The 134,623-nt window shown below is 41.9% G+C and overlaps 4 protein-coding genes across 6 annotated transcripts; 2 read left to right on the top strand and 2 right to left on the bottom strand.

Moving 5' to 3' along the window:
• Positions 1 to 15,737: 15,737 nt before the first annotated feature.
• HEXB (hexosaminidase subunit beta) lies at positions 15,738 to 34,253 on the top strand. 2 transcript variants are annotated; one of them, XM_044446450.1, is made up of 14 exons: positions 15,738 to 16,033; positions 18,450 to 18,601; positions 20,565 to 20,630; positions 22,172 to 22,218; positions 23,544 to 23,654; positions 24,551 to 24,652; positions 26,340 to 26,469; positions 27,341 to 27,521; positions 28,996 to 29,082; positions 29,326 to 29,398; positions 30,356 to 30,530; positions 31,355 to 31,445; positions 32,371 to 32,475; positions 33,996 to 34,253. In XM_044446450.1, exons 1-14 carry the CDS (start codon positions 15,753 to 15,755, stop codon positions 34,057 to 34,059), a joined length of 1,665 nt encoding a protein of 554 aa, XP_044302385.1. In that variant the 5' UTR covers positions 15,738 to 15,752; the 3' UTR covers positions 34,060 to 34,253. The 2 variants fall into 2 exon arrangements, with proteins under 2 accessions (XP_044302385.1, XP_044302386.1); XM_044446451.1 differs by lacking the exons at positions 15,738 to 16,033; positions 18,450 to 18,601 and adding an exon at positions 18,764 to 18,782.
• GFM2 (GTP dependent ribosome recycling factor mitochondrial 2) lies at positions 34,223 to 52,110 on the bottom strand. 2 transcript variants are annotated; one of them, XM_044446448.1, is made up of 21 exons: positions 51,939 to 52,110; positions 51,737 to 51,814; positions 51,392 to 51,479; positions 50,651 to 50,696; positions 49,322 to 49,419; positions 48,444 to 48,569; positions 46,163 to 46,251; positions 45,167 to 45,255; positions 43,493 to 43,553; positions 43,188 to 43,373; positions 42,117 to 42,197; positions 41,395 to 41,543; positions 40,864 to 41,004; positions 40,677 to 40,776; positions 39,969 to 40,158; positions 38,999 to 39,075; positions 38,212 to 38,350; positions 37,914 to 38,099; positions 37,084 to 37,199; positions 36,515 to 36,697; positions 34,223 to 35,174 (listed from the first exon to the last, which is right to left on the bottom strand). In XM_044446448.1, exons 1-21 carry the CDS (start codon positions 51,960 to 51,962, stop codon positions 35,046 to 35,048), a joined length of 2,376 nt encoding a protein of 791 aa, XP_044302383.1. In that variant the 5' UTR covers positions 51,963 to 52,110; the 3' UTR covers positions 34,223 to 35,045. The 2 variants fall into 2 exon arrangements, with proteins under 2 accessions (XP_044302383.1, XP_044302384.1); XM_044446449.1 differs by lacking the exons at positions 50,651 to 50,696; positions 51,392 to 51,479; positions 51,737 to 51,814; positions 51,939 to 52,110 and adding an exon at positions 49,930 to 50,025.
• Positions 52,111 to 52,372: 262 nt separating this feature from the next.
• NSA2 (NSA2 ribosome biogenesis factor) lies at positions 52,373 to 57,839 on the top strand. Its single transcript, XM_044446692.1, has 6 exons — positions 52,373 to 52,486; positions 53,943 to 54,130; positions 54,486 to 54,636; positions 55,139 to 55,318; positions 55,770 to 55,962; positions 57,592 to 57,839. The coding sequence occupies exons 1-6, from the start codon at positions 52,484 to 52,486 to the stop codon at positions 57,657 to 57,659; spliced, it is 783 nt and encodes a 260-aa protein (XP_044302627.1). The 5' UTR covers positions 52,373 to 52,483; the 3' UTR covers positions 57,660 to 57,839.
• A 4,867-nt stretch (positions 57,840 to 62,706) lies between these two features.
• FAM169A (family with sequence similarity 169 member A) lies at positions 62,707 to 101,780 on the bottom strand. Its single transcript, XM_044446690.1, has 13 exons — positions 101,702 to 101,780; positions 82,644 to 82,781; positions 81,742 to 81,841; positions 79,848 to 79,933; positions 79,027 to 79,198; positions 76,519 to 76,698; positions 74,825 to 74,953; positions 74,222 to 74,325; positions 71,938 to 71,992; positions 70,441 to 70,573; positions 65,951 to 66,116; positions 64,861 to 65,076; positions 62,707 to 63,879 (listed from the first exon to the last, which is right to left on the bottom strand). Exons 2-13 carry the CDS (start codon positions 82,776 to 82,778, stop codon positions 63,379 to 63,381), a joined length of 1,977 nt encoding a protein of 658 aa, XP_044302625.1. The 5' UTR covers positions 82,779 to 82,781; positions 101,702 to 101,780; the 3' UTR covers positions 62,707 to 63,378.
• Positions 101,781 to 134,623: the final 32,843 nt, after the last annotated feature.

Genomic DNA, 134,623 nt, shown 5'->3' with positions numbered 1-134,623 from the left:
CCCCCCCCCCTCCACCCCCAGCACGATCGCGACCAGTGGGGAGATGGCCGCAATCATGCTGGGAGCGGGGGGGAGATGGCCAAGATTGTGCCTATGATTCCGCCCAGCTTTCCTGCAGGAGCGCACCCGTGATTGCACCTAGCTTTCCTGCACAAGCGCAACCGCAATCTCGGCCATCTCCGCCCCCTGCCAGCACGATCGCGCCCATCCCCCCCCCCCCCCCCGTGCCCCCCTCCCCCCCCCCCCCCCCCCCCCCGGGCCCCCCCAAACTCGCCCCCCCCCCCCCCCCCCCCCGCAGCGTGCCGGGATGACGGGCATGTGCAGGGATGACGGGCATGAGCTGTGTCATGCTGGGGGAGGCGGGGAGGTGGCCGTGCTTGTGCTCAAGGTGGGGGAGGGGAGATGGCCACGATCTTTGTTGTTCTTTGTCACTTTGCTTCACATTTTTCTGATTAAAAAAAAATGGCTACGGAACGGATTAACCTTATTTACATTGAACCTTATGGGGAAATTTAACTTGACTCACGACCAATTTGGGTCACGACTGGATTAAGTTCGTGAGCCAAGGTAGCACTGTATAAAAATTAGGGTATGCAAATGTGATGCAAATTGGCATTTGGAGATTCTTAAGTGGCCACACTGCCATTATTCTTTCGTGAATCTTCTTGCTGCAGGGACATGCTGCAGAGTGGCCCCCCGCCCCCCCCCGCCCCAGCCACCCTTGTCTCCTTCATAAATCTCCTTGACCACTTGTCTCTGTTCCGTTTTTTGCTGAAAATTAATCATACCTGTACTTTGCCTTTATCCAACCTGTCTCTTTCTCTTTCATCTTTAGCTATTTGCCTGTTTAAATAATTTTTTTATCTCACTCCTGAAACAAAAAGGCTGACATACACTCCATTAAACAAAACAGTCCCTATCCTCAGACTTACAATCTAAAAAGGATACAACACACAAGGCAAAAGGGGCTGGGGAAGGCAGAAGGAAAATTAAACAGACTTCTAGCAGGGCTGGTGGAAAGGCCTAATCCCACTGTCATCTCCTTCTGGCTTGCTGGAATGGCTGCTGGTGGTGACAGCTGAGGTAGAAGAGGCCTTATGCACGTGGTCTTTTAGCAGGGCTTATGTAAGCCCTCTCCTCTCCTCTCCCATTTTACCCCCAACAACCCTGCAGGTTAGGTTAGACTGAGATCAAGCTTCATGCCTGAGTGGGGCCTTGAACATGGGACTCTCCAGTCACAGCCCACCACTCTAACCATTATACCACATGGCTTGCAGGAGTACAAGACAGTTTCAGCAGCGGTGCTGGTGCAGCGGTTAAGAGTGCAGGACTGGGGCTCAGATGATCTGGGTTTTAGTCCCCACTCAGCCATGGAACTCATTAGGTGACTTTGGGCCTGTCTCAGATAGCCCAACCTTCCTCACAGGGCTGTCGTGAGGAGAAGATGGAGTAGAGGAGGAGAATTATGCAAGCTGCCCTAAGTTCATTGAAAGGAAAATGGTGGGATATAAATATTTAAACAAACATCAGTCCAGTGGCAGCAACCACTCAGCAAATGCACCAAGAGCCGCAGGCACAGTCAGCATATGCTGGCAAATGGGGCAGCCAGGCGTGCTTGGCAAACTGTTCAGCGTGGTGAACAGGGCTTTGTTTTGTAATCATCAAACACAGATCATGCTTGTGTGAACTAGCCCTGAGACAGGCAGTGTCAAGTGTAGAGCCAGTTGTCCATATTCCACTGGGATGGCAGACATCCCTCCAGCATCAGAGTTTCTGTGCCTGAACCAAGGCACCTTTCATAGGAATCTGTCTTACAACACATCTAGCTCAGCACTGTCCATATTGACAGCTCTCACAGGTCTCAGTTTTTCTCACCAGTTGCTACCTGTTACCTTGAAGGCACTGGTTTTGACTGATACAGCTGAGGGCTGCAATACCTGGTCGAGTGCTTGCCCTGCTATGAACCCAACCAATCACTACAATCATCATCTGAGGCCCTTCTCCAGGTACCTCCTCCAAGGGTGATTCAGAGGATGAAACCAAGGGAGAAGGCCTTCTTAGTGGTGGCCTCCCAATTATAAAATTCTCTCCTTAGCGAGGTCCTCCTAGCACTAACCCTGTCATCTTTTTGGTGCCAGGTATTTCTTCCAATTCCAGGCATTTGACAGTGTGTGACAATGTTTTTAACAGGCCCTAAGAATTTTTACTGATGATTGTTTAAAATTATTTTATACTTTCCTATGTAAATCAGTTTACGTTATGTTACTATATGGTAGTTTGAGAGTTTTGATCTTCATAAGCTGCCCAGAGAGCTTTGGCTGTTGGATGAAATGAAATGAAATGAAATGAAATAATGAAATGAAATGGAGGTGGAGATGCTACGGCAAACTTCCCCAACCCTGGACCCTCAAGACATGTTAGACATCTCCCACAATTCTCATCATCCTCAGGCAAGGAAGTTGTAGCACACATGCTTGGAGGGCACCAGACTGCACAAGTAGGCACAGCGGTTTTAAACCTGGGACATTCTGTGTGCAGACAATGTGATCTGTCATCATCACCATCACCTACATACCTATATTGCTCAGTAGCCAAAGCGCTCTAAGGCATGATCTCTCTCCACGAGTGTTTTTGTGTTTCGGAATACCAACACAAGCACTACATCTGAGAGGCTGATGCAGTGATGGATCAACCCTTTGGTTGATGTTTAATACAGAACGTAGAAGAACTCCAGACAGATAAGGAAATAAGACAATAGAAGGACCTATCTTACCAGTGTCTTTTAAAATGAACATGGAAAATAGCATTCAAAAGCTTAAGGTGCGGTGTGTGAATTTAGAGCGGCTCTTTACAATCCATATGCTAAATTCACCCTGCAGAACCCCCCACGGCAGCCTTTCAAAACAGAAATTTTGCAGGTGGCTTTTGTGCAAAGTTATTATCTTAATGAGAAAATTGGAAGGCTGAAGAATAAGCATAAAGAAGTAATTATTTCATAGGCCCATAAATGTAACAGAACACAGACCTACGGAGGACATAAACAGCTGTAAGATCAAAAGAGTTCATGGATCACCTGCATTGGAGTCGTCAGTGGAAATTTATAAGCTGTGTTCTCTGACTTTGCCAGCTCACCAGGAGTATACAGTTAAACATCCATTCAAATTATACCTATTGTTTTCTAGCAGATACACTCACTTTTCAATGATTTATGCATGACACTTTGACAGCCTCTAATCACTGCAATACAATTCCCATTGTGAGTTATTAAACTATACCTTACATTTTAAATGCAATAAAAGGTATGAGTGAACATGCCTTTTTCCTTCAAAACACATAAATACCACATCTGGACCATAAAACTGTGCATTATAGAGAGTTTGCATGGTTGCCAGATACTCCTAACATAGTGCTGTTTTCTCCATTTAGCCTAATTTTCCAGATGTTTTATTACTTGTAGACACAAGTGTTGTTGAGCAGTTGATTGAAGTCCATTTATTTGAAGAACTGTGAGGTAAGGTTAAGCTACACAAAACAGTTAACTGCTGTCTGATGGGAACCCTGCTTCATGCACTCATAATTTTATTATATAAAAAGTTGCTTTTAGCCCACTCTGCTGGTAAAAGTCCCAGGCTGCCTTGCAAGCTAAATGTATATCTGAAATGTAAACAGTGGCATATTTTTCAGCAAAATTATAGTTCTATTTTTATGACTGACATAAGATCATAGGGCTACAATGTATCGTACCATACCATAGCATACCATAGTAAGAACAGTAATTTGCCTTTTTAATCAGTGATGTTTAAATATAATGAGTCTTAAGATCAGAACATTAATGCAAACAAGAAATAACAATTTAAGCAGTAAGTGTAAGTGCTTTGGCAATCAGTTGCTACCAGGTGCAATGCAAAGTGAATGCGAATTATTTCTGTGGACCATGCCAGATTCTCCCAAACTGATGCATTCCAAGTGTGTTGGATTGCTATCCTCATCATTCCAAACCGCCATTTCCCAGTCTGAGGAAAGCTGGTCCATCCTATCTGGAAGTGAGTCTCAGTGGCCCATAGGACTGTTGAAAGAAATATGATCACATGTGCGTACATGTCAAGCTACAGAATATTTTTCATATGTTGGATCTCGATTTAAGCTGGATCAACTGTGCTGACAGAAGTGGACTTCCCTGTGGCTTGCATCCCTCAGTAGCCCTGCTAGTGCGATTGATTCAGCTTCCTGTGAGTTGAAATAGCCTTTATTTTGACATAGCAAACCGTCAAGAAAACTTAAGCACTTGCCTGCAGAGCTGTGGGCTGGTTAGGGAAGTGACTAAAGATGTTACCACACATTCAAATGCACAGGCACATTTGAATTAATTGAAATTAATAAAGTCATTTATAAAACAGAAGCAGTCTGCAGTCCACAATCCTTGGGTCTCTTTAGCATGCATGCCAAGTTTCATGATCTTGGCATTACAGCACAGACAGACAGACATCCTCTTTAGTATTATAATATTTAACGTATTTATTCATCCTGCCCTTCTTCTGAGGAACTTAGGTTAGCATGCATGGATCTCTCTACCCTTGGATTCTCCCATCCACCAAGTGAGGTGAACTACAATGACAGATAGTGGCTGACCAAGTTTATAAGTGAGTTTTATGTCTTGAATGGTCATTTGGACCTACTTCCCCCTGGCTGTAATCTGGAATCCTGACCTCTACACCACATTGGCAGTGCTTTCAGCAGGAGCTTCTTGTGTCTAACATAACGTTCTCCCCTGCCCCTCTACCACAAAGCACGGCTGCAAACAGGGTGGCTTACTCAAGGCCTTTTCTTCATTTCTTTTCTCCCTATGCCTCTACTGTAGATGTTGGGGCAGAGTTCAACTTCCATCAGCTCCAGCCATCATGATCAAGGATAATGGATGTTTTAATCCAACAGTATCTAAAAGACTACAGATCTTCTGACAACATGACAGCTCAACATGAGATTAATTTATCAGTGCAGGGTGCAGTGTGTGCTAATGTTTTAAAATATGCAACTCCCAACTTGTCATGTTGTCCAAACCCAGGTAGCAGGGGTTATTCAAGAATTAAACAAGCCTCACATAACTGTGGATTGTGCAAGGATTGTTTAACCCTCAACTAAGCTCTGCTGTTTGGGTTCACATGACATGACAAGCTACGACAACCCTCAGCCAGGGGCTACATAATCAAAACGGATGGCACACATCACAGCCAAACATGGTTTAAACAACCCATGACTAGGAATGTGCAAGGGATCTCTTCGGGGATCAGCCTCTGTCTAATTCTCTGGGCTGGCTCCCTGGACTCCAGTTTGTAGTGACCCTAAGTCCAAGTTCCCAGCAAGCACTCCCAGCATTCATGGGGCACTCCTCAGGAATCAAGCCTCATGCACTGCACAAGCCATGCCCCCTCCCATGCCCAGCACTGCCATTGCCCAGCTGCACCAGGCAAGAAAGAAATTCGGTTGCAGGGAACGGCACCTGGCATGATTGCTCACAGTGCCCCTTTCTGTGCCTGGTGCTGCTACCATTGCTTGCACTGGGTGACGAAGGTGGGTCCCTGAGAATGGCATCTGGTGAGATGGCCCCGCTTCCATGCTTGGACTGCCACCACCAGCTGCAGTGGCTGAAGAATAAGGTTGGTGGCTCAGGTTGCCGGGAACAGCACCTGGTGTACCACAGGCTGCTTTCCTCTTCCACATCCAGTGCTGCATCAGCCAGCAGAACCAAGCAGGGAAGAAGGTTGGTTGCTTGGAATGGCGTCTGGCGTGATCACGGGCAGCACCCCTCTCCCATGTCCTGCAGGCACTCTTTGGGTGGCAGCACCTGATGGGAGGCTTCTGGTATGTGAGTGTTTGCAGAGTTCCTCTTGGCTTGCCTTGTTTCGCAGGACCAGACCAGACATTTAAGCAAAAGAGATGGATCCTAAAATGGTTCATCCCAACCATACTTACTGTGGGCTTTTTTGATCATACAAACCAGGAAAGATTTGCCTAAGACCACCTGTGAGGCTATTAATTAGCTGTAAATCCACTGTATGTACTTTTGTTTTCCTTGCAGAATTGAAAAGCATATGCAAACAGCATTTTTCTTTCTGATTTCTGCTTTATGAGCTCTAGGTGGCACTGTGATATAAACTCCTAACATAAATGCTCAAGGTTTTGTTTCTTTTAAGTGTTTTGCTTTTATAATTAAATACCACACTTTCCCTGGTCTGAAACAATGTATGAAAACTGGAGGGTGAAACTGGAGGGTCACATCTGCATCTAAAGAACCCTTAAGCAACTGTGAGTTTCACAAGCACATGATTCCCCCAGAGTATTTAGCAGAAGGGAGCAATTCAGGTACCCCATGGGCATTGAAGAGTGCTGATCTCTCTGCACATTGGCTCACTGGCTTCCTTGGTTGTTTCTAAACTGCCAGTCCTGGCATGGACTTCAGAGCATTGAACAGAAACTCTGGATTTCATTGCTCAGTCCTTGTAACATCACTTATCGCAACCCAGTCCCTACAGATGCTTGCTTTTTTGTTTGTCTTTAGGAACAAGATAGCAGATAAAGGAAAGCCCTACATTGCCTGCTGGTAAAGCTGCTTCTGCTGTGGGCCACCTGGGTCTCCATGGATTTCCTGCTCAGCTTTCTCATATCAAATCCATAGTGACTCAACAGTCACAACTAGTGTTGGCCAAGACACCCTCCATGGCCCCTTGTCCCAATGAGTCCACCATCCCACCACCATGGTCAGCAGCTGCCATTACCCCCATCCCCTTTCCCATCACTGCTACTGCTCACGTGTTTGACAAGCAGAGAGCCAGCAAGCAAGTCAGCCATGGCATCTATGCGCCTCTTCCCTATTCCCCACATTGACCAGGACAGAGCAAGAGGAAGGTGAACCAGCAGGTACCCATGATGCTGATGAGGGGCAGGTCCAGGGGATCTTGCCAGTGGCCAGTGCAGGTGCTCAACCTTGGCAACCCTTGATGCTGGCCCTAATCAAGAATTATGTCCATTTCTACTTGGGCTGTGAAATCAGTGCTTTCCCCCCTTACCTACCCTAGATTAGGACTACAAAAACACTGGCATAAGGAAGAAAGTTCTTTAAAAAAATACCATAAGAGCACTGCTGGATCATACCAAAGGCCCATTTATTCCCATGTCCTATTTCCCACAATAGTCAACCATGTATCTCTGGAAAGCTCCAGAGCCAGACATGAAGGTCTTTGTCTTCAGTAGATGCCTCTTAATTAGATATTTTTCCTCTTTTTTTTGTTTTGTTTGTTTGGTCATAGAATTGAGACGTCGCCGCCCTCCCCCCTCCCCCGCAAGCACTGAGACTTCTCAGACAATGTTGTAAGAAGTGAAAAGTTCTCCAGACAAGGCTTCCTCGTATGCTTTCCAGATGTTTTATATGTCAGTACACATCAGTCCTGGCCAGTATGGCCAACAGTTAGGAATACTGGGAATTCTAATCTTAAACATTTGGAGGGCACCCAGCTGGTGAAGACATCCCCAGACTGTGTATCCCTAAATGGGATAGCTTTGGAAAATGCATCGGCAGGGGAACGGGTAGACTTTCCTTCCAGGCTGACGGAGGCACTCTGTCACAATTATTAATTCCTCACAGATATTGCACAGATTCAACCATATACACCAGGGCTACTTTGTTATGTTCTCGGAATTCGAAGCAGATGTAAACCTGTCTCAACCGTGACACCAATTTAATTTTTACGGCTGTTTTACATTACCACACAGCATGGCAAAGCAGATGGCTGGCCACGTATTGTCTATTCACACAGAGCTTGTGCTTTACATTGTGCCAGGAGATTTCTGCATATGGCAGCAAGCAGGCCCTTTCCTTAGAAAGGGAAGACGTTACTTCATACCTGATCCTTTTCTTTGTGCACCCATTAAGTTTGCCACCTGTTCTTCATTTCAAAAAACAGTTCTTTATGACCCTTATTTATTTGTGCAATGCAACTTTAATTTAAAAGAGTTTTCCAATGGAGCACTGCTAATGCTCTGACACACGGGCTATTACTATATATTATAGTTGCACAATGAGGTCCTCCACACAAAATCTAGATATCATGCATCACCCCTCTTCTCCTTTCATCATCCTTAGCTGGAGTAAGGGTTCTTGCTAAATTGTGGGTTGGGTTGTGTGAACCCAGATGCACTAATAAACCATAGTTTGTCAACCACAAATGTACATTGTACACAGAGCCTTCACAGAGCCTTCTGTACACAGGTTCACACAACTCAACAAGTCATATTGCTTTTTTTTCCTACCATTGTTGATCTGTCCTGTCATCTGAACCCCATCATGCTATTTGAGTGGTATGTTTGGCCTTTAGGAACCACAAGCAAAAACAATGGGCTGTTCCATGGTTTTTTGGTACTGAAATGGCTTGTTGTGTCATCTGATCCTGGAAAACAGAGCTTATCATGGTACCAAGCCTAGAAACAGGGAGCTGCTTGGCAAAAGTGGCCTGTTGCTGCCTGTGCCAAGCAACTAGCCAGAGAGCATCATTGACAGCTGCCATTTTGTTCATCAGTCAAAGGTGCCCCACACACCTGCCTCCTGCCCAAAGATCTTCTTTGGGGCAGGAATGGGCACTCAGCTGGGTGGCACTAGAGAAGGATCAGCATCACTCGGGTGACCCTCCCAAAGCCTCCTTCCATGAGGGAAGCCTCTGATTACACAAGTGTGAATCTTGTGGCAGCAAGAATAAGCTGGGTGAAGGAGGATGAATGGAGAAATCAGTGCAGCGGTGCTGTCCCCAGCTGGGCATTACTGGCCAGCTCCCCTCCTACTTGTGTGTTGCTGGCTTTCCTTGGGCATGTGCAGTCGTGGGGCAGAGGGGCAGTGCCATTCCTTTCCACAGTGTTGCCCAACTGACTTTCTTCCCTTTTTGCCACCCTCTTGCGCCAGCGGCCCTCTCTGAAGCAGGGGGTGAGGCTTCCTGATCAGCTTCCTTGCTCTCTCTGCTGCACTTCAGGACATGTGTCCTGTTTACACAACAATAACCGCTTAACAGCCAGAGTGAAACCAAATTTGGCTTCCAATAGTGAAAATAAGAATGTAAGAAAAGCCCTGCTGGATCAAACCAAAGGTCCATCTAGTCCAGCACTTTGTACATATGGTGGCAAACCAGCTGCCCACAGGATCCCTCAAGCAGGAGGGCTGCAGGACATCCACCTCTGGTAGAAGAGACAGCACATAGACAGCAGGGCTAGCAGCCACTGGTAGCCTCTTCTCCCATGAATCTGCCCAATCCCCCTTTGAAACCATCCACATTGGCAGCCATCACCACTTCCTCCGGCAGCAAATTCCACAGTTTAACTATATGCTGTGTGAAGAAGTGCTTCCTTTTATCTTTCCTAAACCTCCCACGCATCCGCTTCATGGGATGACCCCAGGTTTGTGTGTTACGTCTCCCTCTCTACTTTGTCCTCACCATGCATTATTTTAAATCTTTCTATCATGTCCCCTCTTACCTGCATTTATTCTAAGCTAAATAAGTCTCAGTTGTTGTAGTCAGTCCTCACAGGGGAGCTGCTCCATTCCCCTGAACGTTTCTGTTGCTCTTCTCTGTACTTTTTCCAACTCAAAAGAGAGGAGCCTTATTCCTCCCCAGTGTCTCCTGGAATACCATCTGGATGACTAAGAAGGAAGATGGTAGGAGGATGGAAAGTTACTCCCATGAGTTTGATGATCTGTCAGGCAATTGAGATAAAAAACTGTAAACTGTGGTAAGCACACAGCTGCTGGGTTGTGAACTCTGGGTTGTTCATAGCTAACAAACCACCATTTGATAGCACGAACTGGTTCACACAACAACCACCCCCAATTCAACAACTGTCTACAATCATTCACAATATTCAACCCATACTCTGGGTTGTTGTGTTGCATGGTCTTCATGTGGCAACCATGTCATCCATCTAAGGATGATGAAAGGAGAAGGAGGGGTGTATGTGATATCTAGAAGCAGAAGCTAAAGAGAAGCACAAAGATGATAGAGAAATTAAATAGAACACAGTCTCTAGCTTGCTATTTGGATTGCTAATTTGTAACTTGTAGTTTTTCCACCAGCAATGTATCAATTTGTACTTATTCTGCTGGGGACCTTCTTTCACAGATTTTGGTAAAGAATTTCCTGTCAAGATGGGAAAGCTCCTGTCATCCATGCTGGGATCTACAGCCTCTCTGTGCTTTTGTATCAATCACAGACCATAGTAGAAAGAAGGGTCACTGCCTTACCATGGGTCCATCTAGCTCAGAACTGATTACCTTGTCTGACAGAAGTTCTTCAGAGTTTCAGGTGAGCCTTTTCCAGCTTTCTCTGGAGATACAGGGTATTGAAACCTGGACCTCCTGCATGCAAAGCATGTGCCTAACCACTGAGCCCATTTCTTGGTACAGAATCTACCAAATAATAAGGAAAGGAAGACAGTGGAGGGGGAATCCTCTGCACAACCAACCCATTGTGAATCTATGACATCCTGTGCAGAAAACAGCAGGGAAAACACGTGTGGGAGCCTGCCTACTTTGTCTCTACAGGACTAACTGCTCTGTGATCACCTTCCAATTTCTATTGGAAGCATCTCTGTACTGGATCTGATGGGACCTTTCAGTTTCTCATTTACTGAGATTATGAACTCTCAAAGGAGCTATCGCTGAACAGGGGCAGAAACGGAGAGTTGGGCTCTTCCAAGTGCATATAACTCTCTTATACATGTGCGTTCACCATCAGATATCTGGGATTCACTTGAGATACCATCATACCTCCCATTCCCATCCTGGAACAGATGACTAGGCCATCATATTCTGGCTCTTACTGTTGTGCTCTATTTCTTTCATGTCATTATGCACCACCGCCACTGGAAATTAAACATTGTAATAATGGTGCTCATGAGTTTGGATGCTGCAATTGGCATGAACTGTGCCTGTCCTAAGGTTTTACATGACAAACTGAATGGATGAGCAGGGCTAACTTTAACTAAATGGGCCATAAAAGTGGTCCTGGTTGGGGAACTCTGACTCATGTTATATTCATAAGACTGGAAGAAAGATCCCATTAAACTCCACAGTGGATGACATGCAACTGGTGGCACTATCCTTTATAGCAGGGAAGCAGAACCTCAGGTCTATGGGCCAAATCCAGCCCTCTGAGATTGCAGCCTCCCTCTTCCCTGGCCCTATGCCCTTTTGGCTGGCTGCTTCCTAGGTTTTTCCCCAATTCTGAAAGGTTAAAATTCTCTCCTAAGGTTTAGTTACTGGCAGTGAGAACTTTAAGCTAAATTATGTTGGCACTTGGCCTACCACTTTTTCAAAGACCCTGCTCCGTTTTGCCTTCATTTCTGCTCATCAATCCTCCAATATGCCAAAGCTACTTTGATGTTGAATTTGGCCCTAAGGCTGAAAGAAGTTCGATGCTCCTGCTTCAAAGGAAACTGGAGACATTTAAAAACACTCTTTGGAATCTTTTCACAAATTAAGAGATAGGAAAAAAGGTGACTGATTAAAGCAGATTCTACCCTAAGAAGTCCATCACAACAATGAACTAACTGATCATAGCCCTGTCTTAACCTGAGAAGGAAAGAGGACTTCCCCTGTGCGCCCAAACCAATATTCCAGCATGCATTAACAGGCAGAAGAAGGGAGTGAAGGGATGAAAGCAGAGAGTGAGACAGGGAAGGTTAAGGGTTAGGATCCCAAGAACCTTCAGGGTGTGCTTTAGCAACCTTCAATGACACAAAAAAGATAAGAGCTTTCTGGCACCTTAAAGATGACACAGGAGCCACAAAAAAAACCCCAAACCCCTGCTTCTGCAACATGTACAGGTAACCACTAATTCAAGATTCCAGTAACATCCTGCAAAATAATTCATAGAGAAAGGCAGAGAGAACGACTGCCAGTTTTGCTCACTTACCAAACTGATACAATTTCAAGGCCTAGCTTGTTCACTGGTAGAGAAGAAAACAAGCTAAACTTAGTGCCACCTGGTGGCTGAGATTGGCAACTGATTGCAAGAGAATGCCTGTCCTCATCTGACAGCTTCAAAAGATTCACCGAAGTTCCAAGGGAGCAGTTTGACTTTCAAACGAGCATCCTTTTAATTTGACTTTCAAACAAGTAAACTAGTTAGTTCTTTAGGGTGGAGCTAGGAATAGCTAATTTGTCAAGCACCCCGTAACACACTGCCCTTTTTCTATTCTGTATTTAAATTTGCTGGCAGGCCCAAGGAATTTCTTGAATTGGGTATTATAATACACAGGAGAAGAACAAGCTGAACGATCTCAGCTAAAAAAAAATACACACCCACTTTCTAATAGGTGCACACACTAGACCTGTGTATAAATATAGTACAGAAAACATCTTACAAATATGTTGTGGTCCATGCACCTGGAGTGAGTCATGGAAGGAATGGAGGCTTGGAATATTTCATGCAAGACAGGAAAGGCTCCTGGCAAACCTAACTAGAATATTACCTACAAACAAACATGCAAGGTATCATTACATAAACCTCATCTGGCCTGAGTCATAGCACAGTAAGCAGAAAATTGGACTGTGACAATACAGGAAAAAGAAACCAAATGCATTGATACAAGATGGAGAATATGTGGCTCAACAGAACTGAAAAAGACCTTAGAGTTATTGTGGGCCACAAGCTAAATACAGCCAACAAGGCAGTGCAACACTGGCAAATGCTATATGGGATGCGTTAATAGAAGTATTACTTCCAAATCACAAGAAGTAATAGTTCCTCTATATTCTTCACTAGTCAGAATACTGTGTCCAGTTTCGGGCACCAAGATGCATTAAAACTAGAAAGGGTCCAGAGGAGAGCAAAAAGAATGATCCAGGGTTTGGAAACATTGCACTATGAGCAGAAACTGAGAGAACTGGATATGTTCAGCCTTGAGAAGACTGGAGTGGGGGAGAGATATCACTGTATAAGTACCTCAAAGGTTCCCACAAAGAGGAAGGACAAGATTTCTTCTCACTCATACCAGAGTGTAGGACACAGAATAATCAAGTCACATTGTGACAACCCAGGTTCAGGATAGATATCAGGAAAAACTTCCTAACTCTCAGACTATATGACTGTGGAACCAGTTGCCTAGAGAGGCTGTGGGCTCTCCCATAGTAGAGACATTCAAAAAGAAACTGGGCAGTCTTCTGAGTCTGATGGTGTAAGTTGGTGTCCTGCAACAGCAGGGGGCTGGACCCAATGGCCTTCATGGCCCCTTCCAGCTCTACTAGTCTATGATCTCCCTGCCTGCTCTTTGACTGCTGGCAACTTGGCATGCAACCAGAAGTGGATGAAGCATCCAACCACACCCTTGACAAAGGCTTTGTACCTTAACAGCAACATGACAAGCAGCAATAGAAAAGGTGTGGCTTTTGCTCACATGGGAAGATATCAACAGGAAAGCCACTTAATGTACAACCAGAAAAGGGACAATGGTGGGAAATCTAATCCCTCATGCAAAGTGTTGCTTCTCCAGCTCAGTGCTGGCTCCAGGTTTTGGAGGGTTCTTGGGCAAGATGCCTTCAGTGGGTCTCCTCCCCATCTCTGAGTCAGTCTTCTCAGCACCAGCATCACCAGCTGCCATTGCTCCTTGTCCCTGTTTGTCTCATCACTGCTGCTGCTTGTTAGATTAACAAGCAGGGAGCCATGGTATATACCATATTTACAAAACTGTAATTCAATACTAACAGGTACACTTCCTTGCTTCCCTTCCAGTTTTTCTTTTCATGTAACCATGGATTTTATTATCTTGGGCTCCAAGATCACTGCAGATTGTGACTTCAGCCAAGAAATTAAGACATTTGCTCCTTGGGAGGAAAGCTATGGCAAATCTAGACAGCATACTAAAAAGCAGAGACATCACCCTGCTGACAAAAGTTTGTATAGTCAAGACTATGGTTTTCCCATTGCAATGTATTGCTGTGAGAGCTGGACCATAAAACTGAACCCCAAAGAACTGATGCCTTTGAATTGTGGTGATGGAGAAAACTCCTGAGAGTCCCTTGGACTGCAAAGAAATCAAATCAGTCTATCTTAAAGGAAATCAACCCTGGCTGTTCTTTAGAAGGTCAGATACTGAAGATGAAACTCAAATACTTTGGCCACCTAATGAGAAGGAAGGACTCACTGGAGAAGACCCAGATGATGGGAACAATTGAAGGCAAAAGGAGAAGGGGACAGCAGAGGTTGAGGTGGCTAGATCGGGTCACTGGGGCAGTGGGTGTGGACTTGCATGGACTCCTGGGGTTGGTGGAAGACAGGAGAACCTGGAGAAATGTTGTTCATGGGATTGTGATGGGCTGGGCATGCCTTAGTGACTAAACAGAAAAATGTAATATGCAAATATTACTCTTCATGAACTATCTCACTCAATATAGTCCATTTCCAGACATTCTAAAAGTGCATAGACATGATGTGTGGAAGGGGAGTTGGGACTGTATCCTCTGACCCCACTTGCACAAGTTGATCTTACTTGTGTGTGTTGTGCAAGGTTCCACACCTCAGAGATGCTATAGGCTGTACTCAGGAGCTGGCTTAAGCATGAGTAAGGGCTCTGCTCCTAGAAAGTTCTCTGCCCAGTTTTGAAGGGTTCACACCCACCACCACCACCACAAACCTCAACTCATCCTATCTGTAGCATTCTAATAGGGCTGGTGGATCAATCAGCTTAAGTCTGAAACTAACATAATATGTTGCATCTATTTTATACACAAAAGTAGAGATTGGACCCAGGAGCTGTCATGACCCGATGGCCATCATATATTGATCCTGCAATACCTAAAAAAAGGCTCAAGAAATCTTTCTTACATGTAACAGATACGTCACACCTTAGAGGCATTAGCCATGTGTTATATACAACTTGATTTCCACTAATGCAATGTCTCTTCAAAGAATCACACAATACTAGAGTTGGAAGGGGCCATGAAGGCCATCAGGTCCTGCAGTTGCAGGACACCAATTTATACCATCCTACTCAGATGGCTGTTCAGTTTCTTTTTGAATGCCTTGAGCTGACAGAATGACAAAGTCGCAAATTATGCACAAGTTGTGCACTATGCATAACCAACTAAGGTTCTGCTTTTGCAGCTGCTTGTGCAATGGACAATGATAGCGTGGCCCTGCTAATACCCCATTTCCTCCCCCCCACATGCTGCCAGGGGCATACTGGGAATTGTAGGCCTTTTCTTTTTGTCTAAACTGGCATGGAGTCGCGCCCTTTAGGTGGCGCCCTCTCTGCTCCCTATGCGGATTTGCTTTGGCCGTGGGAGCGGAATGGCCGGGCTCGCCTGCGCTACGGTGCGAGGGGTCCTGCGGTGTTGCCGCGACGAGGCTGGACAATGCGTGCTGCGGGGAGGACGCGAGCGAGCATTGTTCTGTCACGGCTTTTCCCAAGGGCCGCCCTCCCTCGGCCGTGCTCGTCGGCGAGGCTCGCCCGAGCAGAAAGACCCCTCTCGGGAGGGCGTTGCTAGGTGGCAGCGGGTCCTCAGCGAGCGTCTTCCCGGCCTGCACGAGCCCGCGCCTGCGTGCATTTCTCTGCGGACCCTGCGCTCCCCAGCGAAGGGGCGGCTCTCCTGTTCCTCAGGGCGGTCGGGATGAGGAAGGAGGCGGAGCGCGGCGGCGTCGCTGGGGACCAGGGGCCTCCCTCTCCTCTGGCAGCGGCGGATGGGCCTGTGGCTGCGGCGGGAGGCGGGCGCCGGAGTCATGGAGCCGCTCGGGCTGCTGCTGCTGCTGCTGCGGATCTCCGCGCTGGCCGCCTCGTCCTTGCAGCAGCCGCACGCGGCCACCGAAGCGCAGGAGCAGCTGCTCTCGAGGCAGGAGGCATCGCTGGGCGCGCCCTCGCCCGGCTCCCTCTGGCCTCTGCCCGCCTCGCTCCACATCTGGCCAGCCCGGCTGCAGCTTGCGCCCAGGCGCTTCCAGATCGTCCACGGTCCGGGCTCGTCGGCAGGGCCGCGCTGCGCATTGCTGCAGGATGCCTTCCGCAGGTGAACTTCTCTTTCCTCCTTCCGGGGAAGCGCCTTAGACCTGACATGCAGCAGGTGCCCGCCTGGGCTTCGGAGAGCGGACACCTGAAGCTGGAACGAGCGCGAGCAGAAGTGGGTAGGGTATCTTCCCCCAGGCTGGTGTGTCCAGATGTTTCGGACTACAGCTCCCAGAATTCCTGGCCTTAGCCCTGGCGGGGTCTGAAGGGAGCTGAAGTTCAAAATCCCTGGAGGGTTCCAGGTAGGAGAAAGCTGCGAGATGTCTTACAGGGCTGTTACAGAGCAGATGGAGCATACTAGTCCTCTGTGTGTTTGGAGGACAGGACTAGTAGGGCTGCTGAGGGGGAAGAGCAGGAGATAATTCTTGCTGTGAGGAACAACCCTCTCTAGTCACAGCAGCTCTCTTTGGCTTGGAGGCAGTTTAGCAGAGGCATGGTAGATGCCTTTCAAAGATCCTATTGCTCATGAGTAGGCAATATGTGGTGCCTCACTCTCCCACATGATTTTTAAAACAACAATTTCACAATACCTTGGCTGGGCCAGATAGGAGTTGGAATCCATATCATCTGAAGGGCACCCGTCTGCCACCTCTAGCTGCAACTTGCAGCGTGCTGAAGTAAGGTCCCCTAAGGTCCCTCCCAGCTCTGTTGTCCTGTGACTCTATCACAGGGGCCTTTTGGTGAGGTGCCCCTTGGGGCATCAACTTTTTTTTTCCTCCCCCCACCCATAAGGACTCATGTGCTTTTGGCAAGCAGTATATAAACTTTACTGCTGGTGTATTTTCCAGATAAAGGCACAGCAAGGATTGCAACAGCGCAGACCAAGGTCCACCACTGTTTCTTAAGCAGATGCCTGTAAGCACTCACAATTAGGGTAGGGATCTATTGTTCAATTGCTTGTTTGTTTGCTACAGGATTGTTATCTGCCTTGTGTAAAGGATAGTGTAAAGAATCCATTCTCAAGAGTAGGGTGCACAGAATGTTAATTTCTACCATTAACATGTGAAAATATGCTTCCATAAGGAAATTTTAAATATTAATGTTCCACATGCACAGGATTGTACCCTTAGTTTCTCCCTCCTCCACCCAACTGAGTGGGTGTGTGTACACACACAAAAGTTCCTGTGATAAGATGTCATCATAGCTAGAAGTGATGTGAGAGTCAACATCCTTTGGCATTTTCTTTCTTTTTATTTCGGAAAATGTCTTAGGCACTCTTTTTTGAATCCCAAAGTGAGTCACAAGATAAAATCACGATAAACTATCATAAAACTGACTAATAAAGCAGTAACAAAGCAATAACCATGACCAGGAGTAGCTGGCCACAACATCAATCAGGAAAATGCTCAAGCAAAGCAATTTGTCTTGCGTTACTAGCATTTTTATTTATCTATTTAAAGTTTTTCTATCCCGTCCCCTATGGGAACGTCTTGGGATGGCTTACAATAAATGCTCAATAGTGGAAATGCACAACCCTGGAAGTCCTCCTGATTTCACTGGGGACTTCATTCCATGTGCTGGTTGCCACTTTGGAGTAGGCCGTCTTGCACACTACAGCCAAATGAACATCAGGAGGCCATGGTATAGTGAGCTGCACTTCTGTGCTCCAAACATACAGACCAGGGCAGCCTTTGTGGGGGAAGGTGGTCTCCTAATGGCACAAGCCATTGAGCATGCTGGTTGAGAACAATAGGAGTTGTAGTCCAAATCTTCTGGAGGCCAGCAGGTTAAAGAAGTGTTCTGTAAACAGTAGTAGTTTTCCCTGGCTTGTTAAGTTTGGTGCCTTGAAGTCCATTAATTAACCATGGCTCACCTTCTGATGGATTGCAGCAAGTGTGAATGAGGACCTAATAAAAGAGGATATAAGCAGAATAGTCCTCAAAACCTTTTTACACAGATCAGAATTTTACCATGTTAAGGTTGCAGTAACAAAATGTTAACCTTTGAGGGTAGATGAAATAAAACAGTGGTTTTCAAACATTGTTGAATAAATTTTATTTTCAATGCTCAATTTAAACTGAAGATGCACAAACAAAAACAAAGGCTCATAATACAGCAGGCACTTCCAAAAACATAAGTAGATGCAAGTTGCACCTCAGCAAAAAGTTTAAAGAACAACAGCCAACCTTGGTAGCTTTCTGCAACACTGGGGAGCATTTGTGTAAATAAATCATTATCTTAATCAAGTTGGAGCATTCATAGAAGTAACTTGCGGAGCTGATTTTGAGTCCAGCCCCCTGTGGATGCAGGGCATCCACTACTAAAACATCAGCCTCTGTTGAAACGCCTCCGATGAAGGAGCCTCTACCACCTTTTTAGGCAGTCTGTTTCCCGCAGAGCCTATCAGTGTGGGGCCTATGTGATGTCAATAGAAAGTGAACAATCTGTGTGTCTTTATGTGCCTGTGGATTCACTTCCAGATACTATGAATACATATTTGGATACTCCAAATGGCAGAACAGTGACAAGGAGAAACCTCTTTCTGAAGCAGAGCTGTCCTCACTTCAGGTCATTATCACTTCAGAGGATTCTGAATGTGATAAATATCCTAGCATTACATCAGATGAAGCCTGTAAGTATCTTGATGCTGTGGATGGATCTAACCTCCTTCCTAAATATGTTGATTCCTTGCAACAGTCCTCCCCAACCTGGTGCCTTTCAGGTTTTCATGTAAACTCCCATCAGTCACAGCCAGTATGGACAAAGATTAGAAATACTGGGTGGTGAAGTCCAAAATATTTGGAGGGTGTCAGGTAGGGGAAGGCTACGTTACATCCTTCTGTGGAATGTCTCTTTTCTTGCTTGTATATAGTATTGCTTGTGTATATAATTGGGCACTGGGTGTTTTCCTAGCCATTAAGGTTGACTGTAATAAGTCAGCTGCTTATTTTGCAGTTTATTAGCTGAGTAATAGACAGAAATAGCTTGGCTCAGTGCAAAAGAATTCAACTGGACAGCCATCTGGAAGGGATGGTTTAACTTGGTATCCTGCACTGAGCAGGGGTTGGACCTGATGGCCTTTTCGCCCCTTCCAACTCTAGTATTCTACAATTCTATGGCTTGTGGAGATTGATAGCTCTATTCATGTTTCTCTTGAAATTTATCTAGTTCTAAAATATTTTTGTAGAAGCTTAGATTCTGAATCAGGCTGAATTGTGTGACATTTGTCAGTGCTTCATGCAGTAATCCTAGATATTCAGGCACTTTTGCAAGTTACAAAGAAATCTAGTACAGTTGGATAATGGGAGGTTTTGATGAAAACAAGTAGGGTTGGCAACGAGATGTTATAGTCGGGAGTTCCAGTCAGTTGGCTTTGCCTTCCTCAAGGATACTCCCCTCCCACCAGGTTTTCCACTTTTCCCAACAGTCAGCCTTCCTTTGCCATGGAATACACCTGGTTAGACTGGTTCGGGAATTTCCCTCACCCCTTTAAAAAATTGTTTTCCTAAAGATGTTTCTTCTACCAAACCTTCTACTTCCCTGATATGTGTAGATGGTGCCATTTTGATATATAAGAAACCACGTTCTCCTGGGCACTTTACAAATATAAAGTACTTGAGTGTGTTCCTGTTAATTATAGTAGATTTACTAATGGACTCAGGCATATAGACCTGCATGGATTGATGGCCTCGAATGCTTCCTGTGTTCCAAGGCGAAGTGGGTGTAAGGTTTCGCTTCTTATTTTCATCACTCTGCGTGCACATGCGTGTTCTTACGAAAGGTTGCTAGATAGCCTTTTGCAAGAGCCATGATACAGGATACTCTCTGCAAATGGGAAGAAACAGCAGTGTTTTCTAAGTGGGCAGCACACTCCCTGTATTTGTTGGGAAGAGTTGTTCATTTTAAGAAACTTCCTAGAGCAGCCCTACACAATTTCTAGGCCTGTATGGCAGTGGTATCAGAGAAGTTTATGCTTTTGTGGCTTACCAGGGCAGCAAAAACAATGCATGGCCTGAGCTGTGTTTGTCTTGCAGGCTGACTGGGAGAAGAACCCATTGAGACCTAAGTGGGCAACCCATGAGCTGCACATGAGCTCTAGGCAACTCTGCCCAAGCCTTCCCTGCCTCAGCCCATCTAAGCAGGAAACGTTATCAGGATCATGGGGGGAGAGAACAGATAAATTCCCCCTGCCCAGTCCATATGAGTAGATCTGTGAGTAGGTAAGTGTGGGGGTGGAGTGAAAGAGCATGTGAGGAAGAAAGCAGGGACTCGGGACACATTTACCGTTGCCCCTGACCCACCCATGTGGCACCCAACAGTACTTGCAAAGAAGTGCCACCCTTGGGAGAGTAAAAGGGTTGCCTTCCCTGGTTTTTTGGCTATATGAAGATCATCAGTGGACCAGAAAGTATTTCTCTTTTTTCTAGGAGTTATAGCTAAGCAGTTTATTATGCTGGCTGCAGTCTGGCACATTGATCTCACATAGTCTGCGTGCAAGCTTGCTGCCAAAAATGTTGTTTGTAGAGGAAAGTAATGGATCATTTCATAGTCTTTCTTACTGAAAGGTCACTCACTATTGCCATTTTCCCTTAAAGATCAGCTCCAAGTATCAGAACCTGCAGCTGTGCTGAAAGCAGGCAAAGTTTGGGGAGCTTTGAGAGGTGAGTTGTAAGATAAGAGGAGCCCTGCTGTTTAAGACCAAAGGACTATTCCAGAATGGACAGCCGGATGTTTTCTGGGAAATACAAAACAAGATAAATGCAGCCAGTTCCCCTGTTCCCTCCCCACACTGTTGTTCTAGGAAGAATATTGCCACTGGGCACATGGGATGACTCATGCTTGTTGCCTTGCATTTCTTCTTCCTTGCATTTGTCAAATTCTGTTTTAAAGTCACCTAAGCCACTTGTAATCACCACATCTTGTCGCAATGAATCCTGTGGTTTTATTGTGTGTGAACCTAGGGAGCTACATTTCGCCAAGTCAGACATGTGGTCCATGTAGCCCCACCTTGGCAGGGTTTCTCCAGGGTTTTTTCTTAACCCAGCCTAGAGGGGCCACAGATTGAACCAGGGGTCTGCTACATACTAAGCTCATATAGTACCATTAGGCTAGAAACTGGCAATACTTCATTTCATCTGTCCTTAGTCTACCAAACGTAAGAAGAGCTGTGCTGGCCTTCCAGTCCAGTATTCAGTTTGCACAGTGGCCAACCAGATGCCCATGGAAAATTCACAAACAAGGGGTGAGGGAAACCGCTCCCTTCCACCCATCTTCCCCAGCAACTGGTACTTGTGGCCAGGCTGTCTCTGATGCTAACGGTAGCATCCACTGGTAGCCATCGATCGATGACTCTGAAGATAAGCTTCACCAGGTGACCTAAACTTCAGTTAGTCCCAGTGGAGCCTGAGCTGCTGGGGATGATGGGAGCTGTAGTCTAGCACATACGGAGGGCACTGGGCTGTGATGTAAGTCTGAAAGTCTGGTATGAAAACATACCAGATGCAGTACTACAACTACCATAATGTAACTCCCATCAACAGGGGCAGCTCCCTCCACCCCCATGGTACCTGGGTCGGGGAGACTGCCTTGTCATGTCAGTTTTTCCCCTTAATAAAGTTTTCATGTGGGTTTGAAGTGTTAAAGTGAGCTGATGTTTTTCAGTTCAAATCACGTGTGCATGATGGCAATTTATGTTCATGGATGAGGGCAGATTGACATGCGATAGGGCAGGTTCAACCTGGAAATGCACAAACATTGTCTAGACTGCAAAACAACCTCCAGATTTCATGGTGTGAATCAGTCCTATGTGCTTTATGTATCCGTGAGATTAGGCAATAGGAGACCAGTATATTTGTGGCTGATATTTTCAAGCAGTGAGAGAGGAAGCCCAAGTGAATGGCACTTCCTCATCCCATGCTTCCCTGCTTCATCCAATGCAGAGAAGTGAGCATTCCTTGTGGGGAGATGTTCGTTCTTTCCTAGCATAAAAAGCATACTCCTTTACCACAAGGAAAGCATGCTTCCTCCCTCCCGCAACAATTTTGGATGAGATCCAGGCATTTAGGGAGAGCTCAGGCTACTTGTATGCTTGTACCTCGTATTTCCTTTCAAATGGCTTCCTTGGAATGTCCAATGTGCTTTCAGATGGCTTCGGTGCTACTTTGCCAGTTATGAATTACAGTTCAATCTAATTGACTTTCAGGCTTAGAAACATTCAGCCAGCTAGTAAATGAAGATGACTGTGGAAGCGTAAGTATCCTTCTCCATGGCACCGCTAGTCATTTGGAGTTTTCTTTGGCTATAGACATACTGGACAACTGTTACTAATGCTTTCAGGTTTGACTACGGCCTTCCCCAATCTTGTGTCCTCCAAAGCAGTTGGTTGTGCTTGCTGGGAATGATGGGAATTGTGATGCAAAACAACTGTAGATTTAGGAAGTGTTTGGAGTAGTTTGGGATACTTTGGAGAGTGTTTGAAAGCCGCAGTGTGTATGAGGTGGCTGCCAGAAGCAGATCAAAGCTGTGCTTCAGAATCCACACGGGCTCCTTGTAGCCTTCCAGATATAGTCTTTTTTGGCCTAGAACCCAAATTGATGGCTGTCACTTCATGCCAAGCCATACAACAGCTTTCTCCAACCTGGTACCCTCCAGATGTTTTGAACATCAACTCCCATCAGTTTCAAAATGGCCAATGAACAAGAATGCTGAGCATTGTTGACCAAAAACATTTAGAGAGCACCCAAATTCTAAAGGCTGCAATAGAACACGATTTTCATTGTGGTGTGCTGAGTATTTGTTAGCTTTCATTTCACAATATAAAATTTTTCCATTTGTTTTTCTTAAGATAGGCTTCAGAAAATAAGGGTGGAATCTGCTAAAGGTTCAAGATACTGAAGGGATCTGGTGGGAGCTCAGACATGCATTACAGCTGTGAGCAAATGTACCCTTGACTTGGTGTGAGTCTTGCATGCCTCTGTTTACTGAGACAGGAGGACTCTAGGAATGTGCAGGCCAGGTGGTATATTTGCTTGGAGAGCTCATATTTTGCAACTCAGTCCAGTTTTACGAACCTTTGTACCTGCTGTGCAATTTATAGATTTAGCTGCATTTCTTGACAAAGCCATCAATCTGCATATACTTCAAAAATGCTTGGCTAATTTTCTTCATGTTAAGATTGAAGATTAGTAGCTCTGCAACCTGGACATGAGATACCTTAGAGGTTGCGCCTACCCAGAAATAGCTCAAGAACATTTGTGTTTGAAATGGAATTTGGGATGAAGCTGGTGAATTTGCACCTACCTAAGCTTTTTAAAAAGCAAATTCTTCACTGGAATATGAAGAGAAATAAGTTCAAATACAAGTACTGAAGGCAGGCATGATTACAAGATATTTCTTTTCTGTGACTACTGCTTGTAAGCTTATGTAAATATTTTGAAAGTTGGATTTAAGATGGACTCTGTTCTATTTAGATATGCCATATGCATTTCTTTTTTTCCTGTGTATGTTGTCATACTTGAGCAGGAAAGTTAAATCTGGCCATCTTCTAAACCTTCTGTTCCTCTTTGTTTAATCAGTTCTTTATCAACAAATCTGACATCGCCGACTTCCCAAGGTTTGCTTATCGAGGAATTTTGCTTGATACATCAAGGCATTTCTTGCCCTTGAAATCTATCCTAACCAATTTGGTAAGTTGGCAGTCAAGTCTGATCCCTTCCCCTTCAAAATAAATCCTCTGCAGCTGCTAGCATGGCAATTTTAATTTAAAACCTGTATTACCTTACAAATAAAAAGGGTAGTGTTAAAATGATTTGAAATATTTGATATATCAGCCCCAAAATGGGCTGCATTTTGGAGAAGCCATCAGGGCCCACGTTCTAGTGGTGGGCAGAGCCAAAGACAAAAGAGTAGGACCAAAGTGTGAAAAATACTAGCACGTTGTAGCTTGACTCTTCTGTGGTTCTTTTAGAACAGGAAGAAAACTGCACAAAAGCCGGGATCCATTGAATGATGGGGTGGCTGGGTAGAAGGCAGCCAACCAGTTCAGGAGCCCAAGCCTGAGTTTCCCCAGGCCTGTCTTTCAAAATCCAAGGGTGGTGGTCATCCCAAACATGATGCATCGGCAGCTGTCACTTTCACCTACAGTGGAAGTGCTGGTTGGCTAGACATCTGCATAGCTAGTTCATGGAGTGCATTGTCTGCTCAGATGAGCCACAACCTCTAGAAAGGAGCATTAATGCTTGGCTTTGGCTACCAGACCTTTAAAATCAGGTTCACTGGCTGCTTATAGAAATGAAACAGTGGATGGTGTGAGAGAGATGTCATCCAAGGCTGTTTACTTAAATGTCATTTAGGAGTTTCTGAGGGTACTTAAGTTTCTTGTAAAATATTTTGCTTTGCTAAGGTCTGCTGAGATCTGGAGCATGGCAGCAGTTGGAGAAGAAGGGGAGAGGTCATTTTGCTTGAGACTCAGGAGGACGCTGAAAATGATGACTGAAATCAGACTTTGCTGAAGTGATGGCTAAAAGTCCCTCCTGAAATGCCAAGTGCCTAATGAAATCCCATTTTGCCTCCTGTGTCATAGGATGCCATGGCTTTCAACAAGTTCAATGTCCTGCACTGGCACATTGTGGATGACCAGTCCTTTCCTTTCCAGAGTGTAACTTTTCCTGAACTGAGTGGCCAGGTGAGTACATCTCATACAAAACCTTCTGATAATTCCCTGCCATAAAATTGAACCAAACAAACATTCCTCCCTCAACGTTTTGGGAAACTTAAACTTGAAAGAAAATCACATGTTGTGCAAGTTATTTCAAAGGCACAGTGGGCCAAAGTGCATTCAATTTAAACAGTTCAGTCATTGTTGCAGTTTTCAGAGCTGTATGGTTTGCTGCAGCCAAAACAGCAGTGAAAACCTGTTGCAGGTATGGAGGCAGCCCTGGGTATCGTCAAAGTGCTTCCTTCTGCTACTGGCGCAGCACCATGGCAGCCAGTAGCAGCTGCAGGTGTTGATGGCCCTGTGGTAAGATACCCTCACTGGGTCCCCTTCCTCTCTGGGTCCCCTTCCTCTAGGCGTCCACTTTCTCACCTCTGTTGTCACTGTTACTGCTGCTAGTGCTCTTCCTCATCATTGCCACCTCTTTGCTTCCTGGAGAAACCTCAAGTTATAGGAAAGCATTGATTACAGGTTGTAGGTTTATGAAAACATATCTGATGCTTTCAGCTACAAAAACTGTTCTTAGACGTTTTGGATTGTTTAGGTACCTTGAGGTTTCCCTGATACCTGAATTATGCATGGTGTGGAGAAAGGAGACATTTTTTCCCCTTTCTTGTAATACTAGAACCCAAAGGGTCGTCCCATGAAGTTAATTGGTGTGAGGTTCAGGAAAGAGAAGAGGAAGTACTTCACAACAGAACTTAGGTAATCAATGGAATTCTTTTCCATGAGTTGTAGTGATGGCCACTAACTTAGACAGCTTTAAAAGGGGATTGGAAACATTCATGGAGGAGAAGGTTATCCGTGGCTGCCGAATCCTGTGACTCTCTTGCACCTCCAATAGGCCTATGTACACCTGTTGCTGGGGAACCTGGGTGGGCTGGTGCTGTTGCACTTAAGTCTGGCTTGTGGAATCCCACGAGCAGCTGACTGGCAGCCATGTGAGTGGATGCTGGACTGGATGGTCTGAACCAGCAGGACTCTTTTTGTGTTCTCACGTGGGCAATATCAGGTGCAACTTTTATTTCAAAATGGCAAAACTGCAGACTTATCCCTGCCAAAGGAATACTTCTGAAGGCAGCATTCATCATGCATGAAGCTACTTAGCAGCCATCAGCCTTCGTCAGTGTGGCCCCCCTGGATGTTTTGGACTGCAGCTCTTATTGGAATGGTAAATGGTGGGCTGTTCTCTCCCTCCAACAGACCAAAGTGGCAGGTAAAAACTCGGGATGCCTGAGCTGTCTGCTAAACCAGGTACAAAGCAAAAGCAGTGGGCAAGCAGGAGGCACTGGGCCGGCTCACACAGAGCACCAATACCCTGTGCTTTTCCATTATGTGTGAACTGAACCACCAGTTTCTATATTCTTATATTTTGTGTTTTCTGGTTTTAGATGTTTTTACTAATGAGGGTTTGAATTATTCACGTGCTATTTCATCTTTTAATGTCTGTCTTCTTTTGTTTTTGTATCATGTTGTATTGTAAATTGCTTTAAAATTATTTTAAAAGACATTCTGGAAAGCATTTTTTTCTTAGGGCTACCATAAGTCAAAAACAACCAGATGGCACAAAACAACTATAAATTTACTCTGCTGTTTAAAATTACTGACAATGTCCGGGCATATTGTAACTGACCTGTCTCCACGGATGTTTTCACAGGGCGCCTATTCATACAATCACGTTTACACTCCCACTGATGTCTCACTTGTGTTAGAATATGCTCGGTTGCGAGGGATTCGAGTCATTCCAGAATTTGATACCCCAGGACATACAGAGTCTTGGGGAAAAGGTAAGATGTGTGCTCTTCTGAAAGGCAGCTGATACTGAAGCTACACATATGACACAACCATGAACTGAGTGCAAATGCAGACTATTATGAAAAAGAGTGTAAATCCAAAGCCGTTCACAGTTCTTACCAATGCAGATGTAACTTATTTCAGCTTTCCCCAACCTGGTGTCTGCCAGATGTGTTAGACGATGAGTCTCAGAATCCCCAGCCAGCCTCCTACTAGTTATGCTCCCTAGGGATTTAGGGAGGTAGCCCAGCACGTCTGAGGGGTACCAAGCCAAAATTCGGCAGGAAGACTGAGTTAGACGAACTGGGCTTCTGTGGTTTGGCCTTTTGATATCTCCTAATGAAAAACTGGATATAGCCTTGAAATGCATCGAGCTTCTTAACATGATTGTTGCAGAAAATCTGCCTTTGTACTCTATTATTAATCACTGCTTTTTTTCCTTTTTGCTTCATAATGATGATAAACTCTATTAACTTAGAGGAGTGAAATCCTATGAACATTTAGATAAAAAAAAATATCCTGCAATTGGCAGCATCCTGGGAATTGTGGGACTTTTTCTGCCTAATGTGCATAGGATTACATCCTAAAATGGTAGCCTTGAATGTAGAACAGAAAGCTTTGATTCCTGGAATAAAATGACTAAGAGCATCAAGGAAATGCAGACCTCTTCTGAGTCAGAATTTTGCAGGTCTTGTGTTCCATAGTAATTGTATTCACCATGCAAAGTGCAAGTTGAAACATTATATTTTTGATTTTGTTGAAAAAAGTATATTTAAGTTACTGGAGTTGTTTTTGAAATAAACATGCAACTTTGTAAGGTGTAAATAGCATACATGTTTTGTTTATTTGCATGTTTTAATTAAGGGCAAAAAGATCTCCTCACACCATGCTACAATGGAGAACATCCGAGTGGCGTGTATGGACCTATAAATCCCATATTGAATACAACTTACGATTTCATGGCAAAATTATTCAAAGAAATTGGCACCGTATTTCCTGATGACTACATCCACTTAGGAGGAGATGAGGTGGACTTCACTTGTTGGTACAGTGTGACATTAAAAGTCTATAATGTTCCTGTGTCTGAGATCTGTCTAGTTGTAATATGGGACAAAAGTGATAATTATATAGGTCAGGATCTACATTTACCCTAGCTTTTCCCCTTGACCTCTGCATTATGCTGTGGTCCCCCAGAGTTTGTGGCTGCAGTTTGTTAAACAAAATGGGAGGTTGTATTCAGACTGGGGAGGAGCCCAGAAGCCCTGCTTGCATGCAGAACTGAGCATGGTGCTTTGTATCCATGTAGTTTCTCTGATTTTAGTTAGTTTGGGACTGAGATCGCTTGGAAGAACTTGTGATTGAACATAACAAACAACACAAGAAATAGGTTGTTAGGCCCGAACCCATTGCAGCATTAGCAACTCAACGCATTAAAGAAACCATACACTTCTTTATTACAGCAGGATGCACATGCAGATGCCTTACTAGAGTCCATGGAACAGAGCACTTCGCAAGCCCAAGTTCAAATAAACCCAGACAACCGAAATAGGAGCCCAACAGGTCTTAAAGCCCAGCAGTTTAAACTGAGACTGAATCTCAAGCCATTTGGGGCTCCAGATCATTCCAAGCAAGAGAGCATCTGGGGTCAGTGCCTGCAGACTTCTTTAGCCTGTGCTCCAGCTTTTAGGAAGGGAGTGGGAAACTAGAGTTCTTCACTCCTCAGTTTGGAATCTAGAGCACATGGAAAAGTTTAGCAGGGAGTCAAAAACTCTACTTAATTGTTTTTCTTCTAGCCTATTCAGCTACTACTATTGCCTGGGAGATACGGTGGGCATGGTTCTTCCTTAGTCAAGTCTCTCTTCTAGACTCCTATCAATGTTCCATGGGCTGGGATGACTCAAGCATTTTTTCCTGAACTAGCTCTAACTGCAGGGGAGAAGGAGTAGCTGCTTCCCCGCAATTCATGACCTGCTGTGAAACCTGCACCATCCATACCTTGACTAGGCCATACATCAGATTTTTCTGGCTCTGATATCATGGCTTATGTGTCTGAAGAGGATTGGATTGCACTTGCAAATAACAAGTAGATCAGTCAGACTTGGAAATGCTTCACTTTGGCTAAATCATGGCCTGAGTATGCACTGGATACAGGTAAAAGAGAGACTTACCACATGTATAGCTGGTATAGCTTAAAATCTCTCTTCATGTGTGATAATTAAAAACATTAAAAGTGTTTTTCAGCAAGCATTCTGGAGTATGGTGGTTGCAACAACTTTTGCTGTTCACAGTGCATCCCATTCTTCCCTAGAGGAAAGAAGCATACTTGTGTTTTCATAGAATCAGAGAATAGTAGAGCTGGAAGGGACCAAGAAGGCCATTGGGTCCAACCCCCTCCAGTTGCACGACAACAGTTTACACCATGCCACTCAGATGGCTGTCCAGTTTTTTTTTTTTTTTTTTTTGGATGTCTCTAGTGACAGTGAGGAAGCCTTTCCTGATAAGTTGTTTTCCCTTTATAGGAAGTCCAACCCTAATGTGTCAGAGTTCGTGAAGAAGCAAGGGATCTGGTACAGCTATGCAAAACTGGAATCCTATTATATTGAGAAGTGAGTTTCTTTCTAGTGAGACCCTTCAGCACACACCATCAGTGTGGAGGACCACACACAATATAATCAGCTGCCAATGGTTGGATGAGACAACCGTACAGCCACCCAGCAATCTCAAAATATTAGTTTAATTATAGAAGACTAACTATATAAGGCTGCTTTGGGAGTCTATCTTGACTGAATGGTAGGGTATATATCTAATAAATAAGCAATTATAATCATTTTTAAATCTCTTTTTCCTAGAATATTGGACACGGTATCCTCTCTTAACAAGAAATCTATAGTCTGGCAGGAAGTCTTCGATAATGCAGTGAAGGTAGGATCTGAGAGATTATCTGATTTCTAGTTTGGAGTGTGATGTTCATGTGCAGGAGTAGTGCAAAAGTAGTGTGAAGCTATTGCATGTTTAGACCACAAAATTTGCAAATGTTTAATTTAGGGATACCCTGTGCCAAGACAGTATAAGCAGCAGCTTTACCTCTTCCACAGAATCCAACTTGCCATGTCACTGTTCTGTGCAGTTCAAAGGTCCTTCTCCCATACAGTGGTACCTCAGCTCAGGAGTGCCTCAGTTCACGACCAAATGGGGTCGCGAACAGAAATTTCAGAAAAATTTTTCCTCAGGTCGCGAACTCTGCATCGGGTGACAATCACGATCGCGCCTGTCTTCCCTACTTGGGCGTGATCGCGGTCATGCTGGGAGTGGGGAGATGGCTGTGATAATGCTTGGGGGGTGGGGACATGGCAGTGATAGCAGTCGGCTTGTGCAGAGAGCCCTGCACGTGTGCCCGCGATCACGCCCGTCTCTCCCCCCGAGCGTGCCCACAATCATCCCCTTCTCCCACCCCCCAGTGCATCTGTGATCACGCCTGTCTCCCCCTGAGCATGCCCGCAATCATGCCCGTCTCCTCCCCGAGCACACCCGCAATCATACCCATCTTCCCTGTGATTTTTTTTAATATTTAAAAGAGATTAACCTTATTTACATTGAACCTTATGGGGAAATTTGACTTGGCTCATGACCAATTTGGGTTGCGACCAGAGTCGTGAAACAGATTAAGTTTGTGAGCCAAGGTACCACTGTATGCCTTTCTGGCCCCTAGAATAATTTTCAGAGGTTCTTCTCCAGAATCCCCCACCACATAAGCTGGGGCATGGGACTACTAAGGAGAGGGCCTTTTTGGTGGTGGTACCCTGGCTGTGGAATGCCCTCCCCAGATGTCTGTGCTAAGACGCTATGCTATCTAAAACCTTTGTATTTCAATATTTTCAGCTACAGCCAGACACAATAGTTGAAGTGTGGATGGGGTTCATGTATCAAGAAGAATTAAGAAAAGTCACAAAGGAAGGACACCAGGCAATCCTGGCAGCACCTTGGTACCTAGACCTCATTAGTTATGGCCAGGACTGGAAGAAATACTACAGTGTTGAACCACTAGACTTCCCCGGTTGGTTGAAACCTTCTATTGTCTTTTACTATTGACTTGATCTGATCGGTGTTAAGACATATATTGATTTCAGTCAGAGAGTTGCATGAATCGACTCATAGCCACTTACCCTGCTTCTTTCACCCGGATTAACTTCCCAGTTTGTCAATGGAGAAGGCTGGTTTGCAGAAGTCCCGGTTGGGGAGCCTTCCAGTGTGGCTACCCCAAATCCTCTGAACTCAGAGACTTACTGGCATGCAGTAGACGATAGGAGGCGCACAGAGGCAGGGATTGCTTCCACTTTCCACCCGTTTCAAAACATGCAGATGGCTGATTTGTGAATGGTGGCAGCCAAGGCACTCCTGGGGCTCCCTGTATCTTAGCAGAACTCCACTTCTCCCCTCCCTTGGAACACCCTCACACCCCACCCCAGCAACAGCTCTGGAGTTGCACTTGTGACTCTCGAGCTGCAGCCTGCATGGAAAGAACCAGGCAGCTGGAGGGGGGCATAGGAAGAATGCTCTACTTCAGAGTGCCAGCTCCACCCTTGCAGCACTTTTCCAAGGCCAGAGCTGGGGCTTCAGATTTCCCAATGGTTGCCTAGACAGCATCTGGCAGTGGTAAGATGCTACCAACTGGGGTAAGTTTGCAAGCCAGACCAGCTGGATGTTGTTTTTGGCATGCTCATGGCATTTGGGGTTAGAAGTGATAGTCATTCCATGCACACTGAATACTCCCACAGTCCCAAGAACTTTTCCTCTCTGAAGTAGAATACTAATCTTTGTATTAGACTGAGCCAACAGAGTATGAAATGAGCAAGTGCTTCTTATTTTCCTTAAACCTAGGATGCAAATCACAGAAGGAGCTGGTGCTTGGTGGAGAAGCTTGCCTCTGGGGAGAATATGTGGATGCAACTAATCTCACCCCAAGACTCTGGTATAGTTCTTCGTGTATTGATATTTCGTCACACATGCTTAATGGTCTTGATGTGATCTTAATGATATGTTTTGTGTCAAGGCTGTCCATCAACAGCTTTGCTTTCTAGCGCAGTCTCCTTTCTTTCATTATCCTATCTGAATATCCTGAAAGGAGTTTCCTTGACTGGGAGCCACAGCTTTGACTAGAATAGTCCTAAGGAAGACAAGATGACACTCAGATACAAGAAGTCACATTGTGTCAGCCTGCCACTACAACCTAACAGTCCAAACGCCTTAATTCACACCATTATAAATGATAAACAAGGGCAGGGGAGGAAATGGGTTTACAACAAACTACCTGCAGAAAACAGCACTAACGAGCTTAACATAAGACTAAAGGAAAAAGAAATTGTGCCATGGCTACATCTAATTGGCTGCAGGCTCCAACATTGGGATATTTCTGTATAAGCAGCTTCAGGCTTTGTCCTATAGGGCAATGTAAGCTGCTACATATACTGGAAACCTCTGTGACTATCCATTAATAACCCAGTAAAGGGGCTGATTTAAGTTTTCTGGACAAGCATGCCTACTGTCCAACATGACTGCCAACACAAAATTTAGTTTGGCAATTAAATAAAGTCTTTGTACCATCAAGGAGTGAAAGCTAAAACATGTGGCCATAAACCCACATACCTTCTGTGTACAGTGTACATTACAATGTATAATGTATGTGGTGACTGATTTGAAGTTTGAATATTAAAAGATTAATAATACAGTGCATAAATAGGATCATTTTTATCAGGCAATTTAACATCTGTTTGGTTTGTCATGCTTCATAGAAAAGGAAGCTGTAATTCAATGTGTTAAAACCAAATTGAGGGACAGTAACCAATTGGCTCTTTAAAAATATGCTTAACCTTTGCCTAATTCTACTGTAATTCCAGGCCTCGGGCAAGTGCTGTTGGCGAGAGGCTCTGGAGCAGTAAAAATGTCACTGATATTGCAGATGCTTATAAGAGACTAAATGAACATCGTTGCCGCATGCTGAGGTGAGAAAATGCGTGAGGCGGGTTGCAATCCAGTATCACCATACCTGGGAGACATTCCTGTTGAACTCCATTTAAGTCCCATGTATAGGAATGCACTAAGTATCTAGCAGAGTATTTCCATCTAGATTCTCTGTAGATCTCTTGGCTCAGAACTCAGTTATTCAGATCCTAAACTGTAAAGCAGTACCCTTCTGATTTGGGCTTCATGATTTTTCCCATGAGACTAAGAGTAGAAACACTATTTTCAGCTTACTTGATTTTAGCATTTCCCTCAGAGAAACACTTGGTGAAATTCAAAATGCAAAAAGTGAACATATATTATACCTCATAGAGTCAGACTGGCAGAATCTGGAGTCATACAGCTTAGTTCCCTGCTTCTCCAGTGTAACAAAAACCATCCTTTAAGACCTCTTTAACATAAGAAGCATTTCTTCCTTTGCTGCCAGAAAGCCCATTTCTGTTCCTAGCATTAGTTCTGATTCTAGTGAACATTGTTGAGCTGACCAAATTACCCAAGCAGTTTACACAGGATGGCTCTTTAAAAAAAAACAACTGCACAAGCCTGACAACTTGCAGTTCAGGTGAGGGAAGGATACAAGCAATCCACCTGCCTATTATACAGCATGATTTAAAGCTAAGTTGAGTTTCAGGGATAATAATCTGAATGCTATAGATTTGCTGAGGAGTCTCTGGCTTGTTTTTCTGGTCAGTCGGTAAATTATTCAAACTCATTTCAGTTCTAATTAAAGTAGCTACTTAGCCAATGCTTTGGACAGACTCAGTTGGGAGTGAAATATTAGCAAGAAAAAGGCACATACACATTTTGCAGTGACAAAGAGGCTCTTCAGAGGCCTTTCTCTGGGTGTTTCTCCCCAGTGAGGGAGTGGGAGAGGTAACTGCAAGGCAGAGGGCCGTTTCCATGGTAGCACCTGGTTGTGCAACACCTTTGGAACAGCAGCTCACCTGGTTGCTTACAACGACCTTTCAGCACCAGCTGAGGATGTTATTTTTCCAGGCTTTTGGGCCATAATGCATTAAGCTGGCTGCACCACTGTTTCTTTTCTAGTGTTGCTTTTAGTCTCATGATGTTTTAACCACTTAAGATTTATGCATGTTTCATGGCTTTATTTGGGAGCTGCACAAGAGAAGTTTACTGATCATCAGTACAGAAAAACTGTAAATAAATATGAACTACCCAGATTGCTTTAGGTATGCTGCCCTCCCCTTTTTTAAAGCAGCACCAACATTTGAGCAGCATTGACACAGGATAGAGATTAGTCAGTTGGCAAAGTAAAACTATGTAAAAAAAGAAGCAGATTTTATTTAGCCTCATGAACTAAATAAAGCTACAACATGCAGATTTCTAAGCCCTTTTCCTTGCTACCTGGGAACACTGATCCAGGAGCAAAGTCAAGGGATGTTGTTTCACAAAGCGGTTTAGTAAGTCTAATTGCAGCTAAGTTGTAGGACTGTTGTTACTGCCAAAGGTGAAATCACACCTTTTTCTATCTCACCCACAGGCGTGGAATAGCAGCACAGCCTTTATTTGTTGGATACTGTCGCAGTGAAGAAAGAGACCCATAACATACTGACAGAATCTTACAGTAGTGCCTTTTGGGAAGGAAGCCTGCCCATTCCTGGCTGAATAGTTGCACTGAAGTACTCTATTTTAATTTTGAAATGATGGAATTCTCTTTTCAGATGTTTCAAAATAATTGCTTTTTTGACAATGAAAGAGTATGAGAGATAGTTTTTAAATAAAATTGTTTTAATAACAATGTGGCTGAAATCCCTGCATAATCCAGCTGTAAACACTACTTTTTTCCCCACTTAATGAAATAGAAAATCATACACCATAGGTGCCAGCTCCGTGACACAGCCATGATTTCTTTTTCAATAGAAACAGCATTTATTTTGTGGTGCAAGAAGAACAAACTGGCCAGTAAGACTGACTTGGGGTAAGCAACCTCCAGATGTTTCCAACTATAATTTCAGTAAGCCTGAGCCTGCAGGGCCAATTGCCTGAGGTTCCAGGAGCTGCAGTACGACATGTCTGGATGGCACACCAAATTGCCTTCCCCTATTCTATGTACATCATGGAGGGAGGCAGCAGAGAGGAAATGAGTGACCATACAGAGGAGAACTGCAGACACAGTAAGGGAAAGAGGTACATATTTCAGGCTGAGGGGTGGATGTATATAAGCAAAGACTGGGTGGGTGGATGGAAGAATGATAATGTTCTGATGATCTAGGTTAGGTGGGGTGCAGAATTAGAGGCAAACGTTCAAGGATTACAACATCTTTTATAAGGGATTTTCTCGACATGGCTTCCTTTGGTTGGGTACCAGTTTTCATTTAAATACTGGAAGGAAAGTACTGTGAACTCCAGTTCACTGTAAGTAGAAAACCACTAGCCTGCAATGTAATGATACAGAAAACGCAGAACTAGCAGTTGACTACGGTTTCAGTTTTAGTCCTTCAGCATATAATCTATTCCAATCACAAAATGAAACTGGAACAGACAAACCTCTTTTAGTCTCACAGGGGAAACAAGTCCTTGTTCATTAACGTTATGCCAAACCACTCCTCTTATTAAGCAGAACTGTTTGTTCACGAATGCCCATTGCTTGGTAGCTTGCTAATTCCAATGTAAAGGTGGCAGTGCCAGATGTCAAAGTGCGCAAAACTGTTGCATAACCCTAGGAAAAAACCAAAATATGGAATTAATAATACATCACAAAATAAGCTCTATCCACTGAAACATGCTCTAACTCACATGAGGACAATGACTAATTCAAAGACAAGGAAAAGATGTTCTACAGGAACACCTTGAGGAGTTTTTAAACAAAGGAGGAGCCCCAACACAGTGCCATGATTGTGTGTCAATGTGTGAGTAGAAGCAGAGCTGAACCAAGACTATGTAAAAGTTAGATGTATTTGAAAAAACAATTAGGAAAACAGCAAATGGCATTTAACTTTTGAAACAAATGAAAACTTGGCACACAAGCCATTTTATAGAAAAAAATTAGAAAAATAAAGAAAAAATTAAATGAAGATGACCATTTGTATCCATGAACCACAAAGCTGCATCACTGTTAAAAGCAAAGAACATTTTGGCTGAAGTAAACTAAAGTTTAACTTTCGCTGAGGAAAAGCATTATTGGAGCATGAAACACAACAGCTGTGACATACCTGCTGGTTTCACAGACCAAACCAGCAATTTAATTAGTTCCACCTAAACTCTTACCTGTATAGACCAGTGAAATGCAATTCTTAAAGCTTTCGTCTATGTAACAGTGTAGTCCAAGCTTTTAGGGAAATGGGATGGAATGAAAAGGAAAATTATAGCGATCTATCTATTCTAATAGATTCCTGTGGACTGAGATCCAAGTTGGAGAAGACCCTTCCTAGTGCCAAGGTATGGGACTTGGCAGATGGGCAAATTAATTCAGGTGGAAAGTAAAGATAATGTTTTAAAATGAAAAATACTAGTGAGTAAAATAAAAAGAGGGAAAACCTCAAACTGCACTGCTTAGGAGCAAGGCATCTAGACCCAAAGAGTTCAGAAGGGATGGCCAGCAGAAGCCCCCAAAACTGAGGGAGAGACGAGGTCAAAGTGATTTAACTGGGAAGTTTGCCTGGTTTCCTTCTACTTCTGCTACAAGTAACACAGTAGAATACATGACAGTGCTAACTGAAGGAGGTGATGGTGTGAACAGTACAGAAAAGGAGCTAAACAACATGCCGTTTTTGCCTTTTTCTGCAAGTTCAAGTAGGATTTTGTTTTCTGAGTTTTCCAGAAGGATGCCTGTTCCCAGCTGATCCTCTCCTGTCTAAGGAGGCTGCTCTTTTAGGTGGTCAGACTCCTGTAAAGGAACTATATCTGGTCATGAGGTATAGTCAAGCTAGGACAAACCTAAAAAAATCAATGGCCATGTTCCATGATGAAAATTCAGGGTAAACTGAGTTTCAGTTTCTAAGATGGGAGCACAGATCAAGATAAATAGCAGCTTCAGTTTCCAGCAGCAAAACAACGTACCATCATTTCTGCTAGTGGGACTGATGCAATCACCACTTTGTTATCTTGGCGACTCTGAATTTCCTGAATACTGCCTCTTCTCTGTGCAAGATCACCAAGAATTACACCAAGGTGGTCATCACCCATGGTTATTTCCAGGTTCATGAGAGGTTCCAGAAGTTTTCTATCAGCTTTCTTCAAAGCCTAACAAGCAAAATTACAACATCCTTAAAACCAGATACTTGTTCAGTGCAAAGAGCAATATATTTAATACAGATATATAGATCACTGGGCCAACTTGTATTACACCTTTTCCTGTTGTGCATGAGCAGAGAGAACACCACATTTCGCAGCAAAGAAATGAAACGCTAGAACAGAAGTAAAACAGACAACAATACTGAATATTGTTCAGTACTGACTTACTGTTCAGTATTGACTTAACGAGCATGCTTTAATCTTGAAGATTCAAAAATGTCCCACCAAAATACTGTGCAACTATGGACAACTGCTTCCAAACAAAGAGAACTACTGAGGGGCACACAGGCTTACTGCTGCACCTGGCCTAGGCAAAACCGTTTGGCTCCATATACCTTCTGCACACATCGAGCACTGCAAGCAGAAACCATTGTCAAAGACGTCTCAGGGTTTACAGCCACAGTGTGCACCGTCACTACCACATCCTGAACAGGAAACCCCAGAAGTGGTCCTATGGTAGGAAGAACAAATAATGCATCAGCATTTTAATGCTGAATGAGCTTTCACATGAAGGCATGAAGACGTCATTTCTTAATTTCTGCCTTGAGTGTTTTAGTGGCAGTGACAGTAGCTTTCTTGAGGACATGCAGTGACAGCAGATCATAGACAGCAAGCCCAGTTAATCATCCCATTTAAAAAAAAGTTATAAACTTTGGAAAAACATGAAATTGTGCAATATCTATGCATCTTTTCTGGTAAACATTTAAAGAAATATACTTAGTATTAACTAAACTAAGCTAAATTAAATCAGAATTCCAAATTTCCTGTAATCCTGGGGAAAAGGGAAATAAAAAGTATATCAGGAAGTCAGTAATTAGGCAGATAAAACTAACCTGTTGCATCACCTATAGTCCTTCAAGGTTGTTCAGAAACAGCACATGGTGAGTCATCCCTCAACTGAGCTTAGCTGCTTGCATGCGGGTATTTCCTTAGTTATGGCACTAAACCTACAGCTTATTTTATCCACAGAATGGCTTCTGAATGTATCTGTCTGTCTTAACTAAGTGCTAAAGGCTGCAGCGCTCAGATTTTAAGACAATGCTGCCCCATGCAGCTAATGCATGCAAATGCTTTGCCTCTAAGAACTGTTCAGAAAAATTAGCACATCACATTTTTCATCAAACAGTTCCAACAAATTCAAAGTAAATGTTGATGTGGCTTTTACCTTGAAGGCATGAGGAATGGATACCATTTTCTACAGCTTCACGAAGGTCTGGCTGAAGCAAGTCAGAGATATTTTCAGCATACTCAATGACTGGTGCAGTAACTGACATTTCTCCTACGCAGGGTTTCAGTTCCAGTTCCACTGTGACGTGGTGTCGTTTTTCTCCTATAGTTCTGTCCAGTGTATCTGAAATAAAAGTAAAATGCCATGGATTGTGCCAAATTTCATACTCAAGAAAGCTAACTTGTAATGTGTCAAGTCAAGTGATTCAATTGCAGGTCCTTAATATTAGTCTTACCTGTAGCTTGAACTGAGTTTTCAATTGTTTCTCGGTAAGCTACCTGAAGAGGTCCAAGGTAAGTCTCAAGTCCATATTCACGTCTGATTCGGTCATGAATGATCTCAATGTGCAGCTCTCCCATGCCACAAAGAATAGTCTGGGAAAGGTTTTAAAGCAGCCTTAACAGTAACATCAAAAGTACTAGATGAACTATGACAATGGTTCAAAGGGTGTTCCTTTGTTCTCTTCCAAAGAGGGTCATGACAAAGGAAAAAAGTAATCATTGGACCCTGTAGACAAGGATCCCCAACCTTTTTGGACCTGCAGGCATTTGAGAATTTGTGGGCACCACCACAAAATGGTTCCACTAAGGTTGTGATTAGTCACATAGTGGCTGCCATGGGGGCCTTGCAAGGCTTAAGAGGTGTGCTTAAGGGGAGAGAAAGAGTGTGGCTCAAAGCAGAGATGAGAAAATAGCAATCAAGGTTTAAAAGGAGACCTTTTAAAGTAAAGATAAAGCTAGGAGGGGAGGCAAAAGAGAAAAAGAAGGAAAAGTGGGGAGAGTAAAGCTGAAGCTAGCAGCTGGGAGGGAGAAGGAAGGAACAAGGGAAAGGAGTAGGAAAAGGAGCAAGGTTAAAGGATAAGTGTTAGGGACAAATAGTGAGCTAAAGAGACAGATGGATAGAAGCAGGCTAGAAAGTGAGAAAAAGAAGACTGCCGAATGCTCTCCGGGGAATTTATTTAAACATTTTATCGAAGGGACAGTGGAGAATTTTGCAGGCATCTGTGGATGCTGTAGACTTACCTGCCCTGTGTCAGCATCCATCTTGACTTTCAAACTTGGATCCTCTCGCTGCAGACACGCCAAGGCATTATCCAGATCTAGAGTTCAAAGCATGGATTGTATTAGGTATAAGCAGCATATCTGGCTTTAACCCAGACTAGACTGTAGACATGCATATCTGTGGCAATTAAAGATAGGGGAAAGAGGTGGTTCCCAAGTAATGGATGTAAAGTTGGCCCAAAAATATTCCTGGTTCTCTCATCAAAGAAAGGTAAAACCGTGCAACTAAATCTCAAGTAGCTTTGCTGAATCAACCAGCTGCTATACCTGTTTACTATCTATTATACGATTCTGCCTTCCAACTGAAAACCTAGACCAGAAGTCCACCATGCAAGGGAAGAAAAGTAATTCAAAACTGAGGGGAATAAGAAGACAGCTCAGAAACTGAAGAACTATTTCAAGCTTATGCTCCTCCAAAGAGGTATTTTTCCTCCCCTCCCTTTGAGGATGATATATTATACACTGTTTCTGAAACACCCCAAGCCAATTTCAAGCAATCTATTATCATGTAGCAGAGAGGACTGCTAACCATGTTAATCCTCAGCATATGAAGCTAGTTCAATAGATCATTAGATCCTAGCTTTAGAATTTGTATTAGGCATCCTACCCAGGAACTGAAAAGCTACTTATAATATTTAATGAGCTTGGGACTATTTAGATGGAAAAATGAAAATCGTACTACTCTCAACATTCTCCAGCCAGCCCTGCTGTAAGTGGTAAGACTGTTGCCTATCTCAAAATGCATAGGATTCTGCTCCTAAAACATTTATAAATTAGCCAAGTGCATTTATCCCACCCCAGCTCCACAAGTGATATCAGATGCTAAGCAAGAGAGCCTTTTTAAACACATTTACGCTTCTGTGCGTAGTTTCTTCACAAACATGTACACATTCAGAATACGCTAGCATCTCTTTCAGGAGCTGCATTGTACCTGGTTGCCTGGCCATAGACGGTGGCTCTATTGTACAAAAGAAGACTGGCTCTGGAATATCAATGCCAGCCAAAAGAAGATTCTCTACTTCACTGGTTCGACTGTGCTTTGACCCCACATCTCTTCCAGCTTGTTGAGCTGCAGTCACTGCAGAAGACTTTGATGAAACAATGGTGTCGCCAGTGGCGGTCTGGTGCATGCCAAACAACAAATGACATGTTGCATTGTCAACATAATTGGTTTTCATCATTAAAATCACTGAAAAGTAACCAATTAGTGAATGTGGTCTTTTCCCAGTTGAAAGACAACCCAATTTAATATGACAGCAATTAAAGCAAGTTCTTTGTTCTGTATCAAACCAAGTTCTCCCACTGTTTTTCTTTGCTAGTATAAAGAACTGTATTTAAAAGGAAAAGTGAGAAAGTCCCACCTATTATTCCTTACTACAAAGCCAAGCCTGCAATCTTGTACCCAGTTACCTTGGATTAAATTGCACTGAACTTAATGCAGCTTACTCCTGAGTAGCAATATCTAGGATTTCACAGTAAGCCTTATGTGCTGCTTCCTGATAGCTACAAAGGGATTTCCTAACCCATATTATAAAATATATAAATCAGTCAATTTTGCAATTTTGCAAGCAAAAAGGTTCAATTCCCACATTTGATGCAATTTTACAGAAACATTTTAGATTCACTTTTTTCCTTTTACCTGTTTGAACCCAACAGTCAGGACAATGTTGCCAGCTGTTAGTGAGGCAATTTCTACTTGCTGATCAGCGAAAGGCAAGAGCAGACGACTCATCCTCTCTCTGTAATAGATGGCTTGTGTTAAGATATCACTTTTGTTGAGGCATCCATACCTCCCATGAAGCTCACACCCTTCCCTTTGGACTTACGTGCATTTTTTGTTAATATTATACACAGATGACTGAGGCTTCATTTTGCCAGAGTAAATACGCAAAAAAACCAGTGGCCCACGCTGCTTGTCATGGAGAACTTTAAATGCCAAAGCACACAAGTCATCTTTGTACCACTGCCTGAAAAACAAAATCCAACAGATTTTCAGCTGCATACCCACTAAGTCAGGATGCTAAATTTACTCAGCATTTGAATACTAAAATAAATGAGGTATTTCACTGGATATTTGAACAATTGTAATAGGTCCTAATCTAGCTAGACTGAAACAAAGAAGCAAAAAAGCTTGCTTTACAGAAAGAACTGGGATCATGAGCCCTCAACCATGCACACACGCTCCAGGCACCAGCTCACTGCAGTATGTATATTTCCAGATGTCACTCTCAGCCTCAGAACCCTAGCCTGTAACAGGCTTGCTATTGCACTTTAAAGTGTTAATACATACTTTCCATTTCATCGTTTTCCCAACCTATGCTCAAACACGTGAAGGCACGCCATTTTCTCTTACTCACAGAAAGTCATGGCGACACTCATCTGGTGCAGGCAAATACTTGGTGATTCCATCCAGCAATGGCTGAACACCTTTATTCTTCAGTGCACTTCCACAGAACACAGGCACTGCTTTCTGAGCGAGAGTTATTCTTCGTACAGCAGAATGTAACTGCATCAAGCAGAGTCTCCATTTTCATACATATCTACTTAAGATTCAGTTTAACATGTAGGCTAAGAAGCCTGCTGTAAGGACATTATGTACTGTAGCTCAAACATTGCCTTTGAACTGCATTCTGAATGCACAAATGGCATTCTGGGAGGACTGGTCATAAATTTGCATGGCTTTTAAAAAGCCAGTTAAAAATCATACATAGGAATGCAGTGTTAGGACTGTGTCTGACCTGAAATACTGACATCATGACAGAAGATAATTATCCAGTCATCCTGGGAAGGGAGAGTTTCCTTAATTCCAGGTACTGACAATATATCATGTACCTGCAGATTTACAGCAATATCAAAACTCTTCCCTCCTTACCTGCCACCATCTCATTTTTCCCATCACCAAAACATATTTTTGCAATGCAATCTGGTATAGTACCTTGTCGTTCCTTTCTAAAAATTGAGACTAGCTGCATCACTCTTAGGACATATTTGTTAGAAGAGGACTCCACTGTGCAATATATAGGCACACTGAAAAGTTTATAACATCTAATTCATACAATGATCAAGCAAAGCTACATACCTCATCCACTGGTACTGAATCAAGATTATCACAGAAATCCCCAAGGACCAATTCAGCGAATTCGTCATCCAGATCTGCAAGCTTAGAAAGCAAATACATTCTTAAATTGCTGTCATGACACATTATCCAGGTTAGTCCTCCTCAACTAGTCTATATAACTAACCTCAACCTAAACAGAATTTTAGAAATTTCCAAAACTAGCCATTTAGAATTGTAAGTGAATTCAAATTTAGAATTCAAAATGAAAATAAGAATCTTAAAACTGTTCTTTTATTTTATAGAGTTTTAGATTAATTGCCCTCAGTTGTGTCCTGTTTCACTTTGTCTTTTGCTTATTGAGTTTTAATCACTTGTTTTTATTGTCATTGTTATGATGCATTTTCATTTGACTGTAATCTACTTAGAGGGCCCTCAGACCAATATAGCCGAATGTAAGTTTAAAAATAAAGGGAAGATGTCATACATTAAGCATCCTTCAGGGCTGCCTCATAAAGTGCATGTTGACACTTTCCTTGAAAAATTACATGTTTTAATTGGTAACATAATTAACTTTTCTTAAAGGTTCAAAGCCATTAAATATTTGTTGTTTTGTTCTTTATATTTTGACCAGCTAAGGACTAAGATCTTGGATCCTTCATGTCAGTGTCAACGTGTATCTGCTATCACAGATGACTGCTAAATTGTCCACTCTTCATTCAAAATGGCTTTATTGTTTTTGGAGCTGAAAGGAGTAAATAAAAATAGACTTGCTTGGATCCCACTCTTTCCTCCACTGAGCAGCTCCCTGAAAGACATCTCCTGAGCAGGGAATGCTCCTGAAGGGGCTTGGCAGTAGTGTTCCTGCCCATAAAAGGCAGCTCTGCTCAATTTTCAGCAACATCCCCCATCCTCTCAGCCAATCAGGAAGGTTTCCTGACCCTTAGAAAAGGCTGTGTCTGCCCACCCCCTTGTACTGCCACATCTCTGGATTAATTAATTACAGCTTTTGTATGCCATCCTATTATACAAGATCTCAGGATGGCTTACAATACTACGATTTCAAACATTTATATATTTACTTTAGAACTTTACTTGTTCTATCAAGGCAGTTCTTGCATCAGTGGCATCCAGCAACAAGTCAGGATCATCAGTTTCAGTCAAGCATTTCCGCTCAAACATCTTTCCATCATCTAACTCAGCAGCTGCTTTCCAGACAAGTTGTTCCTTGGTCACTACATCAACTATTCCCCTGAAACTCTTTCCTTCTCCAATGGGCAACTGTATGGAATTTAAAAAGAAAACTATTAGTTAGGGCCCAGTAGTATCAAGGTATTAAACAGCACTAATCAAACTGTAAATCAAATGTATTAATTAATGTTGATAGTTACTTGAATTACCTGTAAAAGCAAAGGCTTAGCCTTCAACTTCTGCTTGATACTCTCAACTGCAAGGGTGAAACTGAAGACAAATTACGATACCATTAGCTTGAAAAAAGCCTGCTCCCTTCATTCAGTATAAAATAAAAGGAAGGAGCTAATACAGGAAACAGCACCAGAAAATAAACACCTCAGCAATATTCCCAACACTTGAGTTCTCCAATTCTACACCTCCCGAAATGTAGTTTTTCAGCTATACATAAAACAATTGAACTATAAATGGTACATACTAGCTAGCTTAACAGTTCATTAAGATTAAAAACCCTGAATTGATTACATAGCCTCTGGCTCTCCCTGGCAATAAGACCCATCAGACAAAGGACACCCAGTGCAGCATGTCAAGTTGTGTTAACTGGACACAGGCCTGGCATTAGTAGCCACCGCTGACATAGGAAGCTGCTCCCACGCTCACTTCAGGATATGGGATGGGCTTCTAAGGGAGATGGCTGAGGCCCCATCAGTGAGGGTGTTCGAGGAAAGACTGGGCAACCATGTGTTGGGGATTACATGAACGAAGCTGGCTGGAGCCGGGGGTCAGACTAGACGGCCCAGGGGACCCTTCTGACTCACTTTGTTTTTGTTTCAACGCGGGCATGCCACAGAAGGCCCTTTGCACAGAACCAGCAAGTCAGTTATAGTGCAATACGGGCTTGTGTGCCATGCATATGCATGTCTCAGATGCTGAGCTGCCAGATGTGCCATCCTGGAACCTGAAAGGATGGCTAATACACAGGAAGCCCCTAATAAGGAGCGCTTACATCCTTATATGCCCAGCCGCCCCGAGATCGGCGGGAGAGGCCCTTCTCCGGGAACCCTCCGTGAAAGAAATTAGGAGGGTAGGTACTCGGAGGAGGGCTTTCTCAGCGGTGGCGCCTAAGTTATGGAATGCACTCCCCAGGGAGGTCCACCTGGCACCGTCGTTATTTGTTTTTCGGCGCCAGGCGAAGACCTTTTTATTTAAGCAGCATTTTAAATGTTAATATTATTGAATTTTATCTGGCCAGGGCGGCTTATTTTATATTGTATAGTTGTATTTTATTTTAATGTATATGTTTTAATTTTTACTTATGACCTAACTTATTGTTGTAAGCCGCCCCGAGGCTTCGGCGAATGGGGCGGCATAAAAATTTTTTAATAAATAAATAACAAATAAATAACAAATGGACAGAATGAGGCTTTCCCTAGGAAACAGCCCAGCTTACAGGACAAATGGAAGTTTTTGACACATCAGCTAAAACAGCTTAATAGGCCTGTAATGTCAGACTTAGCCACAATGCGAAAAAAATTGTATTTAAAATTATCTAATTTCTCTAACTAAGCATTTTAAAACACTCTTGCAAGTATCCACAAAACTCAGTCATTCACAACATTCTTTTTCAGACCTCTCTATGCACACCCTATCTTAGTTATTTGTGTTATCAAAGGATGAATCAAGCAACTTTTACGAAGCTACCTTGCCTGATCATCAAGGAGCAGGTGACTATTTGCATTTAAAAGGAATCAAAGGGACTACTAAAGGTTAACGTTCATCTGCCATCAAATTACAAGACTCTTGGGTAATTAGAAAGCATTCTCATGTCCTCATGTGGCTTTCCTAGCTTGACTGGCCCTGAAAGAGAAGAGGCATCTTAGTACCTTGCTCCATTTTTGTCCATCTTGTTCAAGAAGCAAATACGTGGAATATGATTCTTGTCAGCTTGCCTCCAGACTGTCAGAGATTGGGCCTAAGCAGAGAAGGAAAACAGTAATCTTTTCAGTTCAACATCTAAATTAAATCATAGCAATTGAGAATTTTGAAGTTAGCTCTAATGCTAGGCTAACTTAAATTTCATTCATTTCAATACATCTGCTCAAAGTAGGCATAACATTGGATAGAACCCCTAACTAAAATGGTAGCAACAAAGATGAGATAGGAACTCAGGGTTTAACAAAAATGAGATGAATAAGAATAGACGAGAGAAAGATGGCAGCTGATTGAAAGGTCTGGAGGAAAATGATCAAGAAGTTGGAGAAATGGCTGAAGAGTCTGAAGTTCTTTAGGTTAGAAAAAAGTCAAGTAAGGGGTAGATACAGTAGGGATCCTAATAAGGAATGGGATGGAAAAAAGGTTTTTAACAGCTGCCCATCATAATACTGGAGTGCAGTAATAGCCCTATTTTTCTAAGTTCTTAAAAAAACCAACAACAATCTTGGTCTATTTGTAACTGAAGCCACTCCGTGATGCCTCCATGTATTTCTGTAACTGAAAACTACAAAACACATCTGACAGCAACTAAGCAAGAACGCTGAACTTGACGGATTGCTGTTCAGTCCAAGAAAGATGACTGATGTTTTGATGCAGGGGATGCAATTCTGCTTCCCAGAGAGTAAGTATTCCTCCTGGGGTAGTTTGCAGGATAACATGATGCAGAACTGCTTTGACATCACTGAACAATTCCAAAAGGCTTGTAAACCTTCCCTGCTCCTCCTGCTTGTGACATAAAAACATGTGATCCAAGACAGACATACTTTAAATGTGAGGCAGGGGACTGAGCAGCTTCAATGCCCTAAGTTCTTCACAATTAAAATTATGGCTATATAAACACAAGTAACATGAAACAAAGCCATGGCACACTACAGAGTCATTTTTACCTCTACCCCAGCTGAAGCATCAAATACAGCCACTGCTCCATCCAGCACTCTCAGAGAACGTTCCACCTCCACTGTAAAGTCCACATGACCTAAAGTCCAGTTTTCATTCAAAAGTAATAAGAGGAAACAATTTTGATACCTTAATATTAAGCAATATTTCTTTAACAACACTGTACAGTTTCATCGTTAATGGGTAGGCATTTAATAGGTATGGGTTGGACCTGATGGCCCTCTGGCCCCTTTCAAATATTCTATGATTCAGCCTTAAAACCAAACCACAAGTATCTAGTCCAAGTATCTAGAAACAATCCTTGGTGGATTTAAATGTTAGATGATTATATTATGAAACACAAGGTGTGGTTTTTTAAAATTTATGGAGAATTTACAGTATATCGCAGAAGTGAGTACACCCCCACATTTTGTAAATATTTTATCTTTTCATGTGACAACCCTGAAGAAATGACACTTTGCTACAATGTAAAGTAGTGAGTATACAGCTTGTATAACAGTGTAAATTTGCTGTCCCCTCAAAATAACTCAACACACAGCCATCAATGTCTAAACCACTGGCAACAAAAGTGAATACACCCCTAAGTGAAACTGTCCAAATTGGGCCCAAAGGGTCAATATTTTGTGTGGCCACCATTATTTTCCAGCACTGCCTTAACCCTCTTGGGCATAGAGTTCACCAGAGCGTCACAGGTTGCCACTGGTGTCCTCTTCCACTCCTCTATGACAACATCATGGAGCTGGTGGATGTTAGCGACCTTGCGCTCCTCCACCTTCCGTTTCAGGATGCTCCACAGATGCGCGATAGGGTTTAGATCTGGAGACATGCTTGGCCAGTCCATCACCTTTACCCTCAGCTTCTTTAGCAAGGCATTGGTCGTCTTGGAGGTGTGTTTGGGGTCGTTATCATGTTGGAATACTGCCCTGCGGCCCAGTCTCCAAAGGGAGGGGATCATGCTCTGCTTCAGTATGTTGGCATTCATGGTTCCCTCAATGAATTGTAGCTCCCCAGTGCTGGCAGCACTCATGCAGCCCCAGACCATGACACTCCCACCACCATGCTTGACTGTAGGCAAGGCACACTTGTCTTTGTACTCCTCACCTGGTTGTCGCCACACACGCTTGACACAATCTGAACCAAATAAGTTTATCTTGGTCTCATCAGACCACAGGACATGGTTCCACTAATCCACGTCCTTAGTCTGCTTGTCTTCAGCAAACTGTTTGCGGGCTTTCTTGTGCATCATCTTTAGAAGAGGCTTCCTTCTGGGACGACAGCCCTGCAGACCAATTTGATGCAGTGTGTGGCATATGGTCTGAGCACTGACAGGCTGACCCATCACCCCTTCAACCTCTGCAGCAGTGCTGGCAGCACTCATACGTCTATTTCCCAAAGCCAGCCTCTGGATATGACGCTGAGCACATGCACTCAACTTCTTTGGTTGACCATGGCGAGGCCTGTTCTGAGTGGAACCTCTCCTGTTAAACCGCTGTATGGTCTTGGCCACTGTGCTGCAGCTCAGTTTCAGGGTCTTGGCAATCTTCTTATAGCCTAGGCCATCTTTATGTAAAGCAACAATTCTTTTTTTCAGATCCTCAGAGAGTTCTTTGCCATGAGGTGCCATGTTGAACTTCCAGTGACCAGTATGAGAGAGTGAGAGCAATTACACCAAATTTAACACACCTGCTCCCCATTCACACCTGAGACCTTGTAACACTAATGAGTCACATGATATCGGGAAGGGAAAATGGCTAATAATGCCCAATTTAGACAGTTTCACTTAGGGGTGTACTCACTTTTGTTGCCAGCAGTTTAGACATTGATGGTTGTGTGTTGAGTTATTTTGAGGGGACAGCAAATTTACACTGTTATACAAGCTGTATACTCACTACTTTACATTGTAGCAAAGTGTCATTTCTTCAGGGTTGTCACATGAAAAGATACAATAAAATATTTACAAAATGTGAGGGGTGAACTCACTTCTGTGATATACAGTATATCTAATCTTTACCGGTTTCTTGCTAATAAGCAGAATCCAGCAGGAGGTTCTCCTGCTTTCTACCCATTTCTGTTCCTATTCATTTTAATTGAGATTGCACAGTAAAGAGCCTAAGATAACTATTCCCCCTCAAGTAAAAAACAGTAATTCAGAAGAGGAAGTATCCAAGATTTTATCCATAAAGTCACATTTTTAGTGCCAGCTGAATTTACTTTGCCACATTTTACTTTATCACACTTGTTAGAATTAAAAATCATTTTTAAAAATTGTACCTGGTGTGTCTATCAGGTTGATCCTATAGCCTTCCCAATCAAAAGTTACAGCAGCAGATTGAATGGTAATGCCACGCTCTCGCTCCTGTGCCATGAAATCTGTTACAGTATCTCCATCATCAACATCTGTTTAATAGGATGAGCATGTATGTTTCCAGTGCAGTCAAAGAAAAAATGAAGATTCATTTCATCAGAATAAAATAAATGTAAAATAATTAGAATACTATTATACAAATCTGTAAGAATTCAGTTCTAAAGTCAAAGACTGGGCTAGCTGCATAGGACATCAATGTTGCGGCTACGATTGTATAAAGGAACCAGCACCTCCTGCACTAGTGCAGCAAGATGCTGAATTTCTCAGACTACTGCAAGGAACTTAGGCTATCCTGATGCACACATACAAATGAACAGTGCATGATGTTGGACAAACAGCAAATTCAGAGGTGAGGTGCATTGTCAGAAAATAATAGCAAGGGTAATGATAGTCAGTATCTTAACCTTGATGTGATGAGCAAAACCTCCACACTTTAAAAATGTAAGCATCACAGCTTAAAAGATGCAGCATTAAATGAAATATGATGGAGGGCGGGGCAAATTAGGACTAGTTGTTAGTTATGAAGTCACACCACTATTGTCAAAGTAGATGGACTCGGTGCTTCAAAAGTTGTCGAAAGCAGCCATTAGTCAGGTCAGCAGCCCAAAAGATGGTAAGAACAAAATGTGCTAGCAGCCAAATTACCGGAGATGCAGTTTTGGGCTGTAAAATACTAAATAAGCTTTCCATAAAGCAGATGATGTTTCTCAAATTGTGTGAATCACTGTAGTTAAAATTCTCTGCCTCTCACTCTCTCACACACACATACCCACACACCACTAACCTCCAAGAGTTCTAATGTACCCAGAATAATACAGCATCCTTTCTGTGGTGGTTGTTTTTCCTGCATCTATATGAGCCATAATACCAATGTTGCGGATTCTATATAAAAGAAAAGCAAAGAGTTTTAATTTAGCACCTGAACATATTAATTTTTATTACATTTATGTGTTATTTCCCACTAGGAGAAGCTGCCTCAAAGCAATTTGCATATACAGGAAAGGAATCTATGACCAATACAACAGGAGGCAAGGGGGCAGGATAACCCTGAAACCTGTATAAACCATCATCAGCAGAATAATACAAATACAAATATACACCACTAAACATTTGAAAACAATGCAATATAAAAAGCATTCATCCACAAAATCTCCTCCCCATTCACAGCCTATCTCACTAAAGCAACCAATAACAATTCAGCCAAAACTAATGTCTGAGTGCCTAAGAAAATAAGTGCATCTTTGCCTGACACCAAAAAGATAGCAGGGTCATCTCCCTGAGGAGTGTTTCAGAAACATGGGGTGAACACGGAAAAGGTCTGCACATGTACTAACATTCTCCAAGCATCTCTTGTATTGAGCACACAGAAAAGGCCCTCTGCAGCTCACTCACCCCAAAGACCAGGTTAGGTTCATATTGGGAGAGACAATAAATGCAGTACTAGGGTTCTGAGCCATGTAGGGTTTTATTAACACCAGCAACTTGAATTCAACTAGGAAACAAAATGGCAGACAAGCCTAAAATTATATTTTAATGTATTTCATCTTTACAAACTGCATACATTAGAGCAAACTCTGCTCATCTCTTTGCGAACTGTATGTTCAAGCCCTGCCTTTCTGTACAACCTCCGAATGTGTGTGTCACTACTCACGGTTATAATGGAAAAGTTTAAGATCAAGGAAAATTTAAAAGGCCACACCACAGTGATTTACTGTAAATTTCTGAGGTCAAAAAGTCACAAAGTGTAAATAGGACCACAATTTTCCCATGTAATCCTTTCAGTGCTGCTGAACAATAGAACTCACTTATAATAATTAAGCAATATTTCATTCCTCTGCTTTCCAAGACACAAACAACTTATTCCCTTGCCAAGAAGGAATGACAGGAGTAAATTTGAGAGAGTTTGCTCTTGATAAGAAGCTTAAATATAAAATTATATTAAATATAAAGAAGCATGATGCAAAATGTCTACCACATCACCATCCCAATTTTTATTAACATAGTTTCTGCCATACTATCAAACTGAACATGCAAAGGTTGTTGCCACAAAAGTTTGCCAGTCTTCTAATTTACTGCCCCTTACTATATTCTTCATAGAGAAAACAGGAATTACTTAGACACAGGTGGAGTGATGATTGAGCGCAAAGACTTCACCTCCCCTGTTGAAAAAGAAAAAGAAAAAGGAAAGAATGTATAATTATTTAAATAACTATTAATGATCATATTTCAGAACAGACCTCCCAGCTCTTTCATAAGAACTTACTATTGAACACCAAGTCCCCTCCTTTTATTTATTCATTACATCTATATCCCTCTTTTTATTTCTCTCTTGCCAGAAACTCAAGGCAGCTTATATGGCCTTCCTCACTATTCTATTCTCACAAGAACCCTGTGAAGTAGGTTAAGCTGAGTCGGTGACTGGCTCCAAATCACTTACTGATCCTCATGGCTGAGTGGGGACCCAAACCCAGATCTCAAGAGCTCCAGCACTCTAGCCATTAACTACACAGGTTCTCTGTGGCTAAACAACTTTATCAGCACTGTCAGGTGAAATTACAAGCCACCTATACAAGAGGGTTGGAAGGAGTTGCCTAAATTTACCCTAGATCATCACATTCAAATCTGATAGTGCTAATCATTTCTTTTTCGACCATTTCATGTTGCAAGCACATTGTGCATGCCCCTGAGAGCTGAACTGCCACCCTGCTCTGTCACCCACACATGCACTGGTCGATTATAAGGGGTGACTTAGGTATGGAAACGACAGCTCTTAATGGATTAAGGAAAATTCCTTTTTAAGGCAAAGTTGTTGAAAAGAGCTTACAAGTTTATAATTATAAATGATTTAAGTTACCTCCTTGATAACTGTAATTTCTTTGAAGAGTGAAACACTCTTTGAAGTTTCTAAAAGCCAGAACTCTTGCTCTTCTGCAATACAGACACTTTAAAGAGAAAAGGCATCATTAAAGAAAGCAAAATGGTTACATAACACGATACTGTTAGATAGAAAAATGGTCTTTCTAGATTGTGGTATGCAAGCTGATTCGACAACATACACCACAGCCTTGATTAAAATATTTAGTCAGTTATATTTGCTATGACAACCTGTTAATGATATCAACTTGCGTTCATCTATGCACATTTTATAGGCCTTTCTAAATTAAAAATCTCTTGATAAATTCACCTATGTAAAACATACCATTTTGATGGGATTCACTATCAATTTCCGTGTATCTCGCAGCATGTTGATCCAGTATCCTGGCAACGTTAGTAATTTCTACAGAAAGGAGAGCACTGTTAACTCAAGCACTTATGTATCGTATCTGAAATCGATGAGCGTCTCATTAACTGGAGCGCCGGATGAAACCGCGATGAATGATGAAACAGTTCATATAGAATACATATTTCAATGCTGTAGCAACCATGCCATCGCCTCCACCAGGTCGCTATTGTTACCGGACTCTAACCAGTCCACTATCGTCCAAAATCCTCTTTAGCCTCCATTCGCTGTTGCCTCAGAAAAGCTCAATAAGGAAACCCGAAAGGGCAAGGCAAGCCGACACAGTCGCACCTGCGGCCTCCGGGGGAAAAAACACGCTACTTCCGCTGGGTGTCCCCGATCTTGTTTCCCCTCCCTGTACTTCGTTCCTGAAGGCATCCTGCTAACTTCAAAGACAATTCGAAACAGGGACGTTTTCATAGTAGGTCTACGTTTCTTCTTTTCCCTGGGCCCCAAACTGACCGGGACAGCGAGTGAAAGAACCAGCGCACGGAAGCCGAACAGTCCAGCCCGTCCACTCTGTCGCGGAACGATAGGAAGCGGAAACAGTTGTACCCGGAGCCTCTTCGCGGCAGGATCGGCCTTTTCTTTTGAGTCCCGTGCCCGGGACGGAGGGGTGCTGAGTGTCGACGGCGAGTCTCCCCGGTTGTAGGGCGTGGAGCCATCATGGTAAGGGGCCGGCCGCCTCGGTTCGGAGTAGTTCGCGGGCGAGGGGCTTCTTTAAGGGAGATGCGCTCCGGTGCGTCGGGCTCCTGAGATGCCTCGAAGAGCAGGCCCAGCTATTTATTTTTATTATATACATGACCGAATAGAATTTCCTAGTCTAAGGACTTGGATAACCGAGTTTGGAATTCTACTTAACTACGAATAAACTTTGTAGGATCAGTGGGGATTGCTTCCGAGTAGGCACCTATAGAATTGGACTAACTTTAAATATACTTTTTATCAGCTGGCATGTCAGTAACAGGCAATATTTCGCACAATTTTTTAAAAAAAAAATGTCTGATTCAGCAGCGGAAACTATTTGAGGGCAATTTTTCTGTCTCCACCTAATATTTTCTTCAGAAGTTTGCCTGTGCAAAAACCTTCCAGAATCTTAAAGACTAAAATTTTTATGGCATAACCTTTGTAGGGATTAGAATCCAGGTCTTATGCATGGAAACTTGTCCTAAGTATATATGCATGGGGATTGTTAGCAGTGAGTTTAGAGGAAAATAAAGAGGAGAAAAGTATAAATTGTGATGATAATATAAATGCATATACAATTGTGATAATTCACAAGGCACTGTTGATAGATTATTATACTAATTAACTCTTATAATAAGATGTGGTTTTTGGTTTCATACTATTAGTTAATAGAGCTGAGTTGCTGAATAAATTGTAATTCAGCTCTCTCATGCTGGAGTCTCACTCTATCTTTTCTTCATGACTGAGTAATATAGGTGGTTGCTTTTTTTCTGGAAGAAGCTAGATGGTAAATATTGAAAATTAAAGAGACATGCAACAATGGGTTTCTGTATGCATTTTGTGATGGTGTTTCTTTAAAACAGACACCGTGATCATTATTGGCTTCCCTTTGAGATCTTTGTATTTTTCCATGGAGATTAGTTTACTAACTTTTGGTGATTGTTGGGCCTTGAACCCTGCCTGATTTCAAATACTGATGTCAATAACTGTTGCAAAATCACAAGCAGGTCTCTATGTAATCATAATCAGCTAAAATAATTTGTTATGTTGTAGCAAAAGTGTCGCATGAATTCACTTGCCTATTGCCATTATCCTTTCTTTAAAATTGTTTTCTTCTTACTAAGAGTCTTGAAATATTTGAAGTTATCCTACCTATTTTAGACAGGAAAAAACCCTACATGGCTGACTGGGAAATGCTGGAGTTCTAGCATTTTTTCTGGCTAAACATGGGGTAGGATTGTACCTTAACGTTTTTTTCTTTCTGAAATCAATGTGCTACTTTAAATAAAAACCCCAAATTTTAATTGTAGTATAAGATGTCAAACAGTTAATCCGATGGGATTATTTTTGTTATGTGTTGAAAAGATAGCCCTGTGTGTATTGTGGCATTCAAATTTGTCTAGATTCTACTATCATTTATTTTCTTTGAATGTTTCAGCCACAAAACGAGTATATAGAGTTACACCGGAAGCGATATGGTTATCGTTTGGATTACCATGAGAAGAAGAGGAAGAAAGAGGGTCGCGAGGCTCATGAACGCTCAAAGAAAGCCAAGAAAATGATTGGATTGAAAGCCAAACTTTATCACAAACAGCGCCATGCAGAGAAAATACAGATGAAAAAGACGTGAGTAGAGCCTCTTTATACAACTGGTCTACTTTAGTATGATCATGAAATAATGGAATAGTTCAGACCTGGCCTCAGTGGAAAATAAGCTACTGATTACTGCTTGAAACATTGTTCTTACTCACCTATGCCAGATAGAATGCACTTTTCTTTGATTCTCTGTGGCTCTCTCAGGGGAAATGACTTGGTAGTCTTGCATAGTCTGCTCAATTAGGATGTTTCAGTCAGTTCCCCTGTTTAAAAAAGTGATCAATATAAGATGTGTTTTGCTTCTGCTATTTTTAATCATTTTTCATTTCAAACTTACAACCAGTGCTTATCAGGATAAAAAATTAAATACAATCTATTCTTCTAGTATTAAAATGCATGAAAAGAGGAATACCAAACAGAAGAATGATGACAAGACCCCAGAAGGAGCTGTGCCAGCATATCTGCTGGACAGAGAAGGCCAGTCCCGAGCCAAGGTTCTCTCCAACATGATCAAACAGAAGCGGAAAGAGAAAGCGGTAAGTAATAGACACGAAGATGGAACAGTGCATGTCTTCTGCTTCTTGTAAATCTCAGCATGATAAAAGGACTTGATGGGTGGCTCAGGGTTAAGAACCAATTGGCTATTTCTAGTTGAGAAAATTCTAACTTTAAGCATATTACTTTATTGGGTTGTAATATAATATCCCGTACATGCTTCACTTGATTTGCTATATAGTACAACTTTTAATTAATTATATTAATTGAATGTTTAACGTTGTATTTTTTTTAGCTGTAAGGTTGTTTTTAAATTGTATTTCATATTGAAAATTATTTTTAAGAGAATAACTGGCTACTGAGCCAAGCCAAAAGTTGCAAGCCCCTGCACAACCATAGTAATACCATTTTTGCTTAATTACAGTTCATTCCAGTTTTAAGAAGCAGTCTAGTCAAACTATATATTGTTATTGGGTCATAGTACGTTTCCTCCAAGTTGTCTACCATTTCCGTTGTCCTGACAACACTCGCTGTTCTTCCTAGGGGAAATGGGAAGTTCCTATACCCAAAGTCCGTGCCCAGGGTGAGACAGAAGTTCTGAAGGTGATCCGTACAGGAAAAAGAAAGAAGAAGGCATGGAAGAGAATGGTTACTAAAGTGTGTTTTGTTGGAGATGGTTTTACCCGGAAACCTCCAAAATATGAACGATTCATTCGACCAATGGTAAAATACTTTCATGGCATGGATAATCAATATGTACTTACTGATCCCTAATTACCATCTTTCAGTGAAAAAAAAAAAAAGGAGTACTACCTTTTGTAATGTTGTATAAAATAAGCCATTTTTGTTGAACTGATAAGGACTGTCTATACTTCAGAGGTAAGGCTGTAAAGGGCTTTGATAATTATTAGTATTCATTGCTATAATAATTTAAGGATTTCAATTAATTTACATTATGTGTTAAATCATACACAAGCATGCACACACACATATTAAGAAACTAGCATATAATATTGTGTGTCTAAACGAGAACTGTTTCTAACTTTTTGTAGTGTTAAAACTTAACTTGATTGTGCATGCTTGGAATACAAGGAGAAGTACAAGTGGCTACATTCTCTTGTTCTATATCTCTGCTTGTGACAAATTTAATATTTTTACTTTTATTACAAAACAGGGATTGCGATTTAAGAAGGCCCATGTAACACATCCAGAACTTAAAGCCACTTTTTGTCTACCTATCCTTGGTGTAAAAAAGAACCCCTCATCTCCTCTGTTTACAACTTTGGGGGTAATTACAAAAGGTACAGTCATCGAGGTGAATGTGAGCGAGCTTGGTCTTGTGACACAAGGGGGCAAAGTAGTCTGGGGTAAGTATCTACTATCAGTTGCAATCTGTAAGTAATGGGCAGAAAGCATGCCTAAGCCAAGCAAAGACACAATATTAAAAGTGTATTTTGCCTTTTAATGTAGAGGTTTTGAAGAATGGTGTTACTGGAGAATTTCCTTTCAAATGGCATCTTTGAGAGGAAGAAAGGCTTAAACTCCAACATACCTGGGCTGATTTTAATAGTCTGAGCTGCAACCCGTAGGGCATTCTGTACAGGGAGCAAGAATTGCACCCTGCCTCTTTTATATGTGGATGCCCCCATGTGCTTTATTGTATTTGCTATTTCAGTTCATTAGATCTGGGCAAAAATTGGTATGTATTTAACATGGCCAGTGGTGCAGTCCCTCCAGGATGTCTAGACTGACTTCACAATCATAGCTTAATGCCATCCTGCTACAACTGGAGGTTAATTAAGTTTGCTCATTGTTCAAGTTCATTGCAGAAGTGAATGTTCTGAAGCTTTTTCAGTCCTGCTGAAAGAATATGACTTGGTTCAGAGGTAATCTGTACTGTTTACTGTCACAGTGGGCCCCAGTAACATACCAACAGCTGTCTGAATTGTCCCTTAGAAATTGAAAATTTGTAAACTTAGTGACATGAAGCATACGGAATTCACTACCACAAGATGCAGTGATGGCCATGAGTTTGGATGGCTTTAAAAGGGGATTGCATTGTATTTGAGAAAACAAAACAGAAAAATGAATTCAGAAATAGCATCATACTAAATTCTTCCCTGCCTCCCAGGTATGCCCCACCTCCACCACCATAGCTGGATTCCCAGCAACTCTGCTAGGAAGCAAGCCATGAACAATTGTCTCAGCTAAACTGCTGACATTCCACCTGTGCAGGCCCTTTCAGTGGTGGCATGGGAGGCATGTATCTATAGAAGGGTTCTGGGGATCCAATGCAACCTCTCAGTCCTTCAGTACAATTTCCCACCCCTACTTTAAAGCTGTCTAATGGGAAAGACTAATGCAGCCTTTCCCATTAGTCACAGCTACTTGGTTGGGGTCTTAGCTGTAATCCAAAACATTTGAAGGGCACCAAGTTGTGGAAAGCTGTTCTTTAATGTTCTCTTGCATGCCTGCTAAGCCTCTTAAAGAACAGCTCCTTTAGGTTCCTTGTTAAGAGTTTGTTATTGGTGTTGTTTTATCCTATTTTCATCTCTGCTACTTTCCTTTAGGTATTATGCTTATCAGATGTGAACGTCAGTTACCATGCATGCTTAAGTATAGCAGGCAGCCTCCTCAAGTGCCTTTTGAGACATGGCTCAACTTAGCTATTCAAGATTTTGTGGAACTGTGCTTGTGCTGTGACTCACTAACCTTTCCCTCAACATCTGGCAAGAGGCATCTGTAGTGGCAAAGAAAGAAGGAATTGGAAATACTTGAACTCCTCACTGCCATTCTAACTAAATGCTTTTGCCACTGTGGATTGAGGACCAAGGTTGACTAGTTCTTTGCCTGTGGGGAGAACTTTGACAGATGCCAGTCTGTGCTATGGTTGTTTGTGTGGACAATAAATTAATGAGCTGGTACCTTATATGAACCTTAGGATAGGTTATCATTTCATTTTATTGTTCTTATACAATCTCTGCTTCTTTCTTCAGGAAAATATGCACAAGTAACCAACAATCCAGAAAATGATGGGTGTATTAATGCTGTTCTACTTGTATAAGTGGCAAAGTGCAGCTGTGGGCATGCACAGTAGCTTTCCAGAAGGATGAACCTTTCAGAATATTTGGAGACAAAGGACTTGTGTCAGAGCATCAACATCTGAAGGCGGAGGACTGAAAGTCTGAGAACTGTTTTTGTTACTGAAGATGAACAATAATAAAATGCACTAATTTGTATCAAAGTTTACTGAATCCTAATTGTTGCAATGATTTCTGACCTTTGGAAGGGGCTTATTAAATCTGGCACTGCTTCTAGAAATTAATTCCAGGAACCCAAGTAGAAAGCATGATGTTTATCAGCTAGTTCTTCAAAAGAGAGTAGAGTTCAGAAACTCGGGGAAGAAAATTTTAGATTTCTGAAACATAATGGAAATGGGAGTTTGTACAGTGTTCACATATTCATGAACATGAGTGGGATTGTATATTCAAACATTTGTACTGCTTACACCCCTGGTCAAGCATTAGCATTGCATGCATGCATGTGGGTATTGTTTCAGGGCTCCCCATACACTCGTCAAGGGGTTCAGTACCGCCACTCTGTATATGCATGTATTAATATGTGTGTGGCATCACATGAACCCTCCTAGCCAAGCCCCAATTTGAGAAAACTGAATAAATGTCTTATTCTTTCAATAATGCTCTGTACATGCAGGCAGGCAAAGAAATACTTTTTTATTCTGGGCATCAAGTGGTGGTGTATTCAATCATCATGTAATAAGGGAAAGCTGTTACTGCAAACAGTGCTAAAGTACCTTTTGATTAACTATTTAAGGTTTTTGTATGCAGTTCCAATTACTGAAAAAGTCTCTGGGCGGCTTACAGAGAGCAAAGTGTTGGTTGTCATCTTGGCATATAAAGGCCTAACATGTTTTTCATGCATTTGTGTTCTAGACCAGCATAGCTTTAGCAAGAGGGTGTGGCACCTGGGTGCTGATTAATAGATCTTGTATGTTAGGGCAAAAGTAAATACTAAAAGCAGGATAAAGGCCCTTATAGCAAAACATTAAAAATACAAAACTGCAAAAAAAAAACTGCAAGGAACAGAAGGAATAACAGCTTTTACAAAAATGGGATTTGTTAGCACCAGAGGCCTTCCTAAAAGTGCCTGATGCCTAAAGGTCCAGAACATTTAAGGCCTGGCAAGAGGAAGGATATTACACAGAATTATCATTAGGAAACCCTGTTGCTAGAAGATAGCAGAACATCTGTAAATGGAAACATACAGAGCAAGGCCTTACATTTGTAAAAAAAAAAAAAAAAAAGGGTACATTAAAATACATTAATACTATGTCATAACAGATTTTGTCATGTCTAAAAGATACCTGAATGGTTTACAAACTTGGAAATTAAAATGTAGCATAGTACCAGTTATGTCAGTTAAAATGTTCAAAATCATTAGAACTAAAAGTTGATATAAACTGGGTGTCAAGGAAAGCTTGAGACAGACTTAAAATTTGCCACAATTAGTGTCTTTTTCATTGAGTGCTATCACTGAGGAGGCCTGCTTTAAAATGGCAACCAGCAAGGGCACTTCTAGTGATCTTCACAATTGCACAGATCTGTATCGAGGACAGGGATCTGCCAGGTGATATGATACCCAGTTCAGGGCTTTATATGCCAACTACAAGGTTGTGAATTTTACTCAGTGCTGCTGTTTCAATGCCGACCTAATATGTGCTTAGCCATGTACCTTAATCAGCATCCAGGCCCCTTGCATTCTGCACCAACTGCAACCTTGGTCCAATCACCCACCCAGCTCCATATTTCAGGAATATAAACATGAAATTATCAATGCATAGACAAAGAAAAAATCTGAAAGTGTTTTTTACACTCAAAGCTGTAGAACATTCTCTGGGTTACTAATCTTACCTGTGCAAATGTTCCATACAGGATGTTGTATTTAAATGTGCTTTCCCTATACACTATTATTGTGTAGTAACAGGACAACCACATGCTGTTATTCTATTAATGTCAACAGGTACACATTAACCTACATACGTAAGTATAGGCTGTGCACGCATGAAAATGATGCCCATCATAGATTCTGGAAGTCAGTGACCTGTGTGGAATGCATACATTTTCAATTCCACATCTAAAGAACTGCACACTATATACAAGGGGTGGGACAAGCTGTGGCTCTCCAGATTTTGGCCTACAACTCCCATCAACCTCAGCCAGCAAACCAGCCATGAGGGATAATGGGAACTGTAAGCAAAAATACCTGGAAGGCTACCAGATACCAGCCTGTGCTATACAGGATAGCAAGACTCCTTGCCTCTGCAGTTTCCCCTGCTGCCGCCTGCCACTGCTCCAGAGCCCTTCAAGCCTTCAGAGCATATTTCTGTGGACTATACATTGGGGAGGCAATCCCTGCTACCACAGGCCTTTCCTACAACTTGAATCTAACCAGCATTCAACCCAGAGCTTGCTGCAGTGTAAGAAGCTGTGGAGCTTTGACTACCAACAATTCTTACCACATTTTTTCCCTATACCCAAAAAAGCTTATCTTGGAGAAAGAAAAAATGTTAAAATATTTGGAAGAGAACCACTGAAACAAGTCAGAAAATTAAGAAGTAACTTTAATTACTGTTGAAACACTTCAGAAACAATACACATTAGAAAGGAACAAACTGAAAGACTAAACAAAATACTAGTGTAGGACAGCATCATACTAAGAGGCTTATCAACATTAGAAGACTACAGAGCATCCAATGCCGTGTTTATGACATTTCTAGGACTGAATCCTGTAATGATAGCGACAAGTACAAAACTGAATCCTGAAATACAGATTGCTTATGTTCGCGCAACAAGACAACACTACCGTCCTGGAACTTACTTAATGGTGGGTAATAATCAAGGACTGCAAAAGTTCTGTTAAGCTAAAAGGTAAAACATTTTATTAAACACACAGCAAGGAACTACAAAATTCATGCAATAGATTTGGGGACACAATTCTGCATGAAATCAAAGCTCTGCAAATGGCAAAGCACGCATGGAGTGTAAAGCACATCTTGACATTAAAAGCAGTACGATATCCAAACCATTAGTAAGATCCAAGAGAACTAGAATGCTAAAAGCAACCCTGAGGGCAACTAAAAACAGGTTCATGATAATACTGCTATCTATTTGTATCTAGTCGTCCTATACTAGCCTTCTCAACTTGGTGTCTTCTAGATGTTCTACACCATCCAGTCTATCGCAGCCACCATCAACTTACTGTAAGATACAGGCTAGGCTGAAGAAGGTGGTCCTGCAGCATGTTTTAATCACGACTGGTAAGAGCCCTACTCTGGAATTCATACATTTTCCCCTCCTTTGCAGCACTATAGACCTCGTCTTTAATGCATCAGTTCTAAATGGCAAAATAACCCTTTCAAGAATTTGTCCCCTTCAATCACATTTTCATTCATATTTCACAAGCTTGTTTTTAAACAATCTTTCAGGATAGTTCTAGTAATGTGATACTTCTAGCTCAATTGCACACAGTAGTAAATCTGCATTTTTTAAAAATCACAAGGAGCTATGAATAGGAACTAACATTTAACTGGAAATGAGGTCACCCAGACCTGGCTCCAATCAGGAAAGAAATTTCATTTTCAAGCTGTACATTACCCTTGTCTGGGTCTTCAAAATATAAATCAGTCTTCCCCAAACCAAAAGTTCTCCAAATATTATTGATTTCTGTTGTCAGCCTCAGGCAGCATGATCAATGATCAGGAATGCTGATCCTGTAGGTAGTCCAAATGTAGTCCAAACCATGAAGGGCTAGTTTAGGCCTGAGTTCAGTTTAGCATTCCTAGGCTTTGCTATTAGCCAATGAACCTGCTAGAATTTGGGGGACAAAGTATGACTCAAGACACATTCTAGTCTTGGTTAAATGCATGTAAAGCATTTCCCATGTTTGCATGCAAGGGAATATTTTATTCCACTTTCACGCAAAGGTACTATAGAGCAATTTTAAGTTTTGGAATGAAACAAAAATGGCCTCCACTAACAAAATCTGTAGCCTTACAGCAGGAAGACAAATGTAAGATTTGGAAAGGGAAACACATGTAAAACACCTGTCAACATAACAGAATTGCCACCAATCCAAAAGCCATCATAGAAATACAGAGTTAAGTCACCTCACAAAAATGTAGTTTTGATTTACAGAGCAAGTACTGTAAAATTCCATGAAATGTTTACTTGATTAAAGCTTAGTCCAATACACCTAACATTCATATCCTATATTTGTTTAAAAGACTGTACACAAGTCTTTGCAATCCAACTCCCAGCACCTTCAAAAATTCTAAACTTAATGAGCTAGGAAAACTGTAGATAGATAATTTTGAATCATCCAGGTGTTCTATTTTACAAAAAGAAAAAATCTTAGTACTACAAGACACAAGCCATAAGTAGTTTTTATGTGCTTCATAGAAAGTATTTAATCAATGTTAGAAATGCTGAAGGTTCACATGAATATATTATCTTATGAACAACTAAGACTTCTGCACATACACTTCTAATCCACAATATACAAAATGTACATTGGTAGAAAAATGCGCAACATCCTGAAAATCCAGGCTTAACTCAGCAATTCTATACACTTCAAATCCAAAACTTCTCATGACATGCATTTAAAAAAACAGCATTTTTCCAAAACAAGAGTTTTTAAAAAAGCAATTAACAGAGCTATTAGAAAATACCAGAAAGTTTGTACAACCAGAAAGCCAAAATAGACCAATTCTTAGCAGATTAAAATCAAACCTGTCAAAGCTGATCAAGTGAACCTTTTATTATTAATACTAAAAGAGATATTGCCTCAAATTGTTTATGAAGCTTCCCAATTGCTGCTACTTATAAAAAACAGTGTAACCATACAAATATGAGGTTTTTATTTGTGTTTCTCATTACTCTTGTGTTCAGTTTTCTATTTATATTAGAGGCTTCTTCTATGAAAAGAGACAAATATGCTTTATTTCCCAGACTTGAAATAACCGGAAGACTCCAATATAAACCAATAAATCATGTTGAGCTGCTCCATTGAACACTTGACTTCATGAGCACAGACATAATATCCCTGAAGAACTAAAGATGCAAGGGGGAAAATGTTCAGCACTAAGTACAAATAGTGTCAGATATTTTGTATTTCAGTTACTACAATGGAGAATTTAAAATTTGCTACAGAGTAATGAGAAAGGGCTTGAAAAATAACTATACTTACAACATCTGCTCCAGATAAGGCTGGGAAGTTATCACCACACCCCCAGATGTGTCATCCAATCCTTCCCAGCATACAGAACAGACCTTCAAGGCTACTATTGTAGGAAACAGAGAAGTACCTGATACAAATTATATACTGGACTATAAATGCCATTTGGCCCACTTCTAGGGGGTGAGTTATTGTACATAATGGCTTGTAAATGAAGAGGCCCATCAGATCACTTAATTATGACACAAAATGTGCCATCTCAGAATCTCTAATGTGGCCGATGTGAAACCACTATGCTTAAACAACTGCACTAAAATGGGCTTTTCTTTTTTTTTCCTCTTTTAAAGCATGACTGGTCATTTACTTCCATACTTTATATAGTGATTAAACATACGAAATTAATACCCAAGTGATAAGATTGGGGGGGTGACTCATATGTCCTAGTGTTCCATGTAGTTTAATATAGCTTGTTCTTTTAAAAATAAAAATAAAGCAGCAACTGTCCCAACTGGATGATAACAGCACTCGTTTCAAATCAGCTTTCCCTTTTTCTTGGGGGGGCCCTTGTATCCTTTGGCCTTCCGCCGCAAGGTCCGCCTGTCTACTATGGGCACCTCAATTTCTGCTTCCTCTGAACTACTGTCTGCAGCTCTCTCTGATGCTGGCTCAGCTGACTCTTCTGACTGTTCATCCAGCTGGTTCTTTTGCCCTTCTGTGTGTTGCTGGTATGAGATATCCTCCAGTTCAACCATCACTAAAGCACCCTGGCCCAGAGTTCCAGGAACTTCTGGCGAGTCAGACCCTCCCTCTTCGCTTTGCTCTTCTAAGGAGGAAGTCGTGTTGGGAGACACATTCTCAGAAGTGGTATCTTCTGGGCCCTCATTTGCTATAGAGTTTGAAAGGCCATTATTGGGACGCTCTTCCTTTTCGGCTGCTGCAACAGGATCTGCATTTGGAACAAGGGCTGATTTCCTTTGTACTGCTGGATGTTCCTCTTCTGGTGACATTTCCGCATCTGCCATGTTCTCAACCTATGGACGGACAGAGATGGACTGCTATTATTATTATTGTTATTTATTCATGTTATAAATGGAGAGTTTTAATCTGAAGAGTACTTCTTTGTTTTGTTCATTCTTACAACAACCCTACAAAACCAATCAATAGGACTAAAAGAAACTCTAGGCAAAGAAAATGACAAGCCCAGTGCTCCTGGAGCCTAGCTGAAGGCTCTTCAAAACTGAACCTAGGAAAAAAAAATAGGCAGCCAACAGAGATTACACAATGACTTGGGTCATGTTCCCAGGACAACCTCCCTATAACCCAAAAGCTTCCAAAAGACTCCATATAAGAATTAGAGTGTGGGGAGAAGAGATGGGGATGGATAGCAGTGCCATTTTTCAAATCCTTTCATACATTCCTGTGGGAAAGAGAAAAACCAGAATAGATTTGGTTTAATTGTCATGTGCCCCATCTTTCATGTGCAGCATGATACATAAATACAGTGATTTCTGCATTTCATCCAGCACACCTTACAATGATATTCGAATATCCTGTTATATTGTAATAATAATTCTTGTATGTTCTCAGGTGTATTTCTTATACATTTCTACATTTGCTTTTGCTCTGTATATTCTGTCTGAATGTTTTCTTTTAATTTGATCATTTAAACCAGGGCTGGGCAACTTTAGGGACCTGGGGGATTTACAGCTGAAAGCAGTTTTGTGATTCTGTGCAACCTCCCTGTGCAACTCATTTCCTAGTAGAAGCACTCAGAATCCAGCAGCACAGCAATAGAAAGCTAAACCAGTGGGGCCCATCAAACTCCTCCAGAGGGGGCTACAGGTTGCCCAGCCCTGACGGAAATGTTTGACAGAATATAATATAATTCCCTTATATTATTCTTAGTTTCTCCTTTCTTTTGAATTTCTCCTTTCTTTTTGATGCAGAGTTGTCATGTCATTTGCTGCAACCTGACATTCTGTTTTTAAACTGCTCTTTTGCATTTCCCTCACCTTATCTGAAATATTGTCATCACTGTATTCAGGGGATTTCACTGAAGAATCAAGGATCAACGGGACAAGTAAAGTTAAAGTTGCTTCCTCTGAACTGTCTGACTGCAACTTGGATTCGCCATCTATAACTTCACCTGCTGTTTGCCCTTCAGTCACAATGGACACCTTGATAGCATCTTCCATTAGTTCACCGTTGAGCGGCTCCACGTCAATATCCTAAAAAGACATGCATACATCTAAACGGGGGCACAGCCACTGTGCCTTGTGCAGAATCAAACAGAATTTTATTGAGCAGTCTCAAGAGCCTCAAACTAACAGCAAAGACAGTGAGGGAAAGAAACCTATTTCTTCTTGTTAGATATACATGAAAAAAGGTGGGAGTCTTATTCAGACAACTCACAACCTAAAGGGAACGAAGAAACATCAGATACACTCTGCAGGGCATAAAGTGAAGTGCAGCCTATCTATATATACATCTTCCTAAATTCTTTTTATGGTTCATACTCTTTTCTACAAGCAGAGGAGAATAACGATAGACACAAGTTCATGGCTTAAACTCCTTTATAAGGGTAGGAAAAATTGCCAGAATACAAGCACAGTCCCTCTAGCTTCTAACAACAGCTGGTGGGGGGGTGGGCGGGGGTACCACTCCTCAAGCCAAGCAAGAGACCGACTTGGTCCATCCATCAGTCAGAGAAGGAACAGCTGTAAGGAGCTCTTTCCCCACTCCCTGTCAGCAAGAAAACTGAGCTCCTCCAGATGCTTCTTGCTCTGGGACCTCAGAAGCAAGGGCCAAGAACACTTGACCCCATCAGCCAAGGGATCAAGAACCAATGTGAGAACAGCAGAAAGGGAAGATCAACCTAGCTGGAACTGAACAAGGTCAGCTTGTTGTTCTGGCTGTGAAGAATTATCCCTTTCTCTATCTTTTCCCTCTACTCCCTTTCCTTCATGAATGTTCTCTTCTCAGTCTGAAAGAGGCCCTCTTTCTTTTTTATTGATGGAAACCATTTTGGGAGACAATGATTCCTTAAAAAGCAGGGGGGAAAACAACAGTTTTAGAAATGTCTTTTATACAACCAAAGCATACCTCCTTATCATCTTGTTTCTCAGAAAGGGGACATAGCTGTGGTGTTTCTTGAACTGGTTGTTTTTGATTTTCAACTAACACTTCCTGTGCACTTTCATCTGCATTTTCTTCCATCTCATCTTCCAAATCTTCTGAACTTTCAAATACACGTGCAAAAGGTTCCAGTCTGTGCAGTAGCAACAAAGCATGCATGCAAAATGTTTAAGAATTATTTAATATTAAAACCTCCTTCAGGGATCACTGCCTTGTCACGGTGAAGGGGCTTGCGTAGCTCAATGAAGCTATGAGCTATGCCATGCAGGGCCACCCAAGGCGGACAGGTCATAGCAAAGAGCTCTGACAAAACTTGATCCACTGGAGAAGGAAATGGCAACCCACTCCAGTATCTTTGCCTGAAAACCCCATGGACAGTACCAAAAGGCAAAAAGATATGACGCCGGAAGATGAGCCCCTCAGGTTGGAAAGTGTCCAATATGCTACTGGGGAAGAGCAGAGGGCTAGTACTAGTAGTGCCAGAAAGAATGAAGCGACTGGGTCAAAGCCGAAAGGACACTCAGTTGCAGATGTATCGGGTGGTGAAAGGAAATTCCTATGCTGCAAAAATCTATACTCCATAGGAACCTGAAATGTAAGATCCATGAATCAAGGCAAGCTGGATGTGGTCAAACAAGAGATGACAAGACTGAACATCGACATCTTAGGAATCAGTGAACTAAAATGGACAGGAATGGGTGAATTTAATTCAGATGACCATCAGGTATACTACTGCGGGCAAGAATCCCTCAGAAGAAACGGAGTAGCCTTCATAGTCAATAAAAGAGTAGGAAAAGCAGTACTGGGATACAATCTCCAAAATGACAGAACGATCTCAGTTCGAATCCAAGGCAAACCATTCAACATCACAATAGTCCAAGTCTATGCCCCAACCATTGGTGCTGAAGAGGCTGAAATTGACCGGTTCCATGAAGACCTACAACACCTTCTAGAATTAACACCAAAAATTATGTCCTCATCATCATGGGGGATTGGAATGCTAAAGTAGGAAGCCAAAAGATAACTGGAATAACAGGCAAGTTTGGCCTTGGAGTACAAAATGAAGCAGGGCACAGGTTGGTAGAATTTTGTCAAGAGAATACGATGGTCAAAGCAAACACTCTTTTCCAGTGACCCAAGAGACAACTCTACGCATGGACATCACCAGACGGTCAACACAGAAATAAGATTGACTATGTGCTCTGCATCCAAAGATGGAGAAGCTCTATACAGTCCTAAAAACTAGACCAGGAGCCGACTGTGGCTCAGATCATGAGCTTCTCATTGCAAAATTTAGGGTTAAATTGAAGAAAGTAGGGAAAAGCACTAGGTCACTCAGGTATGACCTAAATCATATCCCTGATGAATACACAGTAGAGGTTACAAATAGATTTAAGGAATTAGATCTGATAGACAAAGTGCCTGAAGAACTATGGATGGAGGTTCTCAACATTGTACAAGAGGTAGCAAGTAAAACCATCCCAAAGAAAAAGAAATGCAAGAAAGCAAAATGGCTGTCTGAGGAAGCTTTACAAGTAGCTGAGAAAAGGGAAGCGAATGGCAAGGGAGAAAGAGAAAGATACAAACAATTGAATGCAGAATTCCAGAGAACAGCTAGAAGACATAAGAATGCCTTCTTAAATGAACAGTGCAAAGAAATAGAAGAAAACAATAGAATAGGGAGGACCAGAGATCTCTTCAAGAAAATTGGAGATATGAAGGGAACGCTTCATGCAAAGATGGGCATGATAAAGAACCAAAATGGCAGGGACCTAACAGAGGCAGAAGAGATTAAGAAGAGGTGGCAAGAGTACACAGAAGAACTATACAAGAAAGAGCTTAATGTTCCTGATAACCACAATGGGGTGGTCACTGAGCTCGAGCCAGACATCCTGGAATGTGAAGTCAAATGGGCCTTAGGAAGTCTGAGCAACAACAAAGCTAGTGGAAGTGACAGTATTCCAGCTGAGCTATTCAAAATCTTAAAAGACGATGCAGTAAAAGTGCTACACTCAATATGCCAGCAAATTTAGAAAACCTAACAGTGGCCGCAGGATTGGAAAAGGTCAGTTTACATTCCGATCCCAAAGAAGGGCAATGCCAAGGAATGTTCAAACTACCTCACCATTGCACTCATTTCACATGCTAGCAAAGTGATGCTCAAAATCCTACAAGCTAGGCTCCAGCAGTATGTGGACCGAGAACTACCAGAAGTACAGGCAGGATCTCGAAGAGGGAGAGGAACTAGAGATCAAATTGCCAACATACGCTGGATCATGGAGAAAGCTAGGGAGTTCCAGAAAAACATCTACTTCTGTTTCATTGACTTTGTTAAAGCCTTTGATTGTGTGGATCACAACTAATTGTGGCAAGTTCTTAAAGAGATGGGAGTAGCAGACCATCTTATTTGTCTCTTGAGAAACCTATATGTGGGTCAAGAAGCAACAGTGAGAACTGGACACGGTACCACTGATTGGTTCAAAATTGAGAAAGGAGTTCGGCAAGGCTGTATACTGCTGCCCTGCCTATTTAACTTACATGCAGAGCACATCATGAGAAAGGCAGGCCTAGATGAATCACCAGTTGGAATTAAGATTGCTGGGAGAAATATCAACAACCTCAGATACGCAGATGATACTACTCTCATGGCAGAAAGTGAAGAGGAACTAAAGAGCCTCTTGATGCAGGTGAAGGAGGAGAGTGCAAAAGTTGGCTTGAAACTCAACATTAAGAAAACTAAGATCATGGCATCCGGTCCTCTCACTTCCTGGCAAATAGATGGGGAAGAAATGGAAGTAGTGACAGATTTTATTTTCCTGGGCTCCAAGATCACCGCAGATGGGGACTGCAGCCAAGAAATTAAAAGACACTTGCCCCTTGGGAGGAAAGCTATGGCAAACCTAGACAGCATACTAAAAAGCAGAGACATCACCCTGCCAACAAAAGTGTGTACAGTCAAGGCTATGGTTTTCCCTGTTGCAATGTATGGCTGTGAAAGCTGGACCAAAAGGAAGGCTGAACACCGAAGGATTCAGGCCTTTGAATTGTAGTGCTGGAGGAGACACCTGCGAGTCCCATGGACCGCAAGGCGATCAAACCGATCAGTCCTAGAAGAGATCAACTCTGACTGCTCTTTAGAAGGCCAGATAGTGAAGATGAAACTCAAATACTTTGGCCACCTAATGAGAAGGAAAGACTCCCTGGAGAAGAACCTAATGCTAGGAACAATAGATGGCAAAAGAAGAAGGGGATGGCAGAGAATGAGGTGGCTAGATGGAGTCACTGAAGCAGTTGGTGTGAGCTTAGGTGGACTCCAGGGGTAGTGGAAGACAGGAAAGGCTGGATGAATGATGTCCATGGGGTCGCGATGGGTCGGACATGACTTCGCGACTAACAACAACAAACTATTAAAACACACAATCTTGATATAGCAGAAGGTACATCCAGAATCTATGATAGATCCCTGTACTATCTGCAGGAGATCAGCAAGGATTCTTGACTCCCAAATATTGAACAAAGCAGTGAAAAGGACTTGGGAGTAAGCAGGAGTGCATCTTTGCGCAGAAGTACTGTGAGCTCCATTTAAAACAAATTCCTGGGTTCCAAATTTTTAAATCCACCTGACTCTGGCTGGTGGATCGTGCCTGTTTTAGTAAAATGCAAAAAAACAAAGTAAATTCTGCAAGCTTAAAATCTGCTCAGCCCTGGTGTGTCATATGAATACAATTAGGAGGGAACAAGGAAAGAAACAGTAACTGGGTAACAGATCAGCAAGACACATAATGTAGACAAACACAGCCTATGCATTTTCTGGGCCAAAAAGTCCAGTCATCCAAGTCACCTGCATTCCCCACGGCTGAGTAGGGATTAGAACACAAGTCTCCTGAGTCCCAGTCCAGCCCTCTCAACTGCCACATGATGCTGCCTCTCTAGCAGTAAGCTCCACAGAACTCAGTGGGACTTACTTCTAAGTAGGCATATTTAGGCTTGTGCTGTCAGAAGCCTAGATAAATGAAAAACTAGGACGTCAAGCTTCAGTCAGTATGTGAAGTCTATTTTGGTTCTAGTATGTTAATGCGAATTAAAAATACCTATATATACAAGATAGGCTTTCCTTCCAATATGGAGTGATAAAACTATTTATTAAATGAGAATTTCTCATACATTATTTAGTTTCAACAATATTTAAGTTTAATGGTGCTCTGACATTTAAAAGAAGCTTTAGTTGGGTTAACTATGTGGTGGAAGGCTGCCAAGATTGCAACTAGCTTAGACAGGAAAATAAAAAATGTAAGTTTATGGCAGTCCCTTCATTATTTTTTTCCTGAATCTCAGTGCGGTTTAAAACAATGAAGATTATTTTGTAATCTCATGCAAGTGCACATGCCATTCCTTTGTATAAATCAGGACCTTTTCAAAGTCTCTACATTCTGACACTACTGGAACACACCATGTACCTGTTTTCTGATGCTTGAGAAAGAGTCACATCTTCACCTTCAGGAATTTCAGATTCTTGCATCCTTTTCCCCAACTTTGGACGTTTTAGATGATTGCTTCGTGATCGAGTAGAAAGCAGCATAGCATTAAGCTCTGAGAATGGGAAAAAATACAAGCTTACTATAATGTTTATTATTAATATATTACATTTATACTCCCACCTTTCTTCCTTTTGTAAGGAACTCATGACAGCTTACAAGGTTTATTTATTCAAAACATTTATTTATTTAAGACATTTGTATGCTGTCCTTTGCGAGAGCCTCAGGACGGCTTACACGAATAAAATGCCAAAATGCATAACAGTATTATAAATAACATAAAAAATTCCACAATATATCCCCTCTTAATTAATAAAAGTAATAAAAATAAAAATGCAACTGTATATAAATTAGCAGTATTAATAAAATAGTATTAGTTATTAAAATGGAGATTAAATAAAAAGGTCTTTACCTGGTGCCAAAAAGAGGGTTGGCGCCAGGTGGACCTCTCTGGGGAGCACGTTCCATAGTCTGGGTGCCACAGCAGAGAAGGCCCTCCTCCGCGTGGATACCCTCTGTACCTCCCTCAAAAATGGTTCCCGGAGTAAGGCCTCCCCTGCCGATCATAAGGGGCATGAGGGCATATAGGGGAAGAGACATTCCTTTGGGTATCCAAGACCCAAGCCGTTTAGGGCTTTATAAGTAAGTACCAGCACCTTGAATTGGGCCCTTAGCTTAGCCCTGCATTCAACCAAATAAAATCAAAGAGTTTGAACAATCCCTGATATCTAACAGTGTCTATTTCTTATAGCTTTTTGTGAAAACTAAATATCAAATACTACCTCCAGGGAAATAGAAGACTATTTTAAAAATTCGAATACTTTTGTTATTTTTATTATCTTCTTACTCTGCTCAATAATCAACTCTCTCTGGATGGACTGCATCAATAAAAGACTAAAATAAAAACAATTAAAATAGAAAAGCAATACAATATTTTAAAGAATAAAATACAATACCAAACAGCACAAGAAAAGATAAAATGACCGTAAAAAACTAGTACTAGATCTCTAAAGTGCCTGGGGCACCTGGAGAACGGCCTCCGAAGATGACCTAAGGGTCCAAAGTAAGTACATGGTTAATATACAGTGAATATGTACAGAAAGATTAGCAATTAATCTTTTGGAATTAGTTTAGAAAAGGTAATTATTCTATGGAAATACATTTTTCTGCTCTTCATTTTCTATTGTGTAAATGAATTACATAATCTGAATCTTAATTCACAGGTTAATTCAATTTATTTCCCTTTATATTTTGTACTGAAACTTTCTGCAATAAAAATAGAAATATATAAAAATGCGGTCATCACCCACACAATTTTCAGCTGCTGTAATATCTGAATTTGGCCGTGTATCATCTCTGGAAGGAAGGGCATGTTATAAAACAATGAGGAAACTGAAATGCGAGAGTCAAGGATTTTACCTTCAGAGGTGCCTTCACATACATCTAAGCCATCTCTATTTTTATAGGCATCAACCTAGAAGAAAGAAACATCACATTTTAACACACATGTAGTAAACTTTAATATTATATAAGCGCTGATACGTGTCTCTCATGTTATTCAATTATATACACTCCATCTGGATTTTGATGAAGTTCAGCAATTCCTTTTGCTATCCATGTGAAATACCATGGATGACAGTAAGAACTCAGGATATTCCTGGTGTATTCTCACTCTTTCCATATGTTTAGGAAGTTCCACACAGCTGTAAATCATCTGGAGTTTTCATATACACCAGGCTGCCCTAACAAGTAGCCCAACCCTTCTGAGATCAGCAGTATCTTGGCAAAGGCTGATATAGCAAGATCCTATAAATAAGGTGAAAAGCAAAGACATCACCCTGCTGACAAAAGTGCATATAGTCAAGGCTATGGTTTTCCCTGTTGCAATGTATGACTGTGAAAGCTGGACCATAAGGAAGGCTGAGCACCGAAGAATTGAGGCCTTTGAATTGTGGTGCTGGAGGAGACTCCTGTGGGTCCCTTGGACTGCAAGGCGATCAAACCGGTCAGTCTTAGAGGAGAACAACCCTGACTGCTCTTTAGAAGGCCAGACACTGAAGATGAAACTCAAATACTTTGGCCATCTAATGAGAAGGAAGGACTCACTGGAGAAGAGCCTAATGCTGGGAACAATTGACGGCAAAAGAAGGGGATTGGCAGAGGATGAGGTGGCTAGATGGAGTCACTGAAGCAGTCGGTGTGAGCTTAAGTGGACTCCGGGGGATGGTGGAGGACAGGAAGGCCTGGAGGAATCTTGTCCATGGGGTTGCAATGGGTCGGACGTGACTTTGCAACTAACAACAACAACAAATAAATAAATAAATAAATAAATAAGGTGAAATCTGGAAACTAAAAGAGAGAAACAGAAGATGAGAAACAGGCTTGTGGGATGTGACAAAATGGGATGCAGAAGGTACTCAGAGTACCTAGCAGGAGACAGAGCAACCTACACACTCCCCGCTTTTTCCTGGCTTTATCTCAGAAAGGAATGACCATAGAGACAAATATAGGGTAAAACCTGGAGGTCGAGAATCAGGAAGTTAGTATGAAGTGGGTAGGCAGTAATCCACAGCAGGATCACCTCCAGCCTATTCTTTGCCTGAGGCAAAGGGAGGCGCTTGTGGCATTTCCTTCCAAGGAAAGGGTTGCTATGCAAGCTGAAATAGGCAGAACTGCTGCCCTCTTCCATTAACCCCACAGTCCACGGCCCAATCTTCCCATGTTAAGAATACAGGCTTAATCCAACATTTTATAAGCAGACTTCATTTGTGCAATGGGCCTTTCCCATCCACCCCACTGATCTGGTGTGTCCAGAGTACATCTGATGACCACAGAGGGGAAAGTGGAAACTTGTGAAACTTGCAGGCAAACAAATGTTTCCTGACACTTTTGGATACAACCCACAAGCTGCACCAGCTGTTTCCTTCATTCACAGTCAGCAGATATAAGAAGGAATGCAAATTTCCTCTGCTACCTACCAAGCCCGGAGTCCTGCTCCCCACAGTTGGAGCAAGGGCTTCACCCAGCTCACAGAATCAGAAGAATGCTTGCTTCTCTCACAAGCATCTTTGGGCGGCTCATACTGAACCATCTGATGCATGTTTACAGATGCACCATTTGCCACCTGTAAACTCCTGGCGTGATGTGTATCTTTTGAGAGTCCAACTCTGAGCACAAGCTTTTAATTATACAAGAGTGAGGCAGCATCTGTTTCAAGCTGTGGGCCAAACTACATTGCACAGAAGCTCTTGGGGACTGCAAGAGAAGGGTCCAAGGCCAGAAAAGAAATGTACCAGCCTTTTATAGCTTAAAGCTCTTCTTGCCAATCACTAAGCCTTAGGAGAGACATTTCAATATCTTAGAAATGGTAGAAGGGGGACTACACCGAAGCCAAGAAACCAGCAAATTAACAGTGACTGGGGGAAAGGAGGTGAAGCTAAGAGACAGCAATGAGGCCTTCTGGGGAACCCTAGAAGGCCAGATTGTGTCTAAGGTACTACTCTATTCTTATAGAAGATTTACACCCAAATTTGTGTTAGGGAACGTGGGAAAGAGAAACTGAAGTGACTTGTTAAAAGACAAGAGTTCCCTACATTTCCATGCTGGAAAAAAATACTCAAGACATTTTTGTTACTGTTTTTAAATTAAAACAGAGCTTTTATAAAAGTGCCAAACAATACAAGAAAACAGTTTGTGTACCTACACTTAGCCGTGTTTCATTGGGTTCAGCAGACTGTTCATTTGCTATGGGAGGCTGGAGAAAGCGATCCTCGTTCTGGGAACTCTTACTATCTTTTTGGGCACCTTCTGTTCAAAGAAAAACAGTGTGTGAGAGAGAAAACACTAATACCTCTGTAAAATAACTCTAAGACACATTAATGATAATATATTTTTCTGCATTTTCTATTAGGGGCAGCCTTTAGAATTTATTTTGTTTTTCACTAGAACCCCAAGGTCAACCAACAGGAGCCAAGTTTAAAGCAGTGGCTCAAAATTCATGGAACAAGGGTGCTTCTGACCTCACACTCAGCTCAGGATAAGTTTAAAGTATCAGAACCCAGAGCCCACAACTACTATTTCCCCAAGCTTTCTTTAGCAGGCTTTTTGTCTTTCTTATTCTTAAACTGTTATGGAAGCGATAATCCTTTGTATGTTCAGACAAAAAACATGCTGACTGGGACACGCCTGGGGCTATGGGACCTTTTCCTTACTAAACATGTATAGGATAGTGCCCTAAGAAGCAGAAACCCTTGCTGATCAGCTTCTGCCCACACCAGCCCTGCATCATTCCCCAAAGCCTTCATACCTTTATATTTTAAACTCTCTCTCTGCAATATGCTAGCTACAGGTGTTCGCTGGTGCAAATGACCTATTCCTTCAACTTCCCACAGAAGGTCATGATCCCCAGGGTACCTTTCAAAGTACTTCTGGCAAGCTGGGGAAAAAATATAAAACAGGACAGATTCAGCACATGTATCAGATAGAATTTTGGCAAAAGAATTCTCCACACCCACCCTTTTACTTTAAAAGTTGCCTTCAGATCAGTGTTATAGAAAGATAGCTTTACTACAAGCAGGATGATTCCACTTTACAATGATGCATCTTGGAGCTTTTTTACGCTCTGATAGTCAAGACCACTTTCTCACATAAGCAACCATGATTAGTTTGCTAATGAGCACTTAGACCCATCAAGCTGCATCTGTACCATCTCCAGGTTTTGCTCACATCAACTGCAGAGACCTTCATAGTATACTACTGAAATGAGCAGTAGAGTAAAAGGAACTTAGTACCCTGAAAGATCGCCAGAGTAAATAAGGCCAAAAAGCCCAGTGCTGGAGAATGGTGGTAGTGTACAATTACTTACTCATCCATACAGCAGAGATTAAGATCCAAGAATCTCAGCATAGCTCTTGACAGCTAACTCCAGGTCCTATCTAACCTCCCCAGGCATGTCTCACTATGGATATGTCAAAGCTAAAATAAGTAGTAGTGATAGGAAGGCCCCAAACTGCTTTTCAGTAGTGGAGGTAAGCATTATTGCTGCAAAATACCTATCTACCTACCAAACTTCAACCACAAGTAGTGCACAGGTATCATCAGGAAGAAATCTGCCAGGTTCTGGTGCACCTGGTTTGAAAGGCTCGGGCTAAGCAGGGAAATTATACAAAGACCAAAATCAAGATCCCCATTTAACATCAGGCTCCTGTTTAAAAAAAAAAATCCCCCAAATTAGCAAAAAGGTAGAATCTGCAAGACCACAGATGGAAAAGAACAGAGTCTGATACCAGTATCTCATTCAACAAAAAGGAATATAAAAATATATTCCATTTGTTGAAGAGATTGCTACATCATATTTTTTACCCTAAAAGGACAATCCTATGCATTTTGAGAAAGAAAATCCTACAAAAGCCAGCATTCTGCAGCCAGCCATTCTGCCTGGGGAATGATGGGAGTTATAGGACTTTTTTCTAAACATGCTTGCATTTTTGTATGTATGTATGTATGTGCCTAACATACTTTTGTCTTTTCCCTAATACTGCATTTGCTAGATTTAGAATCTAGAAAACTGGAAGGTCAAATCTATTTAATTATTACATTTATATCCTGTCCTTTTCCCCACTTGGAAGGAACCCAAGGTAGCTAAATGGTCCTTCCCCACTCCACTTTTTATCTTCACAGCAACCCTGTGAGGTAAGTTGGGCTGAGAGTCAGTCACTTTTTCTGTACCAAAGTCATCCAGTGAGTGTCATAGCATAATGTGGACAAAAATGACCTTCTAACCACTATTCCTTAAGGTTTAAATTTCTGAAAGTGTTCAAAGAAAGTCGCAGCATTACACAGTGTTTTAGGTTTGGATGCGTTTGTAGCACATATACATAAATTACACATGCATGCTCACAAGCACACACATGCAGGCTTCTTTTATGGGTCACCTCTTAAAGAGATAAAGAACAGCTGTAAAATGTAAACCTCAGTTGCACGTATGTCTGAAGGGCTTACCAGCATGCATAAAGGATGTGAGTGGGAACCGAAGGCCCAGTGTGTCTTCCATGAAAGAATCCACAAAATCTTCCAGCATCAGTAGCCCTAAGTCTTTCCCCCGATGTTTCTTCCTCACAAACATTGTGTCCAGGACTGGAAGCTGGTAGCTCTGGGTAAGAAAAGCACTACATATGCTTCCTGAAATCACAACAGCAACTCTGATTAGCACTTCTGGGTGGGTTCATCCTCTTGGTGTACTAAGGTGTTTCCTAAAAGAAGCTGGACAATCCTCACCATAGTTTGGAGCAGCAGTCTATAGTATCTCTAAATTAAAAGGGCTGGAGTTCAGTGGAAGAGCAGATGCTTTGAATACAGAAGGTCCCAGACACAGTCTCTGGCCTCTCCAGATAGGGCTGGAAAACCCCTGCCTGAAACTCTCAAAGCTACTGCTGTTAGGCCATGTTAACAATCCTAGACTATCTTCCTATTATCTAGATGACTCAAACAGAATCAATACTGTTTAATTTTGGTTATGCAAACCCAAGAGATTCAACATTCTTCTTCTCCAGCAATTTTAACATTGCCTTGACTTTGATGGACTCACAGCTTCCTTTTGCCCCTGGGTTCATTTCATCGAAAGTATCGCTCTTTCAGTTCCACCTTAACACTGCCAAAAGCCAACCTTTCTTCCTTTTGAACAGAAACTTTGGTTCAGGCAATTCCAGCTTGACAGCTTTATTTCAGACAGCAAACCTGTGATGCAGTAAGTGTTAGAAAATTGTGGAAAAGGTTCTAGCTAAACTGACCTATGCCAAAACTATAAATTCAAGAAAAGTGACAAGGATTGAATTTTTAGGCTAGTTTTATATGAATCATTTCCGTATCAATCTAGAAGCATAATTTAAAGAACAACTGGATAAAAATCTCTAATGCAGCCAGTCAGCATACGCTTTGAAATTTGTCTCCATTCACAAAGGCCAAAAAACTCAACAGGGACCACACACAGCCCCCTCCCCTCACCATCTGCTTATTGCCTTCTCCCAAGATTTAGCAAGTCAGAGCATATTGGGGGCCCAGCTGGCCAAATATCAAGTTTCCAACAGTCATCAAAGCCATATAATTTGTTGGGCTGGGCAACCATTTTGCCAAGAAATTAATCCGTTGAGTCTAAAGAGAGAGCAACTTTGATTAATACAATTCACAGACATTCATATATGTTTGCTCATAGTCACGAAACAATTACTTTCATAAGTGGAGAGGGAATTTTGCTCTTCATTTGTGTCAGAGAACAGAAAGGAAAAAGTCAGCCTGCATCAAGTTCCTTAGGTATAATTAATTTTATTCTTATTTATCCTTCATCTGTTCTTTTGCAGTACACATGAGACATACAATACATGCTTAATTGCAATGGCAACCTGTTATGTCTACCTGCAATATATTTACTTGTAGAGAAGTATACGAATCCGTCACTTCAACAAACAAGCTGGAAAAAAATGAGCGGAGTAAATAGAAGAGCAGCTGGTCCAACATCCTGCGTCTTACACTAGACAACCCGGTGCCCATACATACAAGCAGCACACAAGCACAACAGCACAGTCAATGTTGCTTGTGCTCCCAGGACCAGGAAAGGCTGTAGCTCATGAGAGGGGCATTTGGTTTGCATGCTGAATGTCCCCGACTCAGTCCCCAGCATCTCTACCTAGGCTGAAATCGTTCCTACCTGAGACCTTGTGAGTCACAGCCATTCAGTGTTGCTGGGCTATCCAATTTCCCCACACCAGGCACAGTGTCCTATCAGTAGGCTCACACAAAACACTGAGCAACCCTGAAAATAAACTACAGTGGGCCGGTTGTTCACAGAAACCACAGGACCTCCAACAAAGGATTAGGCCTACTGCGGCTTGTTCTCTTCTTTCTCTCAGTCCTCCTCAGTCCCAGCTCCTGCCCCCCTCTGATCACTACCTGCTTTCATTTATCATCCTTCGGTGGGGGTGTAATGCTTCAGGAGTATGTAAAAAAGGATGTATGTTTATTGTTTTTCCATTCTTTCAAAGGTGTGCAAGAAAACACCTTCACTTGTCCCATACATGTAGTCTCACCTTGTCAGTTTCCTTATACACATAAGTGTGTGCATTTTTGTAATTCTGTCATACCAAATCACCACCTAATGGTTGTGCAATGGAACATATGGAAAGGTAGCAAAAGAAAAACCCTGGGGGAAAAGAGTACCAATAAAGAAGGCCATCTAAGACCTACAAAGAACCCAGAAGGAACACCCTTGGTAAAGTGGCAGTATACAGCCTTATGCAGAAAGTGTCCTAGATAAAGGTAAGTATACAACCCGGCACACTATGCAACCACCAACAAGTTAATGATGTCAGGTACATACAGCTGTTTCACCATTCTGAACCGGAAAAACTGTGCAGAACCATAGGCTTGTGCTTGACCAATGGTGTTAAAAAAGGTGAACTTGGTTTCTCTTGATTCACATTAAATGACTTTTTTGGTTTCAAAGGAGTGCCTTACCTGGAAGCTTAACAGAATAAAACCCAATTGCTTCTCCTTTCTTCCATAGTATCTTTGCATAATCATGGCTACCATGACACAGGAAAGGAAACTCGTTTTTTTCAATATCTTGCTTGCGATAAATTATTCTATTTAGCACATAAAGAACCACTCTCTCCCCAAGGGACTTCACCTATATAACAAATAGAGGAGAATATGACAGATGCTGTTATGCAAAAAAGAAAAGCAGATGCCAAAATGGCTACCTATTTAAAGAGGTTGCAAACATTGATGTTCCTAGTTCCAAGGTAACAGTAGTTTGCAAGTCTTTTCTAGAAATGTCTTTCTGTGTTTGTTGGTTTTTATTTCAACACTTGTTGCTTATGTTGTTTGTAAGCCAACTGGAATAGTTTGAGAGGCAATATACAAAAATGGTATTAAATAAAATTAAAAACATCATAAAAACCAGAACTAGATGAAAACTTAATTTGACATACCTATACTATGAATGAGATTTGTAGTGGTTCCATGCAAGTTTTTGCCAGTTCTTATAAGTAGTACTGATTTGAGAAGGGGCTACTAGATCTACTAAAGGTTCCAGGGTTCTCTAGACAAACCCACCTTGTAGTTGCAATTTAAATCCAAGATATTTATAGCTCTAATAGAAAACAGAATTAAATGAATGCCACACATGTACACAGACACATACACACATTTCTATTCCAAATGAATCTTAATTTAACATTCAGAATATACTGTATGTTCTCTCCGGGTTAGATGACCTGTAGAGTCAGAACAGTTACCAAACTTCTATCTTTAAATGGTGCAACAGCATTACTTACCCGTAGAAGCCCTTCTCTAGCAGGAACAGATGTTTTCACAATATCCTCAATCATCCACCACTGATCAACAAGGAACAGGGCAACAGCTTGGAAAAGACACAAAGAGTATGAAGTTAGGTTGTATTACTTTTTTAAGGTCTTAACTACATTTTCTAAGCTTACTTACCTGGGTGCACACTTTTTTCTGACTATAGCCCTCTTCAGGTATTCAAAAGTACTTTACCATAACACAACTGGGATTATGCATTATGTTGGCCTCTGGACATATGTGTGTAAAGGAGAAATGTTCGCAGGGAAGGGGCCCGTATGTCTACAGTCATCTGGAATCTGCACTGTTTCATGACACAGATTTCTAAACAAGGGGTTATATAATGTGTCCAAAATCAGGGGAATGATGTATTTGTTTGGGTACAATATTTTCGAACACACAAATAGAGCTTACATGTGTCACTTTTATTCAGGATTAGATTACTAAATACTTATTCACCAATAAAAATTTCATCCTTAGCAAGCCATGGGCCAGTCTGTGTTCCATAAGCAGTCACCATGTTTTCAGAAATTCAGATCTGAGATTCCTACAGCTGCAGTGTCCACAATACTTCCATTTACATAGTTACTTAAGGTGCAATCCTACCTACCTACCTACCTATTTATTTTCTATGCCACCCCCATTAGCCATAGGCTGTCTGGGTGGCTCACAACATAATAAATAGCATTTTAACAACAGTTAAACAATATGATTCATCAAAACACACACAGTATATAATCAACCAATAAAATGACAATAAAATAAAAACCTGAACAATTAATATATCTTAAAATAGTCTAAAAACATAAGTACAAATTATACATACTAAAAATTTATTGGCATTAAAATCAGGGAAAAAAGAAACATCAAAATCAAAAATGGTGTCAGCATAACATAACCCATTAAACTAAAACAAAACAGTTCACCCACCAAAACAGTCATGAAAAAGATAGGTTTTTAACTGGTTCCTGAAAGAATACAAGGTCGGTGCCAGCCAAATCTTGGATGGGAGTGAGTTCCATAGTGGGAAGCCCTTTTCCTCACCATCTCCTTTCTTGCTTCACGGGAGCGGGAGGAAAGGAATACAGAGAAGGGCTTCCAATGACAACCTCAGTGCTCCGGTTGGTATGTATGGAGATACCCTACTTACTTATGACATTTAATAGCTTAAGTTCTCTGGGCAGTTCACAAAAGATGAAACCATCAAATGCAACATGATAACAATATAAGCTTAATACTAAAGTACTAAAATGCCTGGGAGAAGAATAAGGCATTCACCTGACTCTGAAAAGATGACAATATAAGGGACCAGGAGAGCCTTTCTGGAAGGGCATTCCCCAGCCAGGATGCCTCTCCTTGATAGCCACCATCTCATTTTCCCTGCAATGAAAGGGTCAACCCCACAAGAATAATGTTTTGAATAATCAGCCACAGTCTGATGTTATTTCTAAACAAAAGACACTGCCTTTCTGCTCTTGCTCAGGAGCAGTAGACTGCTCCTATTCTTAGAAGTTTGAGAAAGGGCTTGGAAGCACTATTCTCCCCAGCCACCGGAGATGTCCTCAGAGACAATCAACCTAGAAGGGGAAATAAGGTCATTCCTGGCAGCTCACAAATTCAGCCATGTGACACTATAGATGGGCCGGTAGGCCTTGCCTGCTGGGCCAACATTACAACTTGTGTTGGAAGAAGCCAACTATTCTCCTAGCAACAGCTTGTGGTGCCCTAACTTCAGCTGCATCTCTTGTAATGATGATTTTTAAAGCCCAATTACATTAGATCTTCAGGGCAGGAACACACAACAATATAGGAATGGTGAAACATGACTGGAACACTGTAATACTGAGATTAAAATTTATATTAAACCTGTGAGTGGATCTTCTGGTACAAACAGAGCAAGGACTTTGTGTCTTTCCTCTCCACCGTAAAGGGGTACAAAGCCAACCGTTGATAAACAAATTGGAATCTGGGAGGGGAGAAAAAAATTGTGGTTTTGCTGAGAACTGCTAGCACAGCAACAGATTAAAATATGCTCTAGAGGAGACAATAGGCTCATATGAACACCTGCAGCACTCAGAAGCACACATACACCCAAATACAACACAGACATTGGACCTCATTTTTTGTGATGTATCACTTTACCATTGATTAAAGGCTAGAATGTAGGAATGAATGTTTAGCTACCACAATCTGGCACTAGGAAAAGAGAGACATAACAAAAATTGAAAATTGAGTACTTGTTGGGAATATTTATTCTTCTGTTCAGTGGTCTTTTTTTGTAGGAGATGACAACCAAGCCCTCAGTGTCCTCCAGAACAAGCATCTTTGACTCAGGACAGGTCCCCCAACCAAACTGGGGTTTCAAGAGAGTTTTGTGGGCACAAAATGGCTGACATCCTTTGTCATGGTCAGTCATAAAACACTCATTTCCCAAGAGGCAAAGTAGTGAGCCTAAAAGAAAAAGTAACCTGCCCAAGAATCCAAGTAGAAAGAGGTGGGTTGACTGAGCTCTAAACACAAAACCATTCTTTTGAACCCAGATTTCTACTCTGGCTCTTATACATGTTGCTGAAACTCAAAGACAAGTAACTTGATCAAAACTGAATAAAAGGTGTGTGTGGGGGGGTGAGACCCAAATACCATGATCACGTATTTGCCCCCATAAAGTACAATAAAATACCCATTTCACAGAAGGCAAACTGTTTAGGCAGGCAGGCAGACAGGCAGGCAAAGAATAGCAACACTCCAAATAATATCTCAAGTCTTACTTTGACATTATTGGCAAGAGACAGGAACTCTGGATTGTCTGGATCCCCACATCTAAGATCTGACAGATAATCTTCTCCAGAACTCTCCAGATCTTCATGACTATAGTTATCCAGTAGGTCCACAGGGAAGGCCATCCCCTTGAAACAGATCACATACAGGGTTACCACGGCAGGCACAATAAATAATCAGAATCCAACTTTTATTTTAGAATGCCCACAAGCTTCAGGTGATCATATTTAATGGAACACTGCAGATAGTTCCTCATCTATTCCTTACCCAAGTCCTACAAACACAAGCATGTCTGTACTTCTATGCACATGAACACAATTGCTCTAGGTCAGCTTTCCTGACCTTAGGACCTTTAAAGGCATTTGGACCATTGACTAGAAATTCTGGGTGTTGCAGTCCATACATGTCTGGAAGGCACAAAGTTGGGGAAGGTTGCTCTAGGTGGTCTTTATTGCCAAGCAGGCAGGTTCTTAGCATGTTAAAAAGTATTCCTCAGTAAAGCAGAAAAAGTGGGAATAGAAAGGTTTATAGTTGAAACACTGGGATAACCTCAAAGGCAAGAAGGAATGAACAGAAAGAATTAGGGGTGGGGGAGATAAATGACTCCAATTTGCTGAAAATGACTATCTGGATGATGCTTGAAAGTGAATGAATAAATTATGACAACCCCAGCCCCATAACTACAGTAGAGCAGGTTTCATAGCATAACTCCTGGCCCTTCCCAGCAGCCAAGGCTGCCTATCTATACAGAATCCAGGATGGTTCTACTGCAGCATTAATACAGCATCTCTCCCATCTGCTGACAAAAGGAAAAGAGAACAAGGCTTAATATTCTAACAGCAAAAAACTAAATGCACAATGTAAAATAGAAGAAAATCCTGTGAGCAAGTAACCCAAAACTGTAGCATTACAGCTGTACAACTCAGAAGAGAGGAATTATTAGTTAGCCACTGCAAGCCTTTCCCCACCTCATTTTTTTCCCTACCAGGACCCCATTCAGTTTTATTGATAGGGAGGAATGTATGGTCCATTTTAATACAAATACTCAATAAATAAATGCAATCACAGGTAATCTGGGACAGGTTAGCTTCAGCTGCATTTCTACTGGTTTTCATACAAAGCTTAATATGGCTGCTGCAATCCTAAATACATATATGCAAGCAAGTTTCATCATAAAAGACATTACTACTACTGTTAGTAACCTGCTTATTTAATGCATTTCTTCACTTCCTTTCAAGATAGTTGTTTCTCCAAAGATTACACTATAAAGCACATAATGCTATCACTGTAACAAATTCAAAGAATCATAAATTAATTTTAAAACATTCCATCAGTGCTGTCCTATACAAGTCTACTAAGAAGTAAGTCCCATAAAGACCAGTTGGATCTACCACCTGGTACGTGACATAAGAAGAGTCATACTGGGTCAGAGCAATCTAGTCCATCTTTTTTGTTTACTAATGGCCAACCTGCTGCCCATGGGAAGCCCATAGCATAGAGCATGCATGCAATAGTATCTTCTTTCTCATGTTCCTCAGCAACCTGTGCGCATAATCATACTGCCTCTGTTACTGCAGGTATCACATAACAATCAGCCATAGACAATTTTATCCTCCATGAATGTGTCTAATCACCTTTTAAAGCCATCCAAAGTGCTGGCCTTTACTACATCTTGTGTTAGCAAATTCCATGCAATGTGTGAAGTAAGTACTTCCTTCCATCTTTCCTGAATATCTGTCAGATCCATGCAATGACTCCGAGTTCTAGTATTGTGAGAGAGGCATGAATAACTTTGTATACCTCTTTCATCTTTTTCTTTACTCAGCTTTCTTCTAAAGAGCCCCAGATGTTGCAACTCTCCCATAGGAAAGGTTACCCAGCCCCTCGTTCTTGTAGTTTAGCTAAATGGGCACAGGATCATAACCCAAGAGGTCTTAAACAAAATGTGCTCCCCATTAAAACTTCTGTTTGGTGTGGTGTTTTCCTGCACCACTTACCTTCTGTTCAGACCTTACTTTATTGTAAATGACTGGGACAAATGAGATGTAATTACAGATAATGGACAGGTTATGTTTTATCCTTCTAGGTCAGGAACATGCAGAAGGTAGATAGGTCCACCTCAAGCCTGGAATGTGAAGTCAAATGGGCCTTAGGAAGTCTGAGCAACAACAAATCTAGTGGAGGTGACAGTATTCCAGCTGAGCTATTCAAAATCCTAAAAGACAATGCAGTTAAAGTGCTACACTCAATATGCCAGCAAATTTGAAAAACTCAACAGTGGCCGCAGGATTGGAAAAGGTCAGTTTACATTCCAATTCCAAAGAAGGGCAATGCCAAAGAATGTTCAAACTACCGCACCACTGCACTCATTTCACATGCTAGCAAAGTTATGCTCAAAATCCTACAAGCTATGCTCCAGCAGTATGTGGACCGAGAACTACCAGAAGTACAGGCAGGATCTCGAAGAGGGAAAGGAACTAGAGATCAAATTGCCAACATACGCTGGATCATGGAGAAAACAAGGGAGTTCCAGAAAAACATCTACTTCTGCTTCATTGACTATGCTAATGCCTTTGATTGTGTGGATCACAACAAATTGTGGCAAGTTCTTGAAGAGATGGGAGTACCAGACCATCTTATTTGTCTCTTGAGAAACCTGTATGCAGGTCAAGAAGCAACAGTGAGAACTGGACACGGAACCACTGATTGGTTCAAAATTGGGAAAGGAGTTTGGCAAGACTGTGTACTGTTGCCCTGCCTATTTAACTTATATGCAGAGCACATAATGCAAAAGGTGAATCACCAGTTGGAATTAAGGTTGCCGGAAGAAATATCAACAGTCTCAGATATGCAGATGATACCACTCTAATGGAAGAAAGTGAAGAGGAACTAAAGAGCCTCTTGATGCTGATGAAAGAGGAGAGCGCAAAACTAAGATCATGACATCCGCTCCTCTCACTTCCCGGCAAACAGATGGGGAAAAAATGGAGGTAGTGACAGATCCTGGGCTCCAAGATCACTGCAGACGGTGACTGCAGTCAAGAAATTAAAAGACGCTTGCCCCTTGGGAGGAAAGCTATGGCAAATCTAGACAGTATACTAAAAAGCAGAGACATCACCCTGCCGACAAAAGTTCGTATAGTCAAGGCTATGATTTTCCCTGTTGCATTGTATGGTTGTGAAAGCTGGACCATAAGGAAGGCTGAGCACTGAACTGTGGTGCTGGAGAAGACTCCTCTGAGTCCCTTGGACTGCAAGGAGATCAAACCAGTCAGTCTTAGAGATCAAACCTGACTGCTCTTTAGAAGGCCAGATACTGTAGATGCAACTCAAATACTCTGGCCACCTAATGAGAAGGAAGGACTCACTGGAGAGGATCCTAATGCTGGGAGCAATTGACGGCAAAAGAAGAAGGGGATGGCAGAGGATAAGGTGGCTAGATGGAGTCACTGAAGCAGTCGGGATGAGCTTAGGTGGACTCCTGGGGATGGTGCAGGATAGGAGAGCCTGGAGGAATGCTGTCCATGGAATCGCGATGTGTTGAGCATGCCTTCGTGAATAACATAATATAACATAATGGTGAGCCTAATAAAACAACTGTGCTTTTGCAGGCCTTCTGCTGACTGAAATTCTGGCAATGAACACTGAACTAGTCAAGTGAAGGTTCACCTTAAAGACAAACTGCATGTTACACTAATTCAAAAGTGTATCATTATTTATTTATTTATTTATTTATTTATTTATTTATTAAAACATTTTTATGCCGCCCCATTCGCCGAAGCCTCGGGGCGGCTTACAACATAGATAAAACAAGTTAAAATCCATATAAAATAATCTTAATTAAAACTCACATTATAAAATTATTTATTTAATAAATTATTAATTTATTCATTAGGGATATTATTCTTTTTACTGTAGTGTAAGTACACAAAGATCAGGACCACCTCTTGTTAGGAGGGAAAGATTAATCATCCTCCTACACAGTCTTCCAGCCAGGCAAATTACTTTGCTGCCAGACCCTTAGGTCATGTAGATTGTAAGATAACTCTAAGTTGAAGCCCACTAAAGTAGTATTGCAGTTGAAGAAATGGAAGGAAACATAGGGCAGTTTATATATAGCAATTAAGACACATGCAAGAAATAAAATCAGGTATTTTAAATGAAGGGAGACAGAAGTTACAGTGGAAGTTTCCAAAATGTTTACACAACTAAATATGCAAGCCACCTGCCACAACAAAAAAAAGTCTAGGTCATCATTCCTGGCATTTTTAGAATAAAGTAAAATTGAAGCCAAAAGTATGCAACAGCAATGGCTTAACTGCACTCTGGCTTCACTTTAGTTACTAAATTTTTAGCAGGGTGAAGAAGAGAGTGTTGTGAGTAACCCCCCTGCCCCCCCCCCCCGTCATCTGTGAGTACATAACCAGAAGTAAGCTATTTGCATTTCAGGAGTGTAACCAGAAATTCTTTCTCAGCTAGCCTTCTTTCATGGAACCAGAAAATTGTAGAATACCACAGACCTTAGAAAGCAGAATAATAAGCCAATTTCAAAAGCCACTGGCAGTCACTCCACATTGGACAGTTCTAAACAGACATGAAACAGTTCTAAACAGGCACCTGGTTTTCTCGCCAAGTAATGTCAGTGCCAGCTCCAGGTTCTGGAGGGCCCTTGGGGAACAGACCCTCAATGGGCCCCCTCCTTCTGAGAGCCTATTTTCTCATTGTCATTGTTCCCACTGCTGTGGTTCCTCATCCTCTTTCCTGTCACTGCTTCTTTGACAGGCAGAAGGTCCAGAAGCAAGTAGGCAGGGGCAGCTGCACTGTTCCTCCCCCTCATCCCTAGTTGTCTGGATCAGTATAGGTGGGTTGCACGAGAAAAGAAGATCAAGTACAGGGGACTCTGTTCTGCGGGCCAATGCTGGGGAGCAGGCCCTTGGCCCTTTAGGACAGCCCTTGAGCAACAGAACAAGCCTTAGGAACTGACATATTTCAAAGTATTAGCCTATACACAGATGAGCAAGAAGTAGCTGTTCACACTAGCGAACATGCATTTGCTCTGTCAATGTTCAGAGCTTTGGCAACAGAGCTTCTTCCGCTCACAGAACCTAGGAATCTGCTTTCACCTCCCTCTTACTTTAAGCTTCTGTGTGTTGCAGGACAGTAAAACTGACAGGTCAAATCATGCACTGCAGATTGTGTTCTATTCAAGAGATAACCATCCGATTGGCTAGTGAATATTCCACCCAACTGAACAAATGCAATGCAGCCTTAAGCAACCCAAGTTGCCAGGACCATTCATGCAAAATGGAAATTAAAAAGGGGGGGTTAGAAGGAAGAAGATTTTGAAATAATCATTAATTAGGAAGTACACTGCACTTGTCAATGAAGCCATCCTACATTTTTCATGTTAAACAAGATACCACAAAATATATGCTTGTATAATAGCATTAAAAGGTTCTTTGTGCTTAGACCCAACAGTTGTGCCTGCTATCCTTCCCGTATAATAAATAGACTCTCCACCCTCTCTGTGAGCATGTGAAGCAAATATGCGACAAATAGCACGTCCTTGAGCAACAAAATCTGCCACTGTTGTGCCCTCTCACACTGAACTCAACCACAGCAGAAGATAAATAACTATGATTTCAAAATCACAACCATGCTTTCTGATATAAATATGCTTGAAGATAGAAGTATACCCTATTTATTAAAAATTATGAACTAATGAGTTTAAAGAGTTTAAAGATTAAACAAGTGCAATCCCAATAAGTGTATAGAACTCCCAGGATTCTCCAGCATGGCCAGCTGAGGAATGCTGGAAGTTGCAGGACTTTCTTAAGACTTTCTAAACATGCACAGGATTGCATCTTTGCACAGAAATAAGTAGACTGTCAAGAGAGAGGCAGAGTTTAACAGTTCAGCTTCCTGGCAATCTCATTTCTGAGACACAAATTTCTAGCCCATACAACTGTGACTATGTACTTGTGTTTGGTCTTACAAGCCAAACAGGCAGCTGATTAAGTCCTGCCTCTTAAAAACCCGTGTTTGTATTCATATTGCTAGTACTGGTAATAGGTGTTTATTCCTGAGTGAAAGTGCTAAATCAATATTGTATAAGAAGTGTGGTGCATGAAAAGTCATCAACAAAGCTTACATTACCAAGACTTTTCACATTCTTGCTGTAATGAAATTTGAAGTGGATAACTACAGTTCTGACCTGGGGTCCACATTCTTTTAGCACTTGATGCAGAGATTCCAAAAAAAATGATAGAACAGACAGACTGACTGGGACCTTGAGAAAATCCCCAGTGAAGTTCAGAACACTTAACAAAGGCTAATCATTGTTAAGTATGACTGAGTAAGTTCAGGGAGTCAGAGGCTGGGTTCACACAATCACCACAGCCCCCTGTGACCACAGTTGTCTGAGCATGGCCAGGGTGGCCATCCCACAACCCTACAACAGGCCATAGGCTTTGTGGTGTGTCAGCCACCTGAACATGCCACTCTCATCAGCTTTAGACATCAAGATGGCCTGCACACAGCAAAAATAAACAAACAGACATGAAAATGAGCCAGCATTAACACCAATGATAACAAGCTGCCATGGCTTAGTAACCACATTCACATCAAGCAACAGGGACAGGCCTTTAATCCTAGCCAAAGGAATTTCCACAGGAAATAGAACAGACTGGATGACTACTCCAAGTAGAGCCGTTACATCTTTTAAAATGAAAGCTAGCTATGGCTGTAGGTTTCACTTTGCAGGGTCGAGCCTGCACCAAGCAAGGAATCAGACTAGATTATATCCAAAGAGCCTTCCCACTCCATGATTCTTGCTTATTGGTCATATCTTTAAAATCATTACAAATTAATTGGATTGTATTCAATGGGCTATATCCAGAGTGTGTCTAACTTAAGTCCCATTCATTTTGGTGGATCTACTCTAAGTAGGACTAGCACAGGATACAACCCATCATATTAATCACACATGTTCCTTTAGAAGTCATGCAATAACTTCCTGGACAGACATGCCCACCCTTCCACAGTCAAGTCACTGCCAGAAGCATCTCCGCCATGTTTTTAGGTAGTTTTTCAGGAACGAACATCTATACACTGACACAGATAAAACAACAGGCCCAGAGGTAGGTTATCATCATGCTGGTCAAAATTCCATATCCTCAAGCAACCATTCCCAGCAATTCCACAGAGACATTAAAAAGAATGGAAATAAAACAAGATCCTTCTTAGATCTTAATACAGACAGCCAATAACTACAGTAAGACTTGAGGCCTCATTTGTCTGATTTAAAAATAGGCTGTCGATATCTACCATGCAATCCAGATTAATGCACCAATGCACCATTAATGCTAGATTATTTGTAATCACTGGGAAGAAGCTTATGCTGCTGTGGATTAGCAAGAGACACAACCAGTAGCTTCTAATCTGAATGCAAAGTGAAATTAACCAACAGTCCTAGCTCCTCCTCTTTGATGTCATATTTTTAAGTTGTGTCAAGACACTTTTTCTTCAAAGCACAGTAGCAAGATTATTTTGGACTTCTGAAAAATAGTGTCATTTTGGCATGTTCAAAGCATCTGTAAAAATGTTATGTTTTATCCTAGAAAATTACTTTGTTATGTTTTTAGTATATATCTCAAAGAGAAAAAGATGTCTCTTGACCTATAACACCAAAAAGATAGTTTCCTCTTAATAATTCAACATGACCTAAGGGTCAATTACTTCTTCAACACCAACCACTGAGCAGAGATAGATCATAAGGCAGCTAAGTGGCATATAGGTAGTCCCTGGTTTCACACAAGTTTTGTTCCTGAGAAAACAGAAGTGTGCCTTTAAGTCGAATTTGTAGGTATACTTAATCCTCCACATTCTGAGGGGTTAGGGGAGAAGGATCCCTGTGAAAATGGAAAAATTGCAAACATCTCTAGCCACCCACCCCAAACTCACCAGTGCCTCTTTTTTGCCGCAAGAAAATACTGGAGAGATTTCCTTCTCCAGATGGATGGGGCAGGAGGTGTTTTTAAGGTCTCCCTCTCTTCCCTTTAGCTTCTTCTCTCTATATGGTAACGATGATTTTACACAGTAATTTTATTTTAAATTAAAAATATAGGCTGTATGGCAATTCATTCCTAAGTATGGGTTGTTCATAACTCAGACATTCATAGTTCAGGCACTGCCTGTATTTCACGGTCAAACTAGATAACACAATAGCAAAACTCCCAAGAAAATTAAAAGCAGCCATGTGGCAGAGAGGAAAGAGACTGGATCAGAGCTAGAAAGAAGCTAACCCTTCCTCTGTGCATAATTTGCTCCAACTTAGGCTCTCCCCACTTCCAAATCTGGGCCAGATGAAGATCATAAATTTTCTCCAAAATCAGCCCAATATAAAGCTAAGTTATTGATAAATTTCAAAAAGCTCTCTCACCTACCTATAGGTTCTCCCCACACCCTTGCAGCAAATACTTCACAGAGAACAGAGTTCATAGAATGGGCCACCCATGACAGCATTTCTTAAAAAAAAAAAACTCTATGAGGTCCAAACATAGATATCCCATCATCTCATCTAGACTGGCCCCCAGATGCAGCTAATAAGTCATCGATGCCTAATGTCAGCTGAAGAACATTTAAACACAACATTGTTGTGCAGCACTGAACTCATTGAGACTTGCTTTTTTGTAGACATGCATAAGATTGCACAGTAAGTATAGGAATACCTATAAAATGACCCCAAGACTAATTATTTTTCACAACATTTTAAAACATCCTATTACTTAGGGATTTAGTAATTCATTGGGTGTCTGTGTACATGGAGATGCGTGTACACACAAAGGAATCAAGAACATTTATCAGAACTTGAGCAATTTTCTGTAGACCACTCAAACCTGCCCTGGAACCTTCATGCAGCTTGTAAGTTAAGGTCAGCCCATCCCTGGAATGCAATAAAAACTGCAGACTGGAAGCACATGTTAAAACAAACACTGATCTCTTTTACTGTACAAGGACAATTACTTTCTACCAAGTTAAAGTCTAAGTCATGGTTACTGGCCCACTGGGACTGACTACTATCTAATTAGTGTTTTATAATAAGAATTTAAAATGGCACTATTTATTTACAGTATTTTTACCCCACTCTTCAGCATGAATGAATGAATGGTTCCCACAGCAGTTGAGAGAGATGAATAACTAGTTAGGCAACATAAAGTTTTCTCAGCTAATTTTTCCAGTGTATCAGTCTAGCATTCCGCTAAATATTTTGATAGTATAAAATTAACTAGTCCTAAATTTGTTGCCTTGAATGTTTCCAGCATGATAACCAACAGGTTAACTTACAAGACCTTAACCTTGTAAGGTGGGGTAAAAGAAAGATGATGACTACATTCACATGACACAACCCATTGTAGGTTACTACACACAATGAGTTGTGTCATTCAAACCTAGACTGAATTCTGCAGGGTGGTTTGTTGGTGGGTCTACCTAACTACCTAACCCTAACCCTAATAATCCATGGGTTGTAGGCCTTGTGCCCACGATAACACTGAACCCAGGCGACTGGGCTAGCTCTAGGACATAAGTGACAGGCATCCTCAATGGAACACCAGGACCAGGGGAGATGGAGGCAGATGGAGAAGTTGGCAAGGCATTAGTAGGTCCAGAGCTGAAAGCAAAGTCAGGAACAGCCTAGGGTCAGATACCAGCAAGGTGCAGCAGGACCGGAAACAAAGGCAAAGTCAGGAACAGGCATGAATCAAGACCCAACTGAAGACATGCTAAATCCATGTTGCTCAGGCAAAGCTGGGCAGGACTGAATAGCCTTTTCTGGAGCCTCCTGCAGTTCCTACTTGCAAGGCGGTGCACCACTCTGCAAATCCTGACAGACCAGCCACATCTTGGTTATAGAGAATCAGCTACTGGACTGACTGGCCAGAGCATTAAAAGAAAAAAAAACATATCTTGCTGCTCTTGTCAAGCAGCTCCCAAGCTGACCATCAGTGCCAGCTGCCCCCAAACTGCCCAACAGCTGGCACCAGCCCCCAGTGGTAGGGAAGGGGCTGTCAAAATGGGGAAAAGCTGGCTTTCACAATCCTCTCTCTCTATATTCTCTTGCTCCCCTCCCCCATATATACATGCATGCATACATACATATATATATGGGGGAGGGGAGCAAGAAGGAAGGAGACTACCTGATCTTCCCACAGTAACCCCTGGGATACTGGCAGGACAACCAACAAGCAAATGGGGAGAGGAAGGAGGCAACCACCCACGGTGATCCCAGCCATCAGTTGTGTACACCATTAGTTGCTTTCCCAACAACTAAACCAGCAGGGTTTATTGCTAGGGTGGTCTCGGGAGACTTTTCAACACACACACACACACTTCAGTCAAAAAAGTGTATAATGCCCTAATGCTCAAAAATTCTTCTCAGTTGTAAAAAAGGTAAAATTATTTGGAGTACCTGGAATCCAAAATTAATATTGAGTGTAATTGGTGGAGTATGATTTTAATGGGAGTTATATTAATCTAGATTATGTCCCATTCTAGGCAAAGGGTTCATGCAATGGACAAAAACATATAGTAACCTCCTTTAATGTTCTGATGAATGCAAAGGCTCTTTAGCTGCTCAGAATAGTTTAAATACTTTGAATGCCATGGAAGCAGGTTGTAGCAAGAATAGGGCCAGAAATGGATGTGGCGCAGAAGCAGAACAGGAGGACCCTTCTATGGTCAAGACCTTTCCATGGCTGCCTCCTTAAAGGTTTGACAAAGGGGGGGGGGATTTAAACTCAAGGGAGGCCCACATAAATGATATGAAGCCTTAGCTGTCCTTCTACCATGATCTCAGCACACAACAAGAACTAGAAATATGCCCAGAGCCAGTAAACTGAACATGTAATCTCAGCCACAGACTATGCATGAAGTATGTGTGTATAATATGTATATTTATACAGACACAGTAAAATGGACAGACATTATATATAGGCAAGAACAATGTGCCCCTTTTATACACCAGTGAAAAATAATTTTCTAAATATTTGCAGTTTACTGTTGTTGTTATTATTACTAGTCTTTTCTGTATTTCTACTGTTTACTGTACCTAACACAAATGGAAACCCAGAACAAATCCAACAATTGCCTATTGTGTGTTGTTGGGCTGCTCTAGCTATTTAACCCATAAACTGTTTTCACGTTTCTAATTAAAAATAAATAGAACAAGCACATGGGAATCAGTCATTCATTACTCTGTTCATCCCAGCAACTCCTGGGTTAAACCAAGTCACAGAACAAAAATCCTAATTCAATAGCATGCCACATCCACCATCCCACAAATCTTAAAATGGTACCCACTGCAGCTAGGTCATTCATAGTTGAAGCAACTACTTACACATCCTTATTCTAAACTCTTTTAGAAGCTTGAAATGGGAACCCTGCAGCTGATATTAATAGCACATCAGTCTAATGAACAGCTGCAAACTGTGCATGCAAATTACCTAACATATAAATTGCCTAAAATCTCAGAAGCAAAGCTTCCATTTGCTCTGATATCAGAACAACTCTGAATCTAGGAACACATATTTAATTGATGGCATGATCTTAATGGCCTGGCTCACAAACAACTACTTTGAATTTTATGTTGTCATGTTGTGCAACCCCAGCTGTGTTAATAGATGATGGTTTGTTAACCATGAAAGCAGAAAGAGAACACATGATTAGTTGTTTTAACTATGGAAAAGTGTTATGTGTGAATCCAGAACTGTGGGTCAAACATAATTTGACATGGGGCATTAATTACCTTGTATAACTCCTTTATAGAAGGTTTATACCTTCCAAGTTTTCCTATCCCAATAAAGTTACAGAAGAACAGATGTGTTTGGAAGAGTCTTTTTATTATTAAATTCATCATTATGAATTTCTGTATATAAACAAAAATATAAAAATGAACTTAAAGTATTATTTTCTTATATGGAATTTGAATAAATCAATTACAATTTATTTAATTGTATGTATGAAATGTATACCCTATCTGTCTTACATAAAGCAAAATATGTATCTATCTATATCCATGTATTTATCCATTTGTAGGTTATGTCCTTTTAATGCCCCATAAATCATTAAGTCTTTAATCTTTGCTGGAAAGATTTTTTTAAAGAATGGATGCACCCTCATTCTACCTTAGCCTCTGCTTAAAGACAAATCCATATAAAACCCGTGTAAGGGGGTTCCTTGCTGCAAGAAAAGTGTTGTAGGGCAGCACCCACTGGTGAGCTCTAGTCAGATTTGGGATGTCCCATTCATGGCTGCTCCAAGTGGCTACTCCTGAGCAAGCCTTAGTGAGAGCCCTTCAGTTATGGAATGCCATCCCCACCTGGGACCTACCCTACTCTCTGTTTGGTGCCAGGCTAAGTTCTTTTTATTTTTACAAGCTTTTAAAGTTGTTTATATTCCTGATGCCATTTGCATCTTAAAGCGGTTTTATCTCTGTGAAACTTTTTTTGATTTTTTGTGGTAGCTTCCTATTATATTTTTGTTGATGCTGGTTTGAAAACCATTCTTGTGCTGCTTCTGATGCTGATTTGATCTATGTCGATTTTTATAGGATTTTCATTTGTATTTCATTTGAAAACAAATATTGTCCTCACCGCCAAACTGGGTCTTTTCCAGCTTACAGATCAACAGCAATTAATATTTGGCAAAGAAGAGTCCCATGCTATTCCTTTCCCAAATGCACCATGAAAGCTTGACAATCCTGGTTTTCACCAATGAATTTGCACATGTGTAACTGGCTGATTTTGGTTACATACCAAAAACAGAGAGAGACTATAAAGGACCAATAATAAGGACCAAAAACAAAGAGAGACTATAAAGAGAGCTCACAGCACATTCCTCAGCCATGGGATGAACCTGGCTTCCTCCCAAGTTCACAGTCTGATTGACTGACCAAAAGACAGACAACACAGCAAACCAAATGCTGGTTCAGCCGCTACACTTTTCTCTTTTTTTCAAGCTTTAGGAAGGCAGTCCAACAGAACTTTTAAACCTTTTTTCAGAGCTGCATGCATATTTATCTTTATGTATCATTCCACTGCTCCTAGCACAAATTAAGCTAGTTCAGAGAAAGGTTTATTAATTATCTGCTCTTATTACCCTCACCTGTACACCTGAAAGGCTTCTCTGGAGTGTCAACAAGGCCACTCTTGAACAGGGTGTAACTGGATAAAGAGAAGGTGGTGTGTGCAATGTGGTCACACAGCTTATGCTAGGGAAGTTTTCTAAAAGGAATAATTAGGATCTACAAATGACAGTTGTTGCTGAAGTTAATAATTTATCTTTAGTCATAGATTCATGAATCACAAAGCACAAACCCAGAAGTAAACGTAATTCTTCCAGAACTATAAAACAAAGTTGTAGAACTGTGTCAAAGTGGGGAGGGTGGATGTGAGGTTGGAGATAACAAGGGGATGAGGAATCTTGGGATTTGCCCACGCACAGGAAGATTGGTGATAGTAGGAAGGTGATGGGCTCCTAAGTCCCACCTCTCAAGGGAACTCCAAGATTCTGAGCCATATTGTGGCGGTCCATGAGCAGCCCTGATGTAAACACAACTATACGATACAACTACATCCCCTAATGATTAACTTGGTTTTCTAGCTCAATAGTTTACAGAGTTCTGTGAAACTCCAGGGTTCCAGGGCAGATCAGCAAGGCCCCCCTCACCAAGTAAGTAAATAAATGAAGCTTATTCACCAATATTGATCTTCCTTATCTCACAAAACACTAAAAGTACGTGTCAGAGTGTTTCGACTCACTGTTCTTCAATCGGTGAATCAAGAAACACATCTGACTGCCTGATCCAAAGTGAGTGGCAACAGCAACAATTCCATATAAACATGCAGCAATAAGTGGGCCCCAGAAAGGTATCTTTGGGCTAAATTTGGATCCCAGATCTGAAAAAGTTGAAAATTACTGTTCTGTGTGCAACTAGAAGCTTCTGAATGCCCTTGGGCACGACAACTTCAATGGCCCCCCTCCCTCAGTGCATCTGCCTTCTCACCATCATTGTCTCTACTTGCCATTTCTCCTCCTCATCGCTTCAACATGCTTGCACAGAGCCAGTGAGCAAGTATGCAGCGGTACCTACTGTCCCTCTTCCTCACAAGCACTGCCTGGGCCAGAGCTCTAGTCAGATGGCCAAGCAGGCTGCAATGGTAATGAGCAGCAACTCTGGAGCACTCTTATCAATGTTTTCCAGCAGGCTCCCAACCATGCCAGCTTCTGATGAGCTTTGTTCTGGATATGTCCCTAATCAATATTACTAGGCCTGACCAGAGTAATAAAATTTACAAAAAAAAATTAAGCCACAGGAAGAAACACTGTTCTCTCTGGCTGTTGATGCCATTTAGGGAAAATATAGAAATCTTGGCCAAATCTGAAAAACATGGAGCATGCACTTGTATATGAAATGCATCATTTATAATTTACTTAGCATATAATATTATACTATTTTTGTTTCTATTGCAATTTATATTCACAATTATCATGAATACTGCCCTGGTGTAGCCATAAAGATGAAGGGATTTTTATAGATTCTTTTAACAGATAAATTAAATAATCAATATTTTGCAATTATTATGTCCACTGAACCTTTCTATGGATGCTTACCCTCTCTGCTATGTGGAACTTCTTCTTAAGTAAGAATGTACAACTTCAATAGGAGGCTCTGTACAAGCAAAATTTCAAAAACACCAATACAGAAAGGGCTGCAAACTACTTTAGGATATCGGTGTCAGTCTGTGGAGAGGAAAGGTGAAAAGGTCAACCACAGGAAAGGGGCCAGTTCAAAAAAAAAAAAAAAAAAGCAGATGGAAGAACTTCTAGCTGATATCTCCAGCCTGTATCAATGGCCATCAGAAGAAGGCAAAGCGCAAATCACACAGAACAAAAGCCCTGTGTGCTCATTGTGTTACATCTATAGCAGACAGGACTTATCCTTCTCTAAATACTGTAGATTCCTGCAGAAGACAAGCTTCATACTCAACATCTTAAGCATGTTAAACATTTGTCTTAAGAAGCATTCTGCTTATTCCAAAAGAGAAAATGTTTCACAGATAATTTTCAGTGTTTCTCTGGTTTCTATGCAAACAATGAAGGGGGAGGCTCCAGAGAGTCCTCAACAGACCCCTGGAGATTTTTTCTGGGGTGAAGGGTCCAGGCTTTCATACTGCTAAGTTTAACAGACTCTCCACCAAACTCATATACACTGAGAATGCACCCTAAAACATCTTCCAAAATCCTTTACAACATGTAGGGATTTTACAAGGTCAACAAAAAATAATTCTTCCAGGACAAATTTTTCAATTCTATTCTTCATACCAAAGGCTAGAAAAATAATTTTGATTCAAGTGGTTGGTATTCTTCAAAAATTAAAGTGTCCAAATATGCTACCTCAGTCAAAATTATCATGACTATTAAAGTTAACAGAAAGGGTTTGAAGATGAGAAAGTAACATTCAGTTCCTCAGTTGCCGTTAAAGAGCTAGATGAAAATTCCGTATGTTGGTCAATGTCTCTGCACATTCCATAAGAGCACCTTCTAATGTTTTAGGTGATCAAAAAGCAGAACGGACCAGCAGGGTCTGTTACTTTATACTGAATCAGACCATTCACTCATCTAGTCAGTGTTGTCAACACCAGCTGGAAGTGGCTCTCCAGAGTTTCAAGGAGATTTTCCTACTCTAGGTCAGGATAGGGAATTGACCTTCTGCATGCGAAGCACATGTTCTACCACTTAGCTGGGATCATAAGACCATGCTTTTTAAATATGTACTCATAACTTTCTTCTATATAACAGCTAGAGGATGCTCAGTACAAAGAGGCATAAATTCCCCCTCGGAGATTCCATCTTCTGTTTTAAGTTGGGACACAAGAGAAATTTGTTTCAGATCATTTATAAAATCAGACTTTCAGGACTGAATAGACTCAGACACAAAACGTAGTCAAAACCTGTACATTTCAAGCTTATGGTATGATCTGCAGAACAATATTGTTTGACAGCATGCACAGATTTTAAAAACATGCATGAAAAATGTGTACTTTGGAAATATGCACACAAATACACTTTAATCAATGGAAAAAGAATGCAACTGAAGTGTAAATTTGGGGAAATGTACACAAAAATACACACATAATTTCATGTAAAAAGATAAAAGTAAGCTTGCAAGCTGATACACACTTTAGTCAGAACAAGCTTTGAGGTGGAACTCAGAGAACTCAAGTTTTGCGATTCATGCACCCTGAATTTCAAGATGTTAGTATGCATTTAAGTCTTTACACTTAATACAACTCACATACTTTAAAATTATACTATCAGTGTGCATGGTTCTAAAGTACAAGAAAACAGGCCTTCATGCCATTGCAATGATTCACAGCATTGCTGTTTAAAAAAGCCAAGCCCTTTAAGTTAAATCAATCTGCTTGTATTAAGCTCCCACCAATGTCCAGAGGGCATAGATTTGTATCAACATTCTTACAATTACATTTCCTATTGTTGCAGAATTCTCTTTTAATTCTAAAAACTGAGCAAAAGTTATGTGATGTGGTCAAAAAGGTGCTTCAAAGTATAGAGTGCCCCAAACTTTGAGACAAAATGCAGAATATTTATTTTAAATTTTTAAATGAAATTTTGCCTGGAAAATTTGATTAAAAAGGTGGAGAGGATATAAAATACATGTAAAGCAAAATATGCTATAAAGTATCTTTTTGCAACAGTTTTTATATGAAAGTTGTTTTTAAAAGGGTTTGACAAACAGATGGTTTGTCCCTTTGATAACAGCTAAGGTAAGGGAGCACAAATCTCCTGTATTAGAGATAATGTTCCTAATACACCAACAGAAGGAGCTCAAGGAGGACAACTTTAGACACATGTTCCTAAGAAGCAATCCTAGATACACAGAGGAACAAAGACCAAGAACTTCCAATACGCTCATGTCATAGACCTTTACCTTGCCTAAACATACACAGCATCATGCCCTGAGTTCATGATGTCCCCATATGGTGCTATCCATCACACTGCGATACACAGCAACATAGTACACAATACTGTGTTACTAGACAAAAAGTATGAGATCCATTATCGTATGGAACACCACAATAAAAACAAAATAGTATTACAAATGTGTATACAAGACTCAAGAGCCTAGACTTCCTTAGACAGCATTTACCTTACAATCAGAGAGTAATGATAGTATGTATTATTAACATTTCCATGGAACTTTACCTGCTAAAAAGTCATCAAGGCAGTGCAAAACCATTTTAAAAAGCTTTACATCAATAGAAACAAGCAGCTTAAATATTTATATATCAAGTACTACACATTTTAAAGGCCAAACTGAAAAGATGCATGTTTACACTCTTTCAACAGGCAAAGAGAATGAAAGTCAACCATAATTTTTGTTAAGCACACTTCATAAGTTGGAGGGGACAAAGGTGAAAGACCTTCCGCCTCCCACCAACAAACAGGCCTCTGCAGGTACTGATGCCCTCAAAAAAGGCAGAAGGGGACGGCAGATAATGAGGTGGCTGGATGGAGTCACTGAAGCAGTTGGTGTGAGCTTAAGTGGACTGGGGGATGGTGGAGGACAGGAAGGCCTGGAGGAATGTTGTCCATGGGGTCGCGATGGGTCGCCCACGACTTCTCGACTAACAACAACAGCAACAGATATAAATGCTGAGGCAGGTTAGATAGGCAGTTCCTTGAACTGCAGGCCCCAAGAACTGCTAGGAATGGGCATTTCCTTCCCTCCTCGTGATAACTGCCTGGGAATCAGTCTTATCAAATCCAGTGGGTTCATTCATAGAAATGGGCTATCAGATAAGTGTGGTGAGAGACACCCCACTTCCCCAATCCCAATACTAAATTGTTAAGGGAGCTATCCTATGCATGGTTAAACAGGAAAAAGTCTTATATCCACTGGCTGCGACATGCTGAGAATTCCAGGACTTCCTTGTCTAAACTGACACGATCGCACCCTGGCAGAGCCTACCTAAAACCTTCAGGTGAACAATTCACCGAGGCAAAGTAAACACACAATCCTCTGATGTCAGCATTTAGGGATACCACACACCATGCACGGATTTTCGAAAATATGAGTCCGACGTTCCCCGCACCCTCCCCCCCACGGCTTAGAGAGACGTCCATGGAATGAAAAGGCCCCCCCCCCCCCCCCCGGTGCAGGCCTACGCCACACCACGGCGCGAGAGCAAGAAGAGGGGGAGGCAGGGGGCCAGATCCACTCGAACAGAAAAGCGAACCTCGGCGAGCTGAGAGGGTCGGGCGGGCAGCCACTCCCTACCGCCTCCCACCATATTGCCTACCTTTCGCTTGATAAAAACGGCACCGCGCTCGGAAAGAAACTGCTCTGCCCGGAGGGGGCGGATTTAATTCATTCTGCCCAGCTGAGGCCGGCATGAAAAGGCTCCGCGCGCACGCCGCGTTCTGACGCTGCCGGAGAAGACGCTCAATGAGGGGCTGGGCGCGCAAGGAAAATCTCCGGAGGAGATGCGGGGGGGGGGGGGAGCTCGCGCAGTGACCCCTCGCAAGAGGGTGGGGAACGCAGGCGCGACGCCCAGATGAATCCCCGAGATACGCAGGGTCTCCCGGCGCTTGCATGCGCGCGCGCGCGCACGAGAAAGACAGACGCAGAAAGACCTCGGCAACATGGAGAGGGCGGGCGCGCGCATTGAAAATAAATAAATAAAAGCCACACGCGAGCAGCCGGCGCCCCCCACCTGGTTTGCACGTCGGGAAAAATGCAGCCGAGAAAGGAGCTCAGAGCTGCACCGTGCTTCTCGCACACCCAGATTCCTAGCAACTGCTGTGAATTCAGCCTCCCTTTGCCGGAATACCCAGTGCCCACCGAGGCAGGCCTAGATTACCAGGGAGAAGGGGGAGGCGACTGGCAAGCATCAGCGGCTGCACCAGCAGGTTGTCCTGCGCGCGAGGCTGCCCATCTCTTGCGATGTCCCCGACGTCATTCACTCACCTCGGCCAAATCTATGTCCTCTGGGACCGCAAGGGAACGTGCAGCAAAAAGGGCGGTGGGTGATGGTCGTGGGTGGAGAGGGGCGGCGCTGGTTAGGGGTCCACCTAGGCTCACCTTCTGCTTCTCTGTGCTGTCGCTGCCGCCGACGCTGCTGCTGCTGCCGGGCGCCTGATCTCATCATCGCCGTCCCTCCCCTTCTGTTCTCCCCTCTCCTCTCCGTGTTTCTGACGCACTCATTCTGCAATGTCTGGAGCCTTCAGCTGCACCCACTCCAGCCTCTTTTGCCTCTGTCCCTCCTCAGTGAACATCCCACCCGCAAGACGGTGCTGGTGTTGCTGCGGCTGCTACAACAAAAGACATCTGCGGACAAACCAGACCTTATAGCCAAACATCAACCCGAGTCATTCATTTGTAGTGCTCCAGAGCACAGCTGTGTGAACGATGTATCAATGCAAAATGAGGGGAACTGATGGCGTAATATCAGCCGTGTTAAAAAGCGGAGACATTTATTTTCAGGATGATGATAAAACGTGGATGTGTTGCTGCAGTGCTCTCTAGCAATGGCTGCAAATAGTGGCGAGAGCAGTAGGAGTGATGGGTGCCAGTGTCGTGCAGGCAGCAAAGGAACACAGTGATTGAAACAAGCAAAGAATTCGGCGATGACAGCATTGCATTCTCTGTTTGGTTACGGTGGGGGAAACCATGATATTAATGATAGTGCCTAGCCTTTGTATTTTAAGCTGTACAGGGAAGTGCATCAAAATTTGAGCGCTGATGAAACATTTGTCAGTAAGAGAGGGCTGGCTCTTAAGAGCATTTTCTCACCACAATGATACATTCCATTAAAAAAACAAGTTAATGACAAAAATAAAGAACAAATGTTTAAACATTCCTTTATGTTTAAAAAAATCCATAATTTAGATAGGATTATTCCAAGATGAGAAAGGCACATTTTTCTCTAAGAAAGGATGTAAATTCCTTGAAAGCACGATTTTAGCTGAATTTTGGAAGTGAGGTATTCCAGTAAAGATATATTGAGCTGATGCTGTTGCACAATCCTAGACATGCACACAGAGGTAAATACAACTTAAGTTGATTTCTGCTAAATCTGTAGTCAAGGGTTTTGACATATAGAACCCATAAGACTTAGACTGCCTTTCCATGTCTGACTGAATTACATTCATCAGAAAACCTATCAAAATAATCACCATCCAAGTCTACACTCCAACAACAGATGCTGAAGAGGAAGAAATGTAACCTTTTTATGCCAGTGTTCAAGAGAATATTGATAACACACCCAAACAAGGCATGCTGATAATCATAGGTGATTAGAATGGAAAAGCAGGAAGCAAAGCAGATTCTAGTGTTGTGGAACAAGTTGGTCTGGGGTAAGAAATGATGCAGGAGACTCATAACATTCTGTCAAGCCAACAATCTATTTATAGAAAATACATAGTTCAAGCAAACCATCAGATGACTATGGACATCACCAGATGGCCAATGAAGAAATCAAATTATGTAATTGGAAGCAGGAGATGGAAAATTTGTATTCTCACTGCCAAAACAAGACAAGGTCCTGAATGCAACTTTGCTTCAATCTTCTCGTCCTGAATGCAACTTTTCAGCAACTATCACATAAGACAAAATTAATATAATTAATATTATAATAGAACTGCACTGTAATAATGACCAGTTCAAAGAAACAGAAAACAATAAAGGAAAAACAAGAGACCTCTTCCAGAAGATCCAAGAAATCAAAGGAGATGCAAAAGAGTTCCAGCGCACAAATTTCTCATACAAGCAAAGTGATGCTCAAGGTGTTGCAAGAAAGAATAAAAAATGCCTGATGATCAAGCTAGATTCCAAAAAGGAAAAGGCACTTGTAATCATATTGTAAATATATGTTGGCTACTGGAGTGCACTGAGGAATTAAAAAAAAAAGATCAGCCTATGCTTTCTAGACTGCAGAAAAGCCTTTGGCATGCAGATCATGAAATGCTATGGATGATCTTGGAAAATATAGGAATGCCTCAGCACTTCATTATCCTGATGTGAAACCTGCACCATGTACAAGAAGCTACAGTTAGGACAGAATATGGAGAAACAGCATGGTTTCCTGTAAGCAGGATGTCAGGCAAGAGTGTGTGTTATCTCACTATCTGTTCAGTCTATATGCAGAACTTATCATAAGGAAAGATAGGTTAGTATAAGAGGAAGGAGTGAACATTGGCAGAAGGTGTGTCAAAATTTTAAGAAATACATGTGCTACTATATTACTGGCAGAAAGCAAAAATAATTGAAATGACTCTTGTTGAAAAAGAAAGAAGAAAGTGCAAAAGCAAGATTACAGCTGAATATCAAGAAAACAAAAATCATGACTACAGAGTAATTATACCACTGTACTATGCACAATGAAGAAACTGAAATTGTGAAAGATTTCACGTACCTCAGCTCAGTCATCAGTTCAAAAGGAGGCTGCAGCCAAGGAATTCAAAGTCGACTGAGATTTGGAAAGGCAGCAATGAATGAATTCAAAAAGATTGTGAAGTGTAAGAATGTTTCACTGGAGACCAAGGCCAAGATCATCCACAGTATTGTATACCCAATCACTGTGTACAGCTTTGAAACCTGGACAGTGAAGAAAGCTGACAGGAACAAAATTGATGTGTGAAAAATGGTGCTGGAGGAGAGCTTTGTAAATACCTCATACTTTGGGCACTTCATGAGAAGGCAAGACTCCCTGGAGAAGGCAATCATGTCAGTGAAAGGCAAAGGCAGAAGAAAAGGAAGAGCAAATGTGAGATGGATTGACTCCATAAAGGAAGCCACAGCCTTGAATTTAGAGGAACTGTGCAGGGTTGTCAAGGACAGGAGATCTTGAAGGGCTTTCATTCATTGGGTCAGCAAGAGTCAGAGATGCGTTGATAGCACAGAACAACAACAAACACCACCATGGGAACCTTTCTGGCTGAACAGTGTGGTATAAATGCTTCAGGTAAATGAAGAAAGAAACTGGCCATATCATGAAATGGATTTGTAGTCAGAATGCTCCGTGACCTGAGCATTCTAGTTTCTAGTGCAAGACCAAGCAAGCATGAAAGATTACAAAGTCAATTGCATGCTTTTCTAGCCAGAAGGTGGAGCTATCAGATAACCTTTTCTGTATAGCCCTTAATACAACTTGAACACATGCAGCACCAGAAATAATTTTGGTTGATTTGAATTGGTTTTGAGGCAGTTTCTGATTGAATATGCACACTTCCCAGGATTCTTTGAAAGCCTATCCAAATATCTGATCCTTATCTTATCACCAGTGTTGTGTGGTCACAGTTTCTACATGGTAAGACCCCATCTTATTGAGACAGCTAATTGGGACACAAGGTTAGCAAGTCAGAGTCTCTTCATCAGTTGCATAATTGCCTCTATGGCGGACAAAGAAGGTACGGAGGGTGACAGAGTGGAACAAAGGAACATGAACTGCACAATCCGATGTCCAGTAGCTTGAACTTGATTTTGATCTAGAAATTAAAAACCTTTGGATCTGGAAAGAATACTAAGTGTTAAACCCATAAAGGAGTGTCACACTCCTAAGGATCCACCTCCATCTCAAAGAAGCTCTTGGGGGGGGGGGCATATTTCAGAAGCAGGTGGAGCTGAGGGCAAAGGGCCAAAACCCCCCCACAAGCACCAGGATAGCATTGCTTTAAACACTTACTATCAGTCACAGAGTCTTAAGGAAAAACTGTTCATAAAAGCTGGGAAGCCCCAAGCAATTGGCAGCAAGGGAAAGGACGAAGTCCATCTGAGGAACTCTGGAGACTAGGATGGGAGAGTGAGCAGGTCAGATGTGGCCCACAGGTCTGAGGTTGGCCACCGCAGTGTAAAAGGCACAGGAGCAGTCCAGATGGGAGTTTTTTAGGTTAGCTGCAACCTAATGTTGATTCTATTAATTTATATTCCACCTTTTGTCCAAGGTGCAGTACATGATCTTTGAATCAGTGCATTTTTTAAAAATCAGACCTCAGAATGGAGCCTGAAGGTAGAGATTCTAAGTGGGAACATTTCAATAAACTGCTACATCAAGATGATTTAGATCAGGGATGGGAAACATGTTGTACTTCATAGTCTTTTGGGCTGCAATTCTTCCTCCCCATTGGGTATGCTAAGCCAGAGCTAATGGGAATTGTAGCCCAACAACAACTAACAGGAGGGGAACACATTCTCTGCCTCAGACAATTGAACTAAGCAGCACCTTCTCAAAACTGAAAAACTACATTATCATTCTTTAATTAAGAAAAGTAATTGACTTGTGAGAAATGTACAGAATGGGTTGTGTCTCATTGTAGCAAATGCTCCATGGAATTTATGATTCCATCTTTATGAATTACTTGTTGTGGCAGGGTTGATCAGCAGATGGTGCACCTCTCCTTTTCTGTGATCCCAGCTGGAGGACTACAACTTCTATCACTGACAAAAAGCCATTAAGAGGATACTTTCAGTTTGGGTGCTTACAGATGAGGCTTTTATTGTGCAATCACATTGCTTCATTCATGGAATTTTATAGCAGGAATACATGTCCAAATGTTTCCATTTGTAGTTCTGGCATGTTTGCATCTTCTTGCATCTTTTTTTTCTTGCCAAAAAACTGTTAAGGAATAAAAAAAATGAAATGGCTGCTTTTGATTGCCAGCAACAGTCTTCCATCTGGAAGCAACTCTAGATATTTCTGCATAATAGGTGATTTCTCACAATAAATTCAAATTTGTTACACACAGCCCATGTATTTTCTCTTCATGCTCTATAATCCTTCAGTTTAAAAAATCACAACATTAATAAGTGGAGACTCATAAAAAAAACTTCGTTTCAATATTATAGTTAAAGAGATAGGAGGGATTGTTTTTAAAGAAATATCTTTTGAGGACAATGCCGCCTCTCAGGCTTTCGAGTGACACTTTAAATTTAAAGGGGGAATGTATTTATTTCTATAATTTAGAAACATTTTTATAGAAATAAAATTATTTATTTCTATAATTTGCTTTATAATTAAAATATAGTGCTTCCATAGGGTGATGTGCAATTAACATAAATAAAATCCAAATTAAAAGCAACAAAATAGTACAGTTCAAAGGATCCTATGGGAGGATTTCCCCTAAGCCCAATTGTCCCTCCCACTTCACCAGGACACTTTTTCTGCTTTTACTGATGTATTTAATTGATCTAATATTAAATCCTATGCATATTTAGGGAGAGAGTGAAGTCCTACAACTTCCACTGGGACATGCTTAGAGTATTTGGCCTTTCTAATCAGAATTATTATTTACTTATTTCATTTCTATACTGCCCCAAAGTTTTAGCATTTCAACTTTAATCTGTAAACTTTGTTTGTTTGTTTCTATGCTGCCCCACAGTTGATGCTCTCTTGGCTGTTTACAACAATGTATAATGCAAAACAATAAAATACAGTACAAATGCCATAAAAACAAAACAGTGTTAAAATGAATTTAAACTTAATTTAAACATACAGTAAAAAAAGACCCTGGAAAGGAAGAGAATCACCTCAGGCTCCTGGATAATCAAGAAGATTTTTAAAGGCCTCCACATGTCTTGACCTGGTGCCTAAACGGTAGCAAGTTTGGGGCTGGGCGGTGCCACCACAGTGAAGGCCCTCCCCCTTGCTGCCACCCTCCAATCCTCCTGCAGCGTCACCCCTTGGAAAAAGGCTCCAGAGGTAGAGCAGAGTGTCCAAGTGGATTGTGATAGAGAGAGGTATTCCAACAGGTATTGCACTCCCAAGCCACACTGAAACTTGAGACAACTTCAGAAACTGTTTAACTAAAAAGTCACAAATTGATAGAGAGCAACTGTGAGGTGTTTGTGTTGCCTCCGCCAACTAGGCGAAGGGCCTTTTCCTCTGCTGCTCCTCATCTTTGGAACTCCCTCCCTGGGAAAATCCACCTGCTGCCATCTCTATTTTCCTTTCGGCGCCAGGTGAAATCATCTTTTTAAGATTTTTTTAGCATTTAGCCTGTATGCTGTGGCCCTTTTTAATTGCTCTTATAGAAGTTTAATTCATTATGTTTTAATTGTTTTAATGTTTTGACTCTGTTAATATGTTTTATGCATTGTAAGCCACCTAAGAAGGTCTCAGCAATTATAGGCAGCCTATATACACATGTAAATAAATACATAAATAAATTTATAGCCGCTGATTCTGTGTTTTCAACTAGGAGGATCTGTCTTTACATTTGAAAAGGCTGGGTTGGGGCAGAGGAGGCATGCAGCTGGGGCAGCTGCCAGTCACCCCCCTTGTCCTTCAAACAGAGGGTAAGCATTCAAGGCTATGGTGGCCTTCAATAACTCACCCCTTTATTTAGGAAAACAGAAGAAGGACTCCACCTGGTTACCAAAGTGTTGAGAATACCGGTTACAGGAACGTGCAAGCTCTGTATACACATGCACACTTCTTTAGCATCACTGGGGTCTTTCATTATTTTTCCTGCAGCTTCAGTATCTGAGACAGCCTCCAAATCACTTCTGCAGCATATGTTTGTGGTTTTTGCTTAGGGGTGGGTGTTCTTCTTGGTAAGAGGTGCCTTCCCTGCCCTGACCATCTCCAGCAGCACATCTCATTTCAAGGGAGGGGCCAGCATATGATGGAGCCAGTCCACCTCTGCATTTGGGCAAAGGGTTGGCCCAGGGCATATTTCTGCCCGGCTCAGAGCAGCAAATGCCCTGTCCTCGTGCCAAGGAAAGCCAGGCAACATACGCTGGCATCAGAGGCAGAACATCTCACAAGCTCTTCTCACTGTCCCTAGCAGAAAGACCAACCTTTCAATTAATCAAAAAAGATAACTCTATCTTCTCAGGACACCTCAAATCAGCTGCCAGAGGCAGCCAGTTTACTCTGTCTCATTAAGCCTCACCTTTTGACCTAGACCAAGAGTGGACAAGGGATGCCAGCCTGCTGGCTGGGCATGATAGAAGTTGTATTCCAACACATCAGGAAGGTGTCAGCTTGAGGAAGATGGTTCTAGATACATTTTCATCCTGATTCTGGCTTATTCCTGTGCTCAGGAAAAGAGTGGAGAAAAGTCACCTGAGCAACTGACTTCAGGGAGGCAAGGTACAGGAGCTGGAGGACTGAGGGAAGTGTATTCTTAGAGTAAGATCTCACCTCAGGCACACACACAGATACAGAGATACACACACCTGATGCATGAACAAGGCTGAACTGGGAATGATCTGGTTTGATTCTGAGTGGCAGAACACCTATAAGCTCATAAAGGTAAAATTATTCACATTTCACTACTCTTTCATTGTTCTCTGAATCAGAAGTATACTTAAAAATCTGCCTAAAATAGAGCTGTTCATCTTTTCATTCAGTTTTCATATTTTATATGACATCTTATTCCCTTAGAAATGCCCATACATCATAGACACAAACAGGCATAAACAGCCATTAGGGAAAAAATGTGAAACTGGTAGAAACTGCTCTGTGATTTACACTTTCGAGTGTGAAAACAGGATTCAAATCTGCAAATGAGTTGTTGAGGACATGGCAGTAGATCATGGGATTACACTGTGATTATATTAGCAGCATCATAGTCATTTGGTGAAGCAAACTTCTTTCAGTGCTCAGAAAACAAAGTAAAAATAATTATGAAGACTGAAATTACCTGCCTGTGATGAATTTGTACTGTGTTATATGAGGCTCTAGCGGGAAAAAGTGGGATTGGATAGGAAGAGAAACGCAATGCTATAGCAAACATAAGAATCAGACCAACGGTTCAGACTATACTAGTTCAGTACTCCGTACGCAGGGCCACAAAGCAGCTGCCCACAGGATCCCTCAAGCAGGACGGGTGCAAGACCTGCCCCTGTCCTAGCTCCTCAGCAACTGCTGCATGCAGGCATGGCACCTCTGGTAACACATAGCCAGCAAGGCTAGTAGCCACCGGTAGCCTCCTCTCTCGTGAATCTATCCAATCTCTTCTTAAAGCCATCCAGGTTGGCAGCCAGTTTTAGCCATTTTTCCCTCCTCACAAGGAGGAGAAGCTGCCTTCCTGCCCCCTGGAAAGCCTTCCTTGCAGGCCTGGCCCAAAGCCAGCCTCCATATTCAGGGCCACAGCCAGTGCAGAAATAGTTGCGCTGGTGCAAGGATGGTGGAGGGGCTCCTGCTGCATCCCTGGAAGCCTTTTCCAAGGTTGCAGCAGGGTCCCTACCTTTTCCTAAGACTGTCCAGACAGTGTCTCCCGGCAGTAGGATTGTGCCCTTAAGGTGAACCCCATGCATGCAACTTTACAATGGGGCATGCTGGGAATTCTAGGCTTCTTTCTATCTAAACTTCCATAGGGTTGCAGCCTTAGTTGGGACCATCTGCTACTATGTCAAGAGGTGGCTGGTGGGAATGAGTTGTAATTATTCAGATATTTCACATGTGGTGTCTTCAAAAATTCTCACGGTTGAAGGAAAGGCAGTTGATATGATTGGGTATAGGTATTATTGGTTTTGTTGAAGGAACACCTTCATTCAGTTTAAGAGACAGTCTGTCGGACTACAGCCGAACACAGCCTGCGTCGTCTACCTGCCCAAAACAAAGCACAACTGTTTATAGGATGCAACACCGAAAAAGCAGACATTAAAATAGCACAAACGCTTAAAGGAGAGTATTGTCTTTTGGAGTATACTTGCTTTCTTGTCTAGACTCCTAGTATGGAACACTTACCCTAACCCCCATGCTCATTTTCCTATTTTGGAGAGATATTCTGTAGCTTCTTTCCAAGAACATTTCAGCTCTTTGCTTTCCTTATTGAGGACTAACTTTACATTTTAAGTATTAGTATAGTTCTTAATATAAATAGGAATAAATTAGATTTAAGCTTATATCAAATACATTTTCTTCCACAGTATTAATACCAGCTGAGCCTTGGCATTAAATATGTTTCCGAAGTTGACACAAGCTAAACACTGCTTCCTTCCTAGTAAAATGTGGTAATAATTTCCCAACAAATTTAGAAAAGATGTATCCCAGAGTAGCAGTGTGGCTGAATATTTTGCAAATGCAGCTCAAACTGCTGACCTTTACTCAGCAATAAACTTCATTTGTGGTTATTATGCAGTCCCGTCCTCTGCTTCCTATATAGTTCCTCTCCTTTATAAAATGATGTGGTAGATCCCATTGAAGGTTCCTTCAAGAGGTTTGTTATTGTTTGCAGTATTTTATTTCTATACCACCCAATGGCTGAAGCTCTCACTGGCTATCTTTGGATGAGCTTGCATCCATTGATGCAAATACTTCACTGCCCTCTAATGGATACTTTTACACAAAGGAGAGCTCTTGCTAATATTTCACAGCCCTGACATCAACACCAAACTGAACGCAAGGCAGCCTCAGGCACCATAGTCTAAATCTAGCATACAGTGTAGTCTATTTCTATTCTTGTTAATTGGCTTGAAACCCAGTAAGTTTCCCACTACAGTTGCTAAGCCTTTATCAAATCCTCAAGAAAACATATGAAGCGGCCAGGCCAAGATATCCCTGCAGATTTTCTTAGGACTGCTTGACTATTGGATAATATTAATGGAGAGCCAGTGTGATGTGATGGTAGGGACTGCTGGACCTGGATGCAGGAGAACTGGGCTCCAGTTTCTGTTCAGCCATGAAGCCACTGGGTGACTTTGGGTCAGTCACAGCCTCTCAGTCAAACCCCCCCTCACAGGGTCGTTGCTGCGAAGATAAAATGGAGAAGCCTGTGCAGAAGGAAACAAGGCAGGAGAGTGATGCAAAAAAATAATACTATTACTATAAAAGGGAATGGACATGAATTCCACTGGGTTTGATCCAGGATCTGCCTTCACAAATAGAAAAGGACTTCTGCAAGAGACTTTTCAGAGATCTGGAGGAGACAGGGATGCTAATTTCTGCTGGCACAGGTGGATGCAGCTTAAACCTGGATCCCACCAATTCCAAGAATATTGTGGATGAAATCCATAGGAACACTTTATCCAATATTGTCATTATTGTCAATATTGTCAACATTGCCATTGTTCCAGGACAGTTGAGCTTGTAATATTGCTTGAGCAGTCAGCATGTACTAAGGCCATTGGTCAAACTACAAATAACTTGAATTTGCACAAGTTCCATGAAGAAAAGGTATAATTCAGGATATGGTACACAGCTGCTTTGTGGCACCCCTGTGATACTTCTGCAGGACCAATCCACCACAGGAGTCCAACTGCCCAGCCCCCAAAGGCCAAACACATGGCCCAATGAACCACTAACAAACCACCCACGTTGCCAGGGCTGTTCAGGCCACACAGCAGTTGCAACAGCTCCTGGCCAAGCACTCCAGCCACAGGCTTTGACCTCCTCTGAGAGAGAGAGAAAGAGAACAGCACACTAGCATTTTAGATTCCACCCAACTGTTTTCTTTCCCTTTCTTTTATTTTTTTAACAATCTGGTTCTTTGGTGGCTCTGTGCTCCTATGCAATTTGCCTTTTCCGTGCAGGAAGACCAACACCCACACATTTTCCTAAATCCAGAAAGAAACAAACACTCAACTGGCAGGCTTCCATTTCTTCTGGAAGGCTATTCTCTTTGTAGATCAGGCTCCCTTTGCTGCCTGTGTTCCCTGAAGCAAAGGCAGGATGCAGTAGTTCCGGTGGAAAGGACAGGTTTGAGTAAACTACACAGGGTCAGCAAAGCCTTTTAAAAATGGCCTGAAAAAATATAATGTCCTCAAGCATCTTTCCTTATAAGAAATCCCACTGGATTTGGCAGCACTGCTTTGGAGCAAGTACAGAAGTGGCACTAGAGCCATCTCACTAGAGTTGGAGCCCCAAATCTTTCATATGGCGCACCAAATGCTGGGAGGCTGCCTGACCCTCCCCTCCCACAACCTGCTGCCCAGGTGCAGGCCCCAGCCGATCCCTTTTGCATCTGATCTTGCTGGATTACCAAGCTTTTTGTCCATGTGTGCTTCACTTCCTGATGCTCCCAGCCCCCTGAATGTTTCCTGAAATCAAATCCTCTCCTTTCCCCTGTCAATACATCCCTTTTTAAAAATAGATCAGTCCTTAGAAGACATAGACATGCATGCATAGGAAGATACTTTAACTGTTATGTAAATTAGTATATGCAAAGATGTGGGTTTTTCCCCCTGTGAGCCTGAGCCCTGGAACTTTTTGGTACTTCACATACCCCACCCCCCTGAGCAAATGGTGCCAGAGAACAGCTGCCTGAAACACTGGCGTAAATTGCAACCTTTACTGACTAAGTCCCACAGTTATTAAGATAGTAGTATTTATGACTATACATCTTATTTCACTGATTAATGGAGAAATTGCCTAACTCTGAGACATGGGATAGTATTCAGTGTTAGTCCTGTGTAGAGTGAACCCTCTAAAAGGAATAAAGATTAGTTGCCACTAACCTAAGCCCCATTCATGATACTATCCAATAGCTGAGATCACACACCATGACAAACAACTCTGTGTGGCTGCCATGGTGCATGTTTTCTTTCCTGAAAGTGCTTGACCAATGATTAAGTGGTTTCTATTCTAGCATGGTTTCTACCCTCCTTTTTCAGTTCTCCCATCAGCCACTGCACCTGCAATTTGATCCCATGCTGGATGGCTGGAGCAGCTCCTGCAGCTGCCACTCTTTCTAGGGGTCTCTGTGGTAGCTGAATGCCAGAGCTGTGGAAACCATGATCCCAGGTCTGGATGACCAGAGAAATGGTAGTGAAGTGTGGAAACCATCGGATACATAATTGCTTCTTACTGTGGCTTCTATAAACCAAGCATACCATGCTGAAATAACACAGCGGGGTTCTGACAACACAACAAAACATTGTACGCAGGAAACCATCATGATTTGTCATGAGAATGCCCCCCCCCGCCCCCAGGGCTTTTTGCACAAGGTAAGCAAGACCGCTGGCAGTACTTGCTGCTTCATAAGTTGCTATAAAAGCCCTTACGTGTAGCATTTCTCATCTGTTAAATATGAGCACTGATTAACTGACTCTGACAACCAGCTTTGTTGGCCTTCTTAGAGTACCGTGTTGGGAGGCCATCCAGATGTAGATGGGCACTTGCAGTGGTTTATGCAGGTCATCCTGTGTATGACTCATGGGATGTGTCAGCTCACCCTTCTCCCCCACAAACCTGACACTCCACAGCTGTGTTAGAATACAATCCCTGTCATGTCCATCTAGCATGGTCCTGTTGGTTGGGGATTATGGGCTCATAGTTCAGCACATCTGGGGGACATCCAATGGAGGAAGGTGAGTCATGGAGGGGTGATAATATTTCACCCTTAAGCGTTGTGTAATTTGGCCTCATAGGTTGCTTTTGGCCTGCAAGGAGAACACCCGCCTCATCCTTTGCAGGTCTCTGTGGGCACAGACGGCTTATCACTCCATCCAGGTAGCCTGAGAGGCTGAGAGAAATGACTTGAGTTAAGAAGTGATGATCCTTCAGAAATGATGGTGTCCTGAAAATGCCTCTGGCAGCATATTAATAAGCCTGTGCTGGATTTAAGTGCACATTAAAAGCAGAAGCTTAGCAGTTTTTAATGCTTTCCTCAAAGAAATGTATCTGTGCCTTCTCATTTCAGCCTCTCAACCCCATCATGTCCTTCTTCTATGAGCCATCCTATATACAACCAGCAACATGGAGACTTGGAGGGCCTTACCCTGGCAGGGGAAATGTGTGGCTGTTGCCAACCTAGGTCTCCCTTTAGTCATCTCTCTTAAAGGAAGCAGGTGACACCATGGCCTTTTCACCTACCCCATTCAATGTATGTGACCTCTTACGCTTGTGTGACCTCTGCCTCTGTGGGTCCTGTGGAACTTTACTGGAATGAACTTGCAAGGATAGTAAACTTTCTTAGTTAGAAACATATTATACATAAAACAGTGCAGGAACTAGCCATGGGAGACCATACAGAAACAGACTGTTAATATAAAAACATAAACAATGAGAAATATGTAAGTCCTGTGTGCAGAAACTTTACAACTCCAACTTGCTTTTGGTTCGGAAGGTTCTAGGCACTCCAGTTACTTCTCTGTAGTCAGCTTTAGTCCCAAAGCAACAGCAAATGGCACTATTATAAACTGAGGCATGGAAATCATAGGGTTGTGTGATGTAGATAATAAATATTTATTTATATATTGTGATTTATATCCTGCCTTTTTCCTACAAAGGGCTCAAGGCAGCTAACATCATTCTCCTCCTCCATCTTTTCCCCACAACAACAACCCTGTGAGGTACCCATGATACTGCGGGAAAAACATTTCTTATCCCTTGCACATCAATGACACACACAGATCCATTCAGTTTAGTGTATTCAGGAGCTCTTAATCATTATCCAGCTCTCCTTCTGAGCAAGCTGAGTATTTCTCCTCCCTGCTTTCACCTGAATTATCAGTACAGCTCCACCAGGCTAAACTATCCAGTCTATGGAAGTTTAAACTGGAATAATCACACTGGAAGTGATTATTGGGGAAATCTGTGAGGTGACTTGATGCTCTGGGCATGCACCCCAAATATATATTCAGGCCAAGCTTCCTAAACCTGGGGTACTCCATATGTGTTGGACTACAACTCCCATCATTCCAGTAAGCATAGCAATTGGCCATCTGGGATGGGCATCATGAACATTGTAGTCCAATACATGCAGAAGGCATCAGGTTGGGGAAGGCTAATATCCTAACAGTGGCTTGAATTCGTAATTTCAGCTTCATTTGCATAAGTACAAAATTCAGTGAGTACTTATGTTAGAATGCAGGTCTGAAAATCAGATTTTTTTTTTACTCTTGAAAACTTTAAATTCAGGAAAAAGAGAGTTTATAGGGAGGAAGTAACACAGGCAAATCTTCAGATTTTCTACAACTCCCAACACTTTCTTCCATTAACACTCACTTGGGAGTAAATCCCATTAAGCTCATTGTAATATGACTCATTCAGGTGCTGGAATAAATATCTGGAAAGAGGTAAGAAGGAAAACTGTATTTCTGCAAGAAAAAAAGTATCAGGTAGACCAAGTATAATTTCAGTTTACACACTTCTTTAATTTTCCAAAGTTAATCAATAGTATCTAAAATGTGAGAGCTGAAAGTGTTGCAGGAGCTATGTAATTAAACAAGCAAACTTTAATCTGACTGGTTTATTTTGAAAGGAATGCAGGTACTGGGATGCTGGAAATATGATTATGATATTTGCTGTGCTATTAAATCAATTTTATTCTTGGTTTTTTCTTGTTTTAGAGATGCAGGCCTCTGATGGGAAAGATGGTCCTAAACTTGATTGCATGGTGGTTTTCTGTTTCCTCCAAGTTTTGTTTGGCTTGCTACAAACACTACCTTGAGGACGTAATTCCACACTGGGACCATGCAGCTGCCTTTAATTCAAAATAAAAGTGATGTGATTAAATATATGACTAATATTACATACGTTTTGACCATTATCACAAAAATGCACCTTTCTCATGTTTTTGTTCACTTCTTCATATAAGGCCTGCATTTCCCCAATTCTGAAACATCTAATATATATTCATTTTGGTGAGAAACAGGTCAATGGGTTGGGTAGAGACCTAGCCATGCTTAGGGTAGACTCAGAGTGGACTCCTTTGGATATCCAGTCCCATTGATATCATTTGATCTTGCTAAACAAGACAAAGTCTGAACTGAATTCGATATCTTTGTCCTCCACAGCACAGAGAATTATCTAGAATAAGACAGAAAAGATGTGGATGGTTATATAGTGTCAGATCAGGACAGAAAACCTGGCAGTACTGCCCTTAACACAAGGGGGAAACAATACACTCATTAGGCATTGTCAAGTCGAACACTAGATGAATAGCATCTCTTTGTGTGCACTTGTAAAAGAAAATATGGGAGGAATGCTGTTGTTTAAAAAACCCAACCAAACAAACCCAAAGCTGAGAAAGTGCTCTTTCTCACATTTACATAAAGCTTGACTTTCCTAAGGTTGATTTCCAAAGTGTGAAAAATTTCCATAAATTATTGAAGCAAAACAAACATGCTGATCCTTGAAATAGCTATCACATTAGTTGCTGTTTCCTTATTTACCTTGCATGTGGTATTTACTATTATGTATTTTATTTCTCTGCTACCTAATAGCCAAAGCTTCCTAGGCAGGTTACAAAAATTCATAATATAAACATTATAACATTTCACTACAACACTTAAAAATTGAATTTAAAAACTGAATGTAAACAACTGAGGTTAATACAACTAGATCTGTTAGAAGAGTCAACATAACCCCTCTTATGTACTACTTGGAACTGTTAAGTACCATAGCAAAGAGGGCAACCTTAACCTGGCACAGATAGGATAGCAGAGTTGGCACTAGGAGGGCCACAGTGAGGTGCTTGTCTCACAATTGAGAGGCCACCACTGGGAAGGCCCTCCTCACTGTTGCTCAGCAACCAGCCCTCCCTTGGAGGTGGCAGTTGGAAGAAGCATTATGTTTGAGGATACATGCCTAAGAGCACAACAAGGAATGAGTCAAATGTTTATTAAAGGAAAGCTATATACCTTGCAAGAGAGATGGAGGCATGATGCAAGCAAACATACAAGCTGCATGGAAGTTTTCATTTGTTCCTTTTTGGGTTCTTTCACAGTAGCAGCAGGAGCAACAACATCAAAGAGCTGCTCCTCATTCTCTCTCTCTCTCTCTCTCTCTCTCTCTCTCTCTCATACAAACACACACACACACACACAGAGGGAGGGAGGGAGGGAGGGAGGGAGGGAGTGACCACTTGATAATTCACTGCTGGATGTTTGAACTGTCTCTATTTAAAAACATGTGTGTGAAGGAATATTCATAGAAATAATGTCCAGATTTCCTGTAGGAAATCCTGCATTAAAGAAGCAACAGATGCTCACAGAATAACAGGCCCTGGGTAATGACCCATTGAGACAGGGCCAAGTGCATCTTGTGCTCCCAGAGATAGTGACTACTTTTATTAGTTTGGAAGTGGTGAGGCCAAAGGGGGGGAAAGGCTGTGGGAAGGGGTTTTGATCATTTTCCACTAATTGAAGCACTGCATCTTCCAGGATTTGCAGCATATAACAATCCCTGAGGATTTTGTGTTTGGAAAATAGCAGGTTTGTTTTAGAGATGTTTTGCTTTACTTCATAAAGGGAGACTCCTCCTCTCATGTACGTACATGTTCTGAAAAGAAATATACCAACTGTTTTTAACCTCAGTGGCCTAATCCATCCCAGGCATTCCACTTGAAATTAGAAGACACTTTGTAAGAAACTAAGCCACCTGTGTCAACAATGATACACAGTTTATTTTATTCAGTGGTGATATACAGATGAAGCATATAAACCAGCACAAGAAAGGTTACCTGGCCCTTCTCTTCAGCCATATCAGTTCCCTGAAGAGGCCAGGGATGCTACATGAACCTCCAAAGTTGCACAGGCAAGTCATGGGTCAATTCTTCTACCCCGCCTGAGAACAGAAAACAGCATCCCTTGCCATGGATTTTGTTAAAGTTCCATTCTCCTGCTGTTACAGACTCTGTTAGTGTGCTTGAGCTCTAGGCCCCTTTTCCTGAGAGAGGTGTGGGGTGATGGGTGAGGGTAGCTGCTTAGGAAACCCACATAGTCTTGTTTACACAGCAGAAGCAGCCCTTATTGCAGAATGATTGGGGAAGGTGGCTGCACAGCTGTCCTCTCTCATACTGTCCCTAACAAGCTGAAGCCCCTGAGGACAGGCCGGGCTTCAGGAAACTATCCCGGCTTTTGGACCCTGAAAGCATGCACTACTCTACCTGATGAACCTGAAGAACCTCCTGGCCATTCTTCTGGTAGAGCCCATCCAAAACGCCAGCCATGCTACGATACCTGCAGCAGCGTAAGCTTCTTAACCAGAATCACTTGAGGAAGGCAGTCAAGCACCCACTTACCTCTTCTGAAGCCTTTACCAAAGCTGCGCTTATTTCATGTAAGGTTTGCTATCATCTATTTAGAAAATCCTCCAGATGCCATTTTTGGATGACAAGCCTTCCTATGTGTAGGCTGCAGAGAGTGACTTAGATGACACTTTAGAAGAAGTTGATTGGCAGAATGTTTGCTCTTCTTCTGCACCTTTATCCATCTCCATCTATCATGAAGCGAAGCACAGTGCAAAGGTCTCTGTAGGTGGTACATGACTCCTGTAAAATAGCCTGTTACAGCCTCCAAAATAGCCAAACTGTAGTCAATCTTGTCAGAAGCATATTGGTTTATCCTTTCATCTTTAGTGGGAATGTTCAGTCAGGCAGGAGTTTTGGAAGATACTGATTACTGTCAAGAATCTCCAGCTTAAACCACTAGTAACTCTTAAAGATATGTTTAAATCTTTCTGAACCTAATGGCTCTGGGTTCCTGCATAAAGACCTTCTTCAACCAGTGTCTGCAACCACAAAGTCAGGCACAGAGCACAATTGGTTGCTCTGCCCCAGAGCAGCCAACTTAACAGCATTAGATTGATCACATTTGGAAGACTGTGCCCTGGTTCTCATGATCACAGGATGGTTAACAAGCCACAATGGATAGTTCACATCCTGGCCTCTCAGTCCCCCCCTGTCTGAAGCTGCTTACCTGATCTCAGACTGCATGATTCTTTCTCTACTGGCCCAAAAGGGATGGGTGAGAGCTTCAGTTCCCAACTATGTGGTTGGAGTATAGTCTGACCTTGGACAGGAGAATCCCAATGGTCCTATACTGTCAGATGCTGCCTGAGGGTCCTTGGATTGCTCCCTTAAAGATTAGCAAATGCTGCAGTTTGTTTGGACTTGCACTTTTTAAATCTGCAGGGCTGCCTGGCCTCTGGCCTTTTAATGTTTCTTTGTTAAGTGATAAACTTTCTAACAATCAGTTTTTATCTGAGCTATGCGAATATTTTGAAATTAATAAAGCTATGGTTAACTCCCACATTCAATATATATTCTAATCCTCCTTCCCTCCCCTTCTGAGGAGCTCCAATTAGACTGGCAAAAAATTGCCTAACAGAGAATGCAGAGCAGACAGATAGGGAGATGAAGAATACCTCCAGTGTTCTTCTTGCTCTGCATTGGATAAATGCAAGCCTTTGAGTTCAGCCATTCTCCCAGGTTTGCACTTTGAGGTGCTGCTTTCCTGACCTGGTGATTTCCTTCTTTGAAAGGCCTTTGCGCATGGGTGGCTAACTGATATCTTCCTTCCTGGAAGGCTGAAATGTTTCCCCACTGGTTCCTTAGCATTACCATTCTTGATGTCTGTTTAGTCTTTTGTGTGCAGATTGGCCTGTTTGACCTATGCATAAATTGCTTAAGAGAATAAACTCTCTTTCCTGTGGTTTGTATAACAACAGAGTAACTATTGTGGTTTTTAGCACGGTGTATATGATAATTGGTTCACCACTGGAATGATATCTGTGTTATCTTCCAACAATGTTTTGTGCATAGCAGCTGCTAAGGCAATTATCACAGTTTTTATTTTTTGCATTTCAATTTCCTCTAACAACAGAGTATATCTCTCCCCTTCCCCAGTGTGTATTTAAAGCTGTTAGTTGCAAGTTAAGGAACTGTTTGCATATGGCAACCCAGCATTTTTAAAGATGTGGAAAGAGCAGACACTATTTTAACTCTCCAGCCTAAAACTGGCTCTTTTGTGGAGTGTGACATCCAAACCTGGACTACTGGGTTGTTTAGGGATCCCTTGATTTGTTGCTGGGTTGTGAACTCTGGATTGTGGTTAACAAACCATAGCTAGATCATAGTTTAGGGCTCATACATAGCGACAACCATGATTCAACAATAAGATATACTCTACCCATAATCTTGCTACATGTAACAAGGTCTAGGTGTTCTTTGGATTGTAGCCTTTGTATGTGTGTTTAATAAATGCTTACAAGAGTTTCACAAAACTAGAGGTACCCAACAGGATGTACAGGGCTGCCAAGGACAGGATAGTTTTCAGGGCATTTATTCATAGGGTCACCAGAAGTCCAAGGTGACCAGACCATACATAATGTGAGCAAAGGAAAGGAAGCTTATGCATGTGAGAAACAGCAGCTTAGTGTTTGGGAAACACAGAGAGCTGTGAGCTGGCTGCCAGAAGCTGGAATAGATGGCATTTGATGTGTGAGAGAGGAACTGCTGCCTTGTAAGGGTGCATCCACTTATGCTTTTATTGTTATTTGTATTTTTATCATATTTTTATGTGCCCCTATAAACCACCCAGAAAGATTTGGCTATTGGGCAGTATAAAAATAAGATTCATGATTATGATATTAGCAATGGCAATAACATGCTCTTATTGTAGATGTGTGACTCATTCAAGTATTGCAAAGATGCTGCATGCTTCTTTGCTCCATGCTGTTGCCCCTAGATAGCCCAGCCCATGAAATCCTCAGCATTTGGGGAGCGGGGGAGTGTGCAAAGGTATTTTTAATTCTAGCCTAGTGGGATAGACTTGTTAAATTTTGCATCTTTCCATATTTGGCATGTTTTCTTTAACTCTACTCCAGAGCCTTTAACAGCTCGTGGTGAGCAAATTTAGGCAGTTAAACCTTTCTCTTTATGAAGGGATGGGGACTCCCCTGGCTGAATTTCTGCTGATTGCAGTGCTGGCTGCAGGACAAAGCTTGTAACTCTAGTTCCCATTCCAACCAGCAATCTTGTGCTAATATGCAGGAATTGGCCCCTGCAACAGCCAGGTTATCCGTAAGATTAGTACACACATTTGTAACATTTGTGATGATTCATGAGGGAATGACGAACATTGACACGTATTCCTGCAGCTCTGTGCAATGTTGACCTTACTACTATACCCAAATGGTCTGTCAAAATTCTCCAGCCATATTTGTGGCCAGGAAATTAAGAGAATGCTTTACTGAGTTTCTTCTGGGGGCAAAGGAGAATATTTCCCGCTGCTTCTCACAGGTAACCTGGACCATCTCAAGTGTTGCAGTACAGCGTCTTTCTTCCCCAAGGTCTTTCTGTTTAGGAACTGCCAGTGAAATGTTCAACAGCATCAACTGTGTTGGCACCCAGTCTGGCATCCTCCACAATAGTCTCTCCCCAAGCATCCTTCCAAGGCATGTTGCTGAGGGCAGGGAGAGGTAATGTGGCCAAAAAGTAGTGGTGAAGAGAATGTGGGGAAGACTCTGCAAAGCAGCTTTTTATTTTGGGGCAGGAGGGGGGACAACAATCTCAGCGCTTCTGAGAATTTTTGTCCAGCCCAATCTGTCATTCTTCAGGATTCTGCACCTTCTGCAGGGTCTTCCAAATGTTACATTTGAGAGATTGACTGTGGATATGTTCTGTCATTACTGTAGAAGTAGGTAACACTGCCCCTTCCTAAAAGCATTTTAGCAGGTTGTAGGAGAAATGTTGCATCCAGTTCCAGGGAAGAGCTGGAGCTAGTACTGTGCCAAAAGTTGACCTCCAATTTCATGAAAAAAGGTTTTCCTCTGTGAAAAAGGCTTCCAGAGGTGGTATTCGGGTGGCCCTCTAGAGCTAAAGCCTCAACACTTCCATTTAGATCTGAATCTCTAATTTGGTGAAATAAAAGCACAGGATCTCTGATTGCATCTTATCCCCCTTTTTGTCCACAAGTGCTTCATGTCTTGATGCCCCAACCCTGAACCTTTCTGTCGGAGTTTCTTTCTGACATTAAATGCTTCTTCTCCTCTGACCTTTTTTTTTTTTTTTTTAACAAATGCATATCCTTGGGAAACACACCCTCTTACAGACACACAGAGGGAGACTGTAGAGCATCTGTAACTTAGAAATATGCACATTTGTACATATTTTTTGTCCTGTGTTTCTGAGCCCCAGGAGCCTTCTAGTTTTCTGCTTCATTCTAAGGACATTTTCTACTTTATTTATATATCTTTGGAGGTGTTTTGTTATCTAATCACTGTGAAGTGTCTGAGGAAGCTATCTTTGTGCGTGCATGTGTGTTTTAAGTGTTGCTACATAGCTCAGCAATCCCCCAGGCTGCCCACATTTCCTGATCTGAAAAACCCCGAGGGAGAATTGCTTCATGATATCCCTCCCTATGCAGAAAATAAGCAATATCATTGCACAATGCAAGATGGGACATGCCATACCTACACAACGAGGGATACAACAAGCCAGGATTCAGACTACAGTTGTCCATTGTAATCTGCCAAGCACTTGCTAAACCTTTAGACACCATTCTTGGCAGAAAAAGCACAGATGTATTGAGCCCCTTGGCATATGTGTGGCAACTTGATACCCTCCAGATAGCTTGGCCACAACTCCCGTCAACATGAGCCAATGTGGCAATGAAGGATAATGGGAATTGTAGGCCAAAACTGGAGGCCACAAGTCATCCACCCCTACCCCAATGGAGTGCCATACATGGCCAATGGATTATACTGGGTTGCATCCAGTGTTACCTGATTTAAGGCCTATTCATTTCAATGGTTTATTCTAGGTAGGATTAACATTGGATACAACCCATTGAGCCAGTGACAGCGTCTGAGAAATGGCCCAACAAGGCACCTTGGGTTATAATCGAAGGATGCCTGGCAGGGAGTGTTTTAATCAAATCAGAAAATTTATGTCATCTAACTTCCCAATTCTGTCCTCTTTATTTTCAAGGACTTAACAGTAAGCCTGAGTTTATCCTTGAGTTAATGCGAAGAATAGCTGCCACAAAACAAAGTTCACTTAGCATTAGTGCAAGTATAGCATGTTATAAAACAGACAAATAAACCCAAGCCCACATTGTTTGGGTTAGGCTTTTTTTCCAAGCAATATGAGAAGAGGATATAATTTAACAACCAGGCAATGAATCAGTACTTCCTCTGAAAAGCTAGCGAAAAGCATCAAGGATTCTCTTTGGTAATATAATTACATATCTATTAACTTACTTATTATTGATGCATAATTGTGGTTGGATTTTACCTACCAGACACAAAGAAGATGATATCGCCATATAGGAAAGGGAGTTTAGGAAGATGCTGTTTTATCTTTCTTCCAGGGTGTGTATATTTCATCTGCCTCAGTTCCCTGGGGAAATCCAATCAAGGGCATGGTCCAATCAAGATGCCAGTATATCTCCAAACCTGGAGATTGTGGGCATCCAATGCAAAACATGAAGAACAGTGGAGAAACTCTCTGCTTGCCTCCCCTTTCCCTCACTCTGCATTTTTGCCAGACAGCCATTTTCACACATCAAGCTGGGGCACTTTTGAGGAAAGAGGGTGGAGCAGCTCCACATTAGCATGTATGCGGGCCACTGCAGTCTTCTACCCTCTTTGCCCACCAAAATACCCCCTTTACCACTCTCTCTGAGGTCACTCTCCTGGTAATGGTGCAGGTCTGTCTCATTTTCAGAACAGAGATTGCTTGACAGCTGCAGTGAACCAAACTTGGGTTATGGTCATGGGTATCACAGAGAAGAATCCCTTTTTCTGGAGGGTTGGGAAAGAAGGAGTTGGTGGAAGAAAGGAGAGTTACCCCAGTGAGCCTGATTGTCTGCCAGGCACATTTTGGTTACAAACTGCAAACTGTGGCAACCACTCTAGGTTGCTTTCATGACATGTGAACACGGCCAATGTCTAGGAGCCACTCAACTGTTCCCTTGACCATTAAAGCAGAACTGTTGACTCTTTTTCCATCCAAGAGCTGGATTCCATCTCAGATAAGTTCTCAGGAGCCACATACCATTGTGGAGCTGTGGAGACAAATGGGGCTGGACAAAAGAGCAAGACCCTCCCACCTCCAATATTTTATAAAGCTTGTTTTAACTTAAAACTCTTAGTGCCAGTAACTAAACCTTTGGAGAGATTTCATCCTTTTGAATGGAGGAAAAGCAAATCTTGGAAAGAACCAAATGATGGTTGGTTTGGACAAGGGTGTGGCCATCTGGGAATCCTGGTGGGGGGTAGGACCCCAGGAGGGCCATATTAGGACCATGGGCCTGAGTCTTTGTGCCCCTGCATCAAGGCACAAGAGCCAGTCCTCCTCTATACTCGGCCTCAGCCATTAATGCAGAGGTGAGTGGGTGGCAACTAGTGAGAGACTCTTGCCAGCCATGGCACTCCATCTGTAGGATGACTTCTTCTTGCCAGGCATTGCCTCCTTTTAAGTGTCAGGCAAAGCCTTTTTATTCTTCCTGGTTGATAAAAGCATTTTGCAGTGCAATCCTGTAAATGTCTATTCAAAAGTAGGTGCTGCTGAGTTCTTGGGCTTATGGCAAGGTGTGCATGGGAGTGCAGTCTAAGGCATTTCTTCTGATGTGTATGTACATACGCATGCACATGTGTATGCACACGTGCACAGACACAAACAGAAAATCACTATGTTTTTAATATATGATTGTTTCTCAGTGGCTTATATCCAACGTGGCAATAACAGATCTCTGCCTGTCTTGTGAAGCGTGTCCCTTGCACTGTTTTCCTCTGCAGCTGACCCTGCATGCCTTTCAGATCTGCTCCCCTAACCCTGTGGGGCTGACTTGAGGGTGCATAAAGGGCTGCAGAAGGAGGGGGAAGCTGCTCCACCAATGGACAGTCCATTATTTTAGGATCCTGAAACTAAATTTTGTGAAAACTAGTGTGTGGGTGGGTGTATGTACAAAACAAACACACAGCCTTGCATTTAATCCAGTGGGATTTTAAAAGTTTTTATGTTTTGTTGGATTGGACTCTTTCTGTCGTTGACATGTGTTTTTGTACTCTAGTGAGTGAACAATGGTCACTCTTCCATATCATTCTAACCCAGGAATTTCTACTTCTTTGAAACAAGATATTTTTCAGGAGAAAAATGGGGGTTGATCTTTTGATGGTCTGTTTCCAAAACAACAAAGCAAAGCAGCAGAAGTTGGAGGGTTTACTTGCTCCAGGATCTCTCAAAGCAGACATAAAGCAGGTTTTCAGAACTGTTTTGGGAGGGGTGAGAGATCCAAATGACATTGAGAGGTGGCCCAAAGACAGATACAGCAGCTGGCTGAGAGGCAGCAGGAATTGCTCGTGTTGGGGCAGGGAAGTGCCCTCTCATTCCCATGCAAGTTCAGCTCCTAACCCTCAGTGCCAGGTGGCGAGGGAGGGACGGGGGAGGATCACTCTTGTCTCAGGTTTCAGAGCGGAGGCAGCAGCAGGCATTCCCTTCAAAGGGCGTTTCCACTGAGAGTGGGACTTGGATCCTCAATTGTCACACCTGAAGGAACTCTATGAGGCAACATGGACAAGTCTGGGGTGCCCTGCAAGCCTGAGGGTTTGCACCAGTGACATAAAACAGGCGTTAAGCTAAAGAAGCTTCAGAATGTAGGTTAATGGGCACCATGTTCTGTTTCAGAGGTAATAACTTGCATGTGTGGCTGTTCTTAGTTTTTAATTGGATTTAACTTAATTTTCAGGTTTTATTTTGTATTTATGTATGCTGTCTTGAGAGCTTCTGCTATAGGGTAACTCACAAGCTGAATTGATAAGTAATGACAGCTAGCTGGTCTCTCCCACATAGAGCTTCCTCTGTTCTCAGCTGCTCTGCACATTTCATTTCTCTGTATTGCAGGTGCCCAAAGAGGAAGGGTGCAGGGATGAACAGATCACTTCTGGGTCCTCTGCGGGAGGAAATGCATTTGCTTTGGCAGTACTGCTGCTGTTCTTCATGATAAATGAATGGGATTTTAAAAGTTGCATGTTGCCACGTGTAAACACACACTGTATTCATAGCCAAATACCTCTTGTGGTATGAACCCTGCCAAGTCTTTCAATCATGCCTTTGGATCCCATGGCTTAGGATGCAACCCCATCCATGTTTAGGGAGAAAAAAGCTCTACGCCTTCCATAATTCTGCAGCCACCCATGCTAAACATGCACAGGATTATACCCATAGAGTGGTGTATGTTTCGGTACTATTTGTGGGACAACTTCTGATTACTGATCCCAGTGCTACTGTACAATAGGATACTGGTGTTTTCAGATGGAGGATTCGTTGGGCTATCAATCCAAAGACACTGTGCAGCTCTTCTGCCTTTTCCTCTAGACCAGGGGTCGGCAACCCGTGGCTCTGGAGCTGCACGTGGCTCTTGAATCCTCTGCTGCGGCTCCGTCGCTCAAAATACGCGTCACAGCCGCCGATCTGTGACCCGCGCTGGCACAACACAGCCCCCGATCTGTTTCATAAATGCAACACACTGTAGTTTGTTTAAACATAGCATAAAGGTAAAAAACAATATATACAGTGTTATTTTCATTTTAGAGGTCAAAAGAGTTTTGCGGCTCCCGGTGTTTTCTTTTCTGTGGGAAATGGGTCCAAATGCCTCTTTGACTGTTAAAGGTTGCCGACCCCTGCTCTAGACAGATTCTCTGCAGACAGAAAAAGGCCTGAGGAAAAGGTGGGGCAATGTGGGAGGAATACAAAAGGAAGAATGCTCTCATCTCTCCCCTCCCACCCGCTCCAGTAAAAGTGACTGGGGAAGCAATAGAGGCCTCATCTAGAAGCGCCCACAGAATAAAGGCATGGGGTTATTTATTTATTCAGCTGTAAGGGTGAAGAAAGAGATGATGTTTTGTCATCCCACAACTGATTTTATTTCCACCCACTCCTCTAAGATTAGCATAGTCAACAAAGAGGGAGTATGTAATTCCCAAAATTACAAACATGTTTAAATGTACAGAAAGAGTAAAAATACATTTTAAAAAGAGGATTGAAGTAATTCTATACTTACAGCAGGCCAGGCCCAGAAGAGAGATGCTATCTGGAGCAGCTGCCCAGCATGTGCTCACTTCAGGAGAGAAAGAGGGTATTTGGCTGGCTTACCTCCCTGTAGCCCTGATGTTAGGGGACCCTCAAGGAGGAGGTGGAACATAGTGACGGAGCTTGCCCCTGCAAGGGGATGCCAAGGTGAACCTACTCTAGTCCTTTTGGATTAAACCTGGTGCTTTTGCAAGTTTGAGCTAGTCATCCAGATCTCAGATGACAGATTCCAAAGCTTTGCATGTTAGCTTCCATAATAGCATCCAGTTCGAAAATAGGCATGATTTATCTGCTCCATGTTTTATAAGCATAGAAATGTTCTAATAATAATAATAATAATAATAATAATAATAATAATAATAATAATAAGCCTATCTTCTTGCACTTCATCCAGTTTAAAATGGTAAGGAAACATGGCCTTGAAAATGCCATGTGTAATCTGCATTTTTCTAGTCAACCAAAGCACATGGATGAAATAAGAGGGGTGTGAGTTTAGTAGAATACAGACTGCTTGAGCTGAGACTAAGAAAGTTGCTGGATGTTTAGCAATCATTATGCATGGGGAGAGATGAATAGGGATCAGATGGAGGACCTCCACTTTCCCAAAAATAAGCATTCTGCTTTTCTTAAGTCTTCAAGCAGCTGCTGTGTATATAGATGGAAGGAACCCCTATTTTACTCCCAGGCTTGAAAAATATATTTAAGCAAAGATGAAAGATTGAAGGTCAGGCTTGCCATATGGAGGACATTGATTTTATTTATGCAGAAGTCATTATTTTCTAGTCCTCTTGAAGACATATCAAAACATCAACAAAAGTCACCTTAAAAGCATAGAAGTGCTGGCACACAATAATGCCTTTCATCATATCAGACCTACTCACCTTGGTTCTGCTCTCTGATTTAAGTAACACATTTCAGCACTGCAGCCTTTATTTTCTCTAACTAAAAGGAGGAACACTATTATATTTCAGTAGTAATATTTGTGATTTTTCTTTTACCTTCCATTCAATCATCCTTTTATTCCAACATCAAAGAAAATATCAGCACTGAGAAATGTACATTCTAGTTCTCTTGTCTTCTTCCTCATGTTTCTTTGTAAGTCAGAATTGTAATATAATTGCCATTTCGTGGATGCACCTATATCTTAATTGTTTATTGGCAAAAGCTTCCAAGATTTCATTTCAATATCTTCGAAGACAGTATGATCATTCTCATTAATTTCATTCAGGATGAAGCTTTTAAATGTTAGGTGTTAGATGTTAAATGCTAAATTTATTGCTTTAATGAAATTTTCCATTAACCTCAGTGCTGGCATCAGATATTATAGTCAATGGGTAAAGGAAATGAAGAAGCAATCAAACATCTCCTTTTCATGCTACTTTTACAGCCAAACATGTATTTCAAATCACCCAAATGGTGACAGAACTGGCCACTCTTACACCCTGCTCTACTTCAAACAAAAAATTTCCCTGACTAAATAAAATAGTACTGGTGGCTGAATCCCACGGTGAGTGACTTGCATGGATGCATCTCTTAAAGGCACTGTTTAGGGGCATGCAGAGGGTAAAAGAAGGTCCACCTGGCACCGTCATTATATGCTTCAGTGCCAGGCCAAGACCTATTTGACCAATATTTTAACATATAGCAATTTTAATTGTGTTAGATTTATTTATTTTATGCTCAGTGTGGAACAGTTAACTTATTTTATTGAGGATTGTAATAATGTTGTAAGCCATCCAGAGATGACAGTGATGGACGGCCTACAAATTTTCTAAAGGAAGGAAGGAAGGAAAGGCAAAGGATGGAGTTTCTTCCGGAGAATCCACAGGGCTAAACAATATTCCCCAAGCACCACCTTCTAGAGATGGTAGGAGTGGAACCAGTGCAATATGCTGTCCCCTGCTCCCACCTCAGCCAGCTGCTCCAGAAGAATACCATGGTTGATGGTATCAAAAGCCACTGAGATACCTAGCAGTATCAACAGGGTTGTATTCCCCCTCACTCTCTCCTGCCATAGGTCATCCTACAGGGCAACCATGGCTATTTCCAAGCCAAACCCAGGCCTGAACCCCAACTGAAATGGATCCAGATATTTCATCCAAGAGTGCCTGGAGTTGAATGGCAACCACCCCACTAGAATCTTGCCCTGGAAAGGAGTATTGCTACTGGCCTGTAGTTGTTCAAGTTTTCCAAGTCAAAGGATGATTTCTCAAAAAGTTGTCTCATCACCCTCTTTAAGGCAAAATGAAACCACCTTCTCTTGCAAAGAGGCACTGATGACCTCCCTGGCCCAGCCAGTTATTTTTATTTAGTTTTTATTTATTTAGTAAACTTCTATGCCGCCCCATTCGCCGAAGCCTCAGGGCGGCTTACAACAAGTTATCCCTTCCTTGCTGGCTTTTAGAAGCCTGGAGGGGCAAGGATCCAGCACAGAGTTGGTTGCACAAACCTGACCAAGTATCTTGTCCACATCTTCAAGCTGTACCTACTGAAATTCATCAAACAGTGTACCTAAGATAGTTCCAAGGTGTCCCTGGGGCCAGAGTGTAATAAGCCCTGGACAACCTTGAAAAGCTCCACTGGGTGGCACAGAGAGGACTGAATAATGGCAGCAAGGTATTTGTTTCTCTGCTTCAAAATAGGTTTCTGTTATTTATTTCAAAGTGGTCAGCATAAATTTTAAACCTTAGATATTTCTCATGTGATAGCTCAGGTAGCTTTATGTGTGGTCTCAGAATATCAGGAGTAGACCACATTGCGGGGTGACTTTGTGACTGGATGACATCTGGATTTGGAGTGTGAAAATAGCAGACAAATCCTAAGGTTTCCGTTAAATTAATGCCAGTATGTTGAGAGAGGAGAAATCAGCAGACATTTTGATAGCATCACATTCATATCAGATTTATTTCATTTTTACAGCCGTTTTTCACAATAACATCCAGGTAAAATCCTGAACAAGGCTAACACTGAACAAATGCTTCATATCAGCAAGATGTTTTCAGCATAAACATGATCAGAAACTATATTCATGTCCACCATAGGGGAAACATACTTTTATAGACAGGAAACTAGTTATATTTTCAAAGCTACCACCATTTGTCATTGGTTGAGCCAAATAACCCTGATTGCCATCAAGTTCACAAAAAATAGTTTTCATCATCTCCTGTGCAGCTCCTTTCAAGAGGAACACTGCTGATTAATTTCTTTAAAATATTTAGGGTTTTAGGTTAAAATAAGATTTGTAGTATCAGATTGGCCTTTGCAATCATTGCAATTCATTCTTTTGGACTTAGCAAACAAAATGTGGGACTTTCCAGCACAGAAGTAAAATTATCAAATTATTTTTGCAAGGTTAACTAAGCAGACTATTGTACAATGGTTCCTCAATAGGCACAACTCAGCTCTTCCACTGTATATGCTGAACTCAGATTCATTCCTTTTGCTGATTAAACTAAGATGGTCTGTTTTCACTTTTTTGTGCTGATTGTCCATTCAGTGAGGGGCACAGAATCAGAATTTTATGAAATCAATCGTTTTAATTGATTGAGTCAATAAAGGTGAAATCCTAACAATCCTAATAAGACCAAAATAGCTATAACAACCCAGATCTCTCTTTCTCTCATTCTCTCCCTCTCCCTCCCCCTCCCTCTCTCTGATACAGAAAATGCTATAAACTGGCATTCCCCAACTTGGAACCCTCCATATGACTTGGACCTCAACTCTCAGTATTCTTAATCATTTGTTCTGTTGGTCATTTGTTCAAACTGGATAGAAGCTCAAAATATGTGGAGGGGACCAGTTGGGGAAAGCTGCAATAAAGCTATATGGCCTCTTTCTTCAGTTTATTTTGATCTAGTTATGTGAAGGTTGGCAGACACTCTCTAATGTATAACAGGGAGGTAGGTTACCAGCTTCTTTTAGAAAGGTTTAACATCAGCAGAAGAAACAGAAATTTATGCAGTGAAAATGCTCCTCATGCCTGAATCTGCAGGGCAAGAAGATCTTAACTTACTGAAGCTTGAAACACAACTCTCAAAAGCAGAAGTGCCCCACCAGGAACAAAACTAGCTGACAAAGTTTTCATTTAGATGTGCTTGGAAAGTAAGCCCCCTGTGTATGGGGATTTTAGGAATTTATGCTAAAAGTACACAACTTGATTATTTATCATTATACATTTAAAGCTCTGTAGGCAGAAAGAAATTCACAATGAGTGTAATATATTCATTTCTTACTATACCTATTCAATTAAAAGTAACTAATTTAGGCATACTCCACGAGGAGAGAAATTATGAACACTGAAAAATAAATAACCTACACTTAGACATAAAGTATGTGACAAAATGCTGAGATGCACGTGAAGAATGATCACCTTCAAATAATCACACCACATACCAGAGGAAGGGAACCTCATTCAACACAAACACAAATAATAAGCCAAGTGCTGCTGGTATATTGTACTATCAATGTACCTGTCTGAGAATTAACATGTTAGGAACTCATTTCCAGGTACAGATCTTTTTCCACCAGTTGGGAGAATAAAACACATGTAAAAATTTAATGTAAATGTACATTAGCTATAATGATTTTTCATTCATGCTGCAACTTTATTTATGCTTTCAGTTTCAAAATAAAATTTCCAGCACAATTTATACAAATAAAAAGCACATAATTATAAAATTATGATAAAGAAAGAAACCTTTCTAAAACCCGCATAATAAAGCCAATAGTAAAAAGAATTAAATGATAATATTCCTCAGATGATGAATGCCTGAGAAGATAAAAATGGTATGAACCTGATGCTAAAAATAGACTAAAGATGGTCATGGCATCCAGAGGCCTTCCTACTATGTATCAGGTTTACTTGGGAGGAGGTGTTGCTTCTGGCATCCAAATTCCAAGCCGTTCAAGGTAGGGTTGTGGCCCTCCAGATATTCTTGGACTATAAAACTCCCCACATCCCTGACCTTGAGAGCTGGGAACTGGAGTCCAGCCACAGCTCTCCTCCCCTGGTTTGGAGTTTTAGAGATAAAAAGCACCCCTTAGTATTGTGACAAGGATCCTTCTCTTGTGGAAACTCTGTGTGAAGACATACTTTTTGCCTCTCCTCTCCTGGCAATGAGTTTCACTGGAACCCAGTTCTGGAGAAAAACTTTCTCCGCCAATCCCATGTCTCCTTGTATAAATCTCTACCATATCTCCCCCATTCCTCCCCTCCCCCCGGCAAACTAAAAAAGACAAAAACACTGTAGTCTTTCCTCATATGGAATGGGATCCCCTTCCTGATCACTTTGGCTACCAGATCTTCCAGTGTCTGTTGTGATACAGCTCTGGATCTGTCTCAGTCTTCAGTAACACCATGAATGGATTTGCACAACACATAAATGGCGATTTATAAGCCATGGTGGTTTAGTGTTGTGTCCGAATCCAGTACTTTCCTGAAGAGTGGTTTATAAACTATGCTGACTTGTTGTATAGTTTAAGACGGCTTCCCATGGCTTATTGTGTTGTCCAAATCCAATCAACAAAATAAGCTGAGGCCAAGTAAAACAGAAAGCCGCTTGGCAAGAGTGGCAGAAAGGCCACTATTTAGCCAAGGGGCTAGTGGGTGACCATCCTTCCAGGCAGCCTAGAGCGCCAAAGCAGCACTTGGGTCATCTCAAAATGGTTCCCCTCCACACAAGCCATTTAGCATTGGCTGTGGCTTGAATTTATTAACTTATTTATTCAAAGATTACAAAAGCCTCTGTTAAAGGCCTTTTTCTACTTCTCTGTGAGGCCTCCAGGAAAGAACTTGTCTAAAGGATGCCCAGTGGTACCTTAGGGGGACTGGCCAGGATTGCCCAAAATGTTCTTCAACTGAAACTATTCCCCACTCCCCTCTGCACAGAGCTGACCTGTCAAAGTATGTTTTTCACTTTTTGCAATGTAAGCCCATTTCTTTGGGGAGTATCTGCTGCCCAAGTGCCTGTCCAGTGGTGGCAGTGCCCCCTGCCCCATGCTGCTGGTGAGGAGGGGGCACCTCAAAACTTAGGGAAATGCCTGAATGAGAGAGGCCTGTCCCTTTAAATCACAACCCTCCTTCCCCCACTTGGGGTTGTCCCTCAGGTTTTGCCATTTGCAGTGGTTCATTCCACTCAGGGTAAACTATAGAACTGAGGGGGCAGCTGGAGCTTCCTAACAACCCACAACCCCCACCTGCCAGTATCTACTTGGAAGGGAGAAAAATTGGGGAACTGTCCCCAGAAAGAGGTTCTTGGATTTTTAATGGTGAGGGGCTTGTGCTTCTGAATTGGCACCACTTGAAAAGGGACAGCAACCCAGGTCCACATCAATGTCCCCCAAAACTCTGAGGAATCTGCTGCAAAAAATACTTTCCAGCCACAACCACCTTTTAAAGCAAATCTTTAAAAAACAGCAGTGGACTATGAAGGACATTTGTCTGCAGGGACACAGTGTACCTGCCTAGCTTGCAATTCTGCCAGGCACAGAATTATAACTCCAGAGGATGATTAAAATTCCCAAGGAGTTTAATGTGCTGTGAGAACCCATTACATTTGGTTGAGGAGAGGAGAGGAGAGGATGATCCAGCATTCATTTGAAAATGTTTCACAAAATGATGGCACACATGGGGTAGACAGACAGACACTGCACTGTCCTTTTAGAACATGGGCAATTCTTTACAAAAAGATGCAGAACCTCCTTCATCCTAAGAGCTAAGTTCCATTTCTGAGGGGCTCTTGAACAAGGGGGCAGGGTCAAAAAAACAACTGCATCGTTTAGCTTAAAGTTCTTATTGTCAATCATTAAGCCTGAGGAAAGGCAAGTCAAGCTTCTAGAATGGGGGGCAGGCAGTGCACAAACTTGGGAAACTACCGAGTAAGTGGTAGTTGGAGGAAATGGGATGGTACAAAAGAAAGGGAGAATGGCTTTTTGGAGACCTCTGGAGGGCTGGATTTGGCACTGGAGCCTCAAGTTCTGCAGCCTGTCTTATAAAATTCAAGCATTTTTACAGAGCCTTACATTTTACATTATGTGTTTTTTTCATAGATGCTTATAGGATTCTCATAAGAGTATAAAAATTCTTAAATTCCACTGATTTCAAGGAAAAGGCACCAAATATTAGACCCACATTTTGAATACATGGGTATATAGGACCTGTAATAAGATATTAGACATGCTATTTGCA

Source organism: Varanus komodoensis, unplaced genomic scaffold, assembly GCF_004798865.1.
Source record: "Varanus komodoensis strain SLA01 unplaced genomic scaffold, ASM479886v1 scaffold5, whole genome shotgun sequence".
Taxonomy (NCBI): domain Eukaryota; kingdom Metazoa; phylum Chordata; class Lepidosauria; order Squamata; family Varanidae; genus Varanus; species Varanus komodoensis.
Note: the sequence above shows the minus strand (reverse complement) of the source record. Positions and strands in the feature narration are given on the sequence as shown.

Excerpts from the sequence above, each read along its gene's own strand:
- HEXB (XM_044446450.1), top strand. The coding sequence starts at position 15,753 with ATGGAGCCGCTCGGGCTGCTGCTGCTGCTGCTGCGGATCTCCGCGCTG. Across the intron at positions 29,399-30,355 it reads TCTTCGATAATGCAGTGAAG|CTACAGCCAGACACAATAGT; the intron begins GTAGGATCTGAG and ends CAATATTTTCAG. Across the intron at positions 30,531-31,354 it reads TGAACCACTAGACTTCCCCG|GATGCAAATCACAGAAGGAG; the intron begins GTTGGTTGAAAC and ends CCTTAAACCTAG.
- GFM2 (XM_044446448.1), bottom strand. The coding sequence starts at position 51,962 with ATGGTTGCTACAGCATTGAAATAT. Across the intron at positions 40,777-40,863 it reads AATATTAACAAAAAATGCAC|AGAGAGGATGAGTCGTCTGC; the intron begins GTAAGTCCAAAG and ends CATCTATTACAG. Across the intron at positions 40,159-40,676 it reads TGACTGTTGGGTTCAAACAG|ACCGCCACTGGCGACACCAT; the intron begins GTAAAAGGAAAA and ends GGCATGCACCAG.
- NSA2 (XM_044446692.1), top strand. Across the intron at positions 54,131-54,485 it reads AAAATACAGATGAAAAAGAC|TATTAAAATGCATGAAAAGA; the intron begins GTGAGTAGAGCC and ends CTATTCTTCTAG. Across the intron at positions 55,963-57,591 it reads AGGGGGCAAAGTAGTCTGGG|GAAAATATGCACAAGTAACC; the intron begins GTAAGTATCTAC and ends TTCTTTCTTCAG.
- FAM169A (XM_044446690.1), bottom strand. The coding sequence starts at position 82,778 with ATGGCCTTCCCTGTGGACCTACTGGATAACTATAGTCATGAAGATCTG. Across the intron at positions 70,574-71,937 it reads ATGTGAAGGCACCTCTGAAG|AGCTTAATGCTATGCTGCTT; the intron begins GTAAAATCCTTG and ends TCCCATTCTCAG. Across the intron at positions 63,880-64,860 it reads ATGACAATATTTCAGATAAG|GTTGAGAACATGGCAGATGC; the intron begins GTGAGGGAAATG and ends GTCCGTCCATAG.